Source organism: Onychomys torridus, chromosome 15, assembly GCF_903995425.1.
Source record: "Onychomys torridus chromosome 15, mOncTor1.1, whole genome shotgun sequence".
NCBI classification, from domain to species: Eukaryota; Metazoa; Chordata; class Mammalia; order Rodentia; family Cricetidae; genus Onychomys; species Onychomys torridus.
In genome coordinates, this window is record NC_050457.1 from 74,029,898 (window position 1) to 74,151,793 (window position 121,896).

At 46.2% G+C, this 121,896-nt stretch overlaps 1 protein-coding gene across 1 annotated transcript; it reads right to left on the reverse strand.

Moving 5' to 3' along the window:
- Positions 1–69,078: 69,078 nt before the first annotated feature.
- On the reverse strand, positions 69,079–119,985 carry Ice1 (interactor of little elongation complex ELL subunit 1). Its single transcript, XM_036207012.1, has 19 exons — positions 119,666–119,985; positions 109,160–109,218; positions 108,668–108,702; positions 106,404–106,422; positions 105,561–105,672; positions 103,785–103,861; positions 102,871–102,908; positions 101,099–101,181; positions 99,511–99,550; positions 99,370–99,426; positions 93,353–93,439; positions 90,822–91,234; positions 85,530–90,170; positions 84,403–84,571; positions 82,109–82,269; positions 79,303–79,493; positions 78,528–78,634; positions 72,897–72,995; positions 69,079–69,708 (listed from the first exon to the last, which is right to left on the reverse strand). Exons 1-19 carry the CDS (start codon positions 119,744–119,746, stop codon positions 69,497–69,499), a joined length of 6,681 nt encoding a protein of 2,226 aa, XP_036062905.1. The 5' UTR covers positions 119,747–119,985; the 3' UTR covers positions 69,079–69,496.
- Positions 119,986–121,896: the final 1,911 nt, after the last annotated feature.

Sequence of the window (121,896 nt, forward strand, 5' to 3'; positions counted from 1 at the left end):
CTGGCAGGTGAGAGAGATTTGTCCTGACCGTGGGCCAGGCAGGACTGGAGAACTCTCCAGCAACAATGAGCCACTGTGCATCCTTTCTCTTTGCATCCTGATGTGAAGGGGATATGGCCAGTTGCTTCAAACTCCTGCTGTGTTGGCTTCCCCGTCATTATGGATTGTTCGCTTAAATTGTGAGCCAGAACAGGCCCCATCTCCTTTAAGCTGATTTCAACAGAGTGTTTCATGACAACGATATTTCATGACAACGATAGGAAATGAAACTGAGACAGAAACTGCTGAGGAGAAGTTCATCTGTGGCTGTGGTAACCTTGACCACTGAGAGTCTAAGGCTTTAAAAGCTCTTCCCAAATAGGACTACAATGTGGAAGAATTTGAAGTTTTTTGTTTGTTTGTTTGTGTTGTGTTGTTTTAGAGAAGCCCTTGAATGCTGTGAACAGAACGTAGTGGTATATTCTAATGGGAACAGGTAGTGCTCAGAGAAACACAGGGAGAGACTCTCGGGAACTGGGCTATGGGCCATTTTGTGATATTTTGGCCAAGAAGCTGGCCTTCTTCTGCCCATGTCCTGAGTACCTGAGCTAAGCTGAATTAAAGAAAACTGACTAATATGTTCAGAAAAAGAATGGTGAGTGTGTGTGATGAAAGTGCATGCAACAAAGCAGCGAGCTGTCACACTTAAGAGACGTGTCGTTAAAGAGAAATTTGTGTGGAAAATTTAAAAATAATAAGAATGAAATAAAGAACATGACATAATAAAGAACACAACCTAGGTGCATTAAAAAAAAAAAAAAAGGAATGATGGACTGTATCAAGAGAAGGACAATGGCTTCTCAAACGTCACAGGAAGGGCCAGCCCACAACAGCTGACAGGAAGCCACAGGTCTCTGGCTGGACTAACCCAGAACCAAACCCAAAGGAGGATCTTGAAGTGCTTTCTTCTGCCGTGAAGAACAAAATTAAAATAAACATGTGTAACAATACAAAATGTTAAATAGTTACACAATTGTCAGTCTCTGCAAATTAGTCTAGGAAAAAGCTTGATGCATTAGATATTCCTGAACCTGGCCAGAACGGGATCCTCCTGAGGCTGAGGGAAGCTGTGCAATCAATAGGACACGGTGGGTGCTCTGAGCCCTGGTGTCTGCAGACCTGTCCCTATAGAGTAAAAGTGGGGGTAGCATCTCTAGGATAGCCAGGCACAGAGAAGTCTTTATAAACTATTTCTCCCACAGACTCTGATTCTTTTCCCTGTGTAAGCATTTCTGTCTTGTTCATGGGACCATTAGTGAAGGACACAATAATTTAGCTCAAGTGAAAAGAGAGAAAAACCTATTCTTACTTCATTATCTGCTTTAAGGGCCATATTTAATGGGGATTAAACCAGAGGGGAAGATAATTTTGTAAAATTTCTATCTGTGCTCCTATTTATTCCCTGCTCCTCATTCGGCTCACAGACGCTCTCACATATTTGATCACTCAATTGTGGAAGTAATAGAATATCAAGGTCTCCCTGTGTGATCAGCTTCTAGAATACAAACTAGCATTTCCAAATTCTAGGATCCGTCACACACAGGCCACTTCACTGGTGGTCCTTTTCATCCCCACAAATGGGCCTTCCTTCTGACTACATGTCATGTGTCCATTCCAGGTTTTTAGGTACAGTTGCAAGTTCCAAGCTTACATACCTCAAACACCTCAGACCGAATCCTAAGAAAAAATGGTATTACCGGTTGAGGTCCCAGCTCCCATCTGTGTTTTATGAATAATGCTACAAGTGTTGCTAAACATCTTGATTTCCTCATCCTGTCCTGTGTTGTTTGAACAAGGAGACATTAGTGGAAACCAACATCATCACAACCATGTGACCCAGGCAACCTCTGACCCTTCTCATCCAGACTGACACTTTGTCTTTGACCTGCTCTCCTGACCTCTGGGCCTACAGGACAACTCGAAGGGTCTTGGCCCTCAGTCCTGAAATCCTTTTGTAGCACAGAATCCAGCACGCTTGACATTTAACTGTTAGCAGTCTGAGACTGACTCTTACCCTGGTTCTTTGTGTGACCAATGCCTACTTTGGCTCTTACTTGGTCATTCTCCTATCTCCACAACTATGATATCCTCAGATGGGGTAAGGTTAGCACATAGGCTGTGTGTTTATCTGCATCTCACAAGGAAGATGTTCATATTTCAACCCCAAGCTCAGTCAGAATCTGGTACAGAGTCCAGCAGATATTATTTCTAAAAACTTGTTATAACTAAAAAATGAATTATTTTTTCACAGAAGAAAATTTAGGAGATCTGGTAAAATATAAGGACTGCATTCCAACCCCATGTTCTTCTTGAATCCAAAGAAAGTCCCTCAACTAAGTTCGATCGGTCTTGGGATGTCTGTATTTTATGTGCAATTTGACAGAACATGTCTGAACATCTGACACTGTAGTACTCACATTTCCACTCCCTATGAAGATCTTTTCCTTCAGCCAATAGCTGGTATTATTTAACAGCCAGTATAAACTGCACTCACCCTACCCCTCCATGTCTATATTCAGTCTCCTCAGCAGCAAGATGGTGGCTGACAGCTCCCCACTCATTCAACCCAGTGTGGCTGCATATGGGGAAACCGAAGCCACATGGGAACTTGATAAAAGATGTTAGACTGTCCTCCACTACCTTCTACTAAAAATGATACACTGGACATCTTCTTGGCCAAATGTGTCTGCACTTCTGTAATTCTTTATCAAAATGGAAATTTGTGATTGTGACTGCTGAGTTTTGAAGACTTCCAAAGTACAATTTCCAAATCATTCTCCTTCCCAGGTTTTCATCTTGCAGATTGGTTGGGGATTTAAAAAAAAAAAAAAAAGATTCATTCATTCATTTGTTCACCCCATTGTTTTACAGATTCTATCACACATGGAAGTAAACCATTTTCGGACAAGCTCCCACCCAGAGGCAGGGCCCAGCTCTTTCTCTCCTTGAACTTCTCTGGGTGTGCCCAGCTTGCTGCGAGCTGTGCAGAATGCATTGTGGAACTTGGGTACTGTGCCCCGTGACACCAAAATCTGGAAACCTGGGCCTTTCCCAAAACTGTGTGCAACACACATTTGGAAGCTCTGCAGTCTTGCTCAAGGGCCTCACCTCAAGATTCAGTGGTGACTTTACTGGAGAGACCTTCGTACCTCAGCACAGATACCCCAAAGGAAGATAGAACCCAGGTCAATATGTAAACAGAGGCTAATTCTGTTTCTCTTCACAATGTACTGTAGAGGCATCTTTTCAACTGACAGCCCCATCCTGTTTCTTTCCTTTTCAATGTGGCAGAAAATTCCAAGCACAACGCAGGCTTTGCTGAATGACATCAATATCCACATTAACATTCTCTCAAAGGCTGAGGCCACCATCCAAAGTTCTCACTTCCAGTAGTGTTGTGCCAAGCTTGGTCATGGCATGCACTTGGTATCCACTTTGCTTTTTCTTCCCTGGGAAGGGGTGGGCAGTACCGCACACAGATTACCTCCAGGTTAATTAACCTTTAGGTGAAAATGTGGGATCCCTGAGACACTTCCTTCTGGTTCATTATTCTCAGCCTGAAAAGCAGCGAGGGGCTGCAACAAATACATTAATTAGAAAGTGATTAAATGCACTTGCCTCCATTACTTCGGTGGTTAATCATCTCTGCAAGATGCCTGAAAAGTCACCCTCACCAGGAGGCACAGGGCAGGATGAGGCATCTGGAGAGTCCTATCCCCTCCCATCTCTCCAGAAGGCAAGAGGGAGCACTCACCAAGGAGTTGCCACAAACACAAAGTGAAGTGCCCCGAGGCAGCCTGCTCACTTGCTCCTTCTAGAAGATACTGGACATCCATTGTTGCTGCCAGAGCAGAAAACACCGACTTCCTCATGCACAGGAAAGGCACTCAGTGTTCGTCAAGGGCCTTGTGATGCTGATATAAAAATGACTGCCGTAGAAACCAACATCCCTGCAAGAAGTCTGCATCCAGGAGACACGACTGAGCTACATACCATTCTACCACAATGACTCCACCATCTTACTTCCACTCACCCTGGAACACTCTGGAAAACTGAGTTTGGCTTGGGCAGTGCATCAGCTATGGGGAATGCTCCTCTCATGCTTTTCTCATCTACCTCAGGGAACTCCTGGATGCTTTTCTTCCCTGAGTTTCTCTTCAAGACCCTACTAGGATGTGGACTGTGTTGGCCACACTTCCCAACACCTCCAGCCTCCCCTGGCAAACTTGTTCCTCTCTCCCATGTCCCAGAGAACCCATAGGGATAAATTTGCCTGAGAACTGACATTTGCTCTTTGCATGCTGTTCACACCCACATGCTCAGGAGCTGGGAATGGTGCTCAGCACTCTGGGGGAAATCAGTGGATTTTCACAGACAGCACCACAGAAACATGGTGTATAATGTCCTCTGAAAGACAGGAGGGAAAAGATCAGTGTGCTACAGCTTTGATGCAAGGGTCAAGGTGACTAAAAGACCCCAGAGCCAGGGTTACCTGAGTCTGGGATGTGTTGCAGAAATAGGGGATGCAAAGAAGCCAAGGTCACTCCAGAGAGAGGATGAGGATGCTATAGGAGACAGTTCAGAGCTCAGTGCCTCTCACTGACTTTTGCCCAGCTCTCTGCCAGGCCCTATCTCTTCTTGAATTTTTCCTCTGACTTTCTATCAGTCCATATGGGTTACTGAAAAGTATAATGAAGTCTGACTACAGGCAGAGTCTATGCGTCAAGGATTTTTTTGATGTTTTTAGCTTTCTGTGGGGGGAAAAAAATACCCAAAATGAAAAAAAAAAATAATCCAAAGCAATTGAAAACCTCTTTTCCCCAGTCTCCCTCAGCCCCTGCCGTTTGCAAGATGGTTCCTATCTGTGCCCAAAGCCTTTCCCTCCCAGCTATCCCTCTGTCACCCGGGGCAGGGAAAGTCGCGAAAATAAACTGTTTCTCATGCCAGTCTGTGTGGAGAACCCCAGCTTCCCCGTTGTTGGCGCTGAGGCCCTCCTCCGCTTCTCATGTTCTCTGTTGCCTGATTTGGAAACATCTAATGGTCCCAGGGTCCTTCCATGGCTCATTCAAAAGCGAAGTTCTTCCCCTGTCTGCTCTTCTACAGTGCAGAATCCCTGCTGTCACGAAAGGGAAGTGAAGCCCTTTCTCTCCACAGAGCCTAACACAGCTGCGTTATATTCTAGGCATCCTGCAACTGTACACGGTTGCATGCTTATCTTGGGGGGTTTTATTTGGCAGATCCATATTTGGAGGCCTTTCTTATCCTTGGTGCTTCAGACACAGCTCTGTGTGCAAAAGGGGTCCTTGCAGGTGTAATTGAACAGATTGTGATGAGGTCATGCTGGAGCAGCATGAGGCAAATCCAGCACAGAGAAAGGGATGTGCAGACAGACACAGGGAGACAGCAATGACCAGGAAGTACTTTCGTTCACAAGTGATGCTGGTGAGGGACCGTGTGTAGCAGGAATCTTAAAAAGTTCTTATTAATGAAAACAAACCTGGACCAGGTGTTGGGGTGAATGCTGGAAAATCAGAGAAGCAGAACAGGCCACAGCTTCCTCACCTCACCAGTTCCTCAGCTGATCCTGTTTCCTCAGACTGGAAGCTTTTGAGTCCTCATCCAAATGGAACTCAGCTGAACTGCTGCTCAAATCCTAAAAGCTTAACCAGCCAAAAGCTTCTAGTTTCTGGTTCTCACACCTTATATACCTTTCTGTTTTCTACCATCACTCCCTGGGATTAAAGGCGTGAGTCACTATGCCTGGCTGTTTCCAATGTGGCCTTGAACTCACAGAGATCCAGAGGAACTTCTGTCTCTGGAATGCTAGGATTAAAGGCGTGAGTGCCACCATTTTCTAGCCTCTGTATCTAGTGTCTGTCTGTTCTCTGACCCCAGATAAGTTTATTAGGGTACACAATATTTTGGAGAACACAATACCACCATAGCCATATGCCATGCAAAGGTCAGGGAGAGGTCTGGAGCAGTCATACTCTCAATCTGAGACAGAAGATTCTTTCTTATAATTATTTTTATTAAAAATAGATTCTGATTACAGTTTTCCATCTCCCATCTCCTCCCAGATCCTCCATATTGTTGATGGCACCATGACTCCAGAGATCAGTGTCTGCTACTGGGGACAGAATAGCATTTTATGTTTGAGTACCAGCTGGTGCACCATGACAGACACTCCAATAAACTCCTGTGCTCTTTGCTAAGGAGTTCTTAAACTGGACTATTCCTATCAAACATGTCCTAGGCAGGCTATGTGGTGGAGGATCGCCCAGGCAACAAGACAAGTCTTCAGACACAGTGGGAGTTCAGAAGCCTCGTGCAGTGGTTTAAATGAGAATGGCCCCAAAAGTTCATGTTTGAGTTCTTGGTCCTCAGTGTTTGGGGAAAAACTAGGAGATATGGCCTTGTTGGAGGAAATGTGTCACTGAAGGTAGGATTTGAGGTTTCAAAAGTTCATACCAGGTCCAGTTTCTTCTCTCTCTCTCTCTCTCCACCCCCCCCCTAGAACTCTGCCTGCCTACCTGTTGCTGCCATGCTCCTCAGCATGATGGTCGTGGACTAATCCTCAAAAACTATATGCAAGCCGACAATTAAATGCTTTATCTTTAAGCTGCCGTGATCACCGTGTCTCCTCACAGCAATAGAACAGTAATCTAGAGACCGTAGGAGCTTGGTTGGCCCTTGCCTCTCCCCATGCACACATCCAGTGCAGAGTGCAGGGCACAGAGCTGGCTAAGAATGGTGAGTCCTGGGTCTCTGGCACCAGGTATGAAATGCAATCTCGTTCACCCTGACAGCTCAACTCCAGGGGTGTTTGCACTCTGGAGTCTCCAGCTGGAGTTTGCATCTCTGCCCATCTCTGCTCAGCAGAGACCTGCTAGCTCTAAGCTCTGACAGAGATCCAGCACTGAGCCTAACAGACATGCCGCAGGAACCTAGGACTCCTGCACCCAGGGGCTCCCAAACCCAGTAGAAGCCTACATTGTAAAGGCGGGAGGAGAGGAAGGTCACCTGGGCTGCTGACCTCAGCTGGACCGTGTCACAGTACACCCAGCCCTAAAGAATAGGCTCCAGAAATATGCCTGTCTGGGGACTTGAGCAACAGTGGGGTGTCTCCCTAACTGTCCGGCTATCAGGTGGTCCTTCGTCTCTACCCACCACTGTCTCAACAGCACTCTCTGCTCAGCCTCTCCCAGGATCTTCTCCTTCCTCTGGGACCAGATGATCATCAATGTGGGACTGTAGGACCATGTTCCGTAGGGATTAGGAGACCCCACTGTCAGGCTGAAACAGCAAAGGGGAGAGCCAAAATGTGGGAGAGAGAAAGAGATCGATAAGGGCTCAGCAGAGAAGATGTCCTTGCAGCCTCCAGCCTGCCTAGGCCTAACCTTGGTTTCCCGACTTAGAGTCAGAACCAAAATGAACCTCTGATACTGACCAACACTAAGACATCCTTGGGAGATATCCCCACCCTGGGACCCCTACCAATAGCACCCTTGCATGGCTAAGGAAGTAGAAATATTGCAGAGGAATGTACATAGGAATGAGTGCATAGGAGACCTGCAGCCTGGGAGTGGTCATGGGGACACTCTAAGGAGCCTGCACTGAACCCCTGCAGTCTGTGAATGGTCATGGAGACACCCCAAGGATCCTGCCCTGACACGCTCACCGTCCCATGCTGCAGATAAGGAGCTCAGAAAAGCCAACAGACACCTTGAGCAGACTCCTCCTCCTCACCATGGATCAGTCTAGCTCTCTCTGCTGGCCAAGCCCAAGCAGGGCTTCCCATCTTTCTCTCCTGACCTCAGCTAGAACAGGAGGAGCTATGAGACATGGAAAGGACCTTCCTTCCCCCCATTTCATAGGGGACACTGTCACTGAGGTGCTATCCCAGCATCCCCACCTTGAGGTGACCTTGACATTGCACCACAGGCAGGAAAGTCACTCTCCTTTCCATCCCACAGGAGGGAGCTGAGTGCTGCTGACTCACCCAGAGGAAGTGTTTCTTCCTTCTCCCTGGTATTTACACCTATGAATTCTTAACATTCTAATGACTTTTAAATATGCATAATCATTTCTGAGAGGCATTCCACACTTTGTAATCGCTCCCATCAACCGACCCATTTGGGGAGCTCGCCCCTGGAAAGGGGCACAAGCGATCTGTGAATTTAATTTACTCTCACATCTGCTGTCATTACCTATGGGCCTCCTGGGCTCCAGAACTGTCCGGGGCTCACCACATGTTCCAGCGCCTCGTTTTTGTTGTGGCTGTTTTTAATTATAAGCACTTCCACCAAAATGAATCACTGCTTAAAATTCCAGCCGGGAAGCAATATTTTTTTTTTTCTACTCAGCTAAACTGAATTGAAGCCCATTTAGGCAAGAAATGCAAAGTGTCAGGAGGAATCTGTTGTGGAAGAGAGCTGTCTGTTCATAGTTGCTATCTAAGGTCTATCCTCAGGAAGGCAGGGGACTGGGATTTCACAAGCACAACCGTCTTGGTTCTTCTCAAATGGTCATGGACAGAGACTGCCACAGACTACAGCATATGTGTGTTGGTTTCAGGGCAATAAGGGCAGAGTACAGATGGCCTTTCATGCTTCTCTCTGAACTGCATGTGTTCTCTGAATGTGGCCCAATGCAAACTGACCAATACGTCTAACTGCCCACCCCCTCACCTGTTCCAGTCGCTGTCTGTGGATATTAAATAGCAGTATCTAGGAAGCACACTCATGATGCTAGACTGTTGAGAAAAATGTCATGCATGAGGTCCCAAAGTAGACATTGGAGGGGCAACCAAGATGAAAGAGAAGTATGAAGTAGGGGTGCAAATGGAGGCAGATGGTGGGGTGCTGAGGTAGAGTGCTCAGCAGAGAGTGAGAGGAAGGTCCATGCAAAGCCTCGTCTGCATTAGTATTCAGTGGCAATCTCTTTAAAGGAAGTTTCAGCTCAGGAAGTAACCAACTCAATAGATGCAGGAAGTCCCTGAAACTGATGTTGGCCCCTCACTCCTGAACTGTGAGTACTGCTGAGACACTCACAAATAAGCTGAACTGTCTAAAAGAAGCAGAAACTAGCAGTGCTACCTGGAAGACACTCAGACAAACTGAGTCAGCAGGAAAGGAAACTTTTCAACCTGTTGTGTTATCTGTAGGCTAGGCAGTGCATTCCAGGTTTCTGACTGCTGTGAGTGTTGTGGGCTTTGGTGATGCAGCTGGTTTTTGAATAATTTTTTTTCTCCCACAAGTTACCCCTCATCCATAGTCATGTATGTAACCCCAATAAAACTCATTTGTTTACCGAGTTGAACTTTGGCCTATTGTTGGTTCCTTATCTGGATGAAAACGCATTTGTTTATGCTTTCCCAGGAATAGACTCTGCAGCATAAAGGCATTTGATAGAAGCTTTTTCATTTGACCAACAAATCCATGGTTGCTAATAGATATGGAAAAATGGGCTTGTGTGAGGTGCAGACTGGCATGGAATCAGTGGCCTTGAAGTTGTCAGAAGCTATGCCCAGCCTCTAAGTTTTCATCTTTGGGATTTCCCAGAGCCCTTCCTCCAGCCTGTGTGGGCTGATGTACTTCCCCTAGAAGTGGGCAGAAAGCAAAGAACATTTGCATCTGTTTCACATATACTAACTCCTTGACCCCTCCCAGTGACCTTGGAGTCAGATATCATGAGATAATGAGGCACTATGCCTCATAAAGGGACCTGCCCTACTGAAGAGCCACAGCTAGTATGCAAGGCATCCATCACTGGCCACAGGCTCCCTGGACGTTAAAGCAGAATCCTCACGGTACCAGGTGTTACCACCCAGACTATGACAGATGAAGGCATAAGCATGTTTTTCTCATATTTGTGCACTGGTATTTTGGCAGTTGGCATCTCAAGCCATGATCCTTAGGAGGCTGGCCTTGCTCCAGGGGACAGTCTTCCTCCTGTTCCCTAGGGGCTTTTGTTGACATCAAGTTCAGATTCTGGAGAAGTCATGGACATGATACTGCTTTGCTTTCATGGACCAATCTGTCTGGCTTGCCCAAGCTTGTCTTAAATATTCCTCTATGGTGAATGGGGGCAGTCCATATCATGCTGGATGGAGCCACGGAGAAGCATGGGGCAGCGCCTGCACCAGAGGATTTGTTTAGCTTCTCCAACTAGCCCGGCATCTGAGTAAATTAAGTTATAACTTACTTCCATGAAACAGGTTGCTGAGAGGGGATGAGTTTCTTCCTCTTTAGTTGAGATACTGGTTTGTGTTCTGGGAGGGAAAAGTGGATTCCCTGTTCTCTACCATAAGAGCTCTGGGATCCTCCTTGGACTCTAGCTTCTTCCTTCTAGGGCCCATCTGTATTGATCACAACTGCCCTTATGCTCCAGCAGTGTCCTGTACAGATTCTACACTCTCAACTCACTGAGCTGTCGCCTCAGACTTATACTCTCAGGCCCTTCTCACTAGCTTCCAGCTACATGAATTTTTACCAGAACAAATGTGCCATGAGATTTGAGGAATGTGCTACCTGGAGCCAATGTAGATATACTGCTTCTAGAAATTCTGTGAATGCATAATCCTATAGTTCCTTATCCCAAAAGCCCTATGTCTAGCCTTCCTCCAGAAACCCTCTACCCTAGCTCATCCCACCCCCACAGTGAGAATCACAGCTGGAGAGTTGGAGATATATAGCAGCCTGCAGGGCTGGGTGAGTGAACCACTCAGGCTGTAGGATGGGGCAAGGCAGATTAGGAGGTTGAATTGAGGCTTTGAGCCCCAGTCCACTAACCCTGCTTTGGGAATCTGCGAGTCTTGTTCTCACACCTGGTCTCAAAGGGCCTTAAGAAGGCCCAGTTGTCCAGATGAGGATAGAATGGATCTTGTTTAACAACTCATGATTCATGTTGTTACTCCATCTTAGAGATCCCAGTCATGGGCCCCTAGACACCATCTAGCTACCACCTAGGTGTCTTGGTCCTGGTTTCCTCACAAAACCCATTGAGACTGCCCATAGAGTATGTGCAGCTTGTTAAGAAGGGAAACCCAAGCCCCACCTGGAATGGACATTCTCCACTTGACTTTACCAATGCCTACCAAGCATCTCAAGGTCTGATGTTTGCACCCAATAGGGTATCAGATGGTCTTTCAGAGTTTAGCATCTCAGGACACCTCGTCCTAGCACCAGAACCAAATATGGGGTTGATTATTTCCCTATCGAAACTCAATCATGGGGGTTAGTCAAGAGAAAGGATGCTGCTCTGCTTTTCATGGATGACTAGGCATGGGATGGATGCCATGTGGAGGGTACATCCAGGGAAACCTACCTGGATATTCATACCTTGCCATGCCTCTCTATCTGCAATCTAACACCTCTGGGTTGAGAAAATAGTGCTCCCAGGAGCTGCATAAGAAATGACAAGCTCCAAAGCCAGGAGACCAGGATGATGTCAGCATGGGACAGCTATGGGGGCAAGTCTCTGACATAAAAGGGAGCTTAGGTGGACAAGGGACTTGAGATGTGGTAGGGTGGACATCAGTAGGGAAGGCCCTTCCGGTGCAGCACCAGGGAAGACAACGAAGAGAAAAGACCAAAGGACCAGGAGAGAGGTGAGAGCAGCAGAGGAATACTTGAGGGGGGGTGGGGGCTATGAATGAGGGGAGACTAGGCAGACATGGGTCCTGGGTCCTAGTGTGAGGGATAGAGGCATGGCAGCTATAGGTAAAGTCATGGGCAAGTCTGGTGTAGGACAAAGAACTGCTAGATTTCTGGGAGATGAGGGATGATAAACATTCCAGAAAAGAGACCCACAAGATCCAAAGCCTCAGAGGCCCATGTAATTTTAAACACACTGTCCTTAATTTGGTGATTTCTTTCTTGTAACCCAAGGGGAAGTAGGACATGACTACCAACAAAGATTCATTAAAGGGATGTATGTACCTTAAGAAAACTAACACAGAGAAGTCAGCTTCCTATAGGGTCCAGGCAGGAGCTGACACAGAGGGGCATGACTCCTATTCATACACCAACACCTTCAATAAGGACTGAACTCACTGACTCCATGCTAATGGCTAATGCATGCAAATCAAGCTTTGGAGGATGGAGGGTCTTCAGTGACCTCCTGCTCTGTCCTCTTTAGCAAAGTTTCTATTCCACAGATAAGTTTGGTGGTGGCTGAGGCCACATGGCCCTTTCACAGAACCCTATTGCAACACTCCCATCTTTTCCTAGTGGTACACACCTCAGATGTCTGTGTGAACCCATTGACATGTAGAGCCACACCCCTGGAGTTCACCTTACTGAGCTCGGATTACAAAAATAAGTACACACCAGTCAAAGCATAGAGGATCAGAAAGTCAGGCTTGGCCAGGCCCCCAGACATGGAACTCATCAAGTAAGACGTCTTGGGTATGCAAAGAAATCCCATCTCCTGGTGGATTGGCACAGTATTATATCCTGTCACAGCCCACCACACAGATGTTACTACAGTGTAATAGACGGCCTGAAACCATTGCTTGCTGCAGTCTGTTACTGAAAACCACCACTCGCTACTGTCTGTTTATTGAGACTGGATTCAACTCTACAAATGCCAGTGACCTTTTAATAGACAGCCTTAAAATTCCTCATCTATACTGAACTGATTCCCTTCCTTTCCCAACCCACATCTCATCTGAGCATGTTAAATATCAACTCATGGAGGCTTGCTTTTCTCTGAGAAAAGAGATTCCGTCTCTCTGCCCAATAAAGAACACACTCAAAGACAGATTTAACTCAAGGTAATGTACTGAAACTGTGGTCGTGAGTGTTTATCAGGTGGAAAGTTTGAGTGGGCACACTAACCCATGCCTGTTTGGAATAAAGTGATAACTAGCAAGAGAGACTTTCTAATACTGTTTCTTCAGCAAAGAGAGAACACACCAAGGATGTCTTGGGTTTGGGCATGTGCTCCACTCTCCTAGGGTATGATGGAGTCCACAAGAGGCATTGCTAGATACCAGACCTTCAGGCCAAACAGCTCTAAGCATAGATGTAACAGTCAAGATTCTCTAGAGGAGAAGAAGTGTTGATGTGTGTGTGTGTGTGTGTGTGTGTGTGTGTGTGTGTGTGTGTGTGTGTGTGTATGCATGCACGCGTGCATGTGTGTGTGTGTGCACAGGTGTGTGTGATTAAAGAAAACTCATTATACTGGCTTCCATCATAGGACAGGGTAGTAAAACAAACCCTGACTGTACCCTGAAGAGGCTATGAACCAGGCATCTGCTCAGTCAGTGAAGCCAGCTGCCTCAACAGTCCCAGTTTTATGCTGAAGATCACTGAGATTCCTGAAGTCTCTGATCTTCAGTCATCTTTGGAAAGCAGACCAACTGGAGTTAGATGTCAGTGATGGAGAGCAGCTTCAGAAGCAGGCCAGATGCACGAACAGCAGTAAAGCTAACAACACTGCTCTTTCTCCTACCTCTTTTGATTTGGGCCACCCTTGGAAGGTGCTGCCTGCTCTAAAATGTCTCCTTCCCCCACCTCCCATCCCCCACCCCCACCCCAGTTAATTATTTTTGGGTGTGTCATCAAGGGACCTGTCCATAAGGTTATCTCTGAGTTGAGTCCTGTCAAGATGACAGTCAAGAGCAACCAATACCAGAGGAGAAGGTGGGAGAGGTAAGTGAGAAGATGGAAGGCAGCAGCTTCCATCCAGAATGCCTCAGCAGAGAAGAGCACTGGCTGCTCTTCCAGAGGATGCAGGTTTGACTCCAGCACCCACACGGCAGCTCTCAACCATCTGCAACTCCAGAAAACTCAGGGAAACCCTCTCCCTCTTCACACTTCTGTGGGTACCAGGCACACATGTAGTACACAGAAATACATGCAGGCAAAACATCTATACACATAAAAGAAAGACATTTTTGTGAAATTTAAGTGTTTTGCTATATTCATTTTAAAGAGTCTGTTTTCTGGGCTTGCCTGTTCATAAAAGTCACCTCCAAGAGTTTGTAAATTCGAGAGTGTAGGCATCCCATTACAGACTCTGGTTCAATGTTTCAGCATTGTGCCGTCCCTTGTGAAATTGAAGCCACAGTTCTATATATGGAGGGGCAGGGTCATGCTGGAGATGCATGCTTGAGACCTTCATGCTATGGTGCCAACGCTTGTCCTTCTGGAGGGAGGAAGAGTCTGCTCAGGGGGTGAGAGTCCTCGCTGCTTTGGCAGAGGATTGGGGTTCAATGATGGGCATTCACACAGTGGTTCCCAACCACCAGCAACTCCAGTTCCAGAGGATCTGATGTCCGTGTTGATCTCCATAGGCCCAGCACACACATGATGCACATGCAAACACTCATACACATAAAATAAACAAATTTTAAGTCTGAGTCTGAGGTGTCACTTCTCTTGCCTCAGGACTGTGAAGCTGAGCTAATGAGAGGAGAGACCGGGCTGTGGGTGCTCTTCCCTTATGACTGTTATCCTGGGGAGGCTTTGTTACAGAAAGCAAGGGCTGGGTGAGGGTTTACTGTGCATCCACCACCACAGTGATGGTTAGTACATCTCTCCCTGTTACTTTCCAGTGTGTGATGATGACACCGCCAGAAATCCTTCATTAGTCAGCTCTCACAGTCTGGACTTCCATCTTCAATAAAAGTGTCTAAGGAAGAATGTTTCTGTTTATTATAAATTGCCCAGTTTGCCACATTGTGTTATGGTCACCACTGAATAAGCCAAGTTCCCATTGAGGAGTGCATCCATGCATCATGGTAATCGGTGTGGAGTAGATGTAAACTCCAAGAAAGAACAGCACAGGACCAATCCATTTTCTATTGCTACTGCAGCATATGTGAATGAAATCCAGGATGAGACTGCAGAGATGGCTCAGCAGTTAAGAGCACAGACCACTCTCGTGGAGGACTCATGTTTGGTTCCCAGTACCCATATAGTGGCTCATCACCACCTGTAACTCCAGTTCCAAGGGAGCCAATACTTTCTTCTGACCGCCAGGAATGTATGTAGTGCACAGGCATATATGCAGGCAAAACACTAATATATACAAATAAATAAATAAATAAATAAATAAATAAATAAATAAATAAATAAATAAATAAATAAAACAAATGTAAAACATAAAAAAGAGATATTGGGACTCTGTGACATTTCCCAGTCATCCTAGAAAAATGGGACAGAGGGCACAGTGATAAGCGAAAGTCCTGGATGGAAAAGCAAACTAGAAAAGGAATTAGTTGTCTTCAAATGGCTGAAATACCCTGTCCCACCCCTTTAGCACTAGCAACAATCCATCCATCTTCATCCTCTTATCCTAGGACTGTCCTCTGTGAAGCTGGTGGAATGGGATCCATGAATCAGAGCCTATTACCTGGGAATGACTGATGAGTTCTAGCTATTTGGTCACCTTGGATTCATGCAAAAAATATTCAACGCATTCTTCCTCTCCCCTAAGGGTTTCTCTAGCTAGAGAGATGGTCATGGAACAGACCTCATACATGCACCTTCAGTATGGAAGGAAGAACTTTAGTAACAGCCATGGTGGAGGAAAAGACAGAGCTTCTAGTAACTGGTGCTGGAAACCCTAAGTGAGGGAGCCCCACTATTCCAGTATGAAGCTAAAGGTGTGGGGAATGGGAAAGGGGGTGCTGCAGACAAGAAGATCACACCATTAAGTCTTAATTTATGTTTGTTATGTTTAAAGATGTAGCACTGTCATGCACATTATCAATCCAGATTTGTGTGTGGAGGTTGGTAAAAAATGTTTTATAATTCTCTTCCCTTTGTCAACCAGAACGTCAACATTTCTTGTCATCTCCATTGCCCAGTTCTGCAGCAATAAGGTCCCACTCCAGAGGGGGCCTAGTCTGGTTCTCTCTGGTTTCACTTTGAACAGACATTATAATGAAGCTTTGTCCATTATGAAAGTTTCAAAACACGAACAGAAAAGCACAAATTACCTTTACACATAATCAAAGCTGGTTACTGGTGTGCACCAAGCCCTGCCTTATCACCTTTAATCCTCACATCAGCTCTTTGAGACAGGGGTCAAGAAACTTTGGTTCCAAACCTGGGCACTGCTCAGGCCAGTGTGGGACAGGTTTCAGCATCTCACCAACGATGTCCTACCAATAATGCTTAACAAGACATTTGCACAGCATAAATGTAATCATTTGAAGTAGAACCCAGTGATCGTTAGTTAGTACATTTACAGTATTCCAGAATCATGTTTCCATTATAATTCCAAATTATTACTATTGTTCCCAAGGAAAATTGTCTAATCTTGCTGGTTCCTTCATCCTTGTCTCTGAGCCTCCCATGGCATTTCTAAGGACTTCTGTGGTCTGGGTCTTTCACAAAGAGAATCATTAATATGAAAGCTTCTGCATTGTCTTCTTTCACCCAGCACTGTACTTCCCAGGATCCCTTATGTTGAAGGACTGACCAGTACACTGCACCATTTTAAATCTGTAGACTATGCCATTAACGGACAGACCGATGTCCATCTGTCCCTTTGCTGGTGGACATTTGGGACATGACACCTCTTAGATATGGTACACATGCTTCGAGATATAAGCACATATTTGCTGAGTACAATTATCTTGCATGTATCTAGAAGCAGAACTATTGGCTTACATGTACGTCTATGTATAACTTTATGAAGAACAGCCACACTGATTCCCACAGAAACTGAGGCATTTTATATTTTCATGGCCAGTATAGAAATATTCCAAATTTTCTGCAACTGCACCAAAAGTAGTTATTTACCTTTTATAAATAAAATATTCTGTGCAGGTTATATTCTGTGCAGGTTATATTCTGTGCAGGTTACATTCTGTGCAGATTATATTCTGTGCAGGTTATATTGTGTACAGATTATATTCTGTGCAGGTTATATTGTATACAGGTTATATTCTGTGCAGGTTATATTCTGTGCAGGTTATATTCTGTGCAGGTTATATTCTGTGCAGGTTATATTCTGTGCAGGTTATATTGTGTACAGGTTATATTCTGTGCAGGTTATATTGTATACAGGTTATATTCTGTGCAGGTTATATTCTGTGCAGGTTATATTCTGTGCAGGTTATATTCTGTGCAGGTTACATTCTGTGCAGGTTATATTGTGTACAGGTTATATTCTGTGCAGGTTATATTCTGTGCAGGTTATATTCTGTGCAGGTTATATTCTGTGCAGGTTATATTCTGTGCAGGTTATATTCTGTGCAGGTTACATTCTGTGCAGATTATATTCTGTGCAGGTTATATTGTGTACAGGTTATATTCTGTGCAGGTTATATTGTATACAGGTTATATTCTGTGCAGGTTATATTCTGTGCAGGTTATATTCTGTGCAGGTTATATTCTGTGCAGGTTACATTCTGTGCAGGTTATATTGTGTACAGGTTATATTCTGTGCAGGTTATATTCTGTGCAGGTTATATTCTGTGCAGGTTATATTCTGTGCAGGTTATATTCTGTGCAGGTTATATTCTGTGCAGGTTACATTCTGTGCAGATTATATTCTGTGCAGGTTATATTGTGTACAGATTATATTCTATGCAGGTTATATTGTGTACAGGTTATAGTCTGTAGATTATATTCTGTAGAGGTTATATTAAGTGTAGGTTATAGTCTGTACAGGTTATATTCTGTGCAGTTTTCCTGCCAGTTCCTAAGGTGGGCTATCTTTTTGTTGCTGAGCTTTTGGGTTTCTTCCTATATTTGGGGTCCTAGGCCATTAACTGACTTTTGAAGTATGGCTTCCTATTTTAATGGAAGTCTTAACCATCTCATTTTTCTATTATTACTTATATTTTTGTTTCATATCGAAATTCTGGTGTCAATTCCTTGATCTTTAAGATTGACATTTATGTTTTCCGCTAAGACTTCTTTGTTCTTTTAGATTTTTTTTTTTTTTTTTTTTTACCTAGGCTATCAATCCATTCTTATTTAGTTCTTATGCATGGTGTGGGGTGAAGGTCTTTTGCACTTAGTCTCTGCAACATTGCTGGAAAGACTATTCTTTCTCTAGAGTATTCTATAGCATTATCACGAGGGTGGAGGTTGAGAGGGAGGGAGATGTAGAAACCTAATGTAGTGGAAACTCCCTGGAATCTATGAGGGTGACCCTAGTGAAGACTTGTAGGGGATACAGAGCCTGAACCAGCTATTTTCTGTAGCCAGGCAAGACTCCCAGTGTTGCGACCAGGACACCAGCCCAGCCACAAACCCTTCAACCTATCTATACCTTTCCTGACTACAAGATGTGCTGGGGTAATGGTGGTGCAGAACTTGGGGGAGTGGCCAACCAATGACTGATCTGACTTGAGGCTCATGACAGGAAAGGGAGCCCATGCCCAACGTTGCCTGAATGGCCAGGAACCAGAAGCTGGATAGGCCAGAGACCTGGGGAAGAACCAAACACACCCACAAAAGAAAGGCAGTGACATGAAAGTCTCATGACATTCTGCTTTACCCACAGATCTGTGCCTCACCCAGTCATCATCAGCGAGACTTCATCCAGCAGCTGGAGGAAGTAGATATAGAGACCCATAGCCAAACACTAGGGGGACCTCAGAGGAACCTCCAGGAAGACAGGATGAAGGATTGTAGGACCCAGAGGGGCCAAAGACACCAGGAGAACATGGCCCACAGAGTCACCTAAGCAGGGCTCATGGGAACTCAGAGACTGAAATAACAATCACAGAGCCTACATGGGTCTGAGCTAGGTCCTCTGCATATATGTTATGGTAGTATGGCTTGGTGTTCTTGTGGGGTTCCTAACAGTGGGATTGGGGGTATCTCTGACTCATCTGCCTGCTTTTAGGACCCTTTTCCTACTACTGGGTTGCCTTGTCCAGCCGTGATATAAAGGTTTGTGCCTGGTTTTATTGTTATGCCGTGTTTGGTTGATTTCCCTGGGAGGCCTACTCTTTTCTGAAAGGAAACGGAGGAGGAGTGGATATAGGGGAGAGGGGATGTTGGGAGAAAAGGAACTGGAAGGGGAGGAGAAACTGTGGTCAGGATGTATTGTACGAGAGACTAAATGAATGAATAATTAATTAAATAAACAAACAAACATTTCACTATAATGTGTGACTTTGCTTCTAGACTGTCAAACTTATTCCATTGATCCATATGCCTCCATTTATGCCAGCATTTCAGAGTTTTCAATAACTCTGTTAACTAATTTTTAAAAATTTACCTTGACACAATAAAAGGAATAATTTTTATGACTTAACCAATAAATCAAATCAAAATTTTGTGTTTATATTATCACTATTTCTTACAAGGCATATTGTCATAAACACATTTATAGACTAATAAATGAGCTGCTTTATAAGTATTTGTCAAGATAGCTTTCTAGAAATGGATTGTTGGGTTTTAGAAAATGTGAAATCTCCTTGTGGTAGCCATTGTCAAAAGTCCTTCCACACACAATCTAGTTTCCTCTCCTGCCCGGTGCCTGCACATTCTTTATGCCAAGTAGATCCTAAGAATATAAAAAATTAGATATCTAAGAATCACCTTTGTGGGACACCATCTGTCCTTCACAGTTTTGAAATTACTCACAAAGTTGTGAAATGCAATACTCCTTTCTTCCTTAATTTATCTAAAAATTTATATTTATTATATTTGTGGATTCAGTACCGACAGCTCCAGTCCCCTCCTTCCAGGCTGAGCAAAGTGTCCCTGTGTAAGCCCAAGGTTCCAAACAGCCAGCTCATGCACTAAGGACAGGTCCGGGTCCCACTGCCTGGGTGCCTCCCAAACAGTTCAAGCTATTCAATTGTCTCACTTATCCAGAGGGCCTGATCCAGCTGGGGGCTCCACATCTTTTGGTTCATAATGCATGTGCTTCCATTTGTTTGTCTATTTGTCCATGTGTTTTTCCAGTCTTGGTCTCAACAATTTACACTCTTACAGTCCCTCCTCTTTCTCGACAATTGGACTCCTGGAATTCCTATCTAAAAATTTAAAAGTCGGATTCTTTGTAAAGACCAGAAGACACTGATGCCACTGTAATCATCCACCAAAGACTAAGATGCAGACTGTGTGTGCCTTCTGGCTGTTAGCTCCACTGAGCATCCCTTACAGTGGTAAAATCTCTCAGTTATTACCTCAAGAACAAATATTGCACATGAGTACAGAGTAGTGGATCTACTGTGAATAAAATTACCCATCCCCAAAATGAATGAGGCTGCTAAGCCCTTTCTCTCTCGGGGCCACTGGCTAGAAACTATGCTGCCCTGAGGAACAGAGACTGAATTCTTTATTTGGCACGAGGGACAACCCTTCTCTGCATCCCAGAGCAGAAGTGATGCTGGAAGCCCTCCACTGTGGGTACCACATCATCAAACTGCATGGTCTGTGGAGTTTCAATAGGGACAGCTCCCTTTGCCAAGGAACTCAGAGTGCTCAACAGCACTCAGGGGAGAGAAAGGATGGCAGGGTTGTAGTACAGGATGCGCAATAGAATCCCCCCTCCTTGATGGTCCCTGAGTCTGAGATACCAGGCAGTTGATTCGTGGATGATCCCAAAGAAGAAACCAGTAAGAGTCAGGCTGAGCACGGATTTTGGAACTCTGTATGCTTCCCGACCCCCTCATCCAGCATCTGAGTAGACATCACCGAACTGCGGACATGTGCCTGTTTCTGAAACCAGTGGTTCAGTGGTTTCTGCTTTTCATACTGCATTCCATGAAGCCCCGACTTTCTTAGTGGTGTCCAGAGCAGTCCACTTGGTCCTGTCTCAGCTCAATACTGCCCTCTGCAGGACAGGGAGAAACGGCTCTTTGCTTTCTTTGTTTTTTATGTTTTCTCCAAGTAGAAATGTGAGAAGGTGGGGGAGGCAGCGGGGTGGGGTGAGATGGGGTGGGGGGTAGGGGGTGGGGGATAATAGACTAAGATGCGGACCATGCTGGGTTTTTTTTGTTTTGTTTTTTGTTTTTTGTTTTTTTCCAGCAGGATGACTCCTTTGGAGAAAGAAGTAGGAGAGAATTATTAGGGACATTTTTTTTTCTCTCTCCAGAAGGACTTGATTCCCATCGTCTCATCAAACAGAGGTATTGGATCTAGATAAGTCATCAGCACTAGGGGCACTTAGTGGGAAAGGAACAGGGTTTATTTGTACATACTCCATATTATTGGTCAACAGAACACAGGAAAAAATAAAAAAGGAAATGTAAAAGATTCTACAACTGGAGAAGATAAAGAAAACACATACGACTGACAGAGAAATCCGTGGCGAATAAATAAAAAAGAGGCAGAGCCAAGCTTCGATTCACACTGTAAGACCACAAAGCTTAGAGAAGTGCGGCCAGCCCTGTAATCTCCTAGAGGCGTTACGCTGGTATCGGCTCCCTTCTGATGAGGAAGACACCAGCCAGTGGTCCAGGCAGGGTAGCTAGCTGCTCATCACTAGTGAATGAACGTGATCCAGATCCCCGGACTCCCATTTGCTCCCTGGCTGGGGCTAAGACACAAAACACAAGGAATAACGCAGGGGGGTTTGGGGGAAATGTAGACAAAGAAGGCTGATAGAGTGTTTCAGAGTCCATGCCAACTTTAAACATCTCCAAAGGAGGCATACTGTGCGGGATCTTTCTGGGAGGGTGAAGAGAAACCTAGGTTGGGATGGGAGAACAGGGCATGTTTATCAAGTTAACAAACCAGGCTTTGAGGAAGGGACTGTCACTAGGAATGAGTTGGTTCAAAGTCCGGAAGTCCAAAGTCCAAAGGGAACAGAGAACTTAGCAGGCAGCAGAGAAACTTTCAAACCAGCCGCTGGAGGAACTTACACAGAGGGGAAGGGTACAGTGTGCCCTGGAAGGTGAGCATGAAAAACACAGCATAGGAAAAAAACTGGAGCAGGAGTGACTTCCACATCCAACACAGGAGCTAGAGAGGGTGCAGCAGCCAAGGGATGAACAATGCTCTCGAAGGGAATGCAAGTTCAATTCCTATACTCCTCAGGGGTGGCTACTGACTACCACCCTAGGTCCAGGAGCTCAGACACCGCTCTTCTGAAGTCTACAGACACCTGCAGGCACATGTGCACATACCCACACAGAGACATAATTTAAAATTTTAAAGATAAATGAAAACATGATACATTGGGTTAAAACATTCTGTTCACACACCTCTATTTGCCTCTTTGTCAGTGACTTTGAAAGGAGGACTTAACCGTTGCTAGAAAGGTTTTCCTGACTACCCAGTTAGAGATCAGCTGCTACTTCTAGCATTGTTGTTTCAGGCCTCCTCATTCAGAAAGCATGGTGATTAGTTTTCCTTGGAGAAACGCTGGAGCAGAATGGCTTTTAGTAGCCATTAATCCCCATGACCTTATTCACTCCTCTCTTCAAAAAGGACACAAACCAGAAACAGATTCCAAATGAGGGCTTGTCTAATGAGCAGTGGCAGATGGGCAATTTTGAATGAGGAGCCCTGAGCCTGTAATCAGCCACTTACTGCTTAGAAAAGACAGTGTGGAGCCTAAACAAACATGTGTATTCCCTGGTAGATAACCCTTTCCTACCTGCAATGTCTTAGTGGTTTACATGTTCCCAGTCCCATGGAGCATCAGGCAGAGAGTTCTGGAAAATAATAAGCTGATCCCTTTCTGTCTGACTCAGGGCCCTTAGGCAGGGATGATTGTTGCCTCTCCAGAGGACATGGGTAATATGTGCAGAGATTATTATTTTTTTCCTGCCTGGGAAGAACAGAGCTGTGTTATTAGTATGTAGCACATGAAGTCTGGACCTGTAGCTACCCTGCCATACACAGGAGAGCCTGGGGGTAATTGCCTGGGCCAAAGTGTCAAATGAGTGGAAACTAAGGATTCTTGATTAATGAGTGAATCGTGACTGCCCAGGCCACCCCTGAGGCGGGAATCACTTACCACCTCAAGCCTGGGGTCTGTCTTCTTTCTCTGGTGTACAGGATTCCAACATTCAATATGGTGCTGCTAAGTCAGCCAGCCACAGTTACGGTGATGGGGTAGGAAGATGCTGGGAGGAAGAGCTGGCAGAGAATGTCAGCAGAATGGACCAGCCCACTTTGGGATGAGAATTCAGAAGGCGACATTGTGTCCTGTCTAATCTACTGTGTGACTGGGTAGAAGTCGGTCACCTCTTGGCTAATTTCTGTGGATACAGAATCTGGTTAGAGAGGATACCCATTAAAATAAAGGCTATTCTGCCATCCAGACAAGAGAATACACAGGTTGGCATGCATTTAGAAGAGTGAACTGTGTGTTTTTATTTTTATTATTATTTAAGAACTTCATACATGGAAACAAATCTTTATAATTATATCCGTCCCTCCTCCTCCAACTTCTCCTGGATCTCCTCCCACATCCTTTTATTTATTGCTTGTTATTAGGTAGGTTTGTTTTTTGACTGTGTTGTACATGTATACACTAGACTCTGATCACTCTTTGCTCATCTGCTCTTATCTCTCCCCCATCCCTCATACTATCTCCCTAGAGATCCCTTTCCAAGATTCTTGACTTTTTGCTTTGTTTGTTATACATTTAGTTTTAACCAGGGCTACCTGTGTGGTTATGACTGGATTAGAACCTTCCACTGCAGCCTGATGGGGTCACCAGTGACCTGTGTATTTTTAAAAACTTGTAGCAAAAAGCAAAAGGTCTTTTAAAATAAACATATCGCAGTAACCAAGGAAACAACACAATATCCATCATGTGTGTGTGCATGTGTGCTTGTGGATGTGCTTGTACCTGGGCATGTGGGCTTTTGTATAATAAAGTGCTTGTGCATACAATAATATGGACAAACCTTGAAAACAGTATGCTGAGTGAGAGAAAACACACACACACACACACACACACACACACACACACACACACACCCCTCCAACTGGATTTTACTATATGGAATGTCCAGAATAAGTTGATATACAGCAAGAAAAAGATCAGCCATCACCAGGGACTGCATGGCTGGCTTATGCAACCAGAAAATGTCTACATGACACTACGAATGTGTTTTTAAAAAAATCCATTAACTGGTGTACTTTAAAGTGGTTAAGATGGTTATGTTTTTACTACATGAATTTTATTTTAGACACAGAAATATTTGGGCAGCCTTCACCTGGGGAGACAATGGATGAGTTCTGTTGAATGGAATGGGAGGGAAGCTGCCTCCTCCTTACTCATAGTCAGCCTGCCAGGGGCTCGTCTGTCCCCTTCACCCATCCTTAAGGAACCTTTATTAAGAGGTGTTGAAATTCCACCGTGTCATCCTGTCCCTCTGCCTTTCTGCCCTTCCTAATGTCCCTTGCGTCCCTTTGCATTATGTCCCCTGAGCCACTATCAGGTTTAGGGGCACTTTCTATAACTCCGTACCAGGCCTCTTCTTGCCTCCCTATACAGCTGCAGTGTTTGGCTTTAGCCTACATTTTCCTGCAATATCCAGTAAGTGCACAGCATAGAGTTCCTCTGAATGTCAAAAGAAATTGCCTTGGAAACGAAGACATCAAGAACCTCCTGAGGTGAGCAGGGCTGGAAGGTACCTCAAGTAAATGAAAAATATTCCATTAAGTATGAGGCTTAAGAGAGTGACAGCTACGCATTCATACTCAGCTCTTAATGCAGGGTGTCTAGACACAGATAATACCCTGATCCATGTGCTGTGTTTATCCATGTGTACAGCCTATATTTATGGCATCACATGATGAACACATCACAACTGAGGGTAACTATCCTCAGGGACAGGTGGTAAATGAAAGACCAGAAAACCTTAGGCAGTAGCCAAAAACATTCTGCCTTCTGACCTTGCAAACAAGAGACTTGATATTATAATTGTGAATTTATTAATGGACTGATCACTGTAAGATGATGCATTCATTTGTAATCTTTGTAAGGTCGCCTTCCTACTTCAACAGCAGTGTCCAGGGTTATGATGAAGCACCAGGAGCCTTCACAGGGCAAGGCCCCACAAACCGTGTGAGAGCAAAGATGGAGGAAGGGCCTTTCCCTCTTCTATGGGTCAATGCACTTGAGCTTCAGGAAAATGCTATGAGAACGAGAAAGTCTTCATAACATGTGATCTTTGTCTTCTGATTTCTAAAAGCTTCACAGCATTCTTTATATGGGCTTAGTTTGCTTTTGTGTCTGAAAGTGCTGTGTGACCATTGGCATATAGTATGCAGGACAGACAAGGGATGCAGTGTGTGTTGATTACTTCCTGTTGCCATGATAAAACACCTTGACCAACGCAACTTATAGGAGGAAGAGTTCTGCAGGTTTGCATTTCCATAGGTAGAGTCCCTATGGGGAAGGAGATTGGATAGTGCATGGCCAGAGCAGGAGTCTGAGAGACCACATCTTTGTCCACACTCAGGAAGCAGGTATAGAGCTGCAAGTGGGGTAAGAAGAAGTGATAGACCCTCACATGCCGTCCTCGGTGACACACTTCCTCTAGCAAAGCTCTACCTCTGTGGTGGTTTGAATGAGAAGGACTTCCATAGGTTCGTGCAGTTGGACACCTAACCCTTAGTTGGTGGTGCTGTTTGGGAGAATTTAGGTGGTATGGCCTTACTGACGGAAGCATGTCACCAGAGACAGGCTTAGAGCATTTAAATACCATCATCCTTTGCAGTTTACTTTGTTTCATCCTTGAGGTTCAAGGTGTGACCCATCAGCTTCCTCCTCCTGCCCCCATAAATGCCTGCTGCCATGCCTCCCCACTGTAATGATGATGGACTCTTATCCCTCTGGAACATGAACCCAAATAAACCATCTTCATATAAGTTGCTTTGGTAACGATGTTTTATCACAGTAATGGTAGAGCAAACAATACAATCTCCCAATCATTCCATAATCTCCCCACACACACAAAAAGCCGCCCCCAACAGGAACCAATTGTTCAATATGTGAGCCTATGAGGGATTTTTCTCACTCAAACCATGACTTGACATTGCTCATCCAGAATCTGGAGCCTTCTTTTTCTGTAAGAGTTAGTTGGGTTCAGAATTTGAATAGAATTTTTGTTCATGGGGAATGAATCACACAGTAATAATTCAAGGCTATTTTCCTAAGAGTAGTTTTAATGTATCAAAATTATAGTTAAACATTATGGTGTCAATAGCATATTGCGCTTTTCTACTTTCTATGATTAAATATTTAAAATTAAGTGCTAAATTTTTAACCTTTCAACCCCTGGCTACTACACAGCATGTGGCAGGGGCCAGCTTTGTGGCATGCCAGTCTGGGCTCCAGAAACGCTGTATAGAACATTAGTAATCACCATCCCTGCATGGTGGTAGGGTCTACAGTTCTGAACAGCCCCCAGCAGACATAATTCCTCTGAACACTGGCCATGAGCACTCTCCTCTCAAGGGTAATAGTTGGCTCCTTGCTTTCTTAGATGTAAATAGAAAAGAATACTCAAATATCTACGTTTTCTCTCCACTTAAGATTTCATGATTCCAACACTGCACAAGCATCTTCCATATTACTTCAGAAACCATTGTGTTCTATAGTACACTTGAAAAATCATCCATGGAGTACTTTTGATCACTTAGGAATACTATCAGGAGCTGGAGAGATGGCTCAGTGATTTAGAGGTCTTGTTGAACAAGTGTAAGAACCTGGGTTCAAATCCCTACAACCCACAGAAAAGTCCTACATGTTCCATGCTCATCTATGACCCCAGTGTTATAAAGCATGGAGACAAGAGGGTCACTGGGTCTCACAAGCCACCAGCCTAGCTACAGTCTCAGTGAGAGGCCCCATGTCAAAACAATAAGACAGAAGATAGACCAGGACACCTGGATTCTTCCTCCAGCCTCTGTGTATACTCAAATTTAGGTATATCCATCCACACAGACAGGAGTGCATTTAAAATAAACATGGCATAATAAATAAATTATTAAAGTGATCTTGGGCATCGGGATTTAAGAAACTCTTATTCCTTGGAAGTAGGCTATTGGTGTTTCTAGACAAGAAAGAAAAATCATTATCCATATGCTAGTGGTTAATTCTGTGCTGCTGTCACCAAACTGAATTGAAAGGAAGAAAGGTCTGCTTTGGCTTGTCATTATGGGAAAGGCATGGTCATATCAGCTTCTCTGGTGGTAGTGGAGTTTGATGAGGAAGCTTCTCACAATTCAGCGGTTCAGGAAGCAAAGACTATTCCAGAAGCAGGGCCTGGGTCACCTTCAGAGGTGTATCCCTAGTGAACCACTTCTTCCAGGTAGCTCCATTTTCTAAAGATTCCATATACACACCCCTAAATAATTAAAACCAAGTTTCATACTTCCAGCACAGCATAGCAAAGATTGTACATTCCCATTCAAAAGAGAGGAACGGAGGAATGGATATCAGCGGAAAATGGAACAAAGAAAGTCCATAAACTCATATTGCATTCTGTAGTTCCATATCTCAGCTCCAGTGGGTTTGAATGGCACTGGGCAACGTATGGGCCTGATAGCTGCATAAAATTTGGCCTGTTTCTGCATCTGCTTCCATCAGTTACTGGATGAAGGCTCTCTAATGACAATCTGATTACAGGAGGAAGCCAGTTCAGGCACCCTCTCCACTATTGCTAGGAGTCTTAGCTGGGGGTCATCTTAGTGGATTCCTGGGAGTTTCCCTAGCACCAGGTTTCTGGGCTGAGCTTTGGGGGTCCAGTTGAAGAGAGGGAGGAGCGATTGTGTGAGCAAGAGGGGATCAAGATTGTGACAGGAGAACCCACAGAGACAGATGACCTGAGCTACTGGGAGCTCACAGACTCTGGATCAACAGCTAAGGAGCCTGTATGGGACCTACCTAGGCCCTCTGCATGTGGATGACAATGTATAGCTTGGTCTATTTGTAGTGCCCCTAGCAGTATGACCAGGATCTGTCTCTGGAGTATGATCTGGTTTTTTAGAACCTATTCCCCATGGAGGGATGCTTCATACAGCCTTGATGCAGGAGGAGGAGCTTAGTCCTGCCTTAACTTGATATGGCATGCTTTATTGACTCCCATGGGAGGCCTTCCCCTTTCTGAGTAGGTAGGGGTGTAGACAGGAGGTAGGGAAATGGAAGGAGGGGAAACTGTGTTTGGCATGTAAAATAAATTTAAAAAAATTAAAATGTCCTGTTTCTTGGGCCATGTCCATAAAAGGTCTGCATCTTTCTATGGCAGGCATTATACGTTTCCAGTACCTTCAACACCACCGTAACTTAAGCTACACCTTGCCAACTTTAAGCACAGACATCCAGGGGTTCCAGGCATGGTATATGTCCGCTTTTGTTCATCGTCTCATCTCAGGGCCTTTAATCTGGAACCTTGGTGAAAGCCTTCATGGTTTTACAACTAACCCTGCTTTCCTCAAATGCCAGAAACATGCACATAACACCAAATTTAGCTACCAGTTCAACTGGGCCACACTGCAGTGTCCTCTGAGTGTCTGCTGCCCTGAAGATAGGAAAGCTGTTTCTGGACAACCTTTTCCAGAAGGCATCTCTTTGTCTCTGCCTTTTTCAATGGAAGTCTTTCAAGCTTGTGTGCCTTTCATCACTTTGGCATCATCAGTGAGAAGAGCGCAGAGTCTCACCTTCAAGACAATGTCCATATTGTCTCAGTGTGCACAATTATAGCATATGTACCTGCTTTGTCCACATGTTAAAATACATTCACAACCCCAAACTGCAGTCTTTTGTGAGTTTGTTTTCCTTGTAATGAAAATAGATTTTTTTTTCTGACATAATATGTCCTGATTACAGTTTCCTTTTCCTCTGCTCCACACAGTCCTACCCCATACCTCTCGTACCTCTCATACCTGGATTCACTCCCTTTCTCTCTCTCACAGAAACAGGGTTCTAAGGGATAATAATGAAACATAACTAAAGAAAATAAGATAAAAGAAAAAACTATCACATCAGAGTTGGACAAGACAACAGAAGGAAAAGAGCCCAAGAGAAGGCACAAGACCCACTCATTCGCACACTCAGGGATCCCCTAAAAACACTAAACTAGAGCCCGAATACACATGCAGAGGTCCCAGCACCTGCTGTGCAGGCCCTATGCATGCTGCTGCAGTCTCTGCAGCCTGCCTTCTTCTGCTGTTTGCTCCCCATTTTCACCATAAGCATGGCTAAATGCAGAACCTGTAACTAGGCCCCATCCTAAATGTTATGGTTTCTTAAATTTTCCTCTGCCAAGGTAATCACTTCATTTCCTTTTAATTCAGTCTCACCTAAAATGTCAAAGAACAGGCAGCATGTAGACATGTATTTGCCAGAGTGGGCCTATTGATTTTCAACGGAAATGCTGTTCTCACATTCTGAAAGCTCACTGTCCCAGACTGTGCTCTGCATTTTTAGCACCATTCTGCCTTCTAGGTTCCCATAATATTTGCCCATTAATCCCTGTTCATAGCATTCTAGGGTTTTTCTAGTCCATTGTTCCACAAACCATTCCCAAAAGACCCACATGGTTGGTCAGCTTGAGCCGACATCTACAACACCATTTGTGGTGTTAATCTTCTGTATCAGCTACTTTTGCAAAGTTATAACAAAATACTTGATGTAAAACAACATAAGAGAGGAAGGATTGGTCTTGGCTCATGGTTTTCAAGGGTGCCAGTCCATAATGGAGGTACACAAAGTGGCAGGAGAAGATCCATCCATGGCCATGGAAGCATGAGGTGGAGGTGTCTGATGTTTTGACCTACCAGAAAGCAGAAAGAACACCAGAAAAAGGGGCTGAATCACATCAAAGGCCCAACACTGGTGACCTACATCTGCCAGCTGGGCCTTAATTCCTAAAGATCTCACCAACTCATCTAGTGCTATAGTATGGGAACCAAACACTCCAAACATGATCCTTTAGGGAACATTTTAGATTCAAACTAATAGACATTCTAGCCAGATCATGGTCTACATTAAGTATAAGATTTGGATGAAACCTTAATCTGCTTACGGTTAAAATAAAATATATTCATATATACTGAAGTGTGATGCATGTTTATATAGAGGGGAGGGGAGAGGAAGGGAAAGAGGGGGAGGGACAGAGGAAAGGAGGGAGGGAGACAGAGACCGAGAGAGACAGAGACCGAGAGAGAGAGAGACAGAGATGTGGCTTGGGGAGATCTGCAAAGTGGGTCAGCAACATAGAGCTCAAACCAATATTGCTATATTGCTGTGTCGGATCTGACCAGTATCTGGGTAGGATTCCTTGTTCCCAGCACACCCCAGTCTTTCTCCTTAAACCCTGTGTTATAATTTCCTTATGAATCACCCCCTACAGGCTCCTGTGTGTGAGTGCTTGGTCCCCATGTATGGCATCACCATTTTAGGAGGTTGTGGATCCCGTAGAAAATGAGACCTAGCTGAAGGGAGTGGGTCACTGGAGGTGGACTCAGCTCTGCTTCCATCCTGCTTCTCTTTACTTTATGACCATCAGTGTGCTACAGCCAGCCACTTAATGCTTATGTTGCCATAGCTACAGGCTGACCCTGCTCCCATGCTGTTCCCACCCTCAGACTGAATCTCCCAAACTCTGCACCAGAATAAAGGCTTCCTCCATAAGGAAGCCCCTGTCAACCCCCCTGTCACACCCTAAGGTGACTTTCCCTTAATTGGATGAGGCCCACTTAGAGCGTGTGCAGGGGAACCTGCTATGCTCGGCTTCACTTTATTTGATTTTTCATAACATCTTCTGATTTGACAAATCAAAATCGCATGCAGTTATGCCCAAGGAATGGCTGCATCACAGTGACCAATGTCACTTGTCACCTTTCCATATGCCACTAACAATAGTTACTCGCATGTGCAGTAGATTCCAAAACTGTGCTCTTATCTGATTGAACTTCTGTACTCTTTGACCAGTATCTTCCCCTTCCTATTTCCCCCTTTCTAGCCCCTGTGGTGCCCATTGAGCTGTACTTGTACCTGTTCAGCCTTTTCAGATCTCACATATAAGATTATGCAACATCTGTCTTTCTCCGGCTGGCATATTTCACTTGAGTGTAATATCCTCCAAGTTCTTCTATGGCATTCTAAATAATGGAATTCTTTCTTTTCTTTTCTTTTCTTTTCTTTTCTTTTCTTTTTTTTTTTTTTAACAGATCCTGCCTCAAGTTTATTTGTAAAAACAGCATGGGGTCCTGATCATCTGCAAATAGTGTGTAGGTGTGTCACACCAGTCCATCTCATGTGACAGAGGGCTGATATCCAGAATATATAAAGAACTCAAGAAATTAGACATCAAAATGCCCAACAGTCCAATTAAGAAATGAGCTATAGAACTAAACAGAGAATTCTTCACAGAGGAAGTTCAAATGGCTGAAAGACATTTAAGGAATTGATCAACATCCCTGATTATCCAGGAAATGCAAATCAAAATGACTCTGAGATACCACCTTATACCTGTCAGAATGGCTAAGATCAAAAACACAGAAGACAGCTTATGCTGGAGAGGATGTGGAGCAAGGGGAACTCTCCTCCACTGCTGGTGGGAATGCAAGCTTGTACAGCCACTTTGGAAATCAATATGGCGCTTCCTTAGAAAATTGGGAATCCATCTCCCCCAAGACCCAGCTGTAGCACTCTTGGGCATATACCCACAAGGGCATTTGCTTAGCTATGTTCATATCAGCATTGTTTGTAATAGCTAGAACCTGGAAACAACCTAGATGGCCTTCAACTGAAGAATGGATAAAGAAAATATGGTACATATACACAATGGAGTACTACTCAGCAGAAAAAAAAATGATATCATGAGGTTTGCAGGCAAATTGATGGATCTAGAAAAAATCATCCTGAGGAGGTAACCCAGACTCAGAAGGACAAGCATGGTATGTACTCACTCATAGGAGGATACTAGATGTAAAACAAAGATGACTAGACTGCTACACAACTCCAGGGAGGCTACCTAGAAAATGGGACCCTAGGAAAGACACAGGGATCACCCAATGACAGAGAAATGGATGAGATCTACATGAACAACCTGGACGACAGTGGGAGTAATGAAGGGCAAGATTTGAGGGAAAGAAAGCTTAGGGGAGCAGGAGATCCCAGCTGGATCAAGAACAGAAAGGGAGAACAAGGAATAACAGACCATGATAAATGAAGACCACAAGAGACCAGGCATAGGCAGAGTGCTGGAGAGGTCCCCAGAAATCCACAATGATACATCCTCTGTAGACTGCTGGCAATGGTCGAGAGAAAGCCTGAGCTGACCTAGTCTGGTGATCAGATGGCTAAACACCCTAACGGTCGTGCTGGAACTCTCATCCAATAACTGATTCTTTCTTTTCTTAATGTCAAGTAGCACTTCACTATATTCTATTCATTTTGCTTGTTTGTTTGTTTTTAGGAACCCACAACTCTTTTGCATAATGGATCTACTTATTTACAGTTCTATCAACAGTATACAAGAAATCTCTTCACAGAGAGATGTGAGCCCAGACATTGTGAGCACAGAAGAGCTGTCCCCATGAATCGACTGTCATGTGGTGATATGGGTGGAGGAGAGATACTCCACCCCACCCCAGCCCATCAACCCCTGAGGCAGGTGAAAGAGCTGGCCCTGAGTTTATAAGAGCAGGAGAGCTGTTCCTGCCCTCATCAGCTGCAGCACTAGGGAGAACACCCCCACACCTCCTATGGGCAGCACAGTAGAACTGGCTTCAGGGAAAGCCAACCCTGAGGACATGAAAGCAGGAGAAACGGCCCCACCCCTTGCTCATCATTGCAAGGGGTGAACTAGCCAGGGCAATGCTGGAGAGCTCACCCTGGTGACTAAGATAGGGGAGAGCTGGAGGGTTGAGCAACCCTGCAACTATCCAGGCCCAGAACCAGAGTCAAGTGTTGGCCCACCCCAACATCCATCTCGTCTGTGATCTGCTGGAGCATGGCAGGGATGGGGGTGGAGGTCCAATCCTGTGGACCCAGAGCTACAGGATCTCCTTGACACAGGGCAGCAAAGGGATATCCAGGAAGAGTCCCAGTGAGAGCCCAGGGTCAATGGTGCATCAGAGACCAGGGGCCTCCAACCAGACCGATGATTCTTTGGGATGAATGCCTGAATGCAGAAATCTGTGGATATAGGGGCTTTCTGTGTGACTCACTGTATCACACTATAGCTTACATGATGAGATTCTCCCTTTCTTACATTTTCCCACTTTCTTCTCTTAAATATTTTTTTTTTGGGGGGGAAGATGGGTGAAATTGGGAGACATGAAAATAAATTAAAAGACAGTTTAAAAAAGAGAGAGATCTCTTTAATGTTTATTCTTACCAGCATGAGTCACCTTTCAAACTTTTGAGAATAGTTAATCTAGTAGGTATGTAGTTTTATATAAGCATACACACAAACACACATACACTGGGGCTACACTTTTAAAGAAAACTTACTCCCAGCAGCTATCAATCATTGTTAGCTCTTCTGGTAGGGGCAGAACTTTGTGACCATTTCCATTCTTGATGCTGGGCTTTTTGTCTGGCTTAAGCTTATGCAGGTCTTCTGCATGATGTCACAACTACTGTGCATTCCTATGTCAGGTCTTCTACAGGATGTCACAACTACTGTGCATTCCTATGTCAGGTCTTCTGCATGATGTCACAATTACTGTCCATTCCTATGTCAGGTCTTCTGCATGATGTCACAACTACTGTGCATTCCTATGGGCATCTGCCCTGCTGTGTTCAGAAGACACTGTTGTAGTCACCCATGGCCTCTGGGTGTTACACTCATTCTGCCTCCTCTCCTGCAATGATCCCTGAGCCTTGGGAGGAGGGGTTTCAGTATATAAGTTCCATTTCATGATGAGTATTATGGCTTATTCTTGACACCTTGGCCAGTTTTGTGTCTCTGTGTAGATCACCATCTACTGCAGACAGAAGCTTCTCTGATGAGGGATAAGAGATGCCTTAATGTGTGGGTTTAACGATAGGTCACTGGGAGATGTTTTCAGACATAAGGACTGATATTGACAAAAAAAAACAAAAACAAAAACAAAAAACTGGATATGATAGCACAGCCAAGTTAATAGACTGTGGAAAGAAAAACAGAAGGAAATTTTATTCAGGTAGCTTACATTAGCCCATCTTCAAGCAAAGAGTGAATGAAAAACATGAAGATAAAAGTGTATAAGATGTACTACTGACCTGCAGATGAAAGTGTACTTGGTTTCTTCAGCTACTTGTCTCTCAGTAAAAATCAAAGCAGGGGTTGCTGGACATTCTTTGACATGGGCACGGACACTCTGAACCTCAGCTGTGTCTCCCAGGAAAATCTTTCAAATGGCTCAGAATCACAAGCTTCTAATCATCCACTCTGAGACCTCTCCCGGGCTCCTGCACTGCCTTCCTGCATTCTCTCCTGCAATCAAATCCATCTTCCCGCACCATTTCCTAATCTATAAAGTAGGTGTGGAAACAGAAAAATGACAGTGGTGTGAAGGGAGGAATCAGGCCTCTAAAGAAAAGTGCTTAATGGCCAAGTCGGGAACGGTGATCTCTGTGAAAGTGACTCAGATGGTCTCAAGTCAGTGTCTGTCAGGTGTACTGTGACAAAAGTGCCCTCTGCGGAGGACTCTGACAACCCTGTCACAATACAGGGCCACTTCCCAGGAAGCAAAACACGATGGTGATGGTCAGGTCTGTGGTAAGTCTCAGGCGGGCGGGGACATAGGAAGAGCACCCAGGAAGAGCGAGGTGCTGGGGCACTGAGTTCACAGGGCTTCCTGATGGAAAACACAGTTGAGGTATGGGGATACAGCGAAGAACGACCTGGCAGGATTTATGATGACAGCTGTCTCCCAGCGTGACTGCAGCCTGAAGGGAGAGGAGGTCACTGAAGATCTCAGCTAGGAGGGCAGGTACGGCTGCTAGGGAAGGAAGCAGAGCATGCTTAGCCAGGGGTTTATCCAACTGATGTTAAGGCAGTACCGTGCAGAGCACTCTTAGTCAGGGGTTTATCCAACTGATGTTAAGGCAGTACTGTGCAGAGCACTCTTAGTCAGGGGTTTATCCAACTGATGTTAAGGCAGTACCGTGCAGAGCACTCTTAGTCAGGGCTTTATCCAACTGATGTTAAGGCAGTACTGTGCAGAGCACTCTTAGTCAAGGCTTTATCCAACTGATGTTAAGGCAGTACCGTGCAGAGCACTCTTAGTCAGGGCTTTATCCAACTGATGTTAAGGCAGTACTGTGCAGAGCACTCTTAGTCAGGGCTTTATCCAACTGATGTTAAGGCAGTACCGTGCAGAGCACTCTTAGTCAGGGCTTTATCCAACTGATGTTAAGGCAGTACCGTGCAGAGCACTCTTAGCCAGGGGTTTATCCAACTGATGTTAAGGCAGTACCGTGCAGAGCACTCTTAGTCAGGGCTTTATCCAACTGATGTTAAGGCAGTACCGTGCAGAGCACTCTTAGTCAGGGCTTTATCCAACTGATGTTAAGGCAGTACTGTGCAGAGCACTCTTAGTCAGGGCTTTATCCAACTGATGTTAAGGCAGTACTGTGCAGAGCACTCTTAGTCAGGGCTTTATCCAACTGATGTTAAGGCAGTACTGTGCAGAGCACTCTTAGTCAGGGCTTTATCCAACTGATGTTAAGGCAGTACCGTGCAGAGCACTCTTAGTCAGGGCTTTATCCAACTGATGTTAAGGCAGTACTGTGCAGAGCACTCTTAGCCAGGGGTTTATCCAACTGATGTTAAGGCAGTACTGTGCAGAGCACTCTTAGCCAGGGCTTTATCCAACTGATGTTAAGGCAGTACCGTGCAGAGCACTCTTAGCCAGGGGTTTATCCAACTGATGTTAAGGCAGTACTGTGCAGAGCACTCTTAGTCAGGGGTTTATCCAACTGATGTTAAGGCAGTACCGTGCAGAGCACTCTTAGCCAGGGGTTTATCCAACTGATGTTAAGGCAGTACCGTGCAGAGCACTCTTAGTCAGGGCTTTATCCAACTGATGTTAAGGCAGTACCGTGCAGAGCACTCTTAGTCAGGGCTTTATCCAACTGATGTTAAGGCAGTACCGTGCAGAGCACTCTAGCAGGGCTTTATCCAACTGATGTTAAGGCAGTACCGTGCAGAGCACTCTTAGTCAGGGTTTATCCAACTGATGTTAAGGCAGTACCGTGCAGAGCACTCTTAGCAGGGCTTTATCCAACTGATGTTAAGGCAGTACGTGCAGAGCACTCTTAGTCAGGGCTTTATCCAACTGATGTTAAGGCCAGTACCGGTGCAGAGCACTCTTAGTCAGGGTTTATCCAACTGATTGTTAAGGCGTACCGTGCAGAGCACTCTTAGCCAGGGGTTTATCCAACTGATGTTAAGGCAGTACTGTGCAGAGCACTCTTAGCCAGGGGTTTATCCAACTGATGTTAAGGCAGTACCGTGCAGAGCACTCTTAGTCAGGGGTTTATCCAACTGATGTTAAGCAGTACCGTGCAGAGCCAGGGCTTTATCCAACTGATGTTAAGGCAGTACCGTGCAGAGCACTCTTAGCCAGGGCTTTATCCAACTGATGTTAAGGCAGTACCGTGCAGAGCACTCTTAGTCAGGGCTTTATCCAACTGATGTTAAGGCAGTACCGTGCAGAGCACTCTTAGTCAGGGCTTTATCCAACTGATGTTAAGGCAGTACCGTGCAGAGCACTCTTAGTCAGGGGTTTATCCAACTGATGTTAAGGCAGTACCGTGCAGAGCACTCTTAGCCAGGGGTTTATCCAACTGATGTTAAGGCAGTACCGTGCAGAGCACTCTTAGCCAGGGCTTTATCCAACTGATGTTAAGGCAGTACCGTGCAGAGCACTCTTAGTCAGGGCTTTATCCAACTGATGTTAAGGCAGTACCGTGCAGAGCACTCTTAGTCAGGGCTTTATCCAACTGATGTTAAGGCAGTACCGTGCAGAGCACTCTTAGTCAGGGCTTTATCCAACTGATGTTAAGGCAGTACTGTGCAGAGCACTCTTAGCCAGGGGTTTATCCAACTGATGTTAAGGCAGTACTGTGCAGAGCACTCTTAGCCAGGGCTTTATCCAACTGATGTTAAGGCAGTACCGTGCAGAGCACTCTCATCAGACTAATTCCCCTCTGTGCCAATAACCAGAAAACTACAACAGTGTTGCTTAAATGTACTTAAAGCTGTCAAAAATTAAAATCTCAAGTAGCAACTTTAAAAAATGTGGGGCCAAGGTTTGAGAGAAAAATTAAATATCGACAGGAGAGTCTGCTACATGGCTTATTTTCCCTCTAGAACCCCTGTCTCCATCAGAAAGAAGTTACTGAGTAAGAATGAGCAAAGCCTTTGATGGAGTTCCAGAGGATCTGAGGGATAGGAGCTTCGAGTCAGTACAGAGTCCAGGTACAGAGGGCAGATGGGCAAGCACCCAGGCTTTGTATCGGAGCATCAAAGGGCTGTGCACTGGGAATTGGAGTAATGTCAGGGTGGTGGACAGCTCAGCAGGTCAGAGCATTTGCTGTGCACCCCTGAGGACCTGAGCTGGATTCTGGAGTCCAAAGGGCACTGTTACATATATTCTCCCTCCTTCCCTCCCTCTCTCCCTGTTTAAAGGCTTTCTAGACAGTTATTATCCTGAAATAGCACCCTTCTCTTTCTGGCCTGGCCTTGTTACAAGACCTGACCAAGACTGTGTCCATCCACCCTGCCGCCCTACATGTTATTCTCTGTGGTGTCAGTGTGTGCACCTCAGGGGACCACAAGACAGGGATGATACCTTGCCTTCATCAGTGTATATGTGAGACTATACAGAAGTCCTTTCCACGAGGCCACATGATGTCTTTGTAAAAAAACAGAATCAAAAACAAAAACAAAAGAAACGGAACCCATCCCAAGCAAAACTAAGTCTTTCAAACCAGGCTGCAAATCGTCCATCCATCCTAGAGCTCACAGCTTAAGTGAGAGAGGGGCACTGAAGACAGAATCAGCTTTATGAATGTCCATCACGACCATCTGCATCTTCATCATCACAGTCTTGGCCACGGTTACCGCCATGCCCTTGTCATATCACCACCAACATGCCGACCATCGTTTCTTTATAATCATTGCAAGTATCAGCACCACCACCACCCTTACTGTCCTCGTCACCAAGGATTCCATCAACACCATTCTGGAAGTGGTAGATTGCTTCTACCGTTTTCTCTTTAATTTTCAATCCCTTCACCGGAAGGCTCCTCCACAGACCTATAGAAGGGAAAGTGCCTGAAGCATATTCTCACTAATAGAAGGGACACACACTGACAACAAACTGTGTCTTCTATGAGGCAAACGCACTCCAGACAAGGCCAGACAAATGGTCATAAGCTCAGTGGACACAGAGCAGAAGGACGAAGGCCCAGGAGGAGGTCAGTCTAAATGACTGAGTGTCAGGGTGTTAAGAACCCTGATGCCTGTGATCTTAAAAGTGCCACTCATTTGCAGCCACAGGGAGCCTTTCTGAGACCCTTTGCCTTGATGTTCTGAATGAAGCTCATGGTGACATGCTTGCCTGTTCCATTGATTGATGGCCATGAATCCCAGGTGAGTTCTCTGGCAGCAGGGAACACTGCTGTTTTTAATCAAAGCAAATGAAAATCCAATCTTTTATTGAAAAGATATACTCTCAAGGCCTTGGCAAATGCAGATGGATGCACCATCTCCCACACTTCTCTGAAAAGAGAAGAGCCTTGGGAAGAAGTCTGTATGCCCAAATTTCACAATAAAACACTTGAATGCTTCTGTCTTTTGAAGTCAGGAGGATTCCAAAGGGCAATGACTTTGCCTACTGTGATACATACAGCACTGGCACAAGCTTCTGGAAGAAGATGCTGGAACACTGACTCCCAGGACCCCCAGGCTCTGAGGCAGCTATGATGGTTAGTGATGACTGTCACTTTGAAAGAAGTAGGAACCTGGGAGATGGGCTGCTGGTTGTACCTGGGGGGATTATCTTGATTATATTAATTGACATGGAAAGACACACCCACTGTTGATGGTACATTCCCTAGGCAGGGGATCCTGAGCTGCATAAGAGAAAAAAAATGAGTTGAGCGCTGGCATGCTTGAATGCATTGCTCTCTCCTGACCACAGACTTGATGTGGCCATCTTCCTCAGGCTCTTGCTGCCTCGACTTCCCCATCATGAAACCTTCCCTTCCTAAGTCACTTTTGTCAGGGTAATTTATCTCAGCAATGAAAAAACAAACAGACAGACAGACAGACAAACAAACAAGATAGCAGCCAAGAGGTAAACCTGGTTGACAGCTTACGCAAGAGAATTCAGGACAACAGGAAAACTGAGGACACAAAGGGATGGAAAGAGCAGCGGGTCCCAGCATCAGAGGGTGTCAAAACAACAAGTTTACCTTCTGTCAGAGGATTTCTCACCACGTGTTAAAAACAAGTCATGTGCCACCCAGCACATCTGCACAAGAGCACTGAATGCCAAGGGGTAAGGATGATGCTTAAAACACAATAAGAGATACATGAACCCTAGCTGGAAATACAAATACCCACAGAGCAACATCACTTCTCATATCAAGCTGAGGAAAGAGATTATTCATGCTAAAGAAAACATTTGCATTCTTAGAATCCTTGGGCATCACTTCATGATGTACAAAATATGTGCACTGTCACAGCATTTCCAGTAGGATTTCTGCACCTAGCTACACTGAAAATAAATAAATAAAAACTCCATATTTACCAGTTATGGATTGCTCCAATACAACTTTATTTTTATCCCTGTGTGAGTGCAGGTGTAACTCTGTCATATTGCTGGCCCTTTTTTTTTTTTTTTTTAATGATTCTCAAGTCGTCTGTAGTGTACAACCCACTTGTGGCCACGAAGGAGTCATTGGAGTTAGAAACAAGAGCCATGAGGGAGGGCCAGCGCAACCTGCACATGGGCTGGAGACAGTGAGTTCCAACAGTATGGATTTTAGCCAAGAGCACTCCCAACCTATCCTCAACCTCAGGCTGTGACCTTGTATCATTTCCAGGGGTTTGCAGATGTCATTAGTCAAGATGTGGTTACCCTGGTTACCCCAGGTAGGCTGAGTCCTAACCCCAAACAAACAAACAGGGAGAACTCATGAAGATGGAGGGAGCCTGGGGTGATGTGTCTATGAGTCAAGGAATGCCAAGAACAGCCATGAGCATCAAGAGCTGGAGAGACAACATGCTTTCTCCCTAGGAACTCCCAGGGAAGTGTTTTCCTGGTGACTTCTTGATTACAGCTGAGCTTCAGAACTGGCGGAGTGTCTGTGTCTTCAAGTCATCCCTTGGCTCCATTATTGAATAAGTCCCAGAAACTACCACAGGCCCCTTCACCATCAAGGAATGGAGGCCAAGAGTCAGCCCCTTCAACAGGCCAACTCGTGTCAGAGGCAGCCCGTGACCTAGAAGGGGTAAGGCCTAGGCATACGGGCATCCGGCACCTGGGAGGGAAGAAATTGTGACCCTCAAGTGAAGCCCTCCACAGGCTGTCAGCCTTTTGTCACCGTGGAATTCTTAGCTTTAGTCATGTGTTTCTCAAGGTCTGCATGGCTTTCAGGGATAGCGAATCTACAGTTGAGGTTCTGAAGTCAGCTCTGACCAGCAGACCATCCTGCACTTCCAGGATTCGCTATGCTGCCCCTCTGTCTCTTCCTTGGCCCTTTCATGTGGCCATGAGTCTCCCAAAGCCACTTCATTTCACATGCAGCTTCCCTGACTCCACGACTCCTACCATTCCTGTCTTTTCCTTGCCATGTGTAGCCAAGTGTTCTCACCAGAGAGGCTGCTGACACAAGGCTTCACAAGACGGGCTACAGAATTCCCCGGGTACTCTCTCACTTCTCAACCAGAAAGTCTGAGCAAATGTCAGCAGATCTCACAGACCCTGGGGAACAATCTTTTACTCTCCATAGTTCCCCCTGAATCCCAAGATTCCCTTGGATTGCCTTGATTGGCAGGGGCATTGTGCCAATACCTGTCTCCGTTTCCAAGTGGCTTTTCTATGCCCCTCTCTTTGTGTCTCTCTCTTTCTAATGATACCAATCATTAAAAGAAGGTCACTCTAATGCAGTAAGGCCTCATCATGGCTGCAATAACCCATTTTCCAAACGCAGTCACAGTCACAGCACCAGGAGCTAAGCTTTCAACATGCTTTTTGATAATAAACACCTACTGAAGCAATGGGACACCCAGAAACACACACACACACACACACACACACACACACACACACACACACACACATCAATTTAATGAACCCAAGGAGAGTCACAGTGACTTCTGAACGTGGCTCTTCACTTCACGTGTCTGGCCACAGCTGGTGACCCTGAGAAGCCTCTGTCCCCGCCCAATGGTCCCCTCTCTGCCCCTCCTTCCTCCTGACCCTCTTCTTTCTCCAAAGCTCCTCCCTAAGCTCTCTACTGTGTCAGCAGAAAGAGAGGTAAGTCCAGCACTCTGAGCCCAGTTCACAGGCTTCCCTTGTCTCAGTCCCCCCTACACACACACACACACACACACACACACACACACTTCTCTTCTTCCAAAAGGACCTGAGATCTGTACCAGTGATCCGGGATGGTGCAATGCCTAGGCTCAGAGGTGAGGTAGGCTGAATTTTGTGCACAGTTTTCAATATTCATTTCTTTGCACGGGATCAGACTTCTCTTTCCCACCTTAGTTCCTGGTTTGTCTAGTCATCTCTGAAGAACATGTCAGGCTGCTCTTTAGGAGACCTCCCGGGGTCCCACTTCACATGGCTCAGGTTACATGGATACCTCTGAGCCTCAGGACTGCATGTGACCTTTTCCCCTCATACAAGGTGGTCTGTGATAGTGCACCTGTGTCTGTGGTAGTGCATCTGTGTCTGTGGTAGTGCAGCTGTGTCTGTGGTAGTGCATCTGTGTCTGTGGTAGTGCACCTGTGTCTGTGGTAGTGCACGTGTGTCTGTGGTAGTGCACCCGTGTCTGTGGCAGTGCATGTGTGTCTGTGGTAGTGCACCCGTGTCTGTGGTAGTGCACCTGTGTCTGTGGTAGTGCACCTGTGTCTGTGGTAGTGCACCTGTGTCTGTGGTAGTGCACCTGTGTCTGTGGTAGTGCACCTGTGTCTGTGGTGCTCTAACAGAGACACAGGTGCACTAACACAGACCCAAGTGCTGTAAGGTGGGGGTGGAACCCGCCCCTGCCCCTGCCCTGACCCCGCCCCTGCCCTGACCCCACTCCTCACCTCACCCCTGGCCCCTCCCCTTACCCCTGCCTAACTCCTCCCTGACCCCGCCCTGCCCTGACCCCGCCCCTTACCCCCACACCTCACCCGTGACCCCGCCCCTGACCCTGCCCCTATCCCACCCGTGACCTCGCCCCTGACCCCTCTGCCATCCAGACCTTGTAGAGGAGCGTGTGGGAAGAGTGTGAGAGCTGCAGGGTGGGCAGGCGCACGGTGAAATGCTGTCCTGTGACCTCACAGCAGCTGTGCTTTCCTGCACAAGGACCACACAAGTCAGCCCGGCCCTGAGTCAGGCGTAGTCAGGGAGGCGCTTTCTGGGCCCCGGCCCTTACTGAGGCCATCTTGGCAGCTGATAGCTTCTGGCGGAGGAACAACCATTGCTCTTTTACTATGTGGCACTAGTGGGTTTCCCAGGCTGCCGTGGATAGCCTTCCCACCTGACACATGTGGACAGCACCAGCTGGACTAGGACATGTCAAAACACAAAAAAGTACATGGACTCTGGAAGGGGCCTTGTTGGTGAGGATTGGGGGCAGGAAGTAGAACAGGGTGTGTATATGATCATGTTTTCATTGTATACATGTATGAAATTCTCAAGAGTAAATAAAATTAATATTAAACAATTTTAATAACAAAACTGGTATCAAGACCAATGAAATATTTGCTTCCAAAGAAGACAGATGGGGCAAGGTGTATCCACAGGTCAGTCAGCAGCAGTCATAGGTACTCCAACAGGGAGGGGTGCTTGCCTGTGTCCTAACAAGATAACAGAAGTGCCAGCAGAGGGCCGAGGTGCCCACAGCCCACATCAGGGCTTCATTTTCTTCCTGAGCATTCTGAAGTCTCTAGCAGGTAAACCGTCAACACCCGCTTCCGGATCAGGAGTGAGCAGCAGCAGCAGGAGAATCGGGCACCTGTGTGAAGCAGTCTGGGGATGTGACTCAGTTCTCAGAAGACCAGCAAGGGAAAGTGATGGAAGCAAATCCAAAAGGGTACTCTAATCCCCAGGACTTTTGCGATCACCTCGACTTGCTCACAAATCATCCCTGAGCACCTGCTTCCCCAGGGACCCTGGGACACCCACCGCTGCAGAACCAGTCTCTGGTCAACAGATGAGCAGACTGCCCAAAGAAGGGAGAGGGGAGATAACAAAAACACAACACTGTGGTCTAAGACAGATGGAGGGATGCTCAGCAGAAGGGAGAGGGAGCTCAGGAGGGTATTGCTGTGGATATCGCTCTGTGTAAATAAAGTTCTGATTGGCCAGTGGCCAGGCAGGAAGTATAGGCGGGACAAGAGAGAAGAGAATTCTGGGAAGTAGAAGGCTGGAGAGAGACACCGCCAGCCGCCGCCATGAGAAGCAACATGTAAAGACACTGTTAAGCCACAAGCCATGTGGCAAAGTATAGACTAACAGAAATGGGTTAATTTAAGATAGAGGAAGTAGATAACAAGAAGCCTGCCACAGCCATACAGTTTCTAAACAATGTAAGTCTCTGTGTGCTTTCTTGGTTGGGTCTGAGTGACTGTGGGACTGGCAGGTAAGAGAGATTTGTCCTGACTGGGCCAGGCAGGAAAACTCTAACTACAGGGTATCTCTGTGATGGACAGGATCAGAGAAAGCTGAATTCAGGGCAATTCTGGTGGTGACCCTGGGAGAGGATTCTGGGTAATGTGGAGAACTGAGTCAAGATCTTGACATCCAGATGGATGTTCAGGTTTGAGGCCAGTAGACTGGCTGGCTGGGAAAGTCCTGGGTTGGACATCAGACAAGGCACAAGCTAGATGCTGAGGAGTGTGACAGCCCAACAGAAGACCCTCAGCTTTCACGATAAGCAAGACAAGAAGCACCAGGAGGTTGGACCTGAGGAAGGTATGCTCTGGTGCATTTGCAGCTCACTGTGGCTGCTGGTCTGCAGCCTGTGGAGTGGCAGGAATCTCCGAGGCTCCAGCTGCTACGCTCAGATGAGATGGAAGTTGGCTCAGACCTGGTGTTAGCTTGGATCTGGGGAGGACTAGCTGAGTTCAGGATATATGATAAGGGCACAGCTATTATGGCTGTCTGAGGAACCAGGATGAGGAAGAGAGAGAAAGCAGAAAGCAATCAGACCAGTCCTGAGCTGGGACATCTGGGTAGATGGCATCAATATGTATTCTAACTATGGCAAGTGGGGCAGGTGGCAAGGGGGTGCTGAGAGGGGCATTATAGACGTAATAAATGAGAGACATTAGTTATTCCAAATGCTGTATGTGACATGAGCAATAAAATCTGACTTCAGGAATTGATGTCCATGGCTGGAAGCATGATGCTCAAACTAACAGTAAACACATGACACATGGAAGCAAGGGGCAGAGTTGGAGAATGGAAGCCAAAACATGCTGAGGTGTGGAGATCAGAAGAGGCTGCGGAGGTGAGAAGCAAATCCATGACGGGAGAGGAAAGCCAAACATGGTTCTAGAGGTGTCTGAAGGCATTTCAGGAAGGAGGTCAGAGAAGAGCAGCTGCTAGAGGGAAGAGGAACGATCGCTCAGAAGCAAACCCTAGACGTGGCACTGGGGCCACCTCCTGTGTCCTTCCCCAGAGACCACTGCAGTAGCAGAGATGAACTCCTGGTCCAAGTCCCAGCTGCTTCAAAAGCAAAAAACTAAGCCAGTTGCTAGAAGAAAGAAAAGAAAAAGAGGAAAGTCCGGTTTCCTTTTCTTCTATTGGTTCTTTGAGAATTTCATATGATGCATTCTGATTATTCACTCTACACCCCCAGCTCCTCTGAGACTTGACACTGGACTTTTGTGTCCTTCATCTCTCCCATAAAGACCAATTTCTGCTACTCTATATCCTTGGATATGGGGTCTTCCAATGGAATGTGGTCAACTTATTGGGGGGGCTACATTTTTAGAGAAAACTGACCCTTCCTGTCCCAGCACTGAGGAACTGCCAAGAGCTCTGGGGTAGGGGTAGAACTTGATGCCCAGCCCCCTCAATCCATGCTGGGATTCGGTCTGGTTTAGGCTTGCACAGGTTTCATCTATGATGTCTCAACCATTCTGAGCTCATAGGTACAGCTGTCCTCCTGTGTCCGGAAGACACCGCTTCCTTGTAGACATCCACCACCTCTGGCTGTTAGTCTTTTTGTCCCCAACCGCTCTTTTTTAATGACCCCGAGCCTTGGGATGACGGGGTATGGTATATATGTTCCCTTTAGGGCTGGGTATTCTGTAGTTTCAGTCTCTTATTCTCTGTGCCTTGAGCAGTTGTGTTGATCATCCTTTATTGCAAAGAGAAGCTTCTTGAATGAGGGGTGAGAGATGCCTTAATGGGTATAATGATGGTTATTCTGAGTTGTTTTAATACTATTTAAATTTAGCAGAATAATAGTAGTAGGTTCTCCCCTAGGGCCTATCACCTGTCTGGACATAGGTTCTTGACACAATATCAGTGCCAAGTATGAGATTTTATCTTGTAGAGTGGCCCTTAAGTCTAATCAGTAAGTGGTTGGTTACTCCCATGTCAGGTTTTTTTGTTTTGTTTTGTTTTTGTTGTTGTTTTATTGCCAGAGCTGAGGACTGAACCCAGGGCCTTGTGCTTGCTAGGCAAGCGCTCTACCACTGAGCTAAATCCCCAACCCCCATGTCAGGTTTTAAATCTTAGACACTAACTTGTCCTCTTCTTGATGAAAATGACCCAGAAGGAAATAAGAAACTGACCAAGATCAGGGAGCAGGAGGAGAATCACCTACACAATGCCCTTGACAGCCAGATGGTCTGGAAATCAGTAATAGGAAAGAGAACAGAGGGTGCAGGGTGGCTCAGTGAGCAGGGATGAAGGATGAGGCTAGGGTAATGTGATGTGCCTTTTCAAGTCATTCCATTTTTTCCCATGAAACTAAAGGAAAAAATTCAAGTAAAATAGAAGGTCGGGGAGGGCCCCAGGGAGTGCTGTCAGGTGGTGGTCTGTGGGTGGGGTGTAATGGCCAGGGAATAGCCAGGGCCTACTTCAGTCCAGTGGTCACAGATGTAGTAACAGATGAGTGTGGATGCTGCATACCTTTCCAGCCGCATTCTACTGCACTTGCCATAAGTAGGGAATGGTAGCAGTGCCCAGAATACTGGCCCTCCTGAGTAAGAAAGATTCAGAGAGGAGCAAGGGGTTGTACCTCTGGTGGGAAGTACTAGTATTGGTGAAATTATTAAGGCCACTCCACGTAGTTAAAAGGGAGATTTATTTTGTGGGGTACTTACAAATGAAGGGGTAGGTTACAGGGTCTGGCAAGGGTATCGTGCAGTCCGGCCGTGTTCTCTGGAGAACTCTGCTCGGTCTACCTCCAGCGTCCAGAGTCCGGGAACCAAGAGAGTGACCCCTTCCCGATCCTTGGTCTTCCGCTTCCTCCTCCGCCCTGCCTTGTGGGCGTGACCATTACCGAAGCCTCAATGGGGGTTGGAACTTCCAGGCCAAGGCTGGGATGGCTATCCACTACATACTAGTGTTTCTTCAAACCAAGAAAATAAGTTAATTTGCCCAATGTAACTGAACCGATGAGCTGCTGACTTGAGATGCAAACCAGGAGTGAGTAGAAAGCCATCCATCTTTCTGCAGCCTTGTCTTCTCCCTACCTGATAAAGAACTTGAGTTGGATATACAACCACTCCATATGTCTGCATGGAATTCCCTTTGCCAGTATGTTTTTCACATCACATTGATTTATGATTCTGTTGTTCAATACCAGATCTTTACTTTCCTAAGTACTTCATGGAATCTTAACAAAGAATCATAACAAGGCCAACATACAGGAAAACCAGAGCAGCCATGTCTAGTATGGGAGACATTGTGTACTGATAGCAGTCTGCAGGCCTAGACCTGTGAGCGGATGTCTTTGTTGACTTTGCAGCACTCTCCATCATGGTAACCCTGATCCAGTCCATAATTTTCCTGTCCTTGGAGCCACCAATTGTGTGAACATTAGACCTTTTCTTTTGCTCAAGTCCCTTTAACACTTGCTCGGTTTCCCACCATTTATTCTTTCTAGACTTCATTTGGGATTCATCTTTGCCTAGTTTCTCACCCTCCAGTGAGACTCTTCAATTGACTTTTAGTTCTGGAACATGTCAACCACGGTTGTCTGATGTTCATGTCTGACACTGTCAGCAGATTCTCTGTGCGTCTGTTTCTAGTTGGTCTCCTGGGCTTGGGCTTTCACGTCTTTTTTATTAATTTTGAAACACAGTGTCACTATGTACCCTTCGTTAACCTGGAATTCACTATGTAGATAAGAGTGGCCTAGAACATGTGGCAATCAGCCTGTTGCCTGTGAGTTCTGGGACTGTAGGCATGCCTGTAAGGACCTGGTATGGTGGGGGGACCACCTGAGGTCATGGCATCTGCTGTCTTTGTTCAGGAAATACTTGCTTTTTCTATGGCAGGGATGAGGAGCGGGGTAGTCTGCATCCAGGAGATGACTATCAGTCTCTTGTTTTCCTGAAGTCTGACCTACTTGTGAAGTCTCACCCTGCCTAGTTCCCAGCAGGGAGCCTGCGGACATTTCTGTGCATTCTCAGACTTCAGTAACCTCAAAATCCCCCTCAATGAAAGTCTGAGGGGGAAAATAGTACCTACCACCAAAGGGGTGTGTGTGTGTGTGTGTATGGCATGTGTGCCTTGTGCCCCTAGGAGTCAGAAGAAGGCATCGCATCCTATAGAACCAGAGTTATGGATGGTTTTGAACTGCCATCTGTATCTTGGAAACCAAACATAGATTCTCTGCAAAAGAAACACATGGTCTTTACTGAGCCATCTATCCAGGCCCATGTGGAGCACTTTTTGAAACTGCTGACTGATAAAGGAAGGTTCAGGCCTCTATGGGTCATATCCCTAGGCAGGTGGGCCTGGGCTGTATAACAAAGCTTCCCCAGCAAGCTAGAAATGGTGCTTTCCATGGTTTCTGCATTTATGCTCTAAGTTCCTGCCCTGACTTCCCTTAGTGATGGACTGTTATCTGGAATTTACTTTTGGCCATGATGTTTATCACAACAATGAAAAGGAAACTAGACTATGAATTAACATAAACATAGAAATAAGTATGAATCAACACACATCTGGATTTCCTTCCTATTAGAAATTGAACATCAATATAAGATGTCTCACAGCTATTTTAGCCATCAACCAATCAGTATGTCCCAACCCCATGCTGTGATCTACACACAGGTGTGCTAGCACACAGTGAGCTATAGTCTTAGCAGAGAAATGACATCTGAGACTGGATGTGACATGTGCCATTACATAGCCAGCAGAGCAAAACATGATAGGGATTTGTAAATGATTGAATGAACACACGTTTAACTTTTAAATATTTAAAATTGAGAAGAGGTAGCACAAGTGCCCCATAGGGTCTGCCTCTGTGGAGTGAGCCAAATACAATTAAAGTCTCCAGGCTAAAATTCACCTGTATGAAACATGTACAGACTTTTCATACATGTCATTTCCATAAATGTTATTTCCATTTCTTCACGCAGACATTCCATAGTGTTTGTATTGTGTTGTTCTGTCTATTACCTCTATTACCCATGACTGCAGCTCATTTCTTATGTAATCTTCACATGGATGTAAACAAATCCTGCCTATACTACATTTAAGATCCACTTCCTGGAGCCTTTCTCTGACTTGGTCTAATGGGCCCTTGGTGGAAACTAATGCATCTCAAAAGTCATAGTTTTGACTTCAATTTCTGTTAATAAATCCCCAAAAACTAAACAAAGGGAAGATGCTTCCTATAAATTAACTCTAAAAGCTGAGAATACAAGGCAGAATATAATCATGGAAGATTGATGGGGTCTGAGGTCCTGTGGCAAAAGCCTGAAATGATGCCTTTCCCGCTGTGTTTTTCTGATGACACATTAGCTTTTGAGGGATTAGTTAAACTCTGTGGATTTAGTCAGTAGTGATGGTAGTGACTCTATGTGACCTCTAGAGTGAGGCCATAAGTACCCTGGAGCTCCTAACTGGTCTGTAAGTGAAAGGTGGCTTCAGAACTCCCCTTCTCTGGGGTATGGCTATAGCTTAGTCATAGTTGGTAAAGTCTTGCTATGCAGGTATAAGGATGTGCATTCAAATCCCCAGTGCATATGTAAGAACCTGGGCATGGTGGCATGTGCTTGTAATCCTGGTTCTGGAGGGACAGAGACAGACAGATGGGCTTACTACCCAGCCAACCTAATCATGTCCTAGTGAGAAATCCTGTCTCAAAATTTCAGGCAGCTGGGATGCCCGAGGAGGACTGAAATCTGGGGATATGTTCTATTTCCACATGCTTGCAAGTGTACATGCACCCTTGTGCATGTGCACGCGCACACACACACACATGCACACACACACACACACAAGAATTACTCTTCTTAGATCCAAGTACCCTGTGGCCAGAAGCTCAAGCCGTATTGAAAGGCCATGTATCAATCCGTACATGTTCAACGGTCCTAACGTGTCCACCTTCAGACTGGCCCAACCCCAAGGACCTGACATCTGAGTGAAGCAGCTTCTAGATGTTTCTGTCTCCCTGCTTTTAGCTCTCAGTCCTGGTCACCTTGCTATTTCATTTTCCTCAGTGGGAGTCCACAGAACTTGTGAGCAAAACACAAACCTGCTGTCTACAGCACTGAGGTCCTGGCCTGCAGCTCTGCGGAGCTCTAAGACCACAGGATGTGAGCATGTCTGGGGTCTCCATCTCAGCTCCTTTCAGCCCACCGTCCTTCAGCAAACAGCCATCTCACCACGCCATCACCTTCCTGCTGATATCCACACCCTGTAACGTACTTTCTCCCCTTCTTGAGGCCGATTGACTATTACAGGACCATTTGGGGGTAATTATGAAGAACACTATCCTGAGTATCTCTGCGATTTTGTGCTTAGGTTTGGGATTCATTTCGCAGACAGGATTTTCAGGAGTTGAATTACCGGGTTAAGGAGGCCTAATGACAGCGGGCTCTCGAGGCACTCTGCCACACGAATTTCCAGAGTCAGAAGAGCTCCAGAGATACAGAGATACCAGGAACAGATGAGTACGCCTGCTTCGCCATAGCCTCTCCAGCCAAATTCGGTTTTGTGATTAAGAAAACAACTAGTTTGAAGCCTCAAATTCATAGTTTGAATTATCTCCCAAACACACGTAGATGGAGGGTGACAGTGAGGGCAGCTAGAGTAACAGCCACATCGCGGCCGGAACACAGGACCCAAACGAGGGGTGATTTAACCGGAGAAAGAAATCAAAGAGAATGGCCATCCAGCCTGGAGAGAGGAAGTGTGAGATGGGCAACAGGGAGATGGAACCATGTTTCAAAAGGAAAGCAGAGTCTGGCAGGATCCCCTGCCAGGCCAGGTGCATTCCTGGGTCACCATGCTGAGGTGGGCATTAGGCTGAAGCACTAAAGAGGCCAGGCAGGGTTACTGCATGCCAGGATGACGCTCTAACCAGGGTGTCACCACAGCAGCGATGCCACCGGTTCACCACCCACACTCCCCTCTGATGATGGTTGGCGATTGGAACACACGCTTGAGATGAATAGCATCCAAAACCACAGAGAGACATGGACTGGATTGGCTCTGCCGAAAGAGCTTCACCCGTGTTTTGATCGGCATTTCCACTTACTTCTAAGGGACTAAGCTGTTTGTGGGACACTGATAGCAGTGCTTTCAAGTTTTCCTTGACATCTTCCCTCTGTGCCACCTGCTACACTGTCCTGTTTCTCCAGATGCTCAAGGCTTGCGGTACCCATGCCTCATTATATGCACTTTGGTGAGGCTGTGACTGTGTAAATACACACTTGCTTTAAAATGCATCACATGGCCTTAACAGATGTGATCAGTGATCCTGGTTATATAATTCAGGATAAGCACCAACCCGGCTTTCGAAATAAGAGCCCAAAGCCAGCCCCCAGGCTCCCTTCTGCATTGCCCCTCATCACTTCCATGACTCAGGCTCTGGTAGCCATGGGGCTCCTTGATGTGGGAGGAGCAGCCAAGAAGACTGGAACCATAAAGTGGGTTCAGTGCTGGGGTCCCTGCTTAGAGCCCTGATCAACTAGCTATTTCATTTTCCAGGTTACTCTGGAAAGGTAGATAGGTTGCTCATGCTCAATATTGTGTCCCAGCTTGATGTGAGATTCCTGGGATGGGTAGACCTTGGACATTACCTATGTGTAGAACGCACTTCTGTTCGGACACACACTCACCCATGGAGGTGGTCTGGCATCACCCCATTTCACAGATGGATAAAAAGACTTGAAAAGATTCAAGCAGGGTCTGTCTTGGATGGGGGTCAAGGGTGCACAGGTCTCTCAGGGGTCCAGCCCCAGCACATCCTGTTCCCAATGAGGTATCCATAAAGTGAGCAAACAGGCAGGAGAGCTGCAGAGGTTAATGGTGGCTCATTCCCTCAGACTGTCTAGTTAAAGTGAGTCCCTGTTTTCCTTCATTTTAACATTCATATGCAATGCAATAGTCCCTAAATGTCAGCCACTAGCCCTACGTTAATCTCCCTCTGTGACATCTCCCATAAGTCCTATGTTACATTTGAATCAAGAAAATGAGTGGACTGCATAATGCTTGCCATTAAATTATCCCACAAGATTCTTAATAATGCAGAAGTGTCACCCTGATAAAGGTTTATTTTTTTTGGAAGCTGGTGGTATGTCTAACATTATGTGTAGTACACTGGCTTTATTGTAGCCCTGAGAAGTTACTCAATTTTATTGTACTCTCTTCCGCTTGGCTTGCTGATTCTATAGGCAATTTCCTAACCTCAAGAAAACAGATAACTGTTTGTTGTAGGAACTGAGTCACACTTGATTTCAACTGCCCCTCACATCCCTCCACAAACTACTCACCCACAGTACAGGGGTCACACATTTCAACCATAGACTAAGCAGCATTTCCCATAGAAAGTTAGTCATCTGGGAGCAATTCAGAATTATCGGAGAAAGGGATGTTGGCTGCTGATCTAGTTTGGACATAATTTGTCCCCAGTAGCTCATGTGCTGGAGATTGAACCCAGCTGTGGTAATGTGGAGAGAGTGTGGAACTATGAAGAGATTGAACCAATGGGGATGTGGCTGGAGCAGGGGCACTTCGTTTAGGGGGGAATACTCACAGATGCAAACTAGTTCCCCACAGTAAGACAATTACTGTAAGGAGTGATCTTCTCCCCTGGGACTCCCAGGTCTTCTTTCTTGCCATAGTTATCCCATGGACACACAATCCCACTATGGTGAAGTCATCCACCATAAGGCCTTCACCAGAGACCAAACTGATTAGGCTGCCTGGTCTTGGACTCAAGGCTCTGAAACTGTGAAAAGAATATGTCTTGTTTATAAGGTAACCCAGCCTCAATTATTTTGTAACAGGGAACAAACAAAAACCCCTGAATCGATACAGCTCATGCTGTGAATGTTTGGTTCCCACCCTGCTTCCTGGTCTTCCATGGTGTGAACAGCCCCCACTGAATGTTACTGTTAGCATGAACTTAGCTCCTCTACAAGTCTGCCCTACTGTGATGAACCCCATGAGATCAGAGGTCAAAATAACTATCAACAAACCCTTACATGTTTCAGTGAGGGGACGTCATAGCAACACATAAGGGTGTGACTCAGAGAAGTGGGCGCCTTGCTGCACCTACAGCAAACCATGTGGTTCTTCTCTGCGGTGGTTTGTGGACCAGAGAAGCCAGCGACGTGCTGGGAGAAGAAAAGATCAGCAGCGTACACAGATGCCTGGCTTGGGGGTTCTAGACAGGAAGAAGGAACTGAACCAAGGTGATTTGGTTTAGGTTCTGGCCTGTGTCCTGAAAATTAGAGTGAGGTTGGGCAAGAAGTAAGTGAAGAAATTACAGTATTCATGTTGTGTCCTGGCTATGGTCAGTGGCTTTTAGTTGGGTTTAAAAAAATGCAGAAAAAAAACCTGCAGTTTGCCAGATGAGCCTGCTAAAAACTGCAGGAAAGGGCCTGTGCTACAGACCGGTGTCTAATACAGAAATTAAGTATGGAATTACTATAGCACAGATAGATAGATGTTTTGTTTTTGTTCTTTATAGACTTGTGAGACTCCATGTATCCCAGGGAATAAAACCATAAACACATTTAAACACTTTCCTCCGATGAGTTTCTCCAGGACCCCTGATTGCAGGATGACACTTAGGGACATGGTCTCCCGTGTTTAGCCACCCAAACACTCAGAGGTTACTTCAGCCATGGTCCAAGCAGGGCAGCCTCTGCTCAAGCTAACTCATGGTATTTTCCACGTAGCGCTAATTTTGCAAGCAAAGAGGTTGCAAGAGTAAGAGGCTCATGAAGGTTTCTAGGGAAAAAAACTTGAGGCCAGAGAATATGTGTCATGGTCAGATTCCCCAGAGAAATGCCTGAAAGGGGGCTGGAGCAATGACTCAGTGGTGAAGAGCACTTACTGCTCTTGCAGAGGACTCAGGCTCAGTTTTCAACATCCACAAGGCAGCTTAAGGTCTAAAGCTTTGGCTTCCATGGGCACTGCATGAACACAGACATACATAAATGCAGGAAAACTCTCTCTGTGTGTTCTCTGTCTCTCTTCTCTCTGTATCTCTCTGTCTGTCTCTCTCAGAATTGTCTAGGAGGGCCGTGCATAAAGCTGATAGTATGAGGCATAAATTTCAATGGAGACACCAGGATGTTGGAAAGGGCAGGAAAATGAGATACCTGCAAAGGAAAGTTGCATGTAATGAGTGAAGCCAAGATAAGAGAGCAGCTATGTGGGTACAAATGACGAGGCCATGTGTGTCGAGTGTCCTGCATGCAACTACTGGGCTACATGGTGGAGGGAGTCCTCTCGGGCTCCAGTCCACCCTCTTCTCTGTGTTTCCACACTTCCCTTTTTGGTATATAGTGTTTACTGTGTGACATCACACATTAGAAGTCTGTGACATTCTGTTTCACAAGGCACAGCTGACAGACTGCTGTGAGTCTTAGTAGAGAGTCTAGATTGGGACTTTTGGATGATATTGGATGCTCTTGGAGTTGGAGTAGATGCATTTTGTAGTAAAAAATGATGAGTCTTTGGTGTTATAAGAATGTTACAGCTTGAATTAGAAATATTGGGGGACATTTTGAGTGTTTGCTCCCCAGGAGTGTTTTGTGAGGGCGTGGAAACCTTAGGAAGTGGACCTGGATGGTGGATGTAGGCTACTAGAGGTGGCCAGAGCTCTCTGCTACCTGTGTACACCATGATGTGAGGAGGCTTTACCACATGCTCCTACCACCACCTAAGGGACACTGTTGCTGTCATGCACACAAGATTCAGTGTGACTGTGAGTCAAAATAAATCTTTCCTTCCTTGTCTGCCGGGGACTATGGTCACAGTGACACAAACGTGAGTAATACAATAACTTGCTACCTCATGTGGTTCTTGGGGAAAAGGCCTAAAGGGACAGTCCACTGCACATCATTGGGAGGGGCCAAAGGAGATGGAGTTTGTGGGGGGGATTCATGCATAATGAGGGGCACAGAAGCTGGGGTAGTGTCAGAAGGTGCAGAGCCTCCTAACAAGAGTCTCAGAAACAAGCTGAAGAGAAAGATTGTCTTTTGGCTGCACTGGGACAATGTGGTGTTTGTGCAAAAGAATTGGCAGAAGGAATCTCCAACTATGGGTGCTGTGACAAACAAACAAACAAACAAACAAACAACAAAAAAACCCCTAAAGACATTTATTACTCAGTCACCAAGTGCAAATCTGGTCCTCTGGAGATGACCCTCAGCCAACATGGAGGGACACCATGCAAGGTGCAGGTGGGGCTAGGAGGAACCGAGCTTGGAGACCTGAAAAGCAAATGGTAGTGATACATGCCACCAGCCCTGCCATCAAGCTACAGCAATGAATATGCAAAAGACATGTATGCCCAGCAGAGTGCAGCTAAGGCAGAATGTGACTAAAGACCTCTCCTGGGTTGTTGTGTGAGCTGGGCATCCTGACCCCTGCCCAGCACCTCTCACAGGGAGAACAGGAGTGGGGGCCAAGACTGGCACAGAAATGAAGGGTGGGGATTAATCTGCAGTTGGTACCTGGTGACTGAAGTCCATGGAAGGCACTGGGGCTGTCCCTGATGCCTTCTCCCTCTTGGCTCCCACCTTCAGCTCCTTACGACATGGGTTATACCACCTTCCCAGCTGATGAGCAGTCCTTTCCACCCAGCTGTGCATGGATAGGAGCTGCACATCCATGCAGCATAGCACAGTGTGCAACACAGTGGTCCTGAGTGAGGAGGACTGAGGGCTTTCCTGAGGGTTAACTGGATTACCAAAGGGAACCTTTTGGCTAAATATACAGAATTGGAGGATTTTTTGCAAAATCTGAGGGCTGGGTCAGAGAGCTGGAAGGACCAGATGCCTCTGTGTGTCTACAGGGCCTAGACTTGGGATGTCAGTGAATATTTTTTTTTAACTCGACACAGGATAGAATCAACTGGGAAGTGAGAATCTCAATTGAGAAAATGTCTCCATCCAGATGGACCTACAGGCATACCTTGATTAATCGTTGATGTGGGAGGGCCCAGCTCACTGTGAGCAGTGCCATCCCTGGCAAGGGGATTGTGGAATGTCTAAGAAAGCAGGCTCAACAAGCTATTGTGAGCAAGCCAGTATGCAGCACTTCTCTGTGATCTTTGCTCTAGCTCTTGCCTCCAGGTCCCTGCCTTGAGTTTCTTGACTTTCCTCAGGGATGCCTTGTGACCTAAGTTGCTGTTGGCCATAGTCTTTATCACAGCAATCAAGAGCAAACTAAGACAGCTGGGGTACAGTTATCCAGGTGGTTGGACGAAGGCTTTGTATTCCAGGTCTGTCTGGGGCTTGTCATGGATGAGGTATTAATCCATAGCATGCCTGTGAGAGCCTGGCCTTCACCTGATTGCCGAGTTCACAGGAGAGCAATCAGCAATGTAATTGTCCTTGAGGACAAAGAGGCACCTTGTGATTAAAAAATCTCACAGCCCCTGAGATGGAGTGGTTTCAGCTTAACAACCTTGTAGGCTTCCACTATTTTTCACTGAGGAAATAATGAACATCCACATCATGAAGAATTATGTGGTGAGGACTGCAACACTCTGGTTTCAGAAGTTTTGATTCAGAAATATGAATGTCTTTGTCCTCAAATGTACCAGCTGAGAGACATGCTCATCAATCACTTCAGAAATGTTTTCTTCCATATAAATGACCTTTCACACTAGGCCACCTGTCTCCCTGAGCCTGGATGAGTAACTGGTGCAAACGGGATCCAGCCACTGTGTTAATCTAGGTCTTCCATAACTAAAGAGGGAGAGATGGTCTGGATCTTGAGAACCATAACCCAAGATAGCTGATAGATCCAATCAGTAGATGGAGAGATGCCAGACACACAGACAGACTGCAGTATCCAGACTTTACATCTCTATGATTGAATATCTGGCAAAGGGGGAAGGGTGGGTTTTGAGGCACAGTTCCCAAGGCTCAGCCCAGACTCTGTTGGCTCCATGCACACGACAGACCATCGTGGCAGCGAAAGCACTTGGCAGGGAGCGTCCACTCCTCACCTGCTCTAAGCCTCAGGTGGACAGGAAACAGAGAGAGCGAGACAGGTGAGGGTAGGAAGGGAGAGACAGAGTTCTCAGTTCCTAAATCCACATTCTTCTTATGGAGGCTGCTGGTACATCTGAAAGCTACAAGGATGGCTGTGTGGAAATTCAGGGCCAGTTGCTGGGGCCACACTTGGATCTGAGTCCCCAGACTGCAGTCTACAGTGGAAGTGCTCTACAGAAGGTAGAACACACACACACACACACACACACACACACACACACACACACACACACACACACACACTGGGGTGGGGGGAACAGTATCTCTTGCATTTTTCAGCTCTTGTACATTCACAAACGTCCACCATTCTGGGCTTTTCACTGCCTCCTGGAGAATCAAGGATTTATGGATTTATGTAACTGTTTCTTCAGCTGAAGGAAATTATTTTAGTAATGCTTTGAGAGAAAGGATGAGGGGGAAATTCTCTCAACTTATCTTTTGACAATGTGCTCCCATTGCATTATTTAAATTAATCATTCTTTTCCAGGAGAACAGGATTCATATACAGTTGCCAGCCAGAGACCCCATGTCCCTCATGAGCACAACTCACAAACCCCAGCCAGGCATTGTAATCGGGACAGATGCAGTCGGTGCAGGCAGAAGCATCAGGGCAGGGGCTCTCACGTGCTGTGCTATCGCAAGACGTAGACTCTCCCCTTCCACTCATCTGTGACCACTGGTCATCAATAACACCTATGACTACTGGCAATCCATGATGCCTTTGCTTTCTGTCATTTCATTTCTGAAGTCATATTTCACGGTAGAAAATACTAGAAGAGTGGCTTGTCCTTACTCTTGAAGCCAATTTTTGCAGGATCTGGAATTCCAGGTTGGTGGTTGTGTGTGTTTACAGGCACATGCCTTTTTTAATTTTTAATTTTTATTTATTTATTTATTTTTGTTTTTCGAGACAGGGTTTCCCTCTGTAGCTTTGCACCTTTCCTGGAATTCACTCTGTAGCCCAGGCTGGCCTCGAACTCACAGAGATCCGCCTGCCTCTGCCTCCCAAGTGCTGGGTTTGAAGGCATGCCTTTTAAAGGTGACTGTTCATAGTTTCTCGTGACTTCTATGTCTGCTGAGAACTCAGGGCTTCCCTGTGCATGGTGTCTGCTCTTCCCTGGCTGCTCACTATTTGCTGTTCAGTTCTGGTTTCCAGCAGGCACCCGTAGTATGACTGACAGCTTTGTCTGTGCTAGTTGGCATTCTCTGAGTGTTCTGAATCTGTGGGTTGATGTCTTTGCCCAGTTTTATTCTCAGTAATATGTCATCAACTATCTATCCATTCCCTTCTTCTTCTCCAGCTACATGTCAGACCCCACTGCACTGTATTCCATGACCTTCTCCATAAATCAATGTGTTATTGTTTACTATTGCTTTTTATTTTTATCATTTGTTTGTCTTTGTGTTTTGAGACTCTCTAGCTCAGATTAACTTTGTTGTCCTGACAATTCACTTGCCTCAGCCTCTCTAGAGCTGAGATTGAGCTAAGATTGAGCTAGGTGTGAGTCACTATGCCTCAGAGTTTTGTTTCTTGCTTTCTATGATTTCTTTTTATTTTAGCGCTAACACTACCATGCTTAATTTTGACTGGTGACTTGATCAGGCTGATAAACGCCTAAGGCATTAATAAGACTCAACTTTGCATGTGTCTGTGAGGGTTTGTAAAGAGGAAATTCACCGAGGAGGGAAGGCTTGCCTCATGATCCCATGGGTTGAGGGCCTGGGATGGATAACAAGGGAAAAGGAGAAGTACAGCTGAGAGGCAGTATCCCCCTTTCTCTGCTTTCTGATCCACACAGATGTGAGCAAGCAGCTTTATACTCCTGCCATGGCAGCCAAGGGCCACTCCTACCTCTGAGCTTTGCTGACTCAATGGACTCCCTTGAGCTGTGAGCCAAAATAGACCATTCCTCCCTCAATGCTCCTTGTCAGGTATTCACTCACAACACTAAGGAAGACAGCACAGATACTTATTGCCCCCCCCCCAGAGTACACAGACTATTCTTCTGCACAGTCACAGTCCTCAAACCCATTAACTCCTCATTTCCAACAGTGTATTGTCCCATTTCATGCAGGAATTACTAAGGCCTGACATATCCTCCAACATGCTAGAGGTTATTCACTAGGTCATTTCATCTAGCTCCAGTTGCTGTAAGAGCCCTTGTCAAATAATTCCAACCTGTGAGCCACAGCGGGTGTGCTTCTGTTAGCTATTTGCTGTCTTCTCCTTGAGACACTAGAAGGTGGTTATCGAAGGCAGTTTTACTTTAATTAAACTTGGTCTGTAGTCCAGCTGGGGCTGAGCTTTTGGACAAATATTTGCTTCTATTGAGAGTTACCTTCAGATATTTTGCAAGCTGGCTCAGAATCTCCTACTTTGCAATGCTTGGATTATGAAGAATTACCAAATTTTCTTTGCATTATCGAAATCACCTGCTGCCAAGCCAGAACACATCTCACTTTGGTTTACAGCAGGACCGTGGAGCCGGAACTTTGAGCTTTCCTTCTGGGCCTCTGTGCAGATCTTGCTCTGTCTGTCCACCTGCAACTCTGTCAGCCAAGGCTTCTGCTCCCCAGGGAGAAGGCTCTTGGGTCTCCTGTTTGTGCCCAGAGTGCCAAAGGCTGCTTGGTCTCAGCATGCACTCTCCTGCCCCCCTTTAATGAGCAGTTTTGGAATTGGGAGCTCTCCATCTTATCAAGTCTTGGCATCCTGGGCCTGAGGTGAGGGCTGTAGGAAGCACTGTTTGGAAGATCCCACAGAATTATAACCTGTGCTATAACTGCTTGCCAAAATTCACAACAATTCCCCACTGCCTTTGCCCAGAGAAGACTCCTCCCTCTGTCACACCTACAAGAGTGAGAGCAGCTCTGGGCCTTGGAAGAAGCTGCCCATTTTCTAGACTTGAGTTCACTTCCTTTTATTTTAACCAAGCTCTAACATTCATGTAAGAAGCCTAGGATTTTATGACCTATGTATCAAGTTTGCATTATTGAAAGAAACAGTCTCATTTTCTACAGTCTTCACACACAGACATCTACTGTTTACCCCTCCTTTCTATCACTGTGCATCCATGGACTGTTTCCTGGTTTGTTTGGGCTATTCCCTTCCTTCCTTCCTTCCTTCCTTCCTTCCTTCCTTCCTTCCTTCCTTCCTTCCTTCCTTCCTTCCTCCCTCCCTCCCTCCCTCCCTCCCTCCCTCTTCTTATATGTGTATATATGTGTGATTTTTTTTTACACTGCCTTTTGTCTTTATAATTTGAAGCATGTCTTTGTGTTTTTAGGAGGTTCATATGACCTTCAAAGCTTCTTAAAATTATTAGTCTCTCCTTCTGGCATGCTCTCATCTCCAAGCGCCTGTTATCCTTTAAACACAGTGAGCTGCCTGATGCTTTGTGTTCTAACCTGACACATAAAGAACACACACTCGCTGTACTCCGTGCACACAGCTGTTTCTGTTGGTGGTCTCACTGCCCTTTCTCTGGTTTCTTGTGTTTTAATATTTTGTAGGGTGTGTGAAGCCATATTCCTTGGAAGTTTGAATCTTCCTTTTTCTTTTTCTTATTGTGTGTGTATGGGGGGGGGTGTCAAGGTCTCACATACCCCAGCCAGCCTTGAACTCCCAATATTTGTGCCCCCTGGCCTGAGTTTTAGGATTACCAGCTGTACCACCACATCCGGTTCCTGTTGAGTCTAGGGTACAGCTCAGTGAATAGAGCAGCACTTGCCCAGTCCCCCAACCCTTTCCAGAGTGAACAGCTCCAGCACTCCTTCCGTGATGGAAGCTGTCCTGTCCTTTCTCACCTCTAAGAGACTCGCTCCTGCCAGCTCACCTGTGCAGGGCACATTCACCATCTGCTACTCAGCATTGCAGGGAGAGTCTCTGTGGGAAGCCCTCCTCCTCTCCTCTGCCTCGCTCAGTCCTGTTGCCAACCAAGATGCTCATGCCACCGCATGGCCACATTTATTGCACATTTATAGTCATTCATACTCTGGATAAGAGAAGAGGCCCATCCTGTCAGCTAAAGGACCTCGACATCACCAAGTCCACTGTGCAGAGCACCAGAAGGGACAGGTTTGCACCATCGCATAAGTGACTTCTATGCAGCCTGTATTGCAATATCTGTAAGTGTTAGGTGAATGTAGATAATAATTGATTTATGTATGTATTTAGCAGTACTGAGGACCATGCCCATGGCCTTGTGAATGTCAGGGCAATCTCTATCAATGAGGCACATTTCAAGCAGAATAAGGCTGAATTTAAAAATGTATCATTTCTAAAAAAAAAAAAAAAAAAAAACCTGCCACATCTCACTTTAAATAATTTGAAAAATACAAGTATCAACCTTCATTTCTAATTAGAAATTAATCACTGGGAAGAAATAATTATGTCCTAAAATGACTAGACACTGTTATTTTAACTACTGTTTAGGAATCTTGTGAATAAATGTTTGATGAATTAAATCTGTGTAAGAATGAGTAATTTAAAAGCAAAGTGCCGGTCCACCTCTGGAATTATGCAAAGATGCTGTGAGATGTGGTATGATCTATTTTAGGAAGAAGGCATCCTCTATTGGGGGAAGGACACACCTCATGTTGGCACACATGAGCAGGAGGCATGAGGAGAAGGCAGTTTCTGCAAAGGCAGAGAGGCCTTGTCTGTGTCCCCCTGCCTGTCACATGTCTAATTCATATGCTGCAGTGAAGTTTCCATGGTGAAGTCACCTTGGCAGGCCTGAGTGAAGGACCATCGGGCATCATGGGTTAAAGGCAAGCAAACTGGCAGCTCTTGCCTTTGTGGAACCAATCTGTCTCTCGAGGTTGGCCCAATCCTGCTTACCCAGTAGGGATCAACAGCATCTTTCTATTCCCAGGAGATGAGACAGGACATGGCTAACAAGCGAGGCTAGCCTTCCCACACCCTTGTGTAGTTAACACGAAATGCTTTGACATAGACCCAGAAATACAGCTTACCGTTGGTGAACACCCTGTGGCTGTGAGTTCTCAAAGGCAGGCTCTGCAGCAAGTGCTTCTCAGGAGACTCTGCTGCCACCAGTGTCCGAGTCTAGTCTGCGTGTGCCTCGGGCTCTAGAAGCAGGTGTAGTACTGACGATAACAGTCTGCCCTGAGAAAGACAGAGGTCTACCATTCCCTGTTGAGAGGGTTTGTATTTTCTCTCCAGCAGAGAGGCTGTGGAGCTCATTGAACTACAGCCTATGACAATTTTAATAGTAACCAAGAGTGCGGCGACCGTCTGTGTGAACTGACGGGGATGTTGAAGCAAATCCTGGCTCACTTCTCCTCACTGGTGCACAGACACAAAGCAATGGTAAAGTAAAACAAAGCAACAGACACCTTCCCCTTCCAGCAGCATGCTTGCCAGCTCTGTGAGTTAGTAGCCATTGGGTTGAGATGCCATGTCAGACTCTCCCTGTGCAACGAACATCAGGACTATGCATTTTGTGTGGATGTTAAGACCCACACAGAGTCCTGAATGACACTTATTAAAACAGTACTTGTGAGCCGGGTGTGGTGGCTCATACCTACAGTCCACTCCAGAGGCTGAAGCAGGAGAAATGAGAGCAATCTGCACCTCACAAGGACTTCAAGGACAGCCTTGGCCATAAGACTGCATCTCAAATTGCTTGTGGTTCACACGGACTGCTTGGTATTAGCCACACCATGGGTTGAGCTGAGCATCCAGAATGTCAGGAGTCACCTGGAGTCAGAGGCCTTTCCCCACTCCTCCTCCACCTGGAGGCTTCCCCATTGGTGAGAATTCCAGGTAAGCGGCACTGTAACCATTCTTAATGGGGCATCTGGAGCCTCTGAGGTCCCTCCCTGCCTCTTTAGAGGCCTGGCCATACCAGCTTCACCTCTGAGGAAATTCTTTACATCTGGGGCTGCAGCCATGAAGGATCCTTTCCTGATATGTGAGGGACCCTGGGTTTGATCCCTAACAGAGCAAATACGTACATAAAAATCAGGGTGGCCATTTCTAAAGGAGGATGGAGTTGGATTGATCTGAAACACCTTTTGTTTCTAAATGTGTCTCTGAGCAGCAGCCTCCTGACCAAGGTGCAGAGCACCCCCTGCTGGGGAGACAAAGTTGCCAAGGCCTTGTGGTTTCAGCTGATTTTCCAGTAAAAAGGCTTGCATGGAACTAACAATAATTTAAAACAAAACAAAATAAAAGCCTTAGACATCAGGTACAGGGACCTCTGTTTTGAGATTTCCATCTTCGTAACTCCTTTCTGTGTACTAGACTGGCCATAATGTAGAGTTTGAATGAAGAGGACAGGATGTACAACTTGTGAAAAATGTGACCCATTCCCAGAGGCAGATTTTTTTTCTTGAGTGCATTTAAATGGGGATGTGCATATGAAGAATGAGAGGAAACGTAAAAGAGAGCTTGCCTTCTGGATTTACATCCTGCTTCGTTTCCCACCCAATGCCCAGGTTCTTCTTCACGAGTGAGTTGCCCAACGAAGACTCAGGTTTAGGGGTTGCACTGCAGATGAATCCTTGGGGAACAGCTGTCTAGGTGGAGTGAGACCCACTCAGCAGGAAGGAGGTCCATGCCTGACATTGTAAAGCTAGCCAACTCCCATGGCTGGAGAGACCATGAGCCTGAGAGCCTCTGCGGCCACTTCCTAAGCCAACGTGATGTCTGCCTGCTCTATACCTGCACAAGTGACTGAAGTCCTCACCCTTCATTAAGGAAGTAATGAGACTATTAGAGAGGGACACACCAGTTCAAATACAGAGAATAAGGCACTGTGTGTATTGGGAGAGGGGGGGAAGTGATGTCTAAAATTCTCAGAAAATATTAACTACACAAAACCATATCAAAACTCAGAAAGTTTATTTTCTCATTACCAAACAAGTTTCACAAACAGAGACATGCACTTGAAATATGACTCTGGATAATGGGCTATGTGATAAGGGCTGAATTCCAGTCTCTACCAACGCAAAGCAGAAAGGGCCAGGAAGAAGTGCTCTGGCACCCTGTGCTCGGCTCAACTGCAGGTCTCCTTAGCAGATTTCCCACATGCCTGTTACAGACCTTCCAAACGGACACTGTTTGCTTAAGCCACACCTCACACTGTCCATTGGGGGTGGATGTGAAGTCATCACCACTCACATGGCCCTGCAGCAGGGAGCACACACTTGGAACATGTTTGCATTTTGAAGTCGTATTTGGTTTTCCTAAGGGATCCCTTGATGACTAGCCCACTGGGAGACGTCCTCGCTGCTCTCAACAGAACCAACAGCTATCACCACAGGACCCAATTCTGATTTCCCAGGAGGTTTTGGTTAATATTTTAAATTTAATTTTAAGATAGTCACATGTATGAGAAACTGTGTGGTGTGCGTGTACATTGTACAATGTTTGGATAAGGCAGAGACACACCTTGTCATCATCTGCTGAAAGTCACCTGCTGACCAGAACCTCTTCCTGGAATCCATCTACTCACTAGGGGGCACTCTCTCTTCCTACACTACCCCTAATCTCTGGTCACCATCATTTCACTCAGCTTCTAGAAGAGCAACATTTCTACATCTCCAAGTCTTCATGGTGCTTGTTTTTTCTGTGTCCAACTTCACTTAACACAATATCCAGTTCTCTCCAGTCACAGCAACATGATGCCTTCTTTGTGTGCATACATCATATTCTCTCACGTGCGTTTACACTTTGTTTGCATGTCAGTCCATCAGCTGGAGGACACACAGGCTGTTTGTGGCTCCTGGCTGCTGTGAATGGTGCTGCCGTGGACATGGGGGTGCAGAGGTCTTTGCAACATGCTGACTCCATTGTCTTTGGCCATATGCCCCAGGAGTGGTGTTTGTGCTTGCGGTTTAGACCATCAGAGCATTAACTCCAAGTACGTGTGGCAGGGTTCTCCCTTAGCCGCACTTGTTGGCCCCATTACCCTGTTTCACTGGCAACAGACACACTTATTGGGACCGAGAGACAAACAGCTTCCTATGACTTTCGACCTACATTTTTCTGGCAATTAGTAGTTAGCATTTTATCATGTATCTATCAGACATTCCTATATCTTCTGAGAGACATTAGGCAGCTTGCCCATTTTTAATGGGTGTGATGATTAATCTTGATTGTCCATTTGATGGGATTCAGAATCACCATGGAAACAGATCTCTAGGCGTGTCCATGAGAGATCTAGATTAATGAGATTAGCTGAGATGGAAAGACAGAGGCTAAATGCGGCTGGCACCATTTCCATCAGCTGGGGGCTCACAGTGAACAAGGAAAGTGTGAGCTGAGCATAAGCACTGAGCACCCTTTGCTTCCTGACTGTGGATACAATATGACCAGTGACTTCACCGTCCTGACATCACGCTTCCCCCGCCTTGATGGACTTGTCCCTTAGGACTGCCTGCAGAAACTCCGCTTCTCCCTTACCTTGCTTCTTGTCCAGCGTTTCTATCCTGGTGGTGGGAAAAGAAACCAATCCCACTGTTCACTCCTGTTCTACTCTTCACACTTCCTTGTACTCACTCCACATTAGCCTGGGTTGATGTACACTTTGTAGATGATGCCTTCCATTCTCTAGGTTGTTTCTTCAGGCTGCTTCCTCACTAAGTAGCTTCTCAGTTTGATGTGATTCCCATTACCCGTTTTTCCTTTTTGTTTGCCTATGCTTTTGAGATCTGGTAAAGAGAAAACAAAACACTAGCCTCCCAAAGAGCCCTACCTCTTCCAGTACCCTGAAGCATTTTTACTTCCTTGAATAGCTTGTCTTATTTTATGGCTTCCAATCCTTTTTCTTTAAACTAGTGAAACATGGATATTCAATTCCCAGCACATTTTGCTGACTTTTTCCCATTGCATAGTCTTTCATAACTATGCTGATGTTCAGCTGGTTTAGATGTGAGCTTACCTGGGGACTGCCTCATTGATCCAAGAGTCTGTTTTTACATTAGCACCATGATGTTTTGAGTACCACAGCTTTGTAGTGTTCTAGGTTCAGCAGCACAATGCCTTCCTTGTACTTGTTCTTTATGCTCAGACTGCTTTCCTATTTGGAGGTCTCTGTGGTTCTCTGCAGAGTTCAGACTAGCGTTTGTACAGCTCTGCGAAGGCTGCCGTATTTGACCAAGAGTGCAGTGGATTCCAGGTTTCTACAGTGGTGGTTCTTAGAGCCCACGAACAAGGGGCAGCCTTCCAATCTGTGTGTCCGTTTTGGTGGCTATTGTAAATGGCATTGCTGTCCTGATTTGTTCCAGAGATCTTGTAGTTGGCAAAGGCAATACTACTGAATTTTGAATGCTGTTTTCTTTGTTCTGAGATTTTTGCAAACTCTTTAGTGCTAACACATTTTTGAAGGTCCTTATTTAAGGTCACAGTATCTGCAGTGACAATGACCTTCCTCTTTTCCAGTCTCGCTGCTTCTTCCTTCTTTTGCCAGTCTGATCCCTCTGGCTCGGAATCCGGAACAACGTTGAATGGTGTCTCTGTCTTGTCCCACTTCGAGAGAGAAAATGGTCCGTCTTTTCTGATCCAGTTTAACATCGGTTGCTGGCTAACGCTAACTGTCCTTCCTTCGTTGACACCGACATGTTCTTCTGCATTAGGTGGCTCAGTCTCCATCTGAAGTGAGGCTTCCACTGAACATGGACATCTTCACAGTCTTCATCCCTCAGAGGAGCTCTAGGCTGCCCTGTGAGCTCCCAGCAAGAAATGGGGTGTGGCTGGGGCTTTCAGTACAGAGGCTGGCCCTGGGATGAGACACCCTGGGGAGGTCCTTGCTGAGCCTGCTAAGACCTAACATCCTCCTCCACAAAAGCAAAAGGTCCTTCATAAACGCTGTAATGTGCCCCTTCCACAGTACCCTCCTTGGCCAGTGACACACAGTCCATCTTCACCTGCAATCAGAGTGATTTACTGGCAGTAAATAAACTGACCCCAAGAGTGTTGGCCCAGCACCCACACACTAAGAGGGCAATCTCTTGATATAAAAATGTTAATATTTTGTTTGGAAGGCAGGACGGGGAATGTCCAGCATTCACAATCATACTCATCAAAGCGTCAGACAGGCAGACGGAAGCAGAAAGGAAATGACTTACACACTGGTTCCTCCCTGGCTCTAGAAAATCAGTCTCTAGAACCATCTCATTAAAATCGTTGCCTTGTCTCTGCCTCGAGGAACCAAGTGGATAACTCACATTTATAGCCGCTATTCACACTTCAAATGCTTCCCACAGGAGTGCATGTCCAAGACTGATGAGCAGCTCTGGGCTGCTCCTGAGTCAGGCCAGAGTGCCACGTCTGCCCTGCCCACCCTGATCACTGCCACAGCCACTAACCCACCTGGACACGTTTGCTTTTACTCAAAAGCATTTTATTTATTTATGATTATTTTTAGAAATCACCAAAGAGGATTTGACTGAACAGTTAAAAACTATTTGTATCTGTGTCCTTGTCATCCACCCCCTCCACCTGCCACGTATTGTGGAAACAATGGGCCCAGGCAGGCAAACTAGAAGCCTAGGAGTGGAGAAGGGCTTTCCTGATGGGCAGACCCCTAGTAGCCCGCCTCTGCCCATGTGCTGGTCTGTGGTGCCCCCTGGTGGCCACAATTCAAAAACATTCCCCCGCCACAATTGCATCTGATAAATTGCACAGCCACATTTTATTTTTATACAATGAGGAAAAAACAAAATGACTACCTTTACTGGGCCACTACAACAACTTCAAGGACGTATTACCCCATGACCTTGTTACTCCTGACCACAGAGGACCAGCAGTCGTGCCCATGTGACTCCACCCAACTCCGCCTTTCAGTTCAGATGATACCGCCTGCATTCTGCTGGGTATCAGCAGTCAGTATCCGCTTGAAGCTGCCTCACCCCGACAGAGCCATACAGTGCTATGGGCGGCTTCTGTCCTTGTAGATGTGCCATGGATAGGGAAAACATGGCAGCCAGAGTTGGAGCTGGTGCTACTGGACAGGAAAATGCCACTGTCCACAGAAACTTCCGGAGGTGCTCAACCACTGGACACCCTAGACGTGCAAAACTTTGTCTCCCGGGTCTCACTTCCTGCTTGCTCTACCTCAACAGGCCATCTCACCACTGATACCTCACTTCCTTAGCTAGCACTCTGTCCCACCCAGGAGGACCTAGGGGAAACCCCTGTTCTCTCTAGATGAGCAGAAAGATATGAGACAAAAGGAAGGGGAAGGGAGATGGGACGCTATGAATATAGATGAGTCAAGGAAGCACTTGCCTCCATAGCCACTGTTCCCCAAGTCTCTGCCCTGACCTCTAATACAATTTTGCTTATAGAGGCTCCAAGCCACCAATGGTTGGACATCTTGTCCACCAGGCAAAGGGAAAGCATGCATTTGTGATCCACACCAACAAGCCTGTGCACCTATTCCTGGCCACTTCCTAGTGGGGCTCAGTGCCCTGGTCCTCAGACACTTCAACCGAATGAACATTGTTCCTGCCTCTGGGTCAGGCTTGAAATCCATCTCTCCAGACCCCCTGCACTGCCACCTACAGTGCCTTGTACCTGTCCCCTGAGGCCCCGGTCTGTGAGGTCCTGGTCAGTCTGCCTTTCTCTGCACTCACTGAGCCTCCTTTACCCTAGAGCAGCCCCAGTGAATGGCCTCCATCATACCTTTGGACCCAGAATTCCAGAGAGCCCTGTAGTCCAGCCCAAGTGCTCTGCCAGCCGCTGTCAAACAGGATCTCAGGGACAATCACCTTCCGTTGGGACCAGGCACTTTCTAGCACTCAGCAGGGCTTCCCCTGCACAGGGAAGGATTCTACCATTCCCTCTTCTAGGCTGATGCCCTCCTCCTGGGTCCTTCTAAGTTCACCTCCTCAGGTGACCCACGTATCTCATGCTGACATCTCTGCCCCCTTCTCTGTAAGTCATCTTACAGGTTGAGTGGGTGATGACTTAGATTTCTCTCAGTCACAGGTCAGAGAGCTGAGAATGTCTCCTCTGCAGGTTTGTTGGGCACCCTATTCAAGCTCACAGCACAGGGAGGAGAAGGCACGAAAGAGCTTCCAAAGGAGCAACACGCTCATTCATGTTAGTGAAAGCTACTTAATGAACAGGGCGAGTCACCAGAATCACTGTCAATGCGATTGATTCTGCAGGCATCAATTATAAAGGATCAGCGAAGCCTACAGAGAACCATGTGACTCCACAATCGGGGAGACATCTTCATCCCCACTGGACATGAGATACTGAGCATCCCACATAACTAATCAGAACAACAGTGTATATGGCTTGCTTTTATTTTTTATTACAAAAACACATACAAGAGTTTTAAGAAATGATGAATATAAGACAAATCGGAATCACAGTGAGTTATTAAACCCATTTCTATATACAAATACAAAAATTCCGAAAGTGGAATATCATCCAATGTGAGACACATCATAGATAGCACTGTCTGTATGCACATACCCCCACAGGGCTATCCCTGTGCAGAGCCCACAGAGCCATCCCTATGTACACAGCCCACAGGGCTCTGCTGCCGCCTCAGACTGGCCATCTGTAACAGTCCACATGAGAGCCTTGCACTGCCATCTGCTTATGCCTTTCTCTGCTGGACCTCAGTTAGCTAAAGGCAGGTTAATCCTTCACAACAAGAGGTATCAAGGCACGCCTCTGCACAGTGACCATGACCTTCAGGGTGCAGAGTCTCCTGTACTTGTAGAACCAGCTGAGCGCTCAGCACTCAGGGATCCAACTTCTTCCAGGCAGCTGACGATTGCAGACGGAATAGTGTTGGAAGTCTGTGTCCGCCAAGCTTCCAGGATCCTGGATATCTCTGCTGGATTGCTAGGACTCAAGTCACAAAGGGCATAAACAGCTGCAAGCTGTACACCCCATGGGATATCTGAAAAGAAATTTCAAATCAGTTATAACACAGCAACAAAGAAACAATGTTATTTAGAATCTCCATGTGTGACCTAGAGGACTCACTCAGACATGGATTATTTTCTGCCAGCAATGAAAATTCCGAAGAAAAATGTCTCCCAATAAAAAAGTTCATTCAAGACCTGCCTAAAAATGAAAAGTAACAGAGCTCCCTGTCCATCTGAGCAATGCTGTCGTAAGGACTCCGGAGCTCCTCTGCCCCCAGGAAGCTGTTAAAACACATGGATCCTGAAACAACCAACTAGCATAAAACTCCAACATCCTCCAGTGCTGTCTCTAAATGGACACAGACATGAACATCACGATAAAATAGACTAAATAAAAGCCTATCCTGTGCCACACTGACAGCAGATGAGACTGTGACTTGGTCAGTGTGGCTCCAGGGCCAATGTAATTACAGGCCAGTGTGACTCCAGGCCACTGTGACTTTGAGGCCAGTGTGACTCCAAGCCAGTAGGAATCCAGACCACTATCACTCCAGGCCAGTATGACTGTAAGGCCAATGCGTCCCAAGGCCAGTGAGACTCAAAGGTCAGAATGATTGAAGACCAGTAAAACTCCAGGCCAGTGTGACTCCAAGCCAGTGTGACTATGAGACCAGCAGTACTCTAAGGCCAGTGTGACTCCAGGCCAGTGTGACCCTAAGGCCAATGTGACTCCAAAGCCAGTGTGACCCTAAGGCCTGCGTGACCCTAAGGCCAATATGACTTCAATCTAATTTGATACTAGGCTAGTGTGACTCCATTCAATATGAACTCAAGTTCAGTGTGACTCTGAAGCCAGTGAAACACTACAACCAGTGTAACTTCAAGCCAGTGTCATTCTAAGGCCAGTATGACTGAAGGCCACTGTGTCTCCAGGACAGTGAAATCCCAAGGCAATGTGACTCCAAGGTCAGTTGACTCTTAAGGCCAATGTGATTACAAGACAGCATGACTCAAAGGCCAGTGTGACCCCAGGCCAGTATGACTCTGATGACAATCTAACTCCAGGCCAATGGGATTCCAAAGCCAGTGTGACTCCAAGGCCAGTGTGACTCCAGGCCAATGTGATTCCAAGGCCAATGTGATTCCAAGGCCAATGTGACTCCAGGCCAGTGTGACTCCAAGACCACTGTGGAATTCCAGGCCAGTGAGACTCCAGGCCAGTGTGGAACTCCAGGCCAGTGTAATTCCAAGGCCACTGTGGAACTCCAGGCCAGTGAGACTCAAGGCCACTGTGGAACTCCAGGCCAGTGAGACTCCAAGGCCACTGTGGAACTCCAGATCAGTGTGTCAGAGCTAGTTTAGTCATACAGCTATTATCCCTATCTTGGCAAAAACTTAACTTTTAAAATATAGCTTATTAATTCATAATTTAGTTAATGTAATTCATTGAAATTTAAATTATTTAGGAGCAAAAGTTCATTATTAACCATACCCCTCTATCTTCTACCTTCTATGAGCAAGGCAGGGAAAAAGAAGGCAAAGCATAATTTCAGGCTGAGTGTCCCTCATTCCAATGCACACCCTCAGGTCCAACCATGACATTCATTTATGGTCCCGTATGCCTTCTATACACAGCAAAGGTAACTTAGCACAGCATTTTAATAATTTCATGTACTAAGCAGTTTCCTGACATGGAATTTTATAGCTATAGTATTTTGTCAGTGCCCAGAAAGTTTTAGATTTTGGAATAGGAATGATGCTCATTCTCTGCCAAGGGCAGTTCTGGAAGGTTCCATTCCTCAAGCAGGAGACAAACACCAGAGAAATCCATGTGTCTAAATGTTAGTTCTACTGTAAAGGAGAACTGATTCTTTAAAAGGATTTCTCTCCTGATCTGAAGATTCAAAAAAAGCAGACTCCGGCTCCCTTTGGGGCCCGGGCTCAGGGAGAGAGAAATGAGGCATTCAGAACAGCCTGAACCAGGCACATGTAGCCCTGTGCACACTTCCCAGACTGCAGCACACAGGCCTGCACCAACAGACAGTGATATACAGCTTCTCAGTTATACCTGCAACCACAACAGTCCAGGCTGAGTGTGTTGTCAAGACTCATTGGCTAGGATCCTGACTACGTTGTGTGTGTCAAGATACACCAAAACTGTTGTCAGGAGCATTTCCATATGAAGCCGTGGACACTGCCTTAGTACCTGCAGTGATATTTGCTACGACCATGACCTTGGGCTAAAGGGCCCAAAGGAGGCGATGCTTCTTGCCGTTGTACTTGACCTCTTAAAAGGAAAGGGAGAGGGGTCACGAGCCCCTTCTCCCTGCTTCCTGGTGTGATTGAACCGCCAGGTGGATTGGCTCCCGGTCAGATCAGAGGATGACGTCAGCTGTCTACTTAGTTCTGTATTCCTGAGTGTATTTCCTGAGTGTATCCTAATAACTTTCCATGATGCTCCTCAAGCAGACTCCTGTGGATTTCTCGCTTTAGGTACCTGGTCAGAGCGCCTCAGAGAAAGCATGTACAGGCTGCTGTCCACAGGCCTGGCGCATCAGGTCTTTCACCAGTGGCTGAAGACAAAGACCTGCCAGACTAGGATCAGCCCAGCGCCATGAGGCATCTAAGCTGCCAGTCTGCATAGCTAGTGAGAAGCTGTTTAACTACATTACCACTAAATGCTCAATATTCAAAACAGAAACCAGACCCACTGAGTGTTACTCTGAGTAAGCTTTTCCCACAAAAGAGAAAGACATTAAGTCTCACACCATGAAATCCATAAACGGCTAACACATGGGCCCACTCCACTGCAGGGCACTCGCCTCAGGCTGTCCTGCTGGCTTCCCTGAGGACACAGCTGCAGCCTCACAGGCATTTTCTCAATCGTGGCTCCCTCCTCTCAGGTGTCTTTAGCTTGTGCCAAGCTAATATAAAACTAACGAGCACACTACCTACCTAAGAGAGCAGCAGGTGTTTTGTGCTTATGCATGGGGGGAGGTGGTGAGCCATCCTCAAAATGCCTCCTGGATGGCAGGGCACCAGCCCCATGAGCAGAGCTCCCTCTTTCAAGGGCACACAGCTCAAAAGGGCAAACTGACCCTCGCAGAAACAACACACTATGAAAGTCAAAACCACATGACCTTCAGTTTGGAGGGGCATTGGCTCATGTTCTCACGAGCTCATACGGAAGAACAGCTTCAGAGACATGGAAGCGTCCTACCTTCATCCTGAGCATGTTGTATGAACACACCAATAACCGAGCTGATATTCTTCACGGCAGCTGGAAATCCTTCCTTCAAACCCAACTGGCCTAGTCGACCTGGAGAAACGAAACACAGTCTAAGTAGAATTCAGTAAATGCTGGATAGTACTTCCTAGAAACTGTAAATCCATGTTTTCTTTCATTTGACACGGTATAGTTTAAGCCTGAAGATCCTGGACTGTAGCGGAAGCCAGCATTCAGTGAGACAGCGGAGGCCAGAGGGCTCAAGCATGCTGCACCGCAGTTGATTTTGCTAACTAGGACAGGTGGCAGAAATGGAATTTAAATAGTGGTCACCACAGGCAAAATGTGAGATAGATAACTTTACGAGGTTAACAGAGGAGGCAGGCTGTGGCCGCACTGACAGACTGTGGTGGCAGAGCAGCAGCCACAGTCAGAAGGCCTGTCACTAACACAAGGAAGCTCTGAGTGCAAAGACCGCGGGTCCCACTGGATGAGGCGATTCTTCCCCGTCAGTGCTTACGCCAACCTCACTAAGAGATGTCCTTGATGGGGCAGGCACAGCTACTTGCATCCAACCTGGATCGTGGTGCACACATGCGTGACATGGGAGGTCCCAGGAGTGCATGTAAATCGCAGCACACTGAGCACACAGGCTGCCGCCGTGAAGTGTGCCCGAAGGCGAGTTGTGAGTGCAGCCAGGCACCCTGTCCCATGCCACATTCACCAATAAGCCAGAGCCATTTGGTAAAGGGAGATGTGTTCTCAATTACAAAGTACAACTTGAAGAAGTCACCACCATGGGCAAGGGTAGCATGCAAGCTCTGAGTCAAAGGCAGAACTGACAACTGCCACCAGCCACCTTAGCTTGGGAGCTTGCCAACACTAAGTTCCCTTCTGAGCATGCCCTTGTATGTACATTTCGGGTGCTGGTGACATCTGGAAGATGTGTTTGACCAACTGCTTCCAGGGGACACTGCAGACCACAACTGAAGTGTGCAAATGGGTTTCTTCACCACGAAAGCTGGACTTCAGGTTCCACGACTCACTCCAAGAAGTTACTACTTCAGCAGGAGTCGCGGCAAGACCCCATCTCAGCGGAAAACAGGAGGAGTCTGGAAACCCCTGGAAGGCACTGAGACACTCTCCACGTTCTCTACTGTCGTGACATTTCTGGACAAGAGCCACTTCCTTCTTTGCTTTGTTTCTCTGAGACAGGGTTCTCTGTGCAGCTCTGCTGGCATTACAGGCGTCACCACCACTGCCCCACTAAGTCACTTCTTCCACTCGCCCAGACAACACAGCACAGGACAGAGATCTAAGAAAAAGACTCCAAGAAGGCAATGCCATCCATGCCCTTGGGTTCAGAAGTACCATGATCTTTAACCATAAATGTCATAACAATGGGTAAATGCAGTGTGCCGGGCCTGCCTCTTTTTTCCCCCAGGTACTTGTGGGGGCTCGTCTTTTCAGGTTCCTTGTGGCTTTACCCAGCAGGTCCACATACAGAGGGTGATTAGGACCACGGGCCTGAGTGCTGGTGTCTGAGATGATCTGCACTTGGCTGTGCTGGGGGGCGGGGAGGGGACTTTTGCTCCACCCCCTTGGCATCTCCATAAATACCCTGGGGCAGAGACAGTCAGGGTCTGTTGGAAAAGGTTCCAGGCCCTCTTGAGGCTATCCTTTATTTTCTATCTGTTTATCTCTGCACTATAAATCCTTCTATCTAATATTTCCTGCTGCTCTTACTCAAGAAACTCTGGGGAGCTGTGGGGTTGGTGGTAAATGCCCTGCAGGTACTCTTGAGCAGGGAGAAGTAAGAAATATTTAGACAAAAATATAGAGGAGAGAGATAGAAACACAGAATAGCCTCGGGAGGGGCTGAGTCAAAACCCACCGGCCCATTCTGTCTCTGCTAATGGGCTTCTAAAGGAATGCAAAGGAGTGGAGCAAAAGACCTTCCCCTTGCACAGCCAAGTGCAGACCCTTTCAAAAACCTGGGGACCATGCACATGGTCAATCAATCCCCTTATGCAGCTCTGTTATATAAAGTAAGCTCAGATCTCACTAGGAAACCTCTGTGGACCCCAACAGCGCAGCTGTCCATTTGACTGGCTCTAGAATCAACAATAGGTAAGCTCTCAGAGGGTCAGTGGGTGTTTATCCTTAAGTGACTGATTACCTGAGGGGAAGACCCCCGCCCCAACCCCCGGGTGGGATGGCTTCTTCCCAAGGAGAAACTGCTGCTTTCTCCCCACACGTGTGGTGATATTGTGTTCCCCAATATATTGTGCACCATAATAAACTTATCTGGGGTCAGAGGACAGAACAGCCACTAGACAGACATAGAGGGCAGAAAATGTTGGCACACATGCATTTAATCCTAGCATTCTGGAGGTAGAGATCCATCCAGATATCTGTGAGTTCAAAGCCACACTAGAAACAGTCAGGCATGGTGACACATGCCTTTAATCCCAGGAAGTGATGGTAGGAAACAGAAAGATATATAAGGCGTGAGGACCAAGAACTAGAGCTGGTCAAGCTTTTAGGCTTTAGAGCAGCAGTTCACCTGAGATCCATTCAGATGAGGACACAGAGGCTTTCCAGTTTGAGCAAACAAGATCAGGTGAGGAACTGGCAAGGTGAGGTTGGCTGTGGCTTGTTCTACTTCTCCGATCTTTCAACATTTCATCCCAATAACAGGCACCGGGTTTGTTTTTATTAATAAGACCTTCTAACAATCTGTGCTACACACCCTTGTCCTGGCTCTGCCACCCCTCCATCAGTGGCTCTGTCCAAAGCTCAAGCTATGCAGCCATCAGATCTAAGACATCTGCAAACCCCTGGCACATCAGGTCCTCCCCTTACTTTCCCAGATGATCTCCAACACTATACTGGTAGGTGTGCTGAAGCAAAGCCTACTTAAGAACCGAATATGGCTAACAGCCATGTTTATTGCTCACTTCAGTATTATACCATGTTGTACACGGACAGAAAGCTTGTTTTTCATTATAGAACATAATCTAGAATGAAGATGACTATCCATTCTTCAAAGTACATATTATGTATTTATGAATTATCATTATATGGCACTGCCAGGTATGTATTAATAAATAACTCTTGTTCAATTCTTAAATAAGTAACTATTATTTAAGAATACATTACTCTTAATCACTCTCTCTTGAAAGCCAGAAGACTTTAAGATTTAAAAAGTAAATTCACCTTAATTTCACAAAAGAACAAATGCAGGTATTCTGGCTCTGGGATAAAAATTCCAGCATGTTCTTCCTGACTTACTAGAGAACTAGGCTTTCCAGGAGACGCATCTAGTGCAAGTGCTTACATAATAAGAGCAGCTGGCCTGAAAGCGTTTGGTGACATCTAACCCGAAGTGCCCGCTGTCCTGTTCAGAACAACTGCGGCACTTCCCCATCTTCCTCAAGTCAAGCTTCCCTGGGAGGCTGTGCAGAGCCAGCTGGAGAGGCAGCAGAGCCTTGCTCTCTGTCTTAGGACAGTACAAGTTTCTTGGGCAGTTTGGAGCTGCCCCTCATGTAAGAACCACAGAGGCACAAGGCAATCCAACGGCCCCTCTCTGCGGTAACGAACAGTCACTGTAACAGAACATCAAAATTCCCATTTCCAAGTGTGGCTCAGTGTGATCCCCAGAACTCACAGTCGGGGTGCTGAAACCCTAGTGCTGGACCCCTGGCTCTTGATAGTCAGGTAACCTACGTAAATTTGCAAATTTCAGTCCAGTGAGAGAAAACGTCTCAAAACCCCAGAAGTAAAATAAACAAAACCCACTAAGTAGATGATGTCCCAAACATGACCCCCGAGGTTTCCTCTGACCCCCACAAGCATATGTGCACACAGGTGTGCACACACAGTTGTGCACTTGATGTGTTCATGCACATACAAAGTGTGGCTTCATAAAGTCACCTTCCAGGGAGAATGCCATATACACACCTGAGCTTTACGAATAACACAATAGGAAAGACACTATCCCTGCTGTCACTGTATCACAAGTGCACTTCCTCCCGTGTGAACCACCCAGGTCAACTGACACTGACAAGCTTAAAAGAGCTTTCCTATTTCTGTAAGCTCACAGGAGCTTTCCACTTTAGCAGCCGGTCACAGCAGCGGGAGAGCGGCACTGGCAGCGCCCCGGGCACGTGCCCACTACTCGATGGGACATTTGCCAGCACAAGCCCTTTGCCTACCTTCTTCCTCCTGCTCCAGGATAGAACAGTCACCAACCAAGGAACTCGTTCGGCAAAGCACGTCTGAGACTGCCCTAGAGGTACATGGGGATCACCCAGCCTGTGCCTATCCGTCCTTTGATTTGGCTCTCGTGATTTGGCTGTTACTGGTTCTCATCTTTCCTTATTAGGTAACATAATACCACACACTTTTACTTACTTCACATGAAGGTACGTTCCCACCCAGAGTCAAGTTTCCGTCTTAGATGTTTTATACATGTTCTCAGCACAGCAGGACTAACTACTGTGTGAGGTTCACCAGGATGAGGAAACACATTTGTAGACAGTGACAATCAGCAGGAACATTGTGTTTCTCACTATGTACTTATAAGGTTTATTCACATAGCACATTCTCAAATGGTAACATTATTTTCAACAATATTGCCTTTGAAGTTTAATTAGCCGAAGAACTAATTAGCCAAAGAGCTCTTTGAACAGACCAGGGTGGCTTTGGTTCATGTCCCTCAGACAGGACACCTACAGGTCAAAGTATGAGGGTTGTTGATGCACAGAAAGCATTACTGATGATCCAAAAGGAGTGGACAGCAGGTTGCCACAGGTCAGAGGAGCAAATAAGTCAAACTAAAATCTTGAGGTTCCAGGGAGGAATCTAAGGGCCTGCTCTAGACTTTACAGCGAGGAGTCTGGGTCTCATAGCATTCTCAAACAGACTTTAGTTTCTACAATAATCTGAAGTGACTCTTGTTATAGGAAGGAATTCAAGTTTGTGGCCCCTGCTAGTGTCTTTGCACACTACATCATCTTGCAGGTCCATGATGATATTTTAGACACTGAACAAGACCACAATATACTTGGTAGCAATTTATAAACCTCTCTGTGTATGTGTCCACATCACCTCTAGAATTATAAATCGAATACACTACCATGGAGCACCTTAGTCTCTGACAGAGATGGCTAAAGGATTCGGTGTAACAAGAGGAAAAGTGAGGAGAGTGGTGAGGCACAAACCTACCAGTGTGACAGTGTGAACACAGACACTGTATGTCCCCACCAGTGTGACAGTGTGAACACACAGAATGTCCCCACCAGTGTGACAGTGTGAACACAGACACAGTATGTCTGCACCAGTGTGACAGTGTGAACACAGACACTGTATGTCCCCACCAGTGTGACAGTGTGAACACAGACACAGAATGTCCGCACCAGTGTGACAGTGTGAACACAGACACAGAATGTCCGCACCAGTGTGACAGTGTGAATACAGACACAGAATGTCCCCACCAGTGTGACAGTGTGAACACAGACACAGAATGTCCCCACCAGTGTGACAGTGTGAACACAGACACTGTATGTCCGCACCAGTGTGACAGTGTGAACACAGACACTGTATGTTAAAACAGAAACTTACCGATCAGTCTCAGTACAGACGCTACAATGACATCAGGGGTGTATGCAATGTTCGAATGTCCTTTCCTGTACTTGACCCACTTGTCCATTACAGGCCACAGCTCCTTACTAGAAAACAACATGACAAGATAGATACATGCTGGCCACTGTGCAGAGAGTCCCAGACAATGCCACAGGACTGTTCCTGTAATTCTGGCTTTTCTTTCCAGCCCCCAACCCCTGGTTCCAGATGACATTGTAAGAGAACACAGTGACAAGCAGGAAGAACAGGATCTGCAGTCACCGAGAGGACGAGGACAGAGCATTCTGACAGGTGCTGGCTCTGGTCCCTCCTTCGTCCCTGGGAAAGAACGGCCCCCCTCCCTGAGCTCATCTAAGGGTCCACCTGGGCTCATGCATCCTCAGACAGGCCCCAGGCGGAACACTGCCATTTCCTTATGTAGGACTGACTGTAACACGCTTCTCTGTGCTTTTATAGCTGAGGTGCCTGTGTCCAGGCCATTCTGGAGAGGTGAGGGGACACAGGCCCTCATGCTCCAGTCACTTCTGGGGAGACATGACTGCAAGTAATGAAAAGTACTAGCAATATACAAGAAACAAAGCGGGAATTTAACGGTGACTCAGACATTTTAAGGGTATTTTTGTTAACTCTTATACAAAGTTATTTGTATTTCAAGTGCCTTGTGTAAGAAAGAAACACAACTAAGCCACCTTCCAGCATTAACAGGTTATGTTCCCTTAACCCAGCTTTACTTTAAATCAGCAAAGCTGCTCACCTTATGATGTTATCATGTGTCCAAATCCACCTCTGGTGGCAGCAGAGGAGATCAATGGCAAATATATATTCCCAAATGTTTGCACTTAAGTCTTCACCAAACTCTTCACTGGACTGAAATTCTGTTTTGGGGCATAGCTGTATAGTCAAAAGCAGCTTAGAAACCACGATTCCAACATCTATAGGAGCATTCTGGCAAACAAAAATAAACATGTTAAAAAGCAACATCTTAGGATGTAACAGGGATCTGGCAAACCGCCATTTACCCGAGGGGTAACTGAAGCAGCCTGAGTTTGAACTAGAAACTCGTAGTCACAACTAGTCTCACCATGCCAGCAGTCAGAGAGCAGAGCTACAATCCAGACAGAAGTGCAGACTGCAGCCAGTACAACCGGGGAACTTGGGCTATTACATGCAGACTAACACTTGAAATTCTATAAATTCTGCTGCCTTCTACGAAGGCTCATCACTCTGCCCTTTCCACAGCTACTGGATGACGACGGCCAGCTCCTTCACTTGGAGGACAGCATTCTCGGCTCTGTGTTCTCACCCTGTGAGCAGCTCAAGGACTCCTCTTCCTGCTGAGTGATAAGTCACATGGACACACCACTGACTGGGGGCACCATGTCTCTCCACAAACGGCATACCAGATTGTACCTAGTTTTGTTTCTCTGAACATTTTTGTGATGAAAAGCTTCCTTTCCCTAAAAGGGCCGGGGCGGGACTGCAGGGGACTCTGCGAACCACGCAACTCTCAACACTGCTGAACTGCTCAGCATCCCACCAGCACTGCAATAGTCCTGGGGCAAACACGGGTTCAGATCAACAAAACAAAGCCTGAGCTTGGATATCTGTTTGGCACTTCTCAGGTTTCCAAGAGTACATTTTCCTGGAGAAGTCTATGACTTGGCAAGCGGAGAAGATGCAGAAACAAATTCACACACATCTAGTCACATTGATCTAGCGCTAAGAGTGTGTAGTAGTACTGATTATGGAAAATGCTGGGATTCTCAGTCTAGGTTGTGGTTAGAGTTAAAATATCTGGTATCAGCATGATGAATTACAATGTCTAGAAGACAGACTCCATTATGAAAACATTCAATGAAGTTCATATTCCATATTCTCAACTTGACTTTGTTTTTACTAATTTTTTTCATTCATTTTACACACCAAAGATCCCCGTCTTCCCTCCCCCCCCCCAGCCTTCCCCTCCCACTCCCCCCCACAAGAAGTCAAGGGCCTCCCATGGGGAGACACATCCAGTAGAGGCAAGTCCAAGCCCTTCCCCCTGCCTCAAGGCTGGCTACATGAGGTGTCCCACCATAGGTAGTAGGCTCCAAAAAGCCCGCTCATGCACCAGGGATGGATTCTGATCCTACCCATGATGGCAGGATCAACTTGACTTTTAACATTCAAAAGTTAAAGGCTTAACAAGATTCTGCTTGCTAGAGCTGAAGGTCCAGTGTGAAGCTTCTGAGAAATGTATCATTTATGATTACTTAAAATGTTGATAACTAAATGATTCAAGTTTACAAAGACAGCTTGTTTAGGAGATGTAACTTGTTGAATGTGCCTTAACAGCACACTAATCAGTGGTCAAAGTATGATCACTCGCACTTTTTAAACTATTACCTGATTTAGGAATAAAACAAGAATCACAAAGCTAAAACATGGCTTTAAGAATTGGTTGAACTTTAAGCTGTAAAACCATGTACTACCTTATACCAAGTCATCATTTTCCACACAGGAGCTCTTTGTGGATTTTGTCATCTCCATGGAATGAACATGGAGGTAGCATGGCCATGACAGGCTGAGGAAACCCTTCCTGGTGTGGCAGCTCAGACTGTGCAGCTCTGACAGGGATATCTTACATGGAAGTTCAGAGTCCTCAAAGTCTTAGACTCAGAGCATTACAGAGCTACAGATCAGGAATATTCACGCAAGGATTTCAAACTCGGGGGAAAAAACAATTCTGAATCTCAAATACTTCTAGTCACGTGCATCTTATATAAGGTATACTGCTTCAGGATGAGGGCAGAGGGGACGAGTGTGGTATCTTCTGGTTGCATCTGGAACTTTCAAAACTATATGTGTATATAAACTATAGGGAATTTTTAAAACCATTAGAGTATTGCATGCTCATAAAAACCAGAAAAGAACAAGATAAAAATAAACCATAATAAAAGGTTAATATAAAAAGAAAGTATTTAGAATAAAATCAAGTCCCATCAACTGGAAATAGTGATGTAGATGGTCAGGTTCACAGAAACTCCTAACAGGAGGAAGCTGAGGCTAGAAATCTTTCACCTACATACTTTTTGCAGAATGAAGTACCCTACAGTCCCTGTCTACGCAGATTACAGACCCATGGATTAAATCAGTCGTAAATTAGTGTAACTTCATACATTTTGGAGGTCTGAAATTTTTCCTGGGATGTCATGGATATTTAATGAATATACTGTTTAAAATTAGGCTAACATGATGTTTTAAAGGATCTACTGTGAAGAATAATCTCTCTAAAATGCCCAAGAACAAGCTGGTGAGATGGCTCAGGAGGTAGGCACTTGTCACGGAGCCTCAGGAACTCAGACTGATTTCCAGGGCCAACACAGTGGAAGAGAGAACCAGCTCCTGCGGTTGACCTGACATCTATACACACACTGAGAACATATGCATGGACAAGACACACAAACATAAATATCTTTAAAATGCTGAAGAACTTGAACAAAAGGAAACACATACCTGCACACTAACGTTTACATTCATTCTACAAGTACCACAGAAAAGAAACAGAAAGCAACCTGCACCTTTTCCCAGCTGAGGAACGCTCTCAAGCAGTTCAGAACCTCGCCTCTGGCACGCTGCCTGGCAACCAGCTGCATGGCTTCACTGATGGCTGACTGGGAGAGAAACACTTCACGCCACATGTTGGCAATGAACAGAGTCAATTTCTCAGATTCTGGAAAATCTGTAAGAAAGAGAGGGGTAAAAAGAGCCTTTATGTCTCACCTACGAAACTGATTTAGAAACTCGGCATGGATTCTTACTTCCCAAGTGCCTCACAAGGCACCCCAGCTACAGGCTCGAGTGGACGGCAAGGCGGGCTTCTCTAGGTTCTCTTCTGAAGTTCAGACTGGCCTCTATCTCCCCAGTGCTGGGCTGATAAGCGGGTGCTGCCATGTCTGGCTTGGCATACTGTTGGTTAGACTTTAAACTTCAACAAATGGCTAACAGCTGTGTGGAAACAAATTATCTTGTAATACTGTGTCTCAAACGGGAAAATTCTGAGCCTGAAGAAATTTAGAGGTAAGATGTTTTAACATCTCTCTCCTTTGGTGGATCCCTTCCTCCTGGCCAATATCACCTTTTCATACTCTATTTTATATTTTTGTACAAGGTTTAAAATATAACAAAGTTTCTAACATGGAATAGTTTTTTTTTTTGTGTGTGTATGTAATTATTTTGATGCAAACTCCAGTCTCCAGGCTTCTCTTTTTAAATAAACTTGACAAACAGTAACATATATAAAGAATACCTCCTTCCCAGATGGAGAACCCTAAATCTGTTTACTACCACTACAAACCAGACAGACATGCTGCTTTCGTGTCCTGTGTGCTCTCTCTGACACCCTCAACCTAACTCCCAAGCTTTATCTGTGATGCTGCAGGTATAAGGAGTCTGTTCATTGCACAACTATGCAATCTTCAGTTACTCAATAGTCAACAGTGTGCTGTACTGTCCATTCACCTACAGACAGACATCTGTTTCCAGCTACAGGCTACTGCGATTAATAGTCTGTGTAAGGCAGCTCCATTTCTGTCAGGTACAGACCCAGAAGTGGAACTTCTTACTATGTAAGAGTGTCTTAATTTTACAAACAACACTGTTATCCAGTGCAGCTAATGTGAGTTTTGTCCCGTTTGTTATGAAGGCGTGCCTGAATAAAGTTTTCTTCTACCTTGTCTATTATTCCTGTGAATAGAGCATGAACGTGATGCACTACTTTGATGTGTTGCTTTTACACAGCTGTTCTTACCGTCTACATGCCCCCTCTGAGGTCTGACACACATTCTTCACTAGACAGGGGACACTTCCCCGAGTCCTGCCCCAAACTATCAAATCCACCTTCCAGAGTACAATCCAGCTACTCAACAAATGCCTAACGGCTGTAAACTAAACACTGTTCTGGGATAGGACAGAACTTGTCCTTTTAGACTATACAATCTAATGGGAGAGAGACCTGTGTCCTACAAAGGGAAGGAAGATAAGTGCCACAAAGACAACAGGAGAATATGGGACAGAAGATTAAGGACACCTGAGAAATCAGAGTGAACGCTGACAGACAGACATTTGGAAGAACAAAGCCTGTGGTCTGAATGAACCTGTGACAAAGAACAGGAAACCCAGAGGACCTGCTGAACCACACACCTCTCCTCTCTGCTGCTTTGTGTTCCTGTGCTACCATGGACGTCAGCCCTTTGACGGCCACATGGCAAGCCCCACCATGAAGGATTACCGAATAAACAGTGAACAGGAACAATGTGGGCACACTGACATCGACTTTCTGGTACAGACTACGCTGTGTGCCTATCTTTCCTTGTTGGTGAGTACTGATGGTCTGCTGTCACAAAGGACTCCTAACGTGAAGGGGAGTAAGGGAGGACAGTCCTGCTCTTCATCACTAAGGTTCTTCTTTTCGTGAGGCTGCAGATTCATCTCATAGGACCTGTCCTGTAGTCAGGACACAGCACTGTGGATAGTCATTGGACAAGGATCCCCATTACTGTGCAACACAGGAATAAAGTGAATACACAGTGGACCATGAGAGACAACCCACACACAAACACAAGTACACATGGCAGTGTAGTAAATCTAAGTACACTCAGTTGAGAACTAGCATGATCCAGTATGTTAGAGTCACTTAAGCCCTCCAATACACCAAAACTTTTTTGAGACAGTATTTCTAGACCAGCCTAGCCTCACACTCAGACATGAAAACCATTATTTTTAAAGATACAAGCAGCTGAAAAGACAGGAGCAAGTGTGGGTGAAAGTGTAACAGAGGTGTTCAACACACGTGCCGCAGGCTGCACACACACACCTTCCTTCAGAAGGCTGTAGCAGAACAAGCGAGCTCTTTCCAAGTCTCCAAGTTGCCGACAAATGCCCACATATACTCTGCACAGTGCATGGATGTAACTGTGGTCAAGAGATGTCTTCTGAACCTTTAGCTCTGAGAGAATAGAGCGAAGTAAGTATTCTCCTAAATGCTAGATTGGGAAAAAGATAAAAGAATTATGGTTAGTGATGCAAGAACCAATCCTAATTAGGTATCTATCAGACAAATAAAACTTACATAACACCAAATGGTAGGCCACAATAACTGATAACAACTTGTCTAGTACGGTAGCCAAGGGTATAGCTAGAGGTGAGAGAACTCCCTATGACTGACCTCTTGGGATCGGTCAAGTTACAGATTCCACAGCAAATCTATAAATACACCTCCTTGCCTATGGCGACATGGCTGTCACTCAAACTATAATTTACTGTTTCTTTGGTAAGAATCCAAGTGTGAAAGTATATGTGTATGTACACTGAGCTCAGGCTAATTCTACCCCATTTTCATTTATTCCACTATTTAGATTTTATGAGATTAGGTGCTATTTTTCCTTCCCTTGAAAGAGGATTGTCATTACAAATCTGACAGCCACTCACACAGAAGACAGTCTCTCAAAGACACCTGAGCTCTTAGGCTTTCTTGACAGTAGCACTCAAAAACAATGTACTTGGTCCATGAGGGCATCTGCATGTGACAGTGGCCACTGAAGAGTGATCCGGCAGGCACGGAGTCACCTGGACAAGGAGCTGAGGGATGCTCCTGGGGACAGCTAAGAAGTCCTCAGGAAATGCACACTGGCCTACACATGCTGCCACTGTACGAGAGGAAAGACTGCAGGTGATGGTAATGTGGCTCGCTCAAGAAGGAAGGACACTTCATGCTTGAAATGCCAGCACCATCTGGAAATGTAAGATTTTTGTTCTGACAGATTTGTCTCTATAGCTGCATGTGCCAAGACTCACTGTCTTCTTGTATTTCTAAGCTACAGCTATAGGCTAGAAATACTCAGGCCTTAATGTTGAGAGGGGTCATCTTCAGGGTCACCTGGACTAGCCAGTCCCTGCCAGACACTCATGCTTAAACACCCAGAGAGAAAGGCTGCCACATACCTTGTTGGTGGTGCTAAATTCATAAACAACTTCCTTCTCTTGATCTCTCATGACAGGCTTTCTGGAGATATTTCCCACGTACACGTGACTACGAATGACAGGCAGCAGGTCAAAGGAGGACTCAGCAATCTTCCTCAGAGCCCGAGTTATGGCCGTGTTATAGGACTCTGCCATCTCCCTTGGGTTGCTATGCAGCTGTGATGCTGGGCTGCAGACCAGGGCAGCAGTTTGCTCTTCCTCAGCTGGGACAAGCTCGGCTGGTGAGATTCCTCCGGGGGGATCCTCGGGGTCGCCTTCCGCTGTGACCTGGCTGGTGCCTGGCTCCGGGGACCCACTGTCCAGCCGCAGTCTTTTAGCACTTCTCAGCATGGATGCTGCCAATGTTCTTTTCCTACCTGCATCCTGCCGTACATCCAAGTCTTGTGACTTACCTTGGCTACTGTCACCACCAGAGCTGCCCCCTGTCAGGACAAAAGCAGTCGACGTGGAGGTGATGGCTTTGAGTCCCAGCAGAGCACTAACACGACCCGGCAACACCTTCCCATCCACAGAGGAGCCTCGAGACAGCTTCATGTTCCCTTTGAGAAGGCTGAGGGTCCGGGCCCTGGCAGATAACTCTGGGTACATTGTGTCAAGGATCTTAACGGAGTTTTCCTGTGGCCCACTCACAGCAGCATGGCCAGGCGCACAGGATGGGAGTCGGCCAGGCACGGGCAGGGCATGCTTTGGCGTCGCAGCACAGAACTGGAGAGGAGAAGACACTATCCTTCCGCTGGCTGCTGCAGTGGATGGGGGTGGGGAGGGGTCCAGTGGGGAGGCCTGCTGGAGCTCCTCAGGCCACGGAGACAGCACAGGAGGCCCTGCAATTCCACGCAAGGGGGAAACACGGGCAGCAGGTGAGGCTAGCGAGGACTGGCTAGAACTTGGTATCAGAGGAGACAGTGGCCGTGATGTCCTTGGAGGGGTGGCTATCAGTGGGGGGAGCAAAGGAGGCAATGGAGGCCCCACTTCTTGCCGAATCTTGCTCAGAGTATCAGGGGAAGAGTTGGTAGGGGTGGACATATCTGCAACTGCCAAGGTGGACTGGACTTGGCTTCCTGGCATTTTTGTGTTTGTTCTTTCCCCTAATACTGGCTGAGGGACTTCATTCAGATGCAGTTCCCCTCTAGTGAGTCCTGGGGTCTTTGCCAGTTTGCTTGATTGATCTTTGTTGGAAATCTTTGATCGAGTCTTAGTCTTACCAAGTGGTTCTAATTTCCAGTTATAATATGTGTGATCAGATGCAACTTTCTCGGTCTCGAGCGTCTGGTCATATATCTGAGAACGAATCCAGATGCTAGGCTTCACAGGTCTGTTCCGAAGGCGACTCTTATCAAAGTTGGCACTCTGGCCACTGCTGGAAACATCCTCCTGCGGAGCAGAGAAACCGCCACCACACGGAGGCCCTTGAGGCAGAGGGCCGGCAGGACTAGCTTCAGGGGACTTCTCCACATAGTCACTGTCTAGGCCTCCCAGGTCCTGAGGAGCAAAAGCTTCGAGAGTGTCACACAGAACAACTTGTTCCATACCAGGGGAGATGGCGACGCCACTGATGATAGTCCAGTTGTCTCCCTTTTCAATCACAAGGTCCTGATCCTTATTTATAAGTACACTTATAACTTCTGAGGTCACTGCAGAGATCTGATAGCGAAACGCCGTCTCTGTCACACAGTCTGAGCTCTGCTCTGTCCTTGGTGGAGGTGGAGAGTCAGAGCTCAGGGCCAGAAGCTCCCCAGGCTCTGCCAGGCCCTCCTCCCCGGTGCTGGGGCACCCCTCATAATTGGTCTCATCCTCAGATCTGCTCAGAATGTGCTCAGGGTCAGACCTGCCGCTTAGTGGGGAGCTGCCTCCAGCATGCACAGCTGCTGGTTCAGCCAATTCTGCAGTGTGGGACTCGGAGCTGGATGTTTCCTCAGGCCGAATGTTTTCTATCTGATCTTCAGCTGCCTCGCTGTGATGAGGACTTAGGAGCAACACATGCTCAGCACCTGTTCCACTGCAGTCCCCACGGCTTGCATGAAGTTCTTCTGTGGCCTTGGTGGGAATATCAGATGGTGTTTCCAGAGGGCCCTGAGCATGCTGGCTTGAACTCCTGACACGGGAGTCGTCTCCCTCCAACTCGACCCACTCTTCCGAGGAGGCTCTGAGCATTTCTTCACTGACCCTCTTCCCGTGGTTCTTTCTGAAGACTTCGCCCTGCTTGAACTCTTTGTCCAGTTCATTATTTACAGTTCCTTTGCTAGAACATTCTGAAACAGAGGCCCTCGAACTATAATCCCTTAACTGACAACTTTCAAGAAACATAACCACCTCTGATGTAGAAAGCTTGTCTATGTAAAGAAAGGTGCTTAAGTTACATTCCTGCAGTGCTGAGGTCAGGTCACCTACATCTGAGGCACGTCCAGCCACATCCACCCTGGCCTCTGGGTCTCCCAAATGTCTCTGTGAGTCTCCCGCTGCATCCTGCTGTTGGCATCCTGTCAAAGCTTCAGCCTCATGCTCTCCCTCACTATAGCTAACAGCCTCATCCTCTACCTCAGTGTCCTCCCCCTGCTCTCTGATGCCTGTGTAGTAGTAGGAAGCCCCAGGAAGACTACTATGGGAGGTACTCCGTGTTTCCTCATCTGCACTACCAAGACCTGACGGATAGACAGGGCTGGTGGGGACCGGGGTTCTGAGAAGCGGCCTGCTTGGCACTGTGGGAGGGGTGCTGGCATTCTGTGGAATACTACAAGACTCACTTGCAACTACAGGGGCCTCAGTGTTTGCCTGCTGATGAGCTCCACAGGGCATCTGTCCAGCAGAACAGTCTCTGGATGTTACCTCAGCTGGAAGCAGCTTCCCAGCCTCCAGACTACTACTGGCACCTGGCTGTGTAGTGTGGGGAGACTTCCTGAGCTTCTGCAGTAGTTCTTTCATGACACATTGGCTCTGGATGAGGCTGTCTTCAGAGGAACAAAGTAACTTATCTGTAGAAGAACCCAAGTTCTCTGCTGGCATGGAGCCACTTGGAGATACTTCTGGAGCAGGGCTTTCCTCGTCAGCCATCTCCTCAGTGCCCTGTGCTATGGGATCCTCATCTCCAGTACACTCTGAGAGCGATGGGCTTGTCTCCTCATCACTGTCTGTAGGCGGGCTCAATGCTCTCCCACGTGGCTGCCAGTGCTCCAGGCTGCTACTCTGCATCCTCCCGGGTCTTGCCTGCTTGGTAATGACTGACACTTGGTTTGGCAGCAAAGCAGCTGCTTTGAGTCCCGGAGGGGTGGTACTTTCCCCAGGAGGTCCCAGCACAGCTGTCAATCCGCTGTTCTGGGAGGCTGACGCTGTTGCTTTCCCCGGCTGAAGCCTGGACTTTTGCTGGGGCTCTGGGGCAGCTCTGGGGCTTCCCTGGCCACCTCTCCTCAGTATGTCACTACGGTGCCATGAGGTGCTGTCAGCAGAAGCAGGGCTCCTCCTGGTGACGCCAGTCTGGGGACGGGCTAATGAGGTCCAGTTGGATTTAGGCAGGGTAATCCTACCTCGACCTCCACACTGCCCACTTTTCCATGGCTTCTGAAATACTGACTGGGGAATTGAGTGTGCCTTCCCTGTGCTTTTAAAAATGTTTGAAGGTTCCGGGCCCCTGTTCTTCAGATCACTAAACGTAGATGCTCCTAATTTTGACTTGGGACTCAAAGCAGACAAGCTGTTTCTTGGGTCATTTTCTTTTGGAAAACGTGCTGCTGGCTCAGACCACAGAAGAAATGTGTTTAAAGTTCTAGTTGGTGACTTTTGTTCAGAACGATGCAGGTCTGTGCAGGGTACTTCTGCTGGTGTACCTGCCTTATGGTTACTGCAGAGAGACACTGGTACAGAGGTAGAAGAGGAAGGAAGACTGGATGAATGGTCACGCCCTGCTGCAGCTGCACGAACACCTGATTCCAGAGTAGACTCCTGCGCATCTTTTTCCTTTCTCTGAAAACGGCCAGAACCCACCACGTGGTGTGACTTGGAAGCAAATTCACTAGTGAGTGTCCATTTAGTAAATTCCGACTGGGGTGAGCAAAATACATTTGATGCGAGGGTTTTACCTTCAGATCCTCTGAGTTCATTGAACGTCCCCTTGCCAAAGTTAGAAGAGCAAACCTCTGACTCCCCAGCTCTGGCTACCTTCTCTCCTGCTGAGCCTCTGGCCGCCCTCTCCACCCACAGTTTCCTGTTATGCTTAAGCAGCCCTTGCCCAGCTCGAACAGGTTTATCCATCTCCCGGGTCTCTACCTTCCCTTCTGCCTCTTCTACGATGTCTCTCCTGTCTCTCCTATCCCTCACAAATTCAGGGGATGCCATCCAGGGCCTTCCCCGAGCTGGAGAAGATGTGAGCGAGGGCTCTCCCAGTGCTACTCTTCTGGTACCAAATCCAACAGGTGCCAGGTTGTTTATAGCTGGGGCAACTTCCTGTGTCCTGGGCTGTCCCATGCATGTATCACTCCTTCTAAGTTTTTCAAGCAATTCCAAGTATCGCTGAGACTCCGCTGTGTATTCTTCTAATGCTGATTCCACAGAGGTTCTAAGTGGGGCAGAGTCACTGTCGCTGGAATCTGTGAACTCTCCAAAGTAGGATTCCTTCAAGTGACACAAAGCACATCGTCATACAGACGCTCAGCAGACCTACCCTGCCACAACAACTGAACACATTCAAAAGAGTGGGTACTTGTTGAAGAAATTCTCAAAATTACACCTGTGAAGAGTGGAGCAGGCTCCGGTCTGGCGCTTGCGCTACCCAATTTTTAATGAAGCTGGCCACTCTTACTGCTTTCCTATAACCAATGCTCTCCTGAGTCCCAGTCTACATATCACCCAGGTTTTAAATGTTTGACGATATACCCAAAGCTGAGACTCTCCTGGGCAAGGGGTCAGGAATGTTAGACATGGAGATTTTCTGTCTCTGGAAACAGTCCATGTCTGCAAGAATATACTTAATTTTCTCCATGTCTATCATGTACTACACACTAACAATACAAATAAACACTATCTCCCTACATAAAATGCATAATTAAAGACAAAGAAAATGCAACCATAACACACAGTAAAGAAAATCACACCACATATATGTTGATGCAAAGGGTCTTGGCACAGCCTTTTATTTTCTGATGTTACCTCATAGTAAAACTGGCTAAAACGAACAGTTTTGCCTGAGTACACTAATACCTTTGAAATACCTTGGACATAGTACAAACATATCCACATGGAATTAAATTCAGTAAGCCAACTCACAGGTGCCAGGGAGGAAGACAGGTGTGGTGATGTCATCGGAGGGGGCGAGGGCACTGGAGACAGAAGAGGAGGGGGAAGTTTGAAGAAGTCAATTGCAGCTTGCAGATCATCGTCAAAAAAGTGCTCATGGTCACAGATGTTGGTCCTGCTGACATCACTGTTGCCGTCACCAGGCCTCTGCACCGAGACTTCAGGATGACTTTCTTCATGAAAAGCATGCTCAGTGCTAGGGCTCGCTCCACTGGGCTGCTCTTCTTCTGCACTTTCAGAGGAAGTAAAGTCACCCTCCATCTCCATAGACAACTTGGTGAAGAAAGAACGCATATCTGAGGTCCTGGCAGGGCTGCCTTGCACTGGGAGCAACTCATCTTCCCCAGAGGTTCTGGATACACTGTTTTCTTTGGCAGGTTTTTCTGAGCAGGAGAGAAGCAGGCATTACATATTTAATGCCAAGAAAACTTACAAATTGCATCCTAATAGCAGATCAAACCGCTAGCAAAATTAAACTGAAATGAGTAGACAGCTTTAAAAATGTCACCAGTCAACTTGTAACATTATCTCATGGATAATCCCTAGGACAGGGATGTGGATGGTGACTGATCCACTGAGGCACCACAATCCAGCTTGAAACACAGAGGCAGGGATAGAGGCCTTACTGCCTTATCACACACTGGGAGATGCTTTCCTGTCAACAATAGCTCATGCACCTTGGACAGAATGCCTATGGGTAAGTTTGACATTGGTTGGCTTCAGATTCCTTTTGGAAGATGAAACTGTCTGTCTCAGCTTATACACACTGATCTATTTCTCTGCCACCTACTAGCTCCCTCAAATACATAGTGTGACAAAGAGGCAACCATTCAATTTTGTGGGGAGAGAGGGTTCTGAGTTTCATGAACTTCAGCTGATAATGATTATTTAGCCAAGAAATACGGATCCCCATGGCATCATGACAATCAACATCTGTTGTATTTAAGCTGTGAAAGTGTTTTACACAAGAGCCAGACCTCTTCAGGGATTATGCTAGTGGTACAGAAACTCAAGGTGAGACTGGAAGAGAGGAGTGATCTAAGCCGGAAAAGTATGTCTGAGGCATACAGGAGCTGCTCTGAAGCAGCTTCCAGTAAGCATGAGACTGCAATGCACTGGGAAGTGTCAGAAGAGAGGAGCATGGGACTGCAATGCACTGGGAAGTGTCAGAGAGAGGAGCATGGGACTGCAATGCACTGGGAAATGCGAAGAGAGAGGAGCATGGGACTGCAATGCACTGGGAAGTGTCAGAGAGAGGAGCATGGGACTGCAATGCACTGGGAAGTGTCAGAGAGAGGAGCATGAGACTGCAATGCACTGGGAAATGTGAAGAGAGAGGAGCATGGGACTGCAATGCACTGGGAACTGTCAGAGAGAGGAGCATGGGACTGCAATGCACTGGGAAGTGTCAGAGAGAGGAGCATGGGACTGCAATGCACTGGGAAGTGCGAAGAGAGGAGCATGGGACTGCAATGCACTGGGAAGTGCGAAGAGAGGAGCATGGGACTGCAATGCACTGGGAAATGCGAAGAGAGAGGAGCATGGGACTGCAATGCACTGGGAAGTGTCAGAGAGAGGAGCATGGGACTGCAATGCACTGGGAAGTGTCAGAGAGAGGAGCATGAGACTGCAATGCACTGGGAAGTGTCAGAGAGAGGAGCATGGGACTGCAATGCACTGGGAAGTGTGAAGAGAGAGGAGCATGGGACTGCAATGCACTGGGAAATGCGAAGAGAGAGGAGCATGGGACTGCAATGCACTGGGAAGTGTCAGAGAGAGGAGCATGGGACTGCAATGCACTGGGAAGTGTCAGAGAGAGGAGCATGGGACTGCAATGCACTGGGAAGTGTGAAGAGAGGAGCATGGGACTGCAATGCACTGGGAAGCAGTTGAGCTACACTGACTTGAAACAGACCAGAGAGTCATTAGTGGAGAGGGCCAACCTTTTTTATGCAAGAATTCCAGTAACTAATTGCAGAAGGAATGAGATAAATATATATATATCTTCACTGGGAAAATTGAAAGCAAAGGAGATCTACCATGGATTCGACCCTTAGTGGGTCACAGTGCAACATATAACCTGTTACCAGTCTCCAGCACAGAGTCCTGAGCAGAAATGGGAAATGGAGTCTGGGACTGGATCCTGTGTAAGTGGGAAAATGTGCAATTTTCATGAACCCCATAGTTAACGGGGTTGGGAAAGAGTTCTAAGGTAGTTTTCACACTGCTTAACATTCTTGTGTAAAAATAAAAGTAACTTCAAAGAAGCTACTTTGTAGCACAGGAGGACTCCTTGGTCTTCCACATACAAGGCCAAACATGCCTAAGCGTCCCCTCCCAGAGCTCTTTAAGAGCTGCTATCCAAAGCCGACTGAATCTGCTGGGATTAGAGTCACACTGCTTCACACAGTTTCAAGTACCCACTCTCGGCTATACACCCGAGACTGCCACGGCAAACGCTGTCACACTCATGTGTGAGGAGCCAATGTGGGATCTCTCACCTGGGATGCGCCTGCTGCTCTCCCCAGATAGCCTGTGAGCAGTATTCACACAGAGCCACAGCTCTTTCAGGAGAACTTTCACCTTCCCTGGGAACAGCAAAGCATCGAGGTCAGTCACAGTCCTGTGAAGCCAGGACTCCTTATCTACTCAGGAGCAGCACCCAGCCTTCCCACTATAATCATACGCACATCAGTTCATTGTCAACAGAAAGTCAGGCAATGCTTTGGCTAAAAACTGATGGCTGGGCATAGGTTTGCTTGTGAGGGCTTAATTTAGGAACTTAGCTTGTTTGGCCTCAAAATTGCTTCATGTTGAAATTTAATCACTGTAGGTTATATTTATTTTAATCCATGCTTCACCTCAAGCCCTTTGTGTTTATATTTTCATGGACAGTTTTACCTGATTGGTATTTTTGGAATTTCTGTATTTAATGAGTTACAGGAACTTTATCCCGATACTGTACTCTCCCCATGCTTCCCATCAGCCCCTTCTTCACACTCCCCGGGCCTCTCAGCTTGAGTCACTGATTCTGTATCTCTTTCCCACCCTGTGCAAGCGTGTCCTCCTCGCTGCTGCTGTGGTGTCCTCTGCAGGCACTCTGCCCTGTGACCCCCGACCCCACCTCACACCCATGGATTTTGTACAGTCCCTCAGTCCTCTGGGTGGTGCTGCAAGGTTATCTGGTGATGTACTCATGTAACTGAGGGATGCTTTGCTACTGTTGTACCCATCTCATAGCACGCTGGAACAAAAGCACACGTGAATAAAGAAATGCCTTTAATAACCAACGGGCTGGGTCTCCGGAGTCCTTCCTTTAGAACAGCGGTTCTCAACCTGTGCCCAACTCTTTTGGGGCGGTTAACAGCCCTTTCAAGGAGGTGAGGGTAGGCGTCACCTAAGACCAGCGGAAAACACAGATATTTACATGACTTCCTAACAGTAGCAAGATTACAGTTATGAAGTAGCAATGAAAATAATTTTATGGTTGGGGGGTCACCACAGAATGAGGTCACACCGCCTCTTTTGAATGTGTTCAGTTGTTGTGGCAGGGTAGGTCTACTGAGCGTCTGTATGACGATGTGCTTTGTGTCACTTGAAGGAATCCTACTTTGGAGAGTTCACAGATTCCAGCGACAGTGACTCTGCCCCACTTAGAACCTCTGTGGAATCAGCATTAGAAGAATACACAGCGGAGTCTCAGCGATACTTGGAATTGCTTGAAAAACTTAGAAGGAGTGATACATGCATGGGACAGCCCAGGACACAGGAAGTTGCCCCAGCTATAAACAACCTGGCACCTGTTGGATTTGGTACCAGAAGAGTAGCACTGGGAGAGCCCTCGCTCACATCTTCTCCAGCTCGGGGAAGGCCCTGGATGGCATCCCCTGAATTTGTGAGGGACAGGAGAGACAGGAGAGACATCGTAGAAGAGGCAGAAGGGAAGGTAGAGGCCCGGGAAGAGTCGGGAAAGGGCTGCTTAAGTTAACAGGAGACTGGGTGGAGAGGGCGGCCAGAACAGCTGCCCCTGCCTTTCCTATTCCAAGTCAACCCAGTTATCACCAGAGACTCCAGAAGTCCGAGTTCCAACCCCTATGGCTGAGCAGCTTATCTGAATTATGATTAACCTACCCCAGAGCCTGCTTCCAAACATCGTCCTCCCTTTGTTTACCTGACCAGATCTCTGCTCAGTACACATACCCAAAACAGCAAACAAGGACCCCTAAAAGCAAAGAAACAAAACCCTTTTCCATCCTCCTGGAGGACAGTCAGAAAACATGGAGCACACATGCCTTCTCACGGATGTCCCCAGGCTAGCCTTCCCAACAAGCAGAGAAAACTCTTCAGTACAGCTGGATGACTTAGTTGTGACTTTGCTCGTCTGTTTCATCTCTGAAGCATTTCTTCTTTTATCTTCTTTTATCACAACCTAAGGTACTCACAGCTGTTTCTGACTTTGACACTCCACTGCCACTCTCAGATCAAGAGCATCTTCTCAAGTCTTGATGAGCGAGCCAGAGTGTGGCTAGAAGGAGGTCTGGCTCAGTTCTCCGTAAGGAGTCTGCTGCTCAGACAGCTTTCACTCTTCAAGACCCGCGGAGCTGAAGCGACGGTTAGAAATGTTTAGGGTGCTCCACCCTCGTTCTCCTATGGATGCTGTGCACTGCCCTAGGTCTTTCTCTAGACGCCAGAGCGTTCGCCTGCCATTTGGAAAAGGGCAGCTCTTACTCTGCTCATCTTCAGCTGGGTCAATAAAGTGCACTGCATGCTTGCGTGATATTTGACACAACTTCACACTCTTATCAGCTCTAAGCCCATTTCCAAGTAAGACTTCTGGAGATCCTGGGGCAGAAAAATGATGTCCTGGAAATCGATCTGTCCTCTACTTTCCACAGCTGCACAACACTGGGAACTGACCTCTGCCATGGCTGCAGAGCCTGTACCAACACAGGCTTTCCTGTTCTCAATCCTTTTCACAGTGGGGTTGCTGTCTTCACCACCGAGAGCCAGTTCCAAAGGCCCTCCACTGCAAGCAGCATGGTTTTTCCGCTTCACTGACTTAGGGAGGGAATTTTTATCAACATCACATTTACATTTCTAGTTGTATTAGCCAACCTTTACGAAGTTTTGAACAATGATCTAAAGAACTCTGAGTATATGGTGTACATAAATGGTCATTCTGACAGGTGCTTCTCCAGCCTCTCACACCTCCTTCTTTCAAAGATAAACCGGTAAGTTCCCCACGAAGACTCATTTCCTCAGGAATCCCCAAGAGGTTTGTCTGGCATTGTTCCATGTTCTTGGGTACACAGCAGCAGTACTTTCTTAATGGGCAGTACCTTTAATCCACATGGAATTGTTCTGAAGACTGGACTCACTATTGCCCTTACCACTTTCATGCAGGCACTGCTGAGCCTATCTTAAGTCAGTCCCACATAATCAACTCTCTGCTTCATTTGATCTGAGGCATGTGTCATATCAGCCTAAGAGTCCTGCTTTACCTTTGTGGTGTCAAAACATACACACACACAAAAAAAACGAAACAAACAAAACAAAACAACAACAAAACAAACAAACAAACAAACACACTACCTGTGCTTTCTGCTCAGGGACTTTCCTTTTCTTCCTTATGACTCCATCCTGACTACAAAACGTTCTAACAGATGAATGCCGAGACTCAGGGCATTTGTTTCTCTGCCATCTTTGACTACATTCTCAGAGACCCTACACTTCATCTCCTGGGTCAGGAAATGAACCCATCAGTCCAGCCCATACTCATCTATGTGGCTGGTGTTTTAGCTCTCACACCACATGTGATGCCAGTGGCTGTGGGCATGTTCCTGAACATGCTCAAGAATATGAGCAGGTCTGGAACATTTACGAATTTACACTATTCTTCAATCTTCTAGATTCTGATGGCTTTTTCTTGCCAATTCTAGTTTTCAAAGGTTTAGTGAAAGGTTTAGGCAAACACTGATGGCAAAGTCTGCTTCCTTCCCCTACACTCCGAGTCTACTACCTGTCAATCACTGCAGGTTGTCTTTTCATAAACCCCACGGGAGGTCTGGTGAGTGGGCCCGTTTATGAGTTTGTACAGCATGTATAGCATCGTATGGGCGGGGGAAGGGGACAGCCCTCAAAGCAGCCATTAACTACCCAGTTATTCCATCTCTGACAACTCTCATTCATAGGTCATACTTTAATAAACTACACTTGGGAACAGTGTCTGAAAAAACTCAAGCAATGATTTCTAAAATTAGAAGGCTGGTCTACTGTTTCCTTTAATCAGTTATGTGCAGAACATTAATGCTCTGCCCCGGATCTGGAAAAGTGACTGTTGAAACCCTGCTTTTCTCTGCTATGGTGACCATCAGCTTGCCATCCTCTACACTCACTTTTCTTCTACTGATATTAAACATCCAGAGCAGTGTTTTCAACCTTCCTAATGCTCTGACCCTTTAATACAGTTCCTCATGTGGTGGTGACTCCAATCAAAACATTAATTTCATCGCTAGTGCACAATTTTGATTTTGCCACTGTTGTGACTCATGATGTAACTATCTGTGTTTTCCGATGGTCTTAGGTGACCCCTGTGAAAGGGTGCCAAGGGTTGAGAACCACTGACCTAAAGTGTCCAGGAGAGCTACTTCTAGTTTTGGAGACAGTGTATCACTATGCAGCCAAGGTGGCTTCAGATTCAAGATGCTCTCTCTCCCCAGGACATCCCACGTGCTGAATTACAGCATCAGCTGGGCTCGCAGACACAGCTACTTGTCTCCATTTAATCGAGTCTCTGTTTGCTGGGATTTAGCAGGAAGACAAAGCAGCCTTGGCCAGCCTTCTGTGAAGGAAATCCCATCTAACACTCTTCCGTGACAAACTGGTCAATTTCTTCCCAAAGCCAAGCAGTAATAGGGAAAATCCCTAAGGGATCAGTTAAGAATTATGAAGTCAATGCATCCAGGTGCACAGCTGACTTTACTTGAAAAAGAAAAATGTACAATAGACAATATTCCTGTGCTCATCAACAAGGAAGATAAAACACAACATAAAATGACTTGGGACAGTAACGAGCTCTTTGGTGTTAAAACTCTTCAGGACATAATGACAGAGAAGATGACAGGAGGGTTGGGGTTGTTCTCAGCAGGAAGGCTGCACACAGACTGCAGCAGGAAAGACAACCTCTACGGCAGACCACTGACTGGAAGATGAGCCAGTAAGACCTCAGCAAAACCTGCTAAGACCCACTTTTCAGCATGAGTACTCCATGGACCATCCACATCAGTACCTGACAGCCAAACACAAGACCACCCACATGGGGGGGGGGGCTACCCACCACCCCCACATTTCTCTAGTGTGCTCTTGAGTAGGAGCAGCAGGAAACATTAGATAGAAGGACTTAAGAGTGTGGAGATAAACAGATAGAAAATACAGGATAGCCTCGAGAGGGCCTGGAACCTATTCCAACAGGCCCCAACTGTCTCTGCCCTAGGGTATTTATAGAGATGCCAAGGGGTGGAGCAAAAGACCTCCTCCCCCAGCACAGCCAAGTGTAGACCATCTCAGACATATGCACTCAGGCCCATGGTCCTAATTATCCTCTATGTGGACCTGCTGGGTAAACCTGCCACTAGGAAACCTGAAAATGGGCTCCTATACCACCTCAGCACCTGAGAGGCAAATCTAAGACCATCCACATCAGCAACTGCCAGCCAAACCCTAAGCTAGGAAAAACCTGAACTTATTTTCTGAATTAAACAAGCAAACACAAGGAGAAAGGGGGAACTTATTGAGATACTATGTACCTGGTGTCACTTCTCAGTTTTGACTTTGACTAAAGCCAAGTCTTTGTGAAACTAAAATACCTTCATCTGCTACCATAGCATTTTATTTTCAAAAAAACCTTCCAAGATTAAACAGAAATTCAAATTCCTATCTCCATTTTTAAAACATACCAGAAAGAGGAGGAAAGCAGCCAAGGGTCAAACAATCCATAAAGTGTCTCAATGCCAAGTCCTACCCTTCACCTGCGGCCCAGGCCTTCCCATGCCTGCTGATGGAAGCAAGCATGCCCATTGGCCTTGCTGTGCTCTGTAACCAGAAGTGTTTGACTTCTCAAATATGGCTCCTCCTCGTCTTTTCCCTAGAAAACACACTGCAGAGACTGACTCCAGTCCTCCTGCTTCACACTGCTCTGGCACCCAGGATGCTTAATGAATTAATCTGATAGGCTGTAATCTAGACAGAAACCTATTTGTTTCTATGATATAAGGACTTTTCCTTTCCCAATGTCTCCTTGATTCTTCCATTCATATATTTTACAAAATTAGTTGTCTTTATGTATATTGATAAGTAAATGTAGATATATGCAAATTAACTAATAGCCGTCCAAAATAACAAAACTTGTTCTAACAACGTATCTACAAGGCAGTATTTTTGCAGTTAGGTTAAGAGGTACATGTGCCTACCAACCACAGTAGACAATGCATAAAACCAAGCACACTGTTAGGACACTCACTTTTATCTATGCTTCCATGAGAGTCACTTGAGATCTGTGTTCCAATGTGTTTCAACTCTAAAAACACATAAGGAGGAGAGTTTAAAATAAACACTGCACATTAAAACTGGCTCTCCAAGTAAGCATTAACTGAATACTCACCCTTCTCATTTTTCTGTTTGGAAAATTCATCAAACCTTTCCTGTGTTGGGGGAGAGAAATACCAAGAGTGCTTATGCTGTACAAAGCAAACACTGTGGAGTAAGGTCAGATGGGTGCAGGGCAATAGAGAGTGACTGCAGCCACAGCCTGGGTGCCACAGAAGCCCCAAGCTGAGGAAGTGAAGTGTGTGCATCTTTACCCAGTACCTGTGTCCACAGAAGCCCCAAGTCAGGAAGTGAAGTGTGTGCATCTTTACCCAGTACCTGTGTCCACAGAAGCCCCAAGTCAGGAAGTAAAGTGTGTGCGTCTTTACCCAGTACCTGTGTTCACAGAAGCCCCAAGTCAGGAAGTGAAGTGTGTGCATCTTTACCCAGTACCTGTGTCCACAGAAGCCCCAAGTCAGGAAGTGAAGTGTGTGCATCTTTACCCAGTACCTGTGTCCACAGAAACCCTAAGCTGAGGAAGTAAAGTGTGTGCATCTTTTACCAGTACCTGTGTCCACAGAAGCCCCAAGTCAGGAAGTAAAGTGTGTGCGTCTTTACCCAGTACCTGTGTCCACAGAAGCACCAAGTCAGGAAGTGAAGTGTGTGCATCTTTACCCAGTACCTGTGTCCACAGAAGCACCAAGTCAGGAAGTGAAGTGTGTGCATCTTTACCCAGTACCTGTGTCCACAGAAGCCCCAAGTCAGGAAGTGAAGTGTGTGCATCTTTACCCAGTACCTGTGTCCACAGAAGCCCCAAGTCAGGAAGTGAAGTGTGTGCATCTTTTACCAGTACCTGTGTCCACAGAAACCCTAAGCTGAGGAAGTGAAGTGTGTGCATCTTTTACCCAGTACCTGTGTCCACAGAAGCCCCAAGTCAGGAAGTAAAGTGTGTGCATCTTTTACCCAGTACCTGTGTCCACAGAAACCCTAAGCTGAGGAAGTAAAGTGTGTGCATCTTTTACCCAGTACCTGTGTCCACAGAAGCCCCAAGTCAGGAAGTAAAGTGTGTGCATCTTTTACCAGTACTTGTGTCCACAGAAACCCTAAACTGAGGAAGTAAAGTGTGTGCATCTTTACCCAGTACCTGTGTCCACAGAAGCCCCAAGTCAGGAAGTAAAGTGTGTGCATCTTTTACCAGTACCTGTGTCCACAGAAACCCTAAGCTGAGGAAGTAAAGTGTGTGCATCTTTACCCAGTACCTGTGTCCACAGAAGCCCCAAGTCAGGAAGTGAAGTGTGTGCATCTTTTACCCAGTACCTGTGTCCACAGAAGCCCCAAGTCAGGAAGTAAATTGTGTGCATCTTTTACACAGTACCTGTGTCCACAGAAACCCTAAGCTGAGGAAGTAAAGTGTGTGCATCTTTTACCCAAGACCTGTGTCCACAGAAGCCCCAAGTCAGGAAGTAAAGTGTGTGCATCTTTACCCAGTACCTGTGTCCACAGAAGCCCCAAGTCAGGAAGTAAAGTGTGTGCATCTTTACCCAGTACCTGTGTCCACAGAAGCCCCAAGTCAGGACGTAAAGTGTGTGCATCTTTTACCAGTACCTGTGTCCACAGAGCCGTGAGTCAGAGATGTAATGTGTGTGCATCATTTTACCCAGTACCTGTGTCTTCTTAAATTCCTTTTCAAGTATTTTCTTTTCGTTTCTCAATTGCTTGAAGTCCTGAGTATATTTGACAGCAGCCTCTATGTGTAATAGGTACAGCAAAGCAATAGAAAAAGGGGAGAGTTAGTAGCCCGGTCCTGTGTGATCCATGCCAGCTTTTCCCTCTCCAAAAACTGGACACATGTCACAGATAGTTACTGCCTTCTCATGAAGCTAGAGAACTGACTAAGGTTATGAAGATCCTTCCTACCCCTGATACAGCAACTCCAAATCTTTCCATGCAATACTCTGGCTAGGACAGCGTGCAGACCCTAGACTGTGAGCCAATCATTCATTCCTTTTTGGTTCAAAAGCCAAATGATGCACACACCAGCAAGAATCTAGCCAGAGCTGACATCACAAAGACGTGCACACACACAAATACAAAGGAAAGCAAAGTTCTACAAGACACCAGCAACACTTCTTTTCTCACTGAGTTTGTGCTCAACACTTTTATTATGTCCTATCAATTTCTAGGGAAAATTATTTTTTTACAATAAAAATAAAGGCCACATTTGACTTCACAGGTCTCTTCTCAAAGTTGCACACAGCCTCTTGGGCATTCCACTTATCCCACATACGAGAGGACAAGCTGAGAGCAAAACCATATGCTTAGGACCTGTCAGCATTCATGAGATGATATTATCCAACCATCTATAGAACTGATATCTAAACTGAGGACAAGAACTTATCATCCATTTTTGCTCTAACTGTCCCCACGCAACTAAATGTGAGCTCCTAAGTTCACACTTTCCATGGAAACACCTCATTCAGAAGCAGAGTACAACCACTGGGATGTTGAAGTCCACATAGGCAGAGCGTGACAGCACAGCCATTGCCTATACCTGATTCCATCCCTGAGTAACTGCAAACAAAATGGACATTCCATTCCTAGCCAACTTTTGAAAGCACAATTAGCTAAGATGTAAGAACATAACAGATTCCAGTGCTTATGCCCTTCTGTATTCTGGTTACTTGGAAACAAGAAGCACGTAAGTGGGGTGTGAGGGAGGGCCAGGATGGGGCATTTCATAGAAGTGTGTGTGCGCACGCGTGCGCATGTGTGCGCGCGCGGGCCAGAACTATCAATGTATGGTAGTTCCTTGCCATCAACTTGGCACAGGCTATAGTCATTTGAAGTGAGGGAACTTCAACTGAAGAAATGCCCCCATAGTTCAGGCTGTAGGCAAACCTGTGAGGCATTTTCTTAATTAGTGATTGAGCAGGAGGGCCTAGCCCATTGTGGGCGGTGCTACCCCAGGGTCTGTGGTCCTGGGTTCTATCAGAGAGCAAGCCAGAAGGCAGCACCCTTCTGTGGCCTCTGCACAGCGCCTGCCTCCAGGTTCCTGTCTTGGCTTTTCACAACGGATTTTGATAGACAAGTCAAACCACCCTTCCCTGCTCCAGGCGCTTTGGCCCTCTCGTTCCTCACAGCAATGGAAACCCTGACTAAGACGACACACGAAGTGGCACCTTCTCTAGTAACTACCAGCTTCAACTGGGAATGAAAGGAACAAAAATAGCTACAAGATCCAACTTTCAAAATTGAGTCACTGCATTTCCTTCCATGTTGCCTGTTTACAGCTAAGGGTCACAGAGAAGGGGATTAACTTGAGCAGCAGCCCATAACTCCCTTCCCGGCACACCCCACTGACACTCACAGCCTCACACTTACCAGGGTCTGTACAATGACATGGCTCTGCTGGCCAGCACACAACAGCTGCACTTACCTTCCAGCTTCTTCACCTTAGCTTCTAGCTTCTTCTTCCTGATAACAAAACCTTGTCAGTTAGATGCAGAAGAAATGATAGTTCAGCACACATGGTGCATATAAGAGATTTTTTTTCACTCATAATTAGTATCACATGTCAACTAAATTACCAGCAATTGAACTATGACAGAAAAAGCCTGAGAAAGAACACTAATCCATCTACTGTACAGTATTCCTAAAACAGGTTTTTAAAGACCTGACTTTTGTTTGAGAAACACAAAGAGAGTCTGTTGAATCTTTGCCACAAACACATGTGAGGCCTCTCCTTCAGGACAGTGTCATCTCTGGGTGTGTCCAAATGATCTCCCTGGTTCATACATCTAACTCACCAGGCACTTTTCAGGAGTGTGCACAGTGAGCAAGGGAAGCAGCAGGTGGGGGCTTCGCCTGCTCTAAGATGGATTTCCGAGAGTAGAGAAGGTAGGAAGGACAGAAAAGTCTCCTAGATGCTGCTGTGTCCCAGTCAAAAGTGGAGGCTCAGAAAGCTCCACAAGTGTCCTCTCAGTGCCGCAGCTGAGGTGCCAAACTTCCACGTAACTAATAAGACGCTCAGCCTACTTCACGGCTGCTAACAAAGGCCCTTCCTTCTACCGAGAGATACTACAGCAGATGGTGCCTATGAAAGGCTGGTAAAGACAGGAGGCCCACGACTCTGTCTAGACACACGGGTACAGCTGACTCTGTGCAGCCCTTCAGCACAGGACCACCTTAGTCACAACAGTGCTGACCCCAGGTGGCAGTGGTGAAAACTGACTGAGAGATTAGCCCAAGTTTGCACAGCTAACTAATTACAACCAATGAATGAAACAAAGACAACGTATTTCAAACTTCTAGTCTCAAAGATGGAAGCCCCACCACCAGTAACCCACTTACTGGGCGTCCCTTTTCAAGCATTCCTCTTTCACGCGAGCGTATTCCTGGTGAGTGTTCTGATACAGCTTCAGGGAACTCTAACAAGAAAACAGGAAACATAAGTATCTCCCCAGGAGCCATTGGTCATGGTACTCATTTGTTTCCCCATAAGCTAAATTCTCATCGGGCAGCACAACACTAACCAAGTACACAGCCAGACTGTCAGCAAGGCCCAGATGTCACTGAGCATCTCCAGGAGTAGGCTAGGTGCCCAGAAGACAGAGCTGACAGTACAGACAAGCAAATCTACACGACTCCAATCTGCACAATATACCACTGGCTTAAATACCAAACAGCTACTATGTCCCCTCAGCAATTACAGTAACAGATTCCAAGCTGATATCGGGCTCAGTAAGTGTTACACTATTACTGTCAGGAAAAGGAAAACAAGTTACTAATCAAAATTACTGGGAAAATGTATGAACTCATCCTCCATGATGACCCTATGGACTGCAAAGACACTGTGTCTGTGTTGTGGTCTGTACATGGCATTTCTCTAACCTTAAGAGCTCAGAGAGATGTGTTTCATCAAGCCCCTTTCACGAAGGATTTGACAGGATGGCATATTCCCTCAAGACGTGTCACCAGTGACTAAGAGGGTCTACCACTGAGGTCTGACTCCAAGGTTCACACTTCCTGGAGGGCATCCTACGGACATTATATAACCAAGAGAATAGAGGACTGAACACCGTGATTGGCTGTTTCGCTTGCACTGCAGTTAAACCAGAAAGATTCCTAGAGAAACAGGAATGCTGACATGTATAAGCACACAGTACATGAAAGCCCAGAAAACTACACATCACTGAAACCACAACAGAGGCAGGTGTATAATGGATAATAGCAATCTTCTCTGAAAAGAGCCAGAAAGGACACACACAGGCTGGTTAATAACCCAGACAGCTCCACCTCCTTTCAGGCCAGCCACCTAGCTAAAGGCTTCTACTGATAAACTCCATGGACAGGATGTGCTCCTAGGATTCCCATAAAGGACATACCAAACTTTACACAGAAAAGCATTTATAGCAGTTTGAGCTGATTGCTTCAAAGGACTTGACTTTGAGGAAGAGAGCCCATGAGAGGTCAAAGTATCAGTTTCCTACCTGAAGCATCCTTCCCAAGGCCCCACCTCCCTCGAGTAAAGGAAATGACCGCTGACCTGTGACAACTTGAGATATGTGACGAAAAGTGGCTCTGTGGACCTCACGGCCGAGAAACCAGTTTGGACTAAGAACAGTTACCCAAACCCCAAACAATCTGTCAAGACCATTCATTCATTAAACTGCTAAAGATCAACAAAGGTCCTCAAAGGACATTTGAACCCTACCAGAGAAGAGACCCTGAGTGCTGAGCTGAGGCTAGACCTGTACTACTAATGAAATCCAGTCCCCCAACCACTGTCACACAATGACTCTCCTACCACTCATTCTGAATGTCCACATGTTGTTTTCCACTTAAGTCAAGAAAAATTTTTAAATGAAAAAAAGGGGAGAGATAATGACTACGGGGAATATAAAACCACAAGCGTTTACACGTAACCCTTTTATACTTGTGCAGAGGCCCAGGAGTCACTGTAAAGCCACACATCTGCCAGAGCAGGGTGGTCTAGAGGAGACACAGAAGGGTTTCCTCTAGCACTCACATCCTCAATAACAGTAAACGTCCCTGAACCCCAGTCAGCAAGTGCATGAGTTAATCCTAAACGACAGTGACCCTCTACAGGAAAGTGGCTCTGGGTACCTTCTTCTCCTCCAGCTCTGCTCTCAGGGTTTCCAGCTCCTCTTGGCACTTCTGCAGGGGGGAGATTTTCTGAAGCATCTGCTCCACCTGGTGATGCAGCATGCTGTTCTCTCTGAAAATGGACAAAGCACTGCATCACTGAGCAGAACAGCTAGAGCGCTTCATTAAACACTAACTCTAAATGATTCTTCCCGCTCAAATAACAATCAGACTGCTTTTTATCTTTTAGGCATAACCAACTTTTTAATGAGACTGTACCAAAAAGTACCATCAGACACCAGTCCAACAATACACCAGAGAAGCTGTCTGAGGACAGCCTGCCAAACATCTGGCACATCCAATCTTCATCCTCCCCATTTGTTCCAATTAAGTGATATGGTGAGGCTCTATCTGATGTATAAGCTCATGCTGACTTTTAAGTAAACATAGTAATCTAAATACAATTGTAATGTAAACTGTAACATAAATGCAATCTGATTTATAACTTCATGTTGATTTCTAAGTGATAATTGTAGTCAGAGCATAAAACATCATTAAATTTTGTTATAAACAACACAAGATAAATGGCATTGAACAGTGTAATTGTGTGAGCAAAAGTAATAGAACTTCAGTTTCAGCTCACAGTGTGGTCAGTTACTGAAGCAAACCATGAGGGTTCAATTTGAAATCTATGCAATAAATACTTTTGAGGGATTTAATAGGACAAGGCAAAGCTGCTTGTAAGGGGAGTACCCAAAGCAGTTTAATTCGAGGCAGGACTCCCAGGCTCTGGCTTGCTATTTATCCACCTCTACCCAAGAATTCACAGGTGCAATCAACAGTTACAGAAGCCAGGCAGCTCACCTTCTTGCAAACTGCAGCTGTAAAACTTGTTAAAGAAAACTTGAACCTTCATCTTCTGATATTTGTCTAAAGATAAATTCTGTCTTACAGTAATCATGTACACCTAGGCTGGACCATAATGCTGCACAATATGCATACCCACATCTCTAACAGTGGTGAGTCTACATTATTCCTACTTACCAATGTATGAATCTGTGGTGGTGTGAACAAGAATGGCCCCCACAGGCTCATATATTTGAATGCTTAGTCAGCAGGGAGTGGCACTATTTGAGGATTAGAATGATTAGGAGGTGTGGCCAAGTGTGTCACTAGGGGTAAGCTTGGCTGTTGAAAGCTCACCCAGGCCCAGCATCCCTTCCCCTGACTCCTCTCTGCTGACAGATTAGGATGTAGCTCTCAGCTACTGCTCCAGCACCTGCCTGCATGCCACCATGCTCCCTACCATGATGATAATAGTGACTAAGACAGAACCCAAGTAAAAACATCTATTTCTCTACTAATCAACTGAAGGAAAATAATTTACAACAGAACCTCCAAACTTTCCATTTCTCAAACAGTCCAACAGACAAAAGTTAGGCATCCACAAAGCCACGTGGGACTACACTTCTTAAGATCAAGTGCACTTTCGTTCTCCTCAGTCCCACAGTGGCGGCAGTGCCCTCATGTGGACATGCTCCAGTCTTTCAGAAGAGGTGACACAAGGGATCCAATTAGGGAGAAGCTACATTAAGCCTAGACACTGGCGTCCTATTGGCAGGACGGTTACAGTTCTGAGTTGTAACAAATACACACTTGAGGGTGATGCCAAGGGTGTTATTAGATTCTGTAGCTGAAGCCAAATCTCTGTATCTCAAAAAATAACTGCAAGTTTTATCTACTTTAAGGAACTGTTCTAGGGTTGGAGATGTGGCTCAGTGGTTAAGAGTAAGCACACTGCTCTTCCAGAGTTTCCAGTTCAGATCCCAGCACCTACAGCAGGTGGCCAACATGGGTGCTGTGCTCCTGTGCACATACTGTTAGCATTCAGGCATCTGTACTGGCCTGCCCTTAGGGTCCTGACAGGACTTCAGGACCCATCCTCAGCTGCAGCCACTAGGAGCAGGCCAGTATTTCATATTTTAAAAATGGCGGGAAGGAGTCACCCCATTCAACAGGGCCCACGAGGGAGGTTTATGGAGGGGAAGGGAGAGAAAGAGCAGAGAAGGGGCACAGACTGGTCCCTGGAGATGAGAGCAAAAGAAGAGAAAGTGATGGGAAGTGGGCAAGGCCCACCTTTTTTAAGGAAACAGAGCAAGTGTGCACAGGGGTGCTCTTAGTGACTGCAGCTGAGGATGCATCCTGTCAGGACCCTGAGGGGCAGGCCTGAATGCTAACACATACCCACAGACACAAAATTAATAATTTTTAAGAAAAATAATTTTTTATTTAAATTTTGATAGAAAACTTTTAGAAAATCAGACCACTTATCTATCATGAGATTACAAACGTAATTACCAAAAAGTTTCCATCGTTTCTCTGCAGTGCTGGAAGATCACTGCTAATACTGAGCCTACCATCTGTTACTATTTTACTATCAGCAGCTGAGACAGCTGTTTCTGGACAGCACCTATGTTCAATGGAAGATCCTGCCCCTAAAGTCCTGTTGTATTTTCCATTTCAGCAGATAAATAAACTGTGGGAATTTCCAGTGACTTTTATTTCAATGTGAAATCTAGGCTCTAACGTCACTCTGACACAGATTTTACAACAGAAGCTCAAATAATCTGTGATCCCACAAGCTCAGGTGCCACAATAAATGGCCTCAGTACTGCAGACCATGGACTCGACATCTGCAAGAACAGGATCTGCTACAGGACTGAAAAAGATCAATTCCCAAACCACTTCAATGACCTTGGTTATTTTTAGTATATTTAGATACCAATCAGCAAGCACTACTGCATCCACAATAATGCATCCACTCACTTGATGTCACACACCCCCTATACAGGAGGAAAACCCACTCATTAAAAGCTGAAGACCATAGTAAGATCAGAACAAGCAACAGAAACAGGAGAGATGCTAGGCTGCCTCGATTCAGGATCCCTCATCACACACCCATTGCTACAGCACTAAAAGACCTGTTGTTGTCTGTGTTTGAGAAGGGTTCCCTAAGTCAACAGATACTGCCTTTTGAAAGATAATTATTAAAGGGGGGGCTCCTATCTTTTGAGTTATAACACATAAGCCGGTGCTGATACCCCAAGGGAAAAACAAGTGAAGGATATCGTCGCATTTCTTCTGATATTCCGTTAGCAGGTTACTGCAACAGAGAAAAGAGAAGTTAGGCTCCGGTGTCACTGGACAAGTATACCACAGAAAGCTAGGCTCAGGTCGCTCTACATGGCCTTTCTTCTTTGGTCCCCAAAACAAAAGCATGCTAGGCTGACATCACCTGGATTCCTAAACAACCCACAAGTATTAGGAGCTTTCAGTCTGAAACATGAGACTACCAAAGAATATTGAAAAGAATTAAATCTTGTAATGTAGCACAGATAGTGTGAGGAAATCTGACACCAGCATACAGAACACTTTTAGAGAGGGAGCAGCTTCCAAAATCTAACTTAGCAAAGATGATTTTCTACTAAAGCCTGTGTGAGCCCCTAAACAAGGGGTTCAATGTTTCTGAACCCACTGGGTCCACTGAAGGGCTCCAAACTACCACACACTTCAGCCAGTTGGACAGACTGGCAAGTCTTCCAACATGCAGGTATACTTACTCCGTATTAATAATTTTCTGTTTCAAGGCAATTAATGCTTCAACATATTCATTTAAGTTCTGAAAGAAAAAAGTTACAGTCAGCTATTTATGTTTCTATGGCATTTCATTACATGTAACTGTCCTGTAAAACATAAATATAAGCAGGTGGTTCACAGTGCTACATAAACAGAAACAGGCAATTTTCCTCATGTACTGTAGGACTCCTCTGCAGTCACGGCCCTGGCAAGGTTGCCTTTAAATTTTCTGACTACTGATGAACAAATGATAACTGCTAAGATACATTTGATTCTGAAAGTTTCTAGATTAAACCAACCTATATATTCAAAAAAAAAAAATCTTGACTTCAAAATTTAAGTCAAGCCAGGCAGTGGTGGCGCACACCTTTAATCCCAGCACTCGGGAGGCAGAGCCAGGCAGATCTCTGTGAGTTTGAGGCCAGCCTGGGCTACCAAGTGAGTTCCAGGAAAGGCACAAAGCTACATAGAGAAACCCTGTCTCAAAAAACCATTTAAAAAAAAAAAAATTAAGTCAAACGATATGCTACTTTGGGAAAGAGGTTCTGTTCTTATTTCCACAGGAAATGAGAGGCTCTGGATTCATTCTGAGGTAAGGAAAATCAGGTTTGATTGAGGAAAACCCCCTGAAAAATCTCCAATGGGAACAGATGGCTCAGATGATCCAAGATTTCAGAGTGCCTCTGCTGCAATTTCCTGAGTTCTGTGTCCAGAAAGGCTTCAAAGATGCTGGCTGAGATGATCTAGCCTCACAGACTACTCCAGCTAAGATGTAACCATTATCCTAAATCTTCTCTGGGTCCGCCAAAGATTACCAGTGCCCCCCCCAATCAGTCTAGAGAACTACACCCACATCCCCCCAAAAATAGATTATGGATGTTTGTCTTTGTTTAGGTGGTTAGTTACAAATTGTTACTGGTCATAGTCAAAAAAGGGCTAAACAAAAAAGTTCAGAGATCTCTTTCTAAAAGAAGGGGGAATATGATATAGAAATTATAGGGGAAGGAGGTAGGTTTTTTAATCTACTTTAATCCGCCCAAAAACAACTGTTGATCTCAAAATATTTTACATTGGTAAGGATTTTATAGTTTATTGATACAAATTTAAAATTAATGTTGTTATACTATATGCATATTTCTACTCTTGTTTAAGATACTGTGCTTATGTAGCTCATGTAAAAATGTAATGTATAATTTAAAAAATACAGATTAATAGTTAATCATCCATAATTGTCAAACTTAGTCATGTTAGGAATATTTTCAAGGCCATACACAGATACATTTAGATAGATGGACTTCAAACATTTCAAAGACCTACTGAATATGACATTTAACATGTTTAATAACCTAAAAGGCTTTTCATGACAATGAGCTACATCTACTCTTGACTTCACTGATCTACTTCAGAGATGATGAGCATTGAAGAAAGTCCATATGGAGTTTGCTTTCTTTATGGCAAAAGCTAGCCATGTGGGCAAAGAAACCGCCCTTGCCTCAATTGTTGACAGTTACTGTCCAAACTGGACCCATAGGACACAAAAGAAAGTGACTACCAAACTTTGCCAAGACAAGATAGGACAGTCCTTCATTTTCCTGACAAAGAAGTCTGTCCGATACTCCAGGCCTGTAGGCCAAAGATGGATGCCCCAATGTTACAGAGGAACTTTGGGTGACTGTCCAGGCAGTGAGATGTCCCTGTTATTAAGTAACATTTCACCCTTCTAGGTCTTTGCCTTAATTCCAGAGGTTGCAACACCATGTTTGGTTCAAACCCCCATCCCATCTCAGCTGCTGTCACTCTACTGAGTGTTACTGTTTTCTGCTCTATGTCCAGTGTTCCCAACAACGTTAAAAATGACTCCAAATCCTGTCGCTCTTTTCCATTAGACCCACGTGAGCTGTGAGGAGCAGTCTGCTTAGTATCAATGGCTGAAGAAGCATTGTCCTCTCCTCAATAGTATGCTCAAGTTCTCTAGGCTAACCTCCCCACCACTATCCTACCTCAGAATAACCTTGTCTAGAAAGCTCTCTGCAGATATCATCAGGTTAAAATAGATCAGAAACATTAGTGAGCTCCAACTCAGACTCACTGGGTCACAAAGGAGGAACAGCTGGTGTTTGCATTGCTTTGTTGAAAGCACCTAAAATCACACAGGAACCACTGTCTGCACACAACCATGTGGGAACCACTGTCTGTCTGCACACAACCGTGTGGGAACCACTGTCTGTCTGCACACAACCGTGTGGGAACCACTGTCTGTCTGCACACAACCGTGTGGGAACCACTGTCTGTCTCCACACAATCATGTGGGATCCACTGTCTGTCTCCACACAACCGTGTGGGAACCACTGTCTGTCTGCACACAACCATGTGGGAACCACTGTCTGTCTGCACACAACCGTGTGGGAACCACTGTCTGTCTGCACACAACCGTGTGGGAACCACTGTCTGTCTGCACACAACCGTGTGGGAACCACTGTCTGTCTCCACACAATCATGTGGGATCCACTGTCTGTCTCCACACAACCGTGTGGGAACCACTGTCTGTCTGCACACAACCGTGTGGGAACCACTGTCTGTCTCCACACAATCATGTGGGATCCACTGTCTGCACACAACCATGCAGGAACCACTGTCTCCACACAGAGCACAAACCAACAGGGTTGAAAAACAAGAAGACAGAATGCAAACTGTGTGTCAGCTCAGAGTCAGAGTGAGACAAGACAGCAGCTGGTCCAGGCACACTGCGTCTCAGCAGGCTGCTCCATGCTGTTTCTTCTGGAGGTGAAGGAGAATGCAGCCCAAGCAGGAACCAGCTGCAAGTTTTCTGTCAAGCCGTGGGGGCCAGCTCCAGCTTTCCACTCTGAGGGAAGTGCTCCTCTGCCATCCAGCAGCAAGCTTGTCTTCCCAAGGTGTCTACTCGACACACACACATGCTCCAGTGCTGACCCCTGATGACCTAAGGCATGGGGCAAGGAGCAAACTAATGTGAAGATGGCCATGTGTCACCCCAGTCCTCTATCTTCCAGGGAGGACAGAGGTAAGATCCAAGTGCTGGTGCCATTTACTCCTCCATCAGTAAATGACTCAGCCATACTACTATACACCAGTCCAGAAGGCCCTGCCTACTCAGTTTGAAGCCAGCATACTCCACCCCCAGGCTCTTAATGAACCACCAGATTCCCAAACCTAAGCTCCAATGAATGGAAAAAGAGAAACCAGAGCCAGACCTGAAGTAAACAAAAGTGGACAAGAAAACCTCACCAGCACTAGCACAATGACATAAATGAGGGCACACTGGAGAAGCCATGTGACAGTTAAAGGGATACTGAAAGCGCTCAGAAAATCAAGCACTAGGACACCTAAAACAGAAAGGAATGGCCCGTGCTGCTGAGGATGTAGGATACTGGCCCCCAATCACTCATGGATGACAGGACATTAAGCAGTTGCCACAGGACAAAGCATGACACTCCTGGGTACACACTCAGGAAGAAAACATATGCCATGGCAAGTCCATAGTAACAGTTACAGCAGCGCTGCTCATACCACAAACAGAAACAAAAGCTTCAGGCCCATTACAGGATGGAAGGTTGAGCCGCCTAGTACTGGCAATGAAAATCAACCAGTGATACAACTACCACAGGAACCCTTAGAATGCCGTGTTAGATGCAACACCCTGGGAACTAATTCCAGCCATGTAAATTGTCCACACCAAGCAAAGCCATAGATGAGAATTTGGCAGGCAACACAGGGAGGGGGGCTGGGATGACTGCTGGCTGGGAAAGGCTTCCTTGAGGGCAAGCGGGAATGTTTCAGGAGGCGGCTGTGGGTAATCACTCAACTGGTAGATGTCATTGACTAATTGTGCACATCAAAATAATACATTTTATACTAGTTAAGTTATAGCTAAATTATAACCAGGAGAACATAATTACAGACTCAAAAGTTCTGACCACAGAATTCAACAAAAGGTCCCAGAAAAGAAAGCAAACCCAGAGATGGGAGAGAGAAACAGACACCGAATATTGGTGTCAGAGGAAACAGTCCCACAGGCCCAGTGACAAGTGCTCTTGGAAAGACAGACAGACGTGGGAGACAGTGTTCCATTATGTAAGGGAAAGGGCTCCTCCAACATCCAGCAGGAAGCCTGTGGATCCCAACAGGACACCACCCTTGGAACATAGTTACGATTTTACAGTGGTGGAGACAGGGCAAAGACCTTCTAAGCCCCTGAAGCTGAAAGGTCCTCACTAGAGACCAGGGCCCTACAAAAAAGAAATTCAAACTTCTGTATAAGAGATATTTTCAAATCTGCCAAGTCTCCACAAGCTTCTGCCCTGGGACATCCTTGCTCAGAGAGGTACCAAAAGATGTGACCAGGTCTGCCAAGAGCATGAACCCAAGAGTGAGGATGATGGAGAACACAAGTGTAGGTGTGTGAAACAAGCCCTGACCAGCAGGAGAGGCGGTGGTAGGTTCTGGAGAACGAAAGCATTAAAGGTTGGCTTCTCAGACAGTACACATCACCTAGCAGCCCAGGTGAGTCTGGAAGCTGTAGCTCATCCTACCTTGGACTTGGGTGTGCTGGGACTGCAGGTATGTGCCACTATGCCAGGCTGCCCTGAAGGGCATTTAGGCAAAGCTGGCAACAGGAAATGGCATTCCTCATCACTCTGCAACAGAAATGCATCTCTTTTTTCTCATTTTCCTTCTAGTTCTTTGCTACTCCATCTGGAATCTTTCCTGCCTTGCTTCCAGATGCCACACTGTAATGTCAAGTACTATGCCAGAGACAGCAAACAAACCTTAGCTCCACATTCATGTGAATCTGCACCACTAATTCTCACTCCCTCTTATTGAGTGATTGGACAAAGTTTCTTACCATCCACCTACTTCAAGTGGGGAACTGAAAAGCCTAAGTTAACAGGAGACAAACAGGATCAGCCACATTAAGTGTTCAGTCCACTGCAATCTCCAACATACAGTAAATATCACATTTAGGATGAAAAGAGAAAAATATTGTTATTAACCTTCAAGGTCAAGTTGATGGATTAGCTAGGAGACACACTACAGAGTGCCTGTGAGGGCATTTCCTGAGAGGTTTTAGGTTTTTTTGGTTTTGCTTTTTGTTTTTTTTGTTTTTTCGATACAAGGTTTCTCTGTGTAGCTTTGTGCCTTTCCTGGAACTCACTTTGTAGATCAGGCTGGCCTGGAACTCACAGAGATCTGCCTGGCTCTGCCTCACAAGTGCTGGGATTCAAGGTGTGCACCACCACTGCCCGGCCCTGTTCTGAATGTGAGCAGCACCACCCCAGGGGCTAAGGTCCCACATGGAATGACAAGGAACAAGCCAGCTGAGCACTAGCACTCCCCCCCCAGCTCCCTCACTGCTAGCACAGTGTGAGCACATGCCTCATACTCCTGTTGCCATGGTTCCCCATGAACTGTATCCCCTCCAACCAGGACCAAAACAAATGCTCCTTAGACTGGTTTGCTACGTGTTTTCTCATAACAACAAGCACAACTAAAACTAAAGCCCAATCACCAAACAGGGTATGTAGTGCACGGCTGTGACCTCAGCATCTGGGAAGTGGTAGAGGAAGCATCAGGAGCTTACGTACCTCAGCTCCACAGTGAATTCCAGAGCAGCTAGGCCAGCCGCACTATACTATCTTTTAAAATATTTATGAACTAGGGCAAACAAGAAACCATGAAGGAATGCAAAAGTAATAACATACATTAGAGCATATACCTGTGGCCTGAATTAACCTATTTAACCTGAATTAACATGTGGCCACAATCTCAACCCCACTAACTGAAGTCCCGCACACTAAGAGGATGGGCAGTGATTGTGGAGAGACAGGGGCAGCATGAGTGTACCATCCTCAGCTCTCAAGATTAGAAATCTAGACTAAATGTCTTCAACTAAAATAATAATAATAATAATAATAATAATAAGTAATAAATTTACTAAAGACAAGAAGGTTCATTATAAAAATGTGCATAATGTAAGCAATTAAAAAACCCAGCACTTGGGAGGCAGAGGCAGGCAGATCTTTGTGAGTTTGAGGACAGCATGGTCTACAGAGCAAGATCCAGGAAAGGCTCAAAGCTACACAGAGAAACCCTGTCTCCAAAACAAAACGAAACAAACAAACAAAAAAAAATGGTGTCTTTTGCAAAGAAGATACAGGCAGGGCTGCAGGTTGTCTTAATAGAACATGATATTCAGTTTTCTCTCTCAACTTTGACCACATATAACTCTGGCTTAGAGAAAATAAATGGGGAGGGGGGACTTAATACCACAAAACGTAACATCTTAGAGCAGTGATTCTCAACCTGGGGGTCAAACAACCTTTTTACAGGAGTCACCTAAGACCATCAGAAAACACAGATAGTTACATTACGATTCCTAACAGTAGCAAAATTATAGTTACAAAGTAGCAATAAATACTTTATGGTGGGGGGGGGCACCACAACATGAGGACAAGGGTCACAGCATTAGGAGGGTTGAGAACCACTGTCCAAGAGGGAAAGGAGAACCTTCCAAATTATCTGTCTCAGCCCCTTTTGTACTACTCCCAAGGCCTGCGTGCATGTCAGTGTGAAGAGTCAGACATCCAGATACCACCCACCAGTGTATACTGCAATGTTCCTAATTGAACATTTTTTTTCTCCTTGTCAAATCTGGGTTCATTTACGCTGTTTGGAACTGAACTCTCTGAATAGTAAGATTAACAGAGTATGATGGGTTCAGGGCCCTCTGGGTCCTTCTGACCTACAAGTCCTGTGTGCAGGTGGGATCCGCTGCTCAAGGTAGGGGTGCTCTTTGCAAAGGGAAGAGGGTGTTCTCTGCAGGTTTCCCTGATAGTTCTCTCCAAATTCATGTTTTCTGCTCCACATGTGGAGGATCCTGTAGTGAAATACTTCTGACCAGTGTCCTGCTCTGGGAGTATCTGTGGCTTTTACAAGCAGACCAATTCTAACACAAAAGTGCAGAGTCTCAAATGCTCAAGGTGTGTGTGTGGGTGGGGGGGGGTAACTTCCAATAATCAATTAACCTAAAACTATGTATGCAATTCAGGGCCTGCCTAATTTACACAGTACCATCAGATTCAGGCCTCACACTGTTTTTTGTGACTGCTGAGCTACAGATCAGTAACAAACTACTACAATCCAAAGGTCAAGAGTCACCTATGAAGCTATCAGGAGATACTTAAGATGTCAGGAAGCATGGCTGCCTTTAGATACATTTCTGAGGGAGTAGATCAAAAAGGCAACTGTTTCTTCCATTCTAAAGGAAACAAGGGCCAAACAGACATGAAGATGTTCTGCAAGCAAGGGACTACTCAGTTCAGAACAGGAACCTGCTGCCATAAGGCTCTAAGTCAGACGGAAGAGCCAGCACTGCAGTTGGTGCCACTGTGAGAAGACTATGTGATGGACCTCCTCCATCGGATCCAGAAGTGTAAGTGGTTTAAAACTATAAGGCTTCTCTCCTGCACAAGTTTAAGCTGCATATAGCAAGCACTTGCTTGCTGTGGCAATGTCCAGTCATCTTTCTCCTCCCAACAGGCCAGTGACCCACTTCCTGTTTAAGTCTCCTTATCTCTTTCCACCCCTCCCCATTCCACACTTTCTTCAAGAGCCCTGCCCCAGCAGCCAGATTCTCTTAAGATGCTAGTGGTTTTCAAAACTTAAGTGACTCAAAGGACTACCTAACCCCTTCCCATGAAAAAGATTCTTACTATGAACTCTGCACCCGTAGAAACCTAGGAACTGGCTTCCACTTCCTTGGAAGTGCATTAGGACATTTCAGACACTTTGCAAACATCTGAAAATGGCTAAAACTCCCCAGTCTAATGTGATTTTAAAGCTGTAGCCCCATATTTCCAACAGTCTTTCTTCAGCTGGCTTCCTTTCTTCCTTCCATCACAATTCACATAGTTATTCAAAGACTGAAATCTTAGTACTTTTCACTTCCAGACATAAGACCCAGCCTAACAGGCTTCACCCTGTCTTGCTTCTTACACTCAAGAGCCTTTTCTTGTTATCATTTCCTAGAGCTTCGATGAAGTCTGTGCGGTAATACTCTCACTAGATCACATTGGTGAGATAATTTACCTTTAGCCAAACCCAGCTTCTATTCATCAACTCACTCTGCCTTCCACGTGCACTGCACACTTTTACTCTGGTCAACACTTTGCCTCGGTGGTGTTAACAGACAAAGCTTCCATCTCTCAACACATACAGGAAATGAGCATAGAGCCTCGCTGTGAGTCTCTATGTCAGCTAGAGACCCATCTTCCCTGACTCACTTTGCAAATTAAATAAGTGTTCCAGAGACAGAACTCACAGCAGTCTCTGGAACACTACTGCCCAGAAAAGTCTTTTCAAAAGCTACATTCCTACTGTTAGGAGCACAGCCATGGATTCTTTACTCTTGTCTATGGCTGCTTTCACACCTCAATGGCAACTGAGAAGGTGTGAACAAGTCCCAAAAGCCCAATAATTTACAATCTTGCCCCTTAAGGAAAAAAGTTTACAGACCAGGCCTATAGAGATCTAAAGGAACCCCTCCTCTAATTGCTGTTATGGAAACCAAGAGTGGAAGTGTGTCCTGAAGAGAGGGGAAAAGAGTGCCCTCGGGAAGTGGAAACAGTAGCTTCTAGGCCATAGGTTGGAATGCTTCCTACAGTAACAATGGTAAGATTAAGAACGGTGAAATCAAGAGAGCCAGTAAATGGATGCAGGCTGTCAGAGAAGGCAGGGACCAGGATGGTCTCAAGCAACCTGAAGGTCTCAATGCCTCTGCTGGTTCAACAGGACAGAGACTCCTGGTGGGCAATGTGTGGAGGCCGCTCTCAGGAGGGCAGAGAAGCACAGTTCACACAGCTGTTCTGTGCAAAAGCCTCCAGTGACTCAGAGAAGCCCAAGCCCATACACTGGTGTGAGGCTCACACAACCAGGGCTCTTCTTGCTGATAGGAGCCCTGCAAACCCTAAACCCTCAGTCTCACTGGCTTTCTTGCTGTCTTAGTTTTGGTTTTTATTGCTCTGAAAAGACACCAGGACCATGGCAGCTCTCAAACTACCACACTTGCTCTTCCTAAGCACACTGGGAAAGCACCTACTCCAGGCCTTGAGGCATCCACTAAGATATCTGTCTCCAAAGAAATCAACATAACTCATTTTCTTGCTCAAATATGATTTTCCCAGAGACCACAACATCCCAGCAAGTACCATCCTGGCCCTTGCGTACTCTTCACTCCTATTTTTAACTCTATTCGTACATTACTTCTAATATAATTTTCCTCTGCTTCTAACATTGCTATAAAACAGCAGGGGGTGCAAAAAAATTCTTTGAGTGAATGAACAGGCTCAAAAAACAAATATGGCCTATTAAAGATACAGGAGCAAGCTACTGAGAATCTTGGAATGGAAATAGAGGATTATAAGATGCCCTCACAATGTGGACTGGCTACAAAATGCCTTGATTCATTCATTTTCTTTATACAAGAGTGCCAACATATGCCCCCCATCTCCTATTCCCAGAACAACTGGAATATATAAATCGGTGCCAAGACACTGCACTTTACAATAAAAATCAAGCTTCTATGGATGGCTACGTTGTCTGCATCTCTTCTGACCTCGTCTCACCAACCATGAGGCTTCCACAGGCTTTGTTCATTAAGCATCAAACATGCACAGCTCTTTCTCATCACAGAAACCATTCCACCTGTTAAAACCACTCTCCAGAGCTGCTCTTTCAACACTCACATCTGCCACGGCCTCAAAAACACCAACTCAGACATCTTGACATTGTCCATTATTTTCTTACCAACATCTAAAATCCTGTCAAGTGGTATTTGCCCACGTTCACCTTACTCGTGTCCACCTGGTTCACCAGAATGTGAACGGTGTCTACAACACGAAGCAGAAAGAGGATGAGGTGAATGGGAGAAGGTGAATGGGGTGAACTGGGACTATTTCCACTACATCAGTAAACCCCACAACTCATCTGCAGCGGTTATTGAGAACAGAGCATGCCACTGTAACAAACTACCACTATGTACACATCTTAATGGAATATTTAAATCAGACAACTAACACGTTATTTAAGCTACGCTGGATGGTACTTTAATAGGTGTAAAATGAAATGCAGCTCCCGAATCGTGAAGTCTCGTGACCCGGGCACGCAACATAAAACATAAAAGCCCTGCCTTCAAGTAACAAATGACTAGGAATGCAAGAAGGCCTTCAACCCAGAAAGGAAGGAAGATTCCCTCTGCACTTGGGGTCACCCACCAACCCAACTCGGCCCTGCAAACCCTGAATCTGGGCAGAGGAGGAAGGGGCCCTGCAGAGCGCATTCATTCGCCTGCCACCAGCATCGCACCAGGTGGACCAATTCTTGGAGCCCGTGACTAAACAAAGCACAGGCACCCGCTCCCAAGGCAGCGCCAAAGAGTCGGCCGGAGATCGTCGTACCTGCTGCAGGGAGGCGCAACCCTGACACCGCGCGAGGTCGGCTGGCCCCCGCGCCGCCGGGTGCGTTTCGCCGGGCATCATGGTGCTGCGGCCCGGCCTGCAGGGCGCGCGTTCACGGGCCCGCTGCCTCGGCCCTGCCCCGCCGCCCCGGCCACCTCCAGCCTGGCCGCTTCCCGCCGGGCGCGGGCAGGTCCATGCGTGCTCAGAGGTCCCCGTGGAGGCGGCCTAGGGCTCCGACCAGCGTAGCAGCCCGGAGCACTGGGGAGCGGCGTAGCCCGGAGGGCCCAAGCGCGACCACAGCACACCAGGTCCCCGCCCCACCCGGGCCCGCCCCTTCTCTGGGCTGTCCCAAGCGCCGCCTGAGCAGAAAGTCGGCGCGGAGAGGGGGGCCTCCACCAAGGACAAAGCCCTAGGGCGCGTCCTTGGGAGAGCTGAGCAAGAGCTAGGTCCTGCCACGGAGGCTTGTCAGTCCTCTCCAGCCTGCCCGCCGCATTACAGGCTCTGCGTAGACACCTAACTCCTTTCTGCCTCTAAGGGGCGGGGTCTGTGATGCCATTAGGACGCAGCCTTACGTAGGAGGACCCTAGCCTAAGGCAGGAAAGTGCAACAGTTACATCCAGAGCCGCAATGATCTCCCGCTGGGCTTGCACGGGGCGTGGGAGGGGGTGGGGTGGGGAGGGTGGAGGGGACGGAGAAAGGACTACAATTCCCGGAGTGTCTTGCGGCAGGCGGGGACCGAGAGCCTCCTAGGCTAACCCGTGCTCCTAGGAGACGAGTCCCAGATCTGATCTGTGGGTCCTGTCTGCACACAGCCAACCCCGGCAACCTCTCTGAGCGGTTTCCCAGACACGGCCGTGCTTATCCTGGAGAGGTTGAAAGGTGGTAAATAAATTCTCATTAGGCTTTAAAGGCGGCTTGAATTCAGGGTTGGAACTCTCGCTGACCTCCCAACATTGTACCCACCGCCCTCAGATACGTTCTTTGTTGCCATTAAGTATCTACTTGGAGGAGTCTGGCCGCTCCTCATCTGCTGGTTACAAAGTCCCAATTTCTGAGATTTCGACAACAGTGTTGCAGATATGAAGTGGGCATCCAGACCCCGTGGGACTCCCTTAACTCTCGAGATGGAAAGTGCCATTGATAACACTCAAACCTCTCACACCCTGTCCCTTTTTCAAGACACTTTCTTTGACGTTGAAGGACCGGATGGATACCCAGAATTGTTTGCACCCAAGCAAGACAGGCCCATGATCGTCACACACTGCACAGTCTGTATAGAAGCTCCAGGTCTCCTCAGAGGCTGCTGAGCACAGTGCATAAGAGGAGCATAGTTTTCAATGGTCAGAGCCAGTCCCTGGTAACTAACAAGCTAGGCTTGGCCACCCATCCACCACATGCCAAATTAAAGGACACAATAGTGAAAGGCAGAAAAAGATGTGCCCAACGTGGTCACATTGAGAAGAAAAAGAGATCCACTAACTACCCCCAGCTGTTACCCCAAGTCCATTTTCAGAATCATGGCACGGGATTAGGTTTAAGTAGAAAGCTGGGAGTACGCAAACCCAGGCAGCTCTGGTCAGGGTGTGGTCCTGCCTAACATATCACCATCGTGTTGGTTCCAGCTTCTGCTGAAAGGTGATCTGACAAGCTGTCAAAACTGAGGAAATTTCGTTTTCTAGACACAGGCTCCCCTTGTGGTTGGACCTCAGCTTTAGCCATTTCCTTCTTCCATCATGGGATTCTGGTGAACGGTCTGACAGTGGAGATGGGGCTGAGGACACTGGTGCCTCTCAAGAATATGGTCTTTCTGAGGCAGTTAGAGCAGGGGGAGTGAGTCGATGCAGGAGGGAGTGGTGTGCCTTAGGAAGCACTCCGTGTCATCCATTAGAGACTAGGAAAATGAACATGGACGCCGGCAACTGTCTAGTTCTCACTTTTGATACATAGATTTCTCTTCACCATAATTTTATTTCCCAACTGGGTGGGCTTGTTTTTATTTTATTGCAAATTGCCTTAGCAGAGAAGATATCAGCATCCTCTCACTCTACTGCATTCTGGGAAAATAGCAAACCATGAGTGGGTCCTGAGAAGCTAAATGCTGCCCTCCTGCCACAGCTCATTTCCTGTGCTTGCCTCTTTCCTCAAACACTTTGCCATCTACCTAGGTGTGTGGAGGTCCCACTTGACCTTCCAGGATCTCCATTTTATTTCTTTGGTCCTAAGTTAACGCC

Bases quoted from the DNA above. Each gene is read 5' to 3' on its own strand.
- Ice1 (XM_036207012.1), bottom strand. From the start codon at position 119,746: ATGATGCCCGGCGAAACGCACCCGGCGGCGCGGGGGCCAGCCGACCTC. The intron at 103,862-105,560 runs GTACCCAGAGCC...TTTTCTTGTTAG, and splicing joins CAGAGCTGGAGGAGAAGAAG to AGTTCCCTGAAGCTGTATCA. The intron at 82,270-84,402 runs GTGTGTGTGTGC...TCTTTCTTACAG, and splicing joins CTACAGCCTTCTGAAGGAAG to ATTTTCCAGAATCTGAGAAA.